At 38.2% G+C, this 144,179-nt stretch overlaps 1 pseudogene; it reads right to left on the reverse strand.

Moving 5' to 3' along the window:
• Window positions 1–1,701: 1,701 nt before the first annotated feature.
• Window positions 1,702–121,180, reverse strand: LOC100559112 (mannose-6-phosphate isomerase-like; annotated as a pseudogene).
• Window positions 121,181–144,179: the final 22,999 nt, after the last annotated feature.

Below are 144,179 nucleotides of genomic sequence, written 5' to 3' on the forward strand. Positions count from 1 at the left end.
GAATATGAATTTAAATATCTGCTTTTGAACACTAAGTTTGTAGTGTAATCTCTGACTTCTACTAAACTATTGCTGCTGGTATATATTTAAATGTGTTGTTGTATACAGTTATGTTTCATTCCATTTTCTTTAACAAATCAAAAAAATTATCATCACTCAAATACTTAAAATTTAGGACTGATTGGTTTTTGGAACATGCAACTACAGAGTAAACAAAGAGGCAAGCATTCATCAAGATGCAGTGATGAGGCCTTGTGATAGTAACTGAAATTGAAAAAGCATGGTTGTTACGTTAAATCCTACAAATATTGGAGAATATGTCAAAATTGTCGCAGCTAGTCAATTGGGTTCCAAACTCTCAACCCCTTCTGCGGAAGTTGCACCCTCGTCCAAGGAGAATAACTCCAAAACAAAACTGTCCTTTGGTAAAGAAAGATTTATATAAACAAAACATACAAAACACAGTCCTTTGCTTTTATCAGCAGCAAACACAAAGATTTCTTATCTTGAAGCTTTAACCTCTGTGGTTTCTGGACTCTCTGTCTTCAAACCTCTCTTCGGTTCCACTTCAGTAGCTCTTCAGCAGCAATATCATCTTTGCCACCATCACAGCATCTTCATATTCACCAACACAACGATGCAACACTTTAACAGCACACACTACTTTACAACACACCATACAACACTGCATACAACACTCCTATAACACACAACACTAACATAAGACTTACTCAAACTCTATTAATAGCCCTCAATCTAAAGCAGGTGTCTTAATTGCTGCTGGTCAAACACAGATGGGACATGATTCCTGCAAACACTTATTCATTTTCACTTAAGAAATGACCCAAATAATATAAAACTCTGACAAAAATGTCATGTGAAACTTCAAGAAAAGCACTGTCCAATACAAAGCCAAGATTTAGAGTTTGTCTACAGGCCCTTCTACACTGCCATATAATCCAGATTATCAAAGCATATTTGCATGTGCACATATGAGATCCAACAACATGAAGAAGGCATTTTAAAAAAAAACTGTCAGATTTCCCTCTTCTTCCAATTCTTAATTCAACCCCTGTTTAAGATGATAAAGTGTAAAATAAAGAGTTTCAGAGAGTTCTAATTGCTTTCCAATTGTTCTTCCCTTGAACCATCTGTGTGTCCATTTGATAGCCCGATCAGCTGTTTCAGGCTTTTTTTAAAAAAAGTGTGTGTGTGCTGGAGCAGTCTACACAAGGGGAGGAAAGGACTGCAGGGATATACAGTAATGCAAAGATGCTCTTATTTCAGGCTGAATTGGATTTTAAGCACACCTTTTTAACACGTGCTTTTTAGCTCTTAACCTGACCCTTATCACATTTTGGCTAAATGTTGTTTAGACTCCACTCCCCCCCTGTTTTGACCTGGTTACTTCCGGGTTTTACAACATGCACAGAAGGGCCTTTGGTGATTACACCAGTTCCTCTGCTGATATCAACACAGGTACCTGTGATAGCCAGTAAATATATATGTTTCAGATTTCAATATTAATGTCAAAAATATGTAGTATGATTTTACATATGATTTGTGCTACATTAGAACAGAAAAGACAATGATCATCCTGGCTTGGCCTATCCAAACAGCCAAAGTACTGCATATTTATCAGGCATTGCACCAAACATCTACTGCCAAAAGAGGTGTGTATGTGTGTGTTTATGTAAGTCACTACGGTTCGGTACTTGGGCTTTCAGGATCATTGGGCTGGAGCAGAGGGAGAAGCCTGTGAGGGGAAAAAGAGAATAAATATAAATAATTCCAACTGTATGGTTGAAAATAACGAGTCAAACCTAGTGCTGGAAAACCTACTCTTTTTCCTAGTGGGTGCTCCTAATTCCCTTCAGGTACAAGTCTGGGTTTCATGAATAAATGCATTGTTGGGAGTGAACACATATTTCTAAAGAAGGCAGTAGACATAGATACAGCCAGTTAGGTTTTCCTCAACTTGTCTCTTTTTGTCTTTTCTGTTCTATTGCTTTCTTGACAATTTTGTTCACCTTGCTTTCTTGTCACCCATATAAGACTTTTGGGGAAAGGGACTTAACCATGTAGAAGTAGCAGAATATCCTATCCTCCTCTTATGGTTGGGAGATGCATAGACCTTGAGGTGTTGCTGAAATGCAACTTTCCACATTCCTCATGACTGGCTATGGAGGCTCGTGCTGCTGGGTATCCCAATCCAATAACATGTGGGGAGCTATATTAATCCTGTCTCTTATCTAGCAGGAATGTAATTCATCTGATATTTTTTCTTCTTTTTTGAAGGCATTATGCAAGTCACTATCCCATTTTATTTTCACAATGTGGAATAGTAGCTAATTATCTGCATTGTGACAAGAAACCTTGAAAAACTCCCGGTGCCACATAACTGAGATGTCTTAGCCTTACAAACCTTCACTTCTGAGTGCATAGTATCACTCCACCTTCATGCTGTTCCTCCTGGTTTTTTTTTTTAAAGATTTCATCATAGAAGTGCCCAGATCTCATTACATAAGACAAGCCCCAGGACTGCAGTACAATCAGTAATTATTTGTCAGCTTTGTCCACCAATTGTCTCTGATGACTTCATTGTGAAAAGGTGACAGATACTTGCAATGGGAATTCCAAGACATCTTGTTATACCGATCTGCTTCTGTGCCAGTTTCCACCTCTGTGCAATAAAGTTCTAGGATAATGTTTGTCAACCATCTTTCACATAAATGCTAGCCATCAAAATAATATCTGGCCTGTGGTGCAATACCAGGGGCAATACAAAACATTTTGATGCCTGAAGCCAAATAACATATCATGCCTCCATCCACCCAATTCACAATACGCACTTATAATCTTAGGTTTTCAAAGATACTGTGGCATAGGTGACAAAAAGTCACACAACCACCTCCCTCTATCCCTGGTAATAAAAACAAAACAATAATACAGAATATTGAGACTAATTCTATAGCATTCCAAAAACGAATTAGAGACAGATGTAGGAATATAAATTGTTCTTTATTTCAAGCTTGTATTCAAGAATAAAAATAATCAATTTTTAAATCCTTCTTGGGCAAGAAAACCACATAGATCTCTGAAGATGCCAGCCTCAGATGCAGGTGAAACATTAGGAGAGAATGCTGCTGGCACATGGCCACACAGCCCGAAAAACTCACAGCAACTCAATCACATTTTTAATGAGTTTTTTTCATTTTTGTATGAGTTTTGTGTGGGGATTTTGAGGTGATTAATTGGAGTTTTTGTTTTGTCCTGCATCTCAAGACTTTTTGGGGTAAATTTTCATGGAAGCTTTTGTGCATGACATTCACGAATGTTTTCAAGCAAGTCTTTATGTTTTGAAAATATAGCTAATTTTTTCATTATGGATAATTTTTAGAATGAATATTCTCTACATCAATGATGGTAGATAGCTCGACAGATAGATAGTGTTAGATTCAATTCTCCTGGCTTTTTTTTATCATGTCAGAAGCAACTTGAGAATATACTGCAAATAACTTCTGGTATGAGAGAATTGGCCGTCTACAGAGATGTTGCCCAGGGGATGATCAGATGTGTTACCATACAGCTGGGAGGCTTCTCTCCTGTCCCCGCAAGCTAGAGCTGACAGGTGGGAGCTCACCCCATCGCATGGATTCAAACTGGCAACCTTCAGATCAGCAACCCAACCTTTAGGTCAGAAGTCCAGCCAGCACAAGGGTTTAGCCAATGTGCCACCACAGCTCCTCCTGGCTCACATGTCCTACCAAAACAGTTGAACAATATGATTTTAGTATTTATCTGTAAATTATCTGCATTGAATCCAGCACGAAATGGCTCTAGATGTGTGGCAACATTTTTTTGTCCTCTGTCTGCATAAGAGTGTTAATTCAGGATTGCTGCTTTATTTTTACTTCTCTAGGGCTGAGCTAACAATTCTCAGAGGGGTTTTTTTGTGGGAGTTAATGGGGTGTAATGGTTTAAGCATTATACAATAGGCTTGTTTGTACCAGTTCTATAAACTGAAGTAGACCAGAAGTCACTCCTGGATGTCCAAATAATATCAAGAGACTTCTAGTCCTTGATGTGTCTGAACACCTCCATGGCCTTTGGTGTTAGTCTGGAGCAGAGTTGCTCAAACTGTGCTCCTCCAGATGTTTTGGACTTTGACTCCTACAATTCTTAACATCTGGTAAACCGACTGGGATTTCCAAATCCAAAACACCTGGAGGAACATAGTCTGAGAAACACTGGTCTGGAGCATTTCTGTTCCAGACTGTTCCCAGATTTTGTGATAGGCATACCTTCTTTAGGCGATCCCTCATTGTCCGAGGATGATTGTCTTCCAGGTGTAGTGTTCTGGCATGGGTACATAGGTGACTGTGGAGCCCTAGTCTTGACCCACATAGTCTTCCACAGCAAAGACATTGGTTTCCAGATGGAAGACGGTCCCAATCAGGGTTGGCTTGATGCGCCTTTCTCTTGGCACGGTTCTCCCTTTCACCCTCCTTTTGTGCCTCTTCAAATTCCACAGCACTGCTGGTCACAGCTGACCTCCAGCTAGAACACTCGAGGGCCAGGGTTTCCCATTTCTCAGTGTCTATGCCACAGTTTGGCTTTAAGCCCATCTTTAAATCTCTTTTCCTGTCCACCAACATTCCGTTTTCTGTTCTTGAGTTAAGCGTGTAATAATTGCTTTGGAAGATGGTGATCAGGAAATCAGACAATGTGGCTACTTCAGAGGAGTTTATGGCATAGGAGCATCACTTCAATGCTGGTCGTCTTTGCTTCTTGCAGCATGCTGATATTTGTCCACCTGTCTTCCCAAGAGATTTGCAAGATTCTTCAGAGGCAACGCTGATAGAATCATTCCAGAAGTTTGTAGGCATACATGGCCAGAAACCACAGAGACCATGGGAAAGTCACATTCTTTCAGCTTCAGAGGATGGTAATGTCAAACCTCTTCTGAAAAAATCTTGCCAAGAAAACCCTGTGATGAGGTTGTCATAGATCTGAAATGTTTTATTTTGGCTCTCAGGGATTGAGCTGTGGCTACTAAGCGATTAACCTCCACATTGTGATTTCCATTTTGCTTCACTACTTTTGTGTTGCAAAATAAGATATAACTCCAAGCAAGGTAGGAGCTTTCTTTCCCCCATTCTTTAATGATCAGGCTAGTCAATAATGTCTTTTTCATTTATTAGTCACAGAGGGAAAAATACTTGTTAACTTTCAAGAACAAAATACTGCAGGTGGTGGCTCTGTTTGTTTAGAATATAAGAGCATATCGATCAATGTGCTTAGTCAAAATTTAGGTAGCTCATTGCAAACAGTTGTTGAGATGTGTGACTAATCCAAAGCCAAAAAAAAATTAAGCTCAGGTCAATAGTATAGATTGCTCTCTTTTTAACATCTTGCTCAAAGAAATACAAATAAATGCATTTATATCCATTTGCAATATAGATTTATGCATACATCTTTAATGTTTCAGTATTTATTGTTACAGCTGTAGAACTGCAAGGCCCTTTCTTAAATTATTTAGTGCTATTAAATATGAAAGACAAATCTGAATATATATTAAACTGTGTACTTCCAATATATTCAAGGGTATTAGGATTTTTCAGTCTACATATACCTAGTGGCAACTCTGTTTATTTATTCTTACACATTCTCATCACATCTAAGGAAGAAATGAGGGAGCGGATAGAAATGATGAAGCACTGGGAGATAAAGCCACATTTCTCCCTAAAGTTACTGTTACTCTTAGGAAGATGGTGCATCTACAATGTAGAATGAATGCAGTTTTACACACTTTGTCTGCTATGGCTCATTGGTATGAATATCTTGGGCTTTTTAGTTGTGCAAAGTTTTAGACTTCTTTGCCAAAGAGTGCTGCTGCTTCAACAAACTATAAATCCCAGGATTCCATAGCATTGAACTATAGCAGTTAAAGTGCTATCAGGCCCGTCGCCAGGATTTTGATTCGGGAGGGGCTGGGATTTTCATTCGGGGGGGGGGGGGGGCTGAGTTAGGGTGAGAGAAGGTCTACCCTAGCAAACCTTTTGTATCATTATCCCAATACCCCCATGCATATGGTATATATTGAGCATGGTGATCAGATCATGATATGAATAAACATAACAGTTTAACAGTTGTCAGGCCTGTTTGTCCACAGGTTCATGTTCAGCAAAGCAGAGCAGCCCAGTATTACAGGTTTCTTACTTCAGCATTAGAAGAGATTATTGCTCACTGTCACAAGGTGATGGACATCTCACCACGTCTCATCCTTTCTTGACCCAGCTTCCATTCTGCAGGCATCACTTCTCTAAAGAGGAATGACAAGCAGAAGTGAAGAGAGTGCTTACAAAGATTAACAAGCACCTATTTCTAAAATATACAAAAAATACATCCTGTTATAGTAAAATCGTTATAAACCTCTCACTATGTTTTTATTCATCCTTTTCAAACCCAAATCTCTTTTTACTTTTTTTCAAAAAAAAAATAGCACTGTATTGCCACAGATATATTTTGAGGGGAATATCAAGGTGGGTTGATCATCGTGTGGTTAAATTGATGCCCAAAGGGATTATAAATGACCTGCCCAAGATCACACAGCAAGTGCCAATACTCCCTCTCAGCAGGTTGATGTCTTCCTTGCTCTTACGGAGGAAGATATTTTTTGTTGTGCATTTTTCCCACAAAAAAAGTAAAGCAAATGTTGAGCTGAGGATAGTTTCAAGCAGATTTCTACAAATGCTGCTCCCTACATAGGGAGTTTGTAGAAGACTAGGAATGTTTTTTCTTTCCTAGTGTACTGAGTTGGCCACTGGGATGAGCTGGACAAAACTATCTTTTAATGTGATATTATTGTTAATAATGATCCAATATTTGAAATAATCTTCCCTTCCAGACCACAACTAGTCTATCCTATAATTTCCATGCAGTATTAAGGTGCATCTCTGCTGTAGAATTAATGCAGTTTAGCACTACTTTAACTGCCATGGCTCAATGCTATGGGATCATGGGATTTGCAGAATACAAAAGACCATGTAAAACTACAACTCACACAATTTTATGGCATTGAGGTATGACAGTTAAAGTGGGGTTAATTAATTCTACAATGTGGATGCATATTATACAGTGTTGTTGTTTTTGCAGCAGTGTTCCTCCTGTGGTGAAAGACATGTTTCTTACAGTGGGTGATTTTATTTTATTTTATTTTCCCTTCTATCTTGTATTTATCATGCTTTATTTTGTGAGTGGCTATTTGAAGATAAGCACAGGCTTAATTTGCAAATTTAATTTCTGAAAAATGTCCAATTTCTGAGAAAACTACATTTTCAGAGGACAGACAATTTAATTGTAGGGAAGACAAATTTCTTTAATGCCAACTTTGTCATTTGGCTTCTGCTCCATAGGTTTACCACTCCTTTTGCCAGGCAATTTGTTAAACTCCAAATTGGAGCATCTTTGAGAAGTGTTGTAAGACTTGCTGGGAGGGGTAAGCCAGGATTAAAAGTGCACAAGGAGTTGAGTTTTAATATTTGCCAGGTATGACTGATTTCATTTTAAAAGTGTGGGTTTTTATTTATGTTTTTAGAGGATTGTTGCTTGCCTTGAGCTTTTGGATTTGTCAAGCTAGCAATGCAGCTAAATAAACAGAGCATTGCTGATGTTAAGAATATTGAATCCACCAAGGAATGTGGGTGGGAGAGCAAAGACCATGGTTCATTTCCCTATGCCGCCTCATTTGCAAGTATTTTGCAAATCTAAAATAGAAGCTGGTTACCTTTCATTTTTCTTTTGTTTTATGATTTCATTCATTCTTCTTATTAAAAATCTTCTGTTCGTTTATTATTCAGTCATAAAGAATACATTTTATTTTATTATTCATGAAATGAAGGAAAATAAAAGAGAAAGGTAAGCACAACTGCACCCCTACACGAGTGAAGAAATAAACTCAAACAGTACAATGGAGAAAGCCCATTTGTTATTTATGGTATTTATTTTGTAATGAATGAAAATGGAACCAAATGAACCCATTCAGTCTAATTTGCCTTTCATTGTGAAAAAAAACCCAGCCCCATTGCATGTTACAGTGATTTTTCTAATCCCATAATATATATGTGTGAAATGGTGGATAATATTTCCTCCCTTTAAAGCAGTTGTTCTTAAAGTGTGTTCTGTGGAGACCTTACAACTCTGCGAAGCATCCTGATGGGCTCTGTGGTTCCCTCCTCCCCCCCTTCAAGCTTTCCCTCCTCTTTCCTCCCCTCCCCTACCTCCTCACCCCCAAAAGCCCTTTCCCCTTGGCCCCCTCACCACAAAAAGTATTTTTTCCTCGCCAATTGATTGTCCCTGAGGTTGCTCCTACTGCTGTTACTATTATTACAAAGGCTGGATAGCCATCTGTTGGGGGTGCTTTGATTACTTTTCCTGCATGGCAGAAGGGGTTGAAGTGGATGGCCCCTGGGGTTGATCCTATTGCTATTACTATTGTTGTTATTATTATTATTATTATTATTATTACAGTAGAGTCTCACTTATCTGACATAAATGGGCCAGCAGAACATTGGATAAGCAAAAATGTTGGATAATAAGGAGGAATTAAGGAAAAGCCTATTAAACATCAAATGAAGTTATGATTTTACTAATTAAGCACCAAAACATCATGTTATACAACAAATTTGACAGAAAAAATAGTTCAATACACAGTAATGTTATGTAGTAATTACTGTATTTACGAATTTAGCACCAAAATATCACAATGTATTGAAAACATAACATTGACTACAAAAACATTGACTAGTAAAAGGCAGACTGTGTTGGATAATCCAGAATGTTGGATAAATGAATGTTGGATAAGTGAGACTCTACTGTATCTTTATTATTACAATGGCTGGGCCACCGTCAGTTGGGGGTGCTTTATTGAGTTTTTCCAGCCTGGCAGAAGGGGGTTGGACTGGGTGGCCCTTGGGGTCTTCCACTGAAATACTATTAAGTTTATGTTGGTTAAAATTGTTCTTCATTTTAAATATTGTATTTTTCTTTCTATCCTTTTTTTTTGCACTACAAATGAGATGTGTTCAGTGTGCATAGCAATTTGTTAATTTTTTTTTTCAATTAGTTGTAACAAACACTCTCCATCCATTTTCCACTGGCCTGGCCTGTCTGTCAAATTTTAAAACACAGTGTGTCAAAAAGTCTCCACATACCTGGTATATATAGTAGGTCAAGGTAAAGGTTTTCCCCTGACATTAAGTCCAGTCATGCCCGACTCTGTGGGGTGGTTCTCATCTCCATTTCTAAGCTGAAGAACCGGCGTTGTTTGTAGACACCTCCAAGGTCATGTAGCCAGCATGACTGTATGGAGTGTCGTTACCTTCCTGCCGGAGAAGTACCTATAGATCTACTCATAACTGCATATTTTCAAACTCCTAGGTTGGCAGAAGCTGGGGCTAACAGCTTCCCAGATTCGAACCACCAACCTTTCGGTCAGCAAGTTCAGCATCTCAGCGGTTTTATCCACTGCACCACCAGGGGCTCCTGACACACATACACACACACACACACACACACACGCATACATTGTACAATATAATATATAAACATTTATTGGGGCTTCACAAGAAACTTTTGATTCAAAAAGGGCTCCATGGCTGGAAAAGTTTGTCAACCCCTGCTCTAAAGAATATGAATATAGGCTAATCAGTCAGTTTGCTTAGGGTATATCTGCACTGTAGAATTAATGCAGGTTAACATCACTTCAACTGCCATGGCTTATTGCTATGGAATCCTTGGAGTTGCATTTTGGTGAGACACCAAACTGGCTAAAAAACCTTGCAAAACTCTGGTCCCCAGATTCCATAGCATTGAGCCATGGCAGTTGAAGTGGTGTCAAGCTGCATTACTTCTACAGTTTAGATGCAAACTTAGGTATATCCTGTTTGAATTACTGCAACACTTTCAATGAAGGCTGCCTTTGGAAAGTATTCTAAAGCTTCCGTTCTAAATACTGTAGCAAAATTGCCTGTTAGCAATGCATATCTCTACTTATTATGAGTCCTTTTGGTGAAAACACAAGACAGGGCCTTATCAGTTGCTGCTTTCAGCTTTAAACTTTCTGCTAAGGAAGGTTAAGTTGGAAACCTCCCTGTTGCCTTTCCAAAAGCCCGTTTTTCATCAAAGCACTGCGGGCTTTTGGAAATAAGCTAGCCATGGAAGGGATTTGAATGCAAGGATTGATTGGTTTTTGTTTTATTTTTATCTGATGTATTTCTATTTTTTAAGTTGCTCTTTTAAAATAATAAGCACCTTAGCACAGAAACTAGCAGATTTTTTGTTCAGAAAATACTATTTCTGCAGAGATATTATTTATGTGAAGAAAAAGTTATTGTCAAGACATAAAATGGGTGTTTCTGCCCCATTCTCCAAAGTAAATTGCTCTCAGTTTTTGTGCCAAATATAAAATCTTTCTTTCAATAGGAATAAAATTGGTAAAATTACTCATTGCTTGCTTTGAGAATGAAATTAGCAGAGAAGTGCATACTTTGTTTTGTGTGATCAGAATTCACAATATTGATTACTTTTCATTGATCTGGATGCAAGATGTGCAATTTCCATGCTTAGAAAGTTTAGAACCTACTTTTTAATTTCTACCCAAGTTTCAAAATCGGCTTATGGAAAAACTGGGAAATTGTAAATCAAGGGACAAAGATAATCAGATCTAATGTACAGTGAATCCTCAATATACAGGACCCATCCATTTCATGGATAGCAAAATAAGTGACTGCTTAACTCCCATTATATGCAATGGCAAATAGTGTCCCTTCTATAAAATGGTGAACAAGCCCTAGATAGTCCAAAAACCTTTGAAATGGTGGGAAGCTACAAGGGGGTAGACATAATGCTTGGTATATGGCAAAATCAAAGTTCATATTTTGGCATTTTTCCAAATAGTCTCAAGTTGTAGTAGGTTAAATCAATGGATCCACAACACATGAATAAGGAGGATCAACTGTATGATTTTTTCCTACCTAAATTCAATGGTTTTCAAAATAAATTGCATGTGATGTCTAAAACTAGATAACAGGGAAATGAATAAGATAGCAGAGCTCCTAAAAGGTCAAGTGAACCTTCTTCATATGTTTGCACAACTTGTTGTATATGCAGGACTGCTCATTTTCCAAATATTTTCATGCTGTGGTTGGTTAAATGCATGGATCCAGAACACCTGGATATGGAGGGTCAACTGTAAAGTTTTTTCCTACTTAAATTCATTGGTTTTCAACATAAACTGCATGTGTGGTCTAAAATTAGATAACAGGGAAATGAATAATGTAGTACAATCCTAAAATGTCAGGTGAACCTTCTTCGTATGTTTGGAGGAGAAGAAAAACTGTTTAGAAAATTAATGACTTGCTTCCTCTCCATTGTATATTTTCTCCATCAACTCAGGCAATCAGAGAAGGTAGAAAAGAGAAGAAAAGAAAAGAAAAAAACCTCACAAGCCATCCTACAAACAACTCAACTGTGGAGAACGTATGAACTAGTGACTGTAGCTGTATCCCCAACAAAGTTATTGCCTCATTTCCTCTCAGCTTCAGCCCCTTAGACCATGTGTTCCTCCAGTTCCTTCTCTCTCTGTCTCGCACCCTCAAAACAACCAAAATAAGCAAAAAAGGGCCCATGTGGTTCTGCAGCCATTGGCATGTTACCACCCCCTGCCATGTAAATATTAGAAAGCAACTATTAGTATTCAAAAATTAATGCACACACCTGATAACCAAATTGAATAGATATTATCCCCTCCAAATATTATTAACCTCCAAATTGCTAAACAAAGAAGAGCTCACAGGCTGGTGGCTGCAAACTCCACGTCAAACCAAGTTAGTGACTAATTTCCCCTCAGGTCCCAACTGGAACCTGTGCTCTCACAGACCTCATACTCCAAAAAAGAGGAGGAGAAAGAAGGAGATGAGTGAAACGGAAAAGTGGGGAAATACAAAAGCCTATAAACTGGGGAATCTAAGAGCTCTCTCACATATTCAGAAAGAAATGAATATTATGAAATTAGTAGATACTATTCAATTTTGTAAATATTAGTTCCTAATATTTATTTGATGTGAAAACACAGCACCACCACACAAAATCCATGAAAACACCTGGAATATATTCTACTTGTAAATCCATTTCTTATCACTGCAGAATACAACCAGATCAGTAAAAACCTGCATGGACTAACACAAAGGGAAAGGATATGGGTGTTTGTGGGAAGAACAGAATATAAAACCATAAGCACTACATTAAATTCCATTCTCAACCAAATAAACATTATATATTGAGGAAATGGGGAAATCTGCTGCTCTGGTTTTCACTGGCAGTGCACTTGAGGCCTGTGCCAGGTTGAGAAATCTGAATGGTCATTTTTCTCAACACAATCTGTAGGGAAGAATTGACTCATTATTAGACTTCTTTCATTTCTCTGCTCTGTGACAGAAGTCACCACCAGTGCAAGACAGGAATTGCCCACTATTCAGTCCTGTGTTTATGTTTTATGTACCCTACATAACATGGAGAATTTACCCTGTTTAGAACATTTTTTTCTTAATGTCCTGAGTAGACTGTGCAGAATCATTAACTACTTGGGAAAAAGTTAAAACCAAGAGAAGATAACACCTCTATTTTAAAATCAGAATGAGGTTGTTGTGTGCCTTTAAGTTGTTCTGAGTTATGGCAGACCCAAAGGTAAACCCATGAAAAGGTTTTCTTGTCAGGATTTGCTCAGATGGAGCTTTGTCCTTGCCATCCTATGAGACTGAGAGTGTGTGTGTGACTTATCCAATGTCACACAATGAATTTCCTTAGCTGAGCTCTAGTCTCCAGATCCATAGCCTAACCACTAAACCACTAACCACTAAACCACTAACATTTTTGAAGATACAATCATGTGCTCACATATTTGGCAGAAAACCCCACTGTATAGTCATTTTGTAGATGTTTGTGCCCTTGGAGCTTGTACTGGATGGAGCAGTGATTTTGATCTATCTAGATTATAATTTAGAGAATGTGCAAGTGAACTTCATTAATTATTTTAATCAGTAGATGCATGGGTGTGCATTTTGCAAATAACACTTCACATCACGGCCTGAAAGCTACTGATAAATCCATTTAGATAAATCCCAATACATGAATTGTTAAAAGATGAGCCCACACTTAAGTAAATTTCACTGATTTGTTGAGTTTGCTCTTACTGAGACTGTCAAGAGAATTCAAGCCTATATTTCCTGAGATATCCTAAGATATTCCAAAAACTTGAACCACAATCTTCACACAAACATGGAGAAGAAGAAAACAATAGTGTACTTCATGTAGACCCTTGAAGTTTACAGAATTCATACTTAGCATTTATTATATAAAATAGTTTTCCAAAAGCAAATGACAGGGTTTCTTTCTGGCATTAACCGCAATATAAAAGTAATGATCTGATGACTCCTACAATAAATCCAAGGTGGTAACCCACTTATTTTCTAAATTGGTGGATGCTTAAAAACATTCTGGCTGTCTGACATTACTGTATGTTCAGCTAATAAATTTAGAGCAAAGCACTTTGTGGTCTTTGTAGCAGACTAATTATAGAGGTGCCCCCTAATGTTGTAATCGTTAAAGGTCTGTCAGAGTTTCCATTACTAATACCCCATGATCAGCCATTTATAACAAATTTGTAACTACTATTTCTGTCCTACAAATTACCAAACAAGTACTGAGATGAATATTTAGCTCATTTTTTCTTACGACATGACATTTTGGTTATGATGTGCATGCCTTACGAAGGGGGAGACAGGAAGCAGGAGCTCATGAAAGGTTGCTTTCTATCTTGTTAAAACACTCACAACCCAATCTACCATTTAAATTGGATTTAAGGAAGTCATTCATTTGACTTCAGTAGAATGAAGTTGGTTTGAATGCAAGTCCTCTAGATTAAATGACTTGTGGATAAGACTGGGTCTGAAATTATATGTCATTCATTAAGCGTTACAGTGCCGTTCATGTCTAAATGGATGGAGTGCAGACAGTGGAAAGTTTCAAGTAATGAAAACCAGCTCAGTGGTACGAGTAATAGAAAGGTGGAAAATTCTATTTCACTTCAATCCAATATCCTTTAAGTTGAGAAAGGTGTAAATTAAATCACAACAAATATCTTGGCGATGGAGTTTAGGAAGTGACTTTATCCACAGTTGTGTCGAATATTTCACATAGATAGCAATTCTATCAATTATTAAAGTCACCAAAGAAATGGCTGGATATGTTATTCTATTGGATTCAATAATTATCCTATGATATTTGAAGAGGAGCATTAAAAAAATCATAGAACTCACAGCTAACTTATTAACTACTACTAAGGTAACTGCAAATTGGATCTACAGGACCTACCAGCTTGACAGTGTGCCATAAAAGGTTTTATAAAATTACATTGAGGATAGATCTAAGGCTGGGATTTTTGTTCTGCATATATAAGGCTTTCCACTAAAATTGGTGGAACATTTATTTGAGTATTTATTTATTTATTTACAGTATTTATATTCCGCCCTTCTCACCCTGAAGGGGACTCAGGGCGGATTACAATGAATTACATATATGGCAAACATTCAATGCCAACAGACAAACAACATTCAGTTTTAGACAGACACAGAGGCATTTTTAACATCTTTCCAGCTTCGCGATTCCGGCTACAGGAGGAGCTGTTGCTTCACCGTCCATTGGTGGCTGTTCTTCCTCATTCTTTTCCTCGTGAGCAGTTTTATGGTGTTGTAGATTAGTTAAATTAGCCTCCTGCATAAAGCGTACCTAAATTTTCCCTACTTGACAGATGCAACTGTCTTTCGGGGCTGCTAGGTCAACAGCAAGCCGGGGCTTTTTTTTTTTATGGTCAGAGGCTTAACCCGACCCGGGCTTCGAACTCATGACCTCTCTGTCAGTAGTGATTTATAGCAGCTGGTTACTAGCCAGCTGCACCACAACCCGGCCCCAATGCCTAGTTTGTCTTGTAAGGTAAAGGTAAAGATTTTTCCTGACATTAAGTCTAGTCATGTTGTCCATAGACAACCTCATGTATTGTCCATAGACACCTCCATGGTCATGTGGCCAGCATGACTGCATGGAGCATCATTTGTCTTGTAGCTTTATGAAATTGGTAGGGAAAAGCTATTACCCACTTTTTCTGGCAGATGCTGCTACAACATTGGGCTGGGTTTTATGGCAACATTAATATTTAATACTTACATAGTGACTGAATATTTAAACCATTTTGTTGTTAATTATGTTTGGCTTTATATAAGAATGTAAGGCTTATATACAATCCTCACACTACAGATGTCAGAATGATGTGACACCTAGGATGCATCTTAACTGTAGAATTAATGCAGTTTGACTTGAATAATAGGAATTGTACTTTTACAAGGGTGCTGGTGCCTCACGAAACTCCAAGTCCCAGGAGTCCATAGAATTGAGCCATGCCAGTTAAAGTGATGTCAAACTACTGTAATGTTACAGTCTAAATCAGGCATGGGCAAACTTTGGCCCTCCAGGTGTTTTGAACTTTAACTCCCACAATTCCTAACAGCTGGTAGGCTGTTGGGAATTGTGGGAGTTGGAGTCAGAAACACCTGGAAAGCCGAAGTTTGCCCATGCTTGGTCTAAATGCATCATAAGTCACTGGCTTTCCAAAGACCTCAGGATGAATTGATGACAGAGGCAAAATCTGAGTTGTAAGCCTTCTTCTTTACAACTTTGACTTTCAGTTATTAAGTCAGGTTTATCCATTTATTTATAAAGTGCCCCCTATAGAATTATTTCTTACATTTTATATCATAACGCTCATACTTTGTTGATATCTATAAGTTCTATCTATAAGTTCATGTAATTTATTTATTTTCTTTAGTTTATTAAGGCATTTTAATTGCCTTTCGACCTACCAAGGTCCCAAAGACAATGTACAATGGGTAAAAAACATTAAATAAAGAACTAAAACTCAATTAAACCACTTCAAAAAGCCCAGGTTTGGAGCTCTCCAAACTCCTCCTTTTTACTATAGAAAGTAAAACATCAAAAATCCTTAAATAACACATCTAGAATTCAGTTGGTTACATGTGGGGTGAGTTTTGAATGCTATGCAGTTTTTTATGTTTGTATATGTTTTATAATAAATGTTTATGTTTTAATGTATAATTTGTAATAAATAATAATAAATAATCATTTGCCACTAACCCTTATTTCCACACTCATGTAGATTTATTGATGGAATCATAAAGTAACCCTACCCTATCCTTTTCAAATGGATGTAACAGCAGAACAATTAATCTATGTCTTGGAAATTATAGAAAACAGGCATTAATTTCTAGAACTCTACAATTATATGGTCATTTATAGGTCTTATCTCTTTTCTTTTTACAATTAGCTGTGCTTTTAATTGGAAATGTTTTCTTTTTATGCCATGTTACTTCTGGTTTCTGGTTTCTGGTTTCCATACAAGCAACCTTTAATTTCAGTTCACTTTAGTACTTTGTGTGCCCCCGGTGGCACAGCGGGTTAAACCGCTGAGCTGCTGAACTTGCTGTCCAAAAGGTCAGCAGTTTGAATTTGGGGAGAAGGGTGAGCTCTCGTGGTTAGCCCCACCTTCTGCCAACCTAGCAGTTCAAAAACATGTAAATGTGAGTAGATCAATAGGTACCGCTTCGTCGGGAAGGTAATGGCACTCCATGCAGTTATGCTAGCCACATGACCTTGGAGGTGCCTATGGACAATGCTGGCTCTTTGATATAGAAATGGAGATGAGCACCAACCCCCAGATTCGGACACAACTAGACTTGATGTCAGGGGAAAACCTTTGCCTTTACCTTAGACTTAATGAGCAGGACTTCGTATTATTACCCACTCCCGAGATCCAGTGAGTTCACTGGAATGTATTCCCAGGTTCATGTATTTTATGAATTGAGCTTCAAAACCTTTGGGTATACATGAGCTAGATATGTTACATATTGATGAGAAGTGGGTGCACAGGGGTTGTGTATTAATATATATTGGTAGACTAATATATGGAAATAAGAACACTGAGAAACTAATAAGAGAATATTTGGACTCTGATATTAACAGGTTGCTGAATGGAGAAGAGAAGAGAAGAGAAGAGAAGAGAAGAGAAGAGAAGAGAAGAGAAGAGAAGAGAAGAGAAAGAAAGAAAGATTTGTTTGAGTCCTGGTCTGTCTATATTGGTCAGTGCTGTCAATCTTGATACAGAGTTAACTTAAGATTTGCAGTATAAAGATAGATGTAAGAGACAGATGGCAGAGTATGAAGCTTTATTAGCTGTATCACATCTTCCTTCAGGCCAAATTCCATACTGCACCTTGCTGAATTTATGGCACTCGTATTTTGGAAGAAGGGGAAGAAACTACTGGGTGAGGCTTCAAAGGAAGCACAGACAGAACAATGAACTGGACATGTTGAGCTGCAAATAAATGGTCCAGTGGGTATTTTTTAAAGAAAAAAAAATAGTCATGATGGGAAAAATTGTCAAGGAAGTGCTTGTGTGAGACAGTGCAGAGAGCTGCCGTGAATCATGTGCCTCATTGCAGAACAGCCTGAAAAGAAAAACAGCATCATTGCTATTGATTTTTGTTCTCTCCCCAGATCAGAAGGACTGTGGCAATGCAATCTGCTGTTTTTAAAGGGGGGAAATGTGTCAGCATAAAAAGGAGGGGAGTACACATGGGAGCATCTGTTCTGAGAAACTATTTGAAAAATAACCATGCAATAAGATGAGAGAAACATCTGTGTAGCACACACAATCCTAGGACTAATGGACTGGGAGAAAGGGTAAAGAAATGTGTGAGAGACAGTGGGTGAGTGGAAGAAAAGGGTCAGGAATGAGCACCCCTCTAAGTGGCAGGCACTTGTCTCATCCCTTTTCTCATTACACTTCCATTTCAGTTTTTAAAAAGATTGGGAATAAGGGGAAGAAAGCCTCTGGGTGACACAGACAAGTGCTAGAGGCACGATGGCACATTGCCCGTCAGATGGCATAACTAACTTTGGAGAAAAGATTTGGGAGGATGGTATTAATTTTGCTCAAACACATGGGCACAGAGAAGCCTTGGTAAGAAATGACTTTCTGCTTCACCCACTAAATAACTTGCTAGCCAGAGTTGTTGTACAATGGTTTTTATCCTGCCATCCTCATGCTAAGAAGTAGGCAAGGAAAGAGGCTCATTGGCTATTAAAGTATGAAAAAGTCTCTGTGTCAGTGATGAAGGAGATGGGAAAGGGCTGCTGAAAATCACCAGGGGGAGGGAGGGGATCTTATTATTCAGCAGTACTATCCCAAGGCGTCAAGTGCTACAGATTATTAAGTATTTCTTTGTAACACTAAGTTCAGTTCATTAAACTTTTATAAACATTAGTGGCTGAAAAGAGCTAGTGCGTTATCCAGTCATTCTCTAGACAAGGAAGATCAAATATAACTTGACTGGCAGATCAAATGGGGTCTGTAGGCAGGATACTAGTTTGGGCAAATACTATTTTCTTACAGACCTTGTGAAGATCATCATGTCTTCATATTCCCCTAATTGCACATACACAAATACAAACTCACAACTGTACATAAAAGCATAGATTCTTTTCCCAACCTCTCTTTTATGCACACATATAGAGACATAACCAAATAATATCCTTTTGTACTGCCTCTACAATTAGCAACTTGGATATTTATGAAGCAGACAGACCAAAGAGCCTTGCAGAAATGAGATATTTCAGATACAGTGGAATCTTGACTTAAAAGCATCCTGACTTGAGTGTTTTGAGTTAAGAGCCATCACTCAGCCCTCGTCTTGCTTTGACATAAGAGCAGCATTTTGAGTTAAGAACTAGCACCTATTGTAGCCCAGCAAACACCACACAGTTCATAATAAGCAATAAGTTTATTAAGAAAAGAGTATATGATAGAGAAGGCAGTTTCAAAAATGAGTAGACTATAATCCTAAAAGTCATTCCAAAATCAGCAGACTAAGCAATCACAAAGGTACAATAAAAAACCAGACTGTAAAAACATTTCCAGAGTTATAGCCATAAGCTTCATATTCTTGAGCATAGCAAATAACCATGACCAACTCTGAATATGAATCCAAAATCCCAAAACAAGAAACCGTAATCCAAGGGTTTCAACACTTAAAGCAAAACTAGATCCAAAGGCTTGAAGACTTGAACATAATTATAACCCTAAGGCTTGAAAACTTGAAGCAAGAATTGTAATCCAATCAAGAAGCATCAGTCTTAAACAGGAAAGCAAGATACATTTTGAAAGACCACAGCTCCTAACTCAGAGCTCACAAGACAGGCGAGTTTACCCACAAAAATCCAACATTGATCTCCCAATGAACATTGTTTCAAAACACTTAAGAATTCTAATTCTTACACATGACATCACTCTTTCTCACTCCTGAGCTCCCTTTGTTTATGTTTCAGCCTCTGAAAACAACTAATTTGTCTCTGCTTTGCACTATCTCTTCGTAACTGTAATTGTTGAGTTATAGGCAGCGCTCCTGTTTCCTTCACATTCCTTTCAGAGTAAATCCATGGCAAATTCTCATGAACATAACAACAGATCTAACTGAAACATTCCCATCATCAAGAGGAACACTTTCATTTCCCCCCACAAAAATAACAGGCTTAGAAGTACAAACCTCAGACTCCACCAAAAAGTTCCCCCCTCATCCTGAGAGACTTCACAGACCTCCTCAGTGCCAGAGAGCACAGGACTTTAGGGCTTCAAGGGAGCAGCCTCTATGCCTCATGCTCTTGTCTGCTTTTCGGAGATTGTTGTCTGCTTTTGTCAGGACCCAGGCTGCAGAGCACCAATAACCATACGCAGAGGCCAGAATCTATCTAATATCTTTATTTAAGGAATATATAAAGTCAATAAAAACAAGTGTAGAATATAGTCCAGAAGTAGACCTTTCAGGAAAGGTCAAATATAGTCCAGGAAAACAATGTCCAATATGTGATATTAAAGTCCAAAGTTATAATCCACTTCACCGAAACACACACTATTTGGCAAGCAATAGTGTGGGGAACTGTCCTTAGTCTTTGAGGCTTAAGGTAAATCCGAAGGAAAGGAAAACAAGGCTGGAATCTGAGAAGCAGGGTCCGTGGTTTAAAACGCAAGGCAAGGCAAGACTTGAGACTTGGCAAGGTCCAACTTGAAACAAGGCAATCGTGGAACTAGATCTGAGTCCATAGAAATCCGTGGAACAAGGCAGGGCTGGGAACTTGATTCAGGAGCTGGGAACTGGAGTACGAAGTCTACACACGATCTCACTCCACGAGCTGACGAATTGACTCCGCAAGGATTCCTTTGTGGCCAAACACCTATATAGGATCTTGTTTTCCCGCCAAAGCACACTTTCTCTGGGGAACAAGAACCGAAACCTATACTGTGTCCAGATGCAGGACTCCTTAAACTTTCCCAAGGGAAACAGACTTAATCATCTAATTGTCTGGCAGCTATCCTGGCGCTTCGGCGAGTCGCCTCCCGAGCGCTTCTATCTTGATTATAATAAAGGCGGCGAGAAAATGGGGGAGATTTCTGCTCAAGGCTTGTTTGGTTGACTTCTTGTGGGCAAACATCCTGCAGCTGCAAGGGCTCCAAATCCGGCAGAAACGGTGGGAAACCCAAGTTTTCCTCTTCATCTGTCACAACAATACTAGGAACGGGACTACATGGCCCATGAGTCATCACAGCTTTGCTTTTGTCCACTTTAAGGAAATTTGGGTTAGTTGATTTTGTATGGTTTTTATTCATGGTATGTTTGGCTTCATGAAGAGAAAGAGGGAGAGAGAGCAAGAGAGAGGGAGGCTGGAATGAGTACAGGATGAAGAAAACATTGCTTCTGCCTCTTCCCTTTTTGCTTTGTGCTTCCTTGCCATAGCTTTGTGCTTCTACCACTTTCAAGTTGATCTTTCTTTTTATAGTTCCTTGTGAATGTGCAGGTTTTGCCTTGCTGTTACATGTGTTACACTGGCCAACACACATTTTATTATCTTAGATGTGCTTCTTTGCCACAACTTTGTGCTTTTACTATTTTAAAGTTAATATTTCTCTTTTTTTGTTCCATGTGAATGTGCATTTATACATTATTTGTTATTTATAAAGAACGTTTTCTTATTTTACAATATGTAACAAAAATGGAGGAGAGTCAAGGGGCTGGAACGGATTAAGAGCATTTCGATGCATTTCAATGGAAAAATTCACTTTGAGATAACAGTGGTTTGAGTTAAGAGCTCAGTCTCAGAATGACTTAAACTCTTAACTCAAGATATCACTATATATTTTAGTGTACAAAACAGATGAAGTGAAAAATTAAGTGATTCGGAAAGGATAAAGGCAAGCTGGAGGAAGATTTGTGGTTATGACACAATTGTACTCACACTGGTATACTTTATGTTGGCTTTATATGTATTTTGTTCACAAGGTTTGCTGAAGGGTCCTTTCAGTAAATTTGGTCTTTATGCACAGTCTGCTGTCTTCACTGTTTATTTTTTTTGGTGTGTAATTTGTCTGAGGTCAACAGGAATTCCATTCTCAGCTGTAAAAGAGCATGGGTTTTGGACAGGCTCTTTGGTTTCACAGTGATTTAAAAACATTTGTATTATAGTCTGTATGTCTGGACAGCTGTGAGCCCCAGGAAAGCTGCTGCTTTGTAACCGTCAAACCGAAATAACACGATGGTAGGTCACTTTGTTTTGATGCCTGTTTAATGAAGTCACACCAAAAGATAAACCACTAGCATGCTCCTGTGGAGCACATTGATTTGGGATTCACATAGATAATACTCCTTTGAATTGCTGACTTTGAGTGGTAAAAACAGTGTGTCTGTTTGGTGGAAAACTGCTGCTATTGACTGATGTTTTAATGATCTCTCATTTTACAAATGAAGATGCAGTGCTACTAATTGGATCTCCAATTTTAAACATTCAGCCAAATTATACCAGACCTATTCATGGCTCCATAATCTTAAATTCTCCCAGAGTACAATAGAAATGCATATGACACATTGCTGTGTGCAGGAAAATGAACATCATTGTAATGCATTGAAAAGTTCAAGGAAATTGTTTTAAGCAGTCACCTTCTTAATTTTATATCTCAAAAGAAGAGGCAGTGGGTGCATCCACACTGCAGTTTTGGCACTTTGATGCCATTTTATTTGTCATGTCATGCTATGGAATTCTGAGGTGGGAAATACGATGAAATACTAAATTTCTCTAGTGCAACTGAGCTAAAAAGCCATGGTGGCACAATGGGTCAAACACTTCTGCTGGCTGAACTGCTGAACTGAAGGTTGGGTTGCTGACCTGAAAGCTGCTGGTTCAAATCTGCAAGATGAGGTGAGCTCCTGTCTGTCAGCTCTAGCTTGCGGGGACATGAGAGAAGCCTCCCAGCTAATACATCCTGATGTCCCCTGGGCAACGTCTCTGTTGATGGCCAATTCTTGCAGTATGTTTTCAAGTCACTTGTGACACAATTTAAAAAGTACAACTGTTCGAACTACAACTTAAATTTTCTCTGAGAGAGAATTCTAAATACTGCAGAAAACTACAAAATCCAGGATTTCATAGGATTGCATCATGTCATTTAACTATTATCGAAGTGCTGCAATTGCTTGATGTTAATACAGCCTATATTTGTTCATTTGCTCTGACTTTCCTTGATTATAGTGGGTTTGGAAAAATGAAACAAAACCATATGATTTAAAATCCATAGAATTGTAAACATTGATAATTGCTACAATTAAAAATTATTGCATTTAAGTCATCATATGATACTAAAGTTCCATTTGTGTGTCTTAGGGCTTCTATGCAAAATCAACAAGCCAGTTAGTTGTGATGTCTGATACCGTGTTTCCCCGAAAATAAGACAGTGTCTTATATTAATTTTTGCTCCCAAAGATGCTCTAGGTCTTATTTTCAGGGGATGTCTTATTTTTCAATGAAGAAGAATTCACATTTATTGTTGTACAAAAAAATGAACATTTATTATATACTGTACAGTAGTTGTCATAACACACCAGCATAACCAGACAAACTGTGAATCCTATCAAGAATTTCTTGTTACTACCATTATTTCTATCTATAATACTCTATGCATGCTCTGGTGTTCTGTTCGTTGGGCATGCTTTGAAACAAAAACTTGCTAGGTCTTACTTTCGGGGGAGGCCTTATATTTAGCAATTCAGCAAAACCACTACTAGGTCTTATTTTCTGGGGATGTCTTATTTTAGGGGAAACAGGGTATATTCCACCATGTCAAACTGTATGCGGGTATATGGGAAAGTAGTAATTCTACTACTTAAACAAACAAAAAAGGCTAGAACACACAAACCAAACAAGCACAAAAAGCAATATTGAGCCTAGTCTTCTAAAAATCCTGACTTTGAAATATTTAATTTTGAAATCTGGAGTATACTGATATGGCCCACTTTGTCAACATTAGCAGACAAGTTTGTGGCAAGTGGTTTGATGCTCTATCTAATTTATATCTGAAACTCATAACATGAATATAGTTGATATCTGTTAAATATTATAAATGAATTAAGTTGGGTTGTATCTGTGCTACACAACAATATTAGTATACCAGTTTGATTGTGGTGGCTCCATTATAAGGAATGTTGGGATTTTTAATTAATTGAAGAACTGTTAGAGACTTTAACTTATCCCCCTTAATTACAATGCAGGTATTAAGAACTTGCCAACACTATAACAATGAAACTGATTTGATCTTCATTCACTGTTCTCAAGGTGCCTTGGAAAGAGTAGTCCAGGGAAGCGGACTAGAATTTATAAAAGCCTAAATATCACACCAACTGTAAATCTCAGGATTCCTTAGGGTCACTCTATGGCATTTTTGAAAGTGAAATTATGTTATGAAACTGATATAGTACACATTGCATAGCTGTCAGTGCTTAGATTTCACTCTGGTATAGTTCTCTTCAGAGATAATATATTTTTAAAAAATCCTTTCAGATTCATCTTAGATTTTAAGATAAAGTGTGCAATTCAGATTCTACTGAAGGCAATTACAAAAATACTTAATTTTAATGGAAATGGGTACATCCATCACCTACATCTGAAGAGTGCTCATTTCAACACTTCCTTTCAGTTAACCTTTCCTTGCTCACAGATAAAACTATGCATCAATGGTAAGCATGCCCAGACAGCTAAATGCTTCCATGTCCTTTAAGATCACATAGTGAACTTTTAATTGCAGATAGTCTCTTTGCATTTATTGATGTGGTGTAGTGTCACTGTCTTCTCTTGTGCTCTATATTGCTTGTGAAATATAGTACTGGCAAAGCAGTAACTGAACAACAACCCATCCTATGTCAAAGCATGCACACACACACTAGGCTTGTGCAATTCAGTTGGAGGGCAATCCGTTTTTGATATCTAAATTTTGTTGGGCACCCAGATCCATTTTCGGGAGCTTCCCAAATAACGGCTAATGGAAATGTCTGTTTTTGGCTGGTCATCCAAAAGATCTGGAAATATTCGGCCAATTGTCGGCAATTGAGAACTTATAAGGCTCCCCTTCCCTTTCCTGGGATCCTTTCCTTTCTTCCTTTCAAGATAGTCTGGGTTTGAGCAATGGGGTTGTGGAAGTACCCTTCCGGGGAACGTTTCCTTTCTTCCTTTCAAGGGAGTCTGGGTTTTAGCAATGGGATTAAAGAAGCACTCTTCCTGGGTCCTTTTCCTTTCTTGCCTTCAAGGGAGTCTGCTGAAACCCAAATGTGAACCAATTTGGGTAAATAAAATATGGTGGCTGAGACCTTGCATCTGAAAAAGCCAAACATGCAGGATTGGCCAAAAGGAATTGACCAATCCAAATCTGTACACAAGCCTAACATACACTGTTTAGCAAATAATAGAAACAAGCCTAGTTTTCTTGTACAGCATATAAAATTAGCTTTACTTACAAATTACTTGTGCTTAATCAAATGCTAGGACCTAGGTACCCTTAAAGGCACCAATTCTAGTCTTATCTTGGAAGCTTAGCGGGGTCAGGCCTGGCTAGTACTTAGAAGAGAGACTACCAGTGCAATTGCAGTAGGCTATGTTTCAAAGGAAAGGGCTGGCAAAACCACCTCTGAGCATTCCATGTGTAAGAAAACTCTGTGACATTCATGCAGTTGCCAAAGGTCTACAGGTAATTTTAAAGCCCAGCACACACTAAATCACTTTGCTGGAAGATAAAGAGACCAAATAGATTCAGGTTAGACTGCTGCAGGGTCTGTAAATGCAAGCAAACAGCAAATCTGGAAATGAACAGTAGGCATGCAGAGATTGCTAAGTCTAACAATATCCAAGGCCAGAATCCTACCAACTGTAATTTTATGACCTCATAAAATCTTAGTGTGCTCTCTATCTGTCTAACATTAAATTGATGTTGTTATGAGCCTTCAAGTCATTTCTGGATTAAAGTGACCTTATCATAGGGGATTGCATGTTGCGGGGGAAGAGTTGTTCAGCGGAACTTTCCACCACCTTCCTCTAACAATGGGGGAGTCTATTTGTGAATCTGAAGTTTTAAAAGTATGAGAATTTTCGGATATGTTATGGTTTAAAAAATAATTTTGATTTTATTGTGTATGGATTGCAAGCAGAAAGCAAAAATCAAGTACAAATAATACAATAACTAATAAAAACTATACCATTATATCATCTTATCAAACCTGTACCCTCCTTCCCCACACCCATGAACCCACCACCTATGACTTCCAACACTACTCAGCTGTTTATCTTATACCTTTTAAAACCTACCCTTATATCTGTTTTAATAAATTCCCCTTGCAGATACATTAACATCTACTTTTGTCTTTCTTTCCTAATATCCAAATGCCGGCTTCCATTTTTTGGTGAACACTTCATTATTTCCTCCCCAAAATCATTGGTTAGCTTAGCTATTTGAATATATTTGAACTGTTTTTCTCTCCAATCCTTTATAAGAAGTTTTCCCTCCTTCCAAGATTTTGCTATTGTTTTGTTGCTGTGAGATTAAGAATATGCTATGATGTTGAAAAATTATTTGTCCTATGCAGGATTAGAAAAAAAATGGGAACAGACAGACATGGGAACAATCATTAATCACTTTAATTCTAAAACTGAATAAAGACCCTACAGATCCAGGATCGTACAGACCCATCTCGTAAATAAATCAAGATGCAAAAATATTAAGTGCCATAATGGCTAAAAGGATGAATAAATTTATATATAAATATATCAAGGAGTATCAATGTGGATTTATAGGAGGAAGGCAAATGCCAAATTTAATGGGTAGGGTATTAAATGTAATTCATAGTATTAAAAAAAGGAATTTGGTGGCTGGAGTATTAGCTTTGGATATTTATAAGGCATTTGATAGTGTCTCCTGGCAGACAATGAAAATGATACTAGACAAATTTGGATTTGGAGAAAAATTTAGAAACTTAATTGATAAATTATATTCAAAAAATTATGCCCAACTTATGGTGAATGATGGTTTAACAGGGAAAATAAATATAACACGAGGCACAAGGCAGGGATGTCCCCTTTCCCCAATTTTATTTGCAATTGTAATGGAACTATTGGCTAATGTAATAAGAGAAGAGAGTAGTATAAAAGGAATAGGACTAAAAGAGAAATATAAAATAAATTTGTTTGCAGACAATACCCTTTTATCAATGGAACAGCCAATAAAACAATGGGAGAAAATAGAGGCTCATGTAACAGAATTTGGATTAATAACAGGCTTACAAATTAATTGGAACAAATCAGAAATGATGATATTTAACTATCAAGAAGAAGAGATAAAAAAATAAAACAGGAGGGGAAAATCAAAATCAAAATTAAAGAAACAGTTAAATATTTAGGGATAAATATAACTAAAGAATTAAAAAATTGGAAATACACAATTTAACTAAATAAAGAAAGGAAATTAATAAGAAACTGATGGAGTATAATAAACTCAAATTATCATGGTTTGGTAGGATATCATTCGTCAAAATGAAGATATTACCCAAATTAAATTTTTTATTTAGAATGCTACCTGTAGAAATTTCAGATCAAGAAATAAAAAATTGGCTAAGTATGTTAAATTTATACTGTAATGGGAATAAAAAAGCTAGAATAAATAAAAGCTCATGGTATAGACCACAGAAAGAAGGAGGTCTCGGACTTCCAAATCTTAAACTGTATTATCACTCCAATCAAATAAGATATATAGTAGACTGCCTAGCTAAACAAAAGAGCTAGAGTGGCTAGAAGAAGACGATAAAAATTTAGAATTGAAACTAGAATATGTTTTTTACAGGAACAATAGAGAAAAGGATAAAAAGAAATGGTATAGTAATTTAAACAACCCCTTTCTAAAAAATATCTTGGAGATTTGGGGAAGATACCAAAAAACCCTAATGCCAGGTATTTCTCCTATCATGCCAGTTTTAATGACAGAAAACTTCCCAGTAAATTTGAAAAAACAACTAGAAGCAGAATTTAATGAAAGAGGTATAATGAAAGTAAAAGATTGGGATTTGAAGATGGTAAATATGGAAAGGATTAAAAATGAATTAAGAGGAAGAGACTTTGAGTGGTACAAGTATTTGGGGAAATGGTCAAATGATTTAAGGAAAAAGTATAATGGGGGTAGGGAATATACAAAAATAGAAAAGATGATAATTCAAAGGGAGACTAAAGAACAGAATGTGGTATTAAAAGGTACAGTAAGCAATATTTATAAACTATTACTAACGGACGAACAGGATCAAGTTCATTTGAAGGAAATATGGGAAGTAGATTTGGGGAAAAAATTAAATAATCAAGAATGGGGAAGGATATGGAATACGAGATTATTAAAAAATATGTCCATAAGAATTAAGGAAAATTATTACAAAATGGTATGGAGGTGGTACCTAACTCCCATCAGATTAAATCAGATAGATAAAAAATACACAAATCAGTGCTGGAGAGGCTGTCAGGAAATAGGGTCATATCTTCATATGTGGTGGTCATGTAAAATTATACAAAAAATTTGGGAAATGATATTTAAAGAAATAAGAGCAATAATAAAAATAGAGATAATGAATACACCTAAATCAGCATTATTACTTATGCATGATAATATCCTCTCACAAGAGGAGAAAGAATTGGTTTCTACTTTGATAACTGCAGCAAAATTGCTAATAGCAAAAAACTGGAAAGAAAAAAAGGAAATCCAATTAGAAGAATGGTACAGGGAAATTTGGAACATAGCAATCAATGATAAACTGACTTGCAGTATTAAAATTGAAAAGGGAATATCGAAACAAACAGATTTTTGGAAAATATGGAGAAAATTTATTGAGTATATTTTTAATGAGGGAAAGGGGTATAAGCCAGCAACAGAGACAATGAAATTTTGGACTTGTGAAACAGTATGAGTTGGTTGGTCCTGGTGAAGGTGGCACAAAATAAGGGGAAAGGAAGAGGGGGAAAAGGTATAACAATAATAACGATAATAATAATAATAAATAAAACATGTATAAGTAGATAAAAAGGTGTAGTAGAGAGATATGTAGTAAAGTTGTAATGGAAAAGTCTAAAACTGATAAGAAATATGCATAAAGATGTTTTGATTCTGATTTTTCTTTATTGTTGGATTGCATACAATGTGATATGTCTGGGATACTGTAAAATGAGGAAAGAATGTATACTTATACATTTTGAATTATAAATTAATAATATTAATATTGAAGATAAAACATGTATAGGTAGATGAAGGGTGTGTAGTGGAGAGATGTATAGTGAAGTTGTAATGGAAAAGTTAAAAGACTGATGGGAAATATGCTTGGGGATGTTCTTGATTTTTTGTTGTTGTTGTCGGATTGTATGCAACGTGATGTGTTTGAGATATTGTAGAATGAGGAAAATGTGAGCTTGTACATTTGGATTGATAAATTAATAAAAACATTTTTTTTAAAAAAGGAACAGACAGTTTGAGTAAAACCATTCTTTTCACACTTCTCAAGACACTGTGAAAATACCATGAATCATGCCATGAGAATGTAAATATTTGCAGAGGGCATACATTGAATAAAATGTGTGAATAAATATGCATCTCAGGGAGAAAAAAACATGTAAAAACAGATATTTATGCAAAACCTAATTGCCAAAATCTAAAAACTTGATTAAAACAGAGATGGGAAAATACTGTATATACTCACGTATAAGCCTAGTTTTTCAGCCCTTTTTTTAAGACTGAAAAAGCCCCCCTCGGCTTATACTCGGGTGAGGGTCCTGGTTGGCTTATATTTGGGTCAGCTTATACTCGAGAATATATGGTACATTTATTATTTTCCTCTATTATTATTGGTATTATTACATTTATTATTTTCTCTATTATTGTTGCTACTATTACATTTATTTTACTCTATTTTTATTATTATTAATACATTTATTATTTCACTCTGATCTTATTATTATTATTATTACATTTATTATTTTACTCTATTTATTATTACATGTATTATTTTCCTGCATTTATTATTATTATTATTACATGTATTATTTTACTCTATTATTATTAAAATGATACATAAGCACATTTACATTGAAGAAGATGAGAATAATGATTTAATCAGAGTTGGACAATCTTATCTTAAATTTGAGCTTTATGTAAATATTCAAAAACATGTAACCTACTGATGCCTCAATTAATGTAATTTTATTGGTATCTATTTTTATTTCTGAAATTTACCACTCTTGGCTTATACTTGAGTCAACGTTTTCCCAGGTTTTTTTGTGATAAAATTAGGTGCCTCGGCTTATATTCGGGTCGGCTTATATTCAAGTATATATGGTAAATGGAAGTGGGATTGAGACAAATGTACTAAAATCAGGATTAAGAAATTTCTATACCCATAACTGCATGAAAACTATGTATGAGTTTAAGGTCTTTTGAATTCTGGATTGGCCATCGTTATTTACAACAGAAATATTAAGATGTGTGGTGCACTGACCATAGAAGTGGCTTTGGTCTAGCTTTTTCCAAAACCATATAATGGGTTGATGTGTTGTTAATGATTTTTGGAACAGAGGGGCCCAAAACAAATAAATAAGTAATGCAAATGAGAAGATTTAACTCATATGAAATTGCTAACTGGGCGAATTTTGAACTAAATTAGACTTTAGTTCTTTTATTTATTTTACAACCTCAGTACTTGGCAAATTTATTGCATGGAACTTTATTTTATATTAAATTTAATTAGCAGGAATGAATCCTAGTCATTGAAATGCACTCCACGTTGATTGAACTAATTAGTGTAGGGCTACTCAATATTTACTTAAGATATGAATCTAGAGGGATTTGATAAAATTAATTAGCAGGAACTAATTATAGTTAGGATATGAGTTAGGGTTTAATAAATATAATTACAGAGTGCAAATGATGGACTCTTAATTAATAGATACCAGTTGCTAAACAGTGAAGTCAGATTATTGTATTTCTATGCAGGACAAAGGATTCTCTGCACCTTTCAGATGTCAGTTATACTGGATACAGTGGCATTTTGTGTGTGTTTGGTAGGAGGCAAGAAGGGAGAGAGAGAGACAGAGAGAGATAAACAAATTGATTTGTTCCCATTCCAATTAAAATATCTCTTCAGTTAGAAAATTCAGTCTTCTGCTACATGTCATTTCTTTTTACAGTTCCAAAATATCCATCATTTGCAACATTTTGCAAAGGAGAGCTTTATCATTCATGTTCACTAAGCTTCGTCTGCAAAATGAATTCAGTTTGATATCTCTTTAGCTGCCATGCGCAATGCCATGTGACCTCACCAGATGGGGTACAAATCGGTGGAACTCGCCAGTACCTCTTCAGTTTTGCGACAGAGCCTGCCAGCTCCCATCCTATGACATATATCTACTTTCGACAGGGCTCCATCACAAAAGGGAAGAGGAACCGGCATTTGCCGCCACCACAGCAACACAGGAGGTTTTCTGTGTTACATTGGGATCAATGGAGGGAAGCTGGGTAAAGGATGCTCCCCCTTCTGCAAAATGGGGCCTGAAGTGAGTCAGATGGTGCAGGGCATGGGGTGATGAGTTCCCCATGCTCCCTACGGGGCACCGCCAGATTTGTCACAATCCTTGGTGATTCAGGTGGCACATAATAATGAGGTCCCTGGAAGTTATAGTTTGGTGAGGCACCAACATTTGTTGACATAAAAGGCTAAAAACATTGTAAAACTACAACGAGCAGAATTGTAGTTACGTCAAGCTGCAATCATTCTACAATATAGTATCATCCTTAGCTTCCATCCACCAGAATCCCAACAAAAAAATGTAGACAGAGGTTCAGAATCCTGTAGTGGACTTTTGTCTGTACAAGTTAGAATTTGGCAGTTTTGCAATGTCAATAACTAGTAGAGGGCTGCTGTAACATTACCAACATGACAAAGTAGCAATTATTCAATGGGACCAATGTACAATGGAGCTAATGCACAATGGGATACACATTACAGCAGTCCCGAGGCAAATCACATTGGCCCTAACACACATTGTGCACCTATGAGTATCAAGCACTCTTTGTTATCCTGTTACACATCTTTTCAGTTCATTGGCAGGGTTTCTTAGCATCTCCACTATGTAGCTAAGTATACGTAAAGTTATGTAACAAAGATGGATTACAGCATATGTATTTTGAAAGAGGCATAAATAGAAAGCACACTGATAAATTCTACTGGACAAACCACATCAAAATATATATGCAATGTTATGATGCACCAGAAAAAATTCTCCTCAAAGCAGAAATTAATCAGTTATGTTTGTGAGAATTGCTTCATAATGATGTGGTGATGGTGATAGTTATGATTGTCATCATCAACATTGATGCTTATGAGTAATAACACTAAGGAGTAGGAATAAGAGGAGGAGAAGCAGAAGCAGAAGAAAAGAAGAAGAAGAAGAAGAAGAAGAAGAAGAAGAAGAAGAAGAAGAAGAAGAAGGAGTTGTTAAGTGGGAAATATCTATTCCTGGCATTGTGATGGTAGGATTTCTTTATTTGTGATGCCAAATCTTTACAGATGGCACAGTATTCCACTGCAGAAAGTACACTAAAGAGGGAGTTAATACATAATAATTATTTGTATTGTTTCTATATGATGGTATTATTTCACTGCTGCTATGTCAGTGTTACACAAAGAAGACATCCCCATGATCATTGCCATCATCAGTATCCATTTATGAAGCACCTAATATTTTCTAAAAACTAGAAAGATTAAAAGATGAGGCAGTGGCACCCTTCAGGACAATGCTGAATGTCCGGTAGGGAAGTACTGTACACTTTTTAGCCACAGGCTGACTGCTGAATTTCAGTGACTATAGTTGTCAGCTTCTCTAACTTCCCTGCAGACCTATTCATGTGCCATTAAGAGGAATTAGACATGGAAAGGCTAACCAATAACATGTTTATTTCATCATGTCATCTTGATGCCAGGGGAAGCTTTGCCTGTTAAATATCCACAGGTTACATTGTCTCCTCCTCCCATTTTAGTTTAAGTCACTCAAGCAGATTTAGACAGTTAAATATTGTCAACCCTATATGGAGCTGATGTAAAACATGACTGAACAGTGTGTTCCCATTGCAAAAAAAGATGGAATAGTGCAACCTCTAAAGTGGGGCTCACTAAAAGTGCACTGGAAATAAGTTCTATAGATATCAGTCAGACTTATTGATGACAAGATGTGTATAGGATTGCAGACTTTTAGTCCAACCCTATAAATTATCTGCAACTAAACAAGCCCTGGTGATATTAACTGGGCTTATTTCTAGATTGTTGATTTATACTCGAGTCTTCAGATTATTTCACTGAGGAAATGCTGTTCAAAGAAATGGAGGCGCATAGCTGATGAATATTAATGACTATCAGAGTAGAAATCAAATGCTGCCAATACACAGAACTGTCCAGAACTTTTCTTTCTTTATGAATATTCATAATATAACTGGCAAACACACTGCTCAGATTCAGTCTAGACTTTGGATGAAATTCCTTAACTTCCTGCTTTTCCTTAAGTTGAATTTTTTTCCAGTAAAATAAATTAAGTCAGAGTGTCCAACTTTTTAGCCACAGTGTCCCATCAAATACTCTTTGTTTTCCCTGCAGCTCAACTCGGTACCTATTTTGAGGAGATAATTGTCTTTTTTGTAACTTGCAGCAAAACAATGTAAGCAAGCCTCTCTGTGCTCTGCAAACACTATGCTAATAAGAACTGTGAAAAAAATACATGATAAATATATTAATGTTCATGGGGGATTAAACAAGGAGGGAAAGAATTGTAGGGCATTTAAAATGTATAGAAAGCTAGAACACATCACTTATTTAATACTTGATCTGTGTGGTTAGTTATTGAGTGAACTGTCACAGAAGTGACTGTAGAAGAATAAGCGCAGAGGTTTTAATAACTGAAGCTCACGAATCTTTCATAGCTGAAACAGTGTGTGAGAAAGGCAGAGAGTGGGAGGTTGTCTGTCCAGGATTAAAGCTGGAGACACCTCACGCTAGCACTTGTAAAAGCTATTCCGTGTTCTGGGAGTTGAGGGGAAATATATGTGCAGTCCTTTCAGTTCAACTTTAAAGGACCCATCCAAGTTACCAAACCTCTATTGGGGATAGAGTTTCGCATTTTGAATAAATTATTTAAATTCAGATTAAATCCTGGAGTGCATTCATGAACTCATTGACCTTGGGATGATCAGCTACCATTGCAGCAGAGTGACAACATTTTTTACAGCTGCTGAATACTTTATTTACGTGTTCTTCATCATCACTTTCTCTCTCTTTTATCAGCTAGGGATGGAACAATGCTTCCTTGTCACAGAATCATAGAGTTGAAACAGAACCCAAGGGCATCTAATCCAATCCTTGCCAACAGGGATGTAACTCATTAAAACGATACAGTTTTTTAAGTCTATCCCCAAATCCCCAGATTGAGAGCTATTCTGTTTACAATTATCATAAACTAATATTTCTGCACTAAATGTGGGCTGCACAAAAATACTGTTTTCTACATTTAAAAAGAAGTTGTGCAGAATAAGTCTCAAACTGCAAAATCTGCATCAATCAAAAATTCTCCTCATTAGTCCATGATTTTTCCTCATTAGTCCATGATTTTTCGAGGTTTCCCAACACCAAAAAGACATTTTTGACAATTTTTAGAATACTTATGAATATTCCTTCTATCTTCATCTTGCAGAGCATAAGCACTCCTGAGAATGCTTATTATCTGTAATCTCTTTTTACAGACCTCCAATATTAGAGAGTCCACCGCCTTGTGAAGCATTCTATGCCAATATTGAATGGCGATTACTGTTTGGAATTTCTGCCTATAATGATACCTCTGAGATTCCCTGGAACATGTCTGGCCAAATTCCACCAGTGAATCAGTACATCAGTACTCTCTTTTTTGAAATGATGTGGAATATGTAAAACTAGTAGTTTTCCAGGGGGTCAGATTATCCCTACCAATGAGGTGTGCTGGTGGGAGCAGCAAGGAAGCTAATGAAGGATTTTTATCACAGCAAGGGGGGAGGGGGAGAGTGGGGAAGACAAAAGTGTCAAGAGAGCAGATATAAAGCAGATGGTGCAGATTTATCCTGTTGACTTGAGCAAGAAGAGTTTGCCAGATACTGCAACCAGGGAGGAAGAAGCCAAACTATAAAGGAGTCAGAAAAGAGCAGAAAGCCTTTTACCCATGACTTCTTTGTAAACATTTGCCTGTAGCCTTGCATATATCTTGTGAAGATTTAGCCTGCTAGTGAGTTTTGCAAGAGAAATATTCAGACCCCAGACAGTGGTTTAGAGAGAGAAGTAGGACAAAAGAATGCCAGGAAAGTGGATAAGGCTAAGCAAGACCTAAGAGCGGCTAATATTATTCCCATTGTCTTCTTTTTGCATTCACTTTGTCTTTGTTGATCTATTTGAGCTCTTTCATTCTCCAACTCCAAAATCGCTGACCCCTTCTACACTGCCATATAAATCCAGATGATCTGCTTTGAACTGGATTATACGGCAGTGTAGACTCATATAATCCAGTTCAAAACAGATAATGTGGGTTATCTGCTTTGATAATCTGGATTATGTGGTAGCATAGAAGCCCCTCCATCCATGATTTATACAATTTTTTCCGTTTTATTCAGCAAATACTTATATGTCCTATACAAAATCAACCTTCTGCTCCATGCAGGAAAACACCTGATGATCCAGAAGCATAAGCATGGGTAAATCTGGTTTGTGTCATTTTCATGGATTTCAGTGGCATTTGTAAAGGTATTATATCTACTCATGTATATGTCGGCCTCATGTAGAATTTAAGGGCGGGTTTTGATGCTGAAATGATGGTGTTTTATATGGCCTGTGGATATGCCAATGGACCTTTTATGAAGAGGGGAAAGAATCTGAGCCACCCCAGGAGGCCAACCACCTTTGGCTGCTGTATTTTCCTGCCGACACCTTCAAAAAGGCCTTTTACCCTTCTCCCTTTCTTGATAAAATTAAGGTAAAATTAAGGTACAATAACTCTTATTAAAAAAAATCCCTTACTTTTAGTAAAATGTGGAAAGGTGAGAGCTTAGTCTGTCTACAGCAAACCTAGAATAAGCACCAAACTTTTCTATTTTCTACCATGGCACTGCTTCTGGCCTTTCTGAATGTCTGAGTAAGAAAATGGCAGAGGTGACAGTGGCTCTTTAGTGTTTCCCTTAAAGGAGCACTGAGAGAGTAAAGGAGTTTGGCAATATCATTATATTAATTGCTAGCTAAACCCAGCCATGTTTCACTGTGGTCCAGTATGATATGAAATGAATGTGAAAATAATAAAAGTATTGTAGCGAACATTGATTCTCAGAGAAAACACATCATTCAATTCAATATCCTACCTTGCGTTGCTGTGTCTATGTGGAATGAATGGTTAGAAATGAAAAAGAGGTTTTTTTTTCCAAAAATCATTTTTATTGTACAGTTAGTGGATTGACTTCATTTTTGTTTGGTTTTTTTCTGCATAAACAGTAAGATTAGATGGTTTTTCAAATCTGGAGCATGTGATGTATAATTGCCCATGAGAGAAGCAATTGTTTTCTAATTTCAAACTGCACACATGCAAAAATTGCCCCTATGCTTTATTGATAGTCATTGAGACCACAAGGCCTATTTGGAAATTGAAGTTGTATGAATTCGAATGCCATGTTGGTTGGGATGAGTGGGATTCCCAGGGCAATCACCCTGTCACACACCAAGGCAGCACGAACATCTTGAAAACCACACTGAAGCCCAGAATATAAGCAATAAGGCTGTTTATTGTAGAATATAAGCAAGCACAAGCAAATATAGTTCAAAGTCAATAGAGTGGATGACCATCAAGTAATGTACTTAACTGTCCTTAATGAAAGTCCAAGAAAGTCTCTCAAAGTTGTAATCCAAACAGGAACTGTGCTTAGTCCCACAAAGTATCAGGAATAGTCCACACAGAGATCACCTTCCAAGCAAGAAACAGCAGGAAGCCACAAGGAACAAGAACAAGACTCAAAGTAACCCAAAGAACTGTAATCCACACAGCATGGAATCAACAAGGTCCAACTGGAAACAAGGTACAACAAAGCAAGAGTTACTTGGAATCCACAAAGCAAAATCTTGGCTGGAAAGTCACGGAAACAAGAGCTCAAAGACAAGGATCTTTCTCACTTGAATGCAAAGTTGACACCTCTGCTGAACACAGAAAGCCAGGAGTATTTGAAGAGATTTCAAGGCTAACATTCCTAGTGAAGACGAGGGAGAGCCATCCGTTTCACGGGAAAATTGCTCATTAGCGTGTTTCTGAACCAAATGCTCGCTTCTTCTCCGAAACTCCCTCCTGCTCCTTTCTTGGATAAAACTCCCCCTTCTGGCAAAATTCTCAGCCTCCTCTGAGGTAACATGACCATCTGGTCTTTGAACTGACCTTGACTCCAGAGAGGAATTTTCCTCTCTGGTTTAAGAATCCTCTGTAGAAACCAATTCAGATAAATGTAGCTAAATTACAGGCCAAGATTCCAAGTCTTGAATGGGCCCAACATCTGGCCCTGGTTCCAACTCAGGCTGAGCTACAACACACCCCCAACTCCTGCGTGTATGTAGAGTTGGCCATATTGGGTCTGTATGCCAGGTTTGGTCCAGATCTGTTGTCGGCTGGGTTTAGTGCACTCTGGATAAGGATGAACTACATTCCCATAATTAAGGTCAAAGCCCACAAACCACAGCAGTATGTTCAGTTGGTCATGAGGGTTCTCTGTGACAAGATTGGTCCTGGCCCATTGTCAGTGGGGGTCAGAGTTTATCTGGATGCAGATGAACTATAACTCCCGTCAATCAAGGTCAATATTCCCCAATCTTCTCTAGTATTTTCTGTTTGTCATGGAGAGTTTTTGTGCCAAGTTTTGTCCAAGTCCATCATTTGTGTGGGTCTCAGTGGTCTGTTGAAGTTGGAGCTGAATTGGGTGAAGGTACTGCAAATCCAATCATTTGTGGTCCATCCTCCTATCAGCACCAAGAAGTGAAGTGGGAATGGGGTGTCTGTGTGCCAAATATGGTTCATGTTCATCGTTTGTGGGGGTCACAGTGGTGTAATTCAAGTGAAGGTGCTGCAAATCCCATCATTAGTGGTCTGTCCTTCCCTAACCGCATCAGGATGTAAAGTGGACATGGGAGGTCTGTGTGCCAGGTTTGGTCCTGATTTGTCATTGGTGTATATTGCAGTGAGAAGTGAAGTGATTGAAAGTATTGCATATCCCATCATCCGTGGTTCTCCCTCCCGCAAACTCATTATTAAAACATGCTCATATTGGTATGCCCTGTTGTGTCAAAATTTCAAGTTGATCGACCAACTACTTTTCAAGTTCTGTGTACACAAACATACACAGGCTGTATTTTTATATATAAAGATTAAGAAAATTGCAAGTTAATCATAGAGAGGAAGTAGACTAGCAACAGGATGCACATGGCATCATACAATAGGGACTTGATTTAAATGGGATGGCCCAGCTTCAATGTTAGTTCACCTGCCTTGTGCAATAAAGTCTTATGTTAGAAACTTTGGAGAATTGTGACAAAATTATAGAGAATCCAAATGAGGTTATATTTCATAGGAAATCACAAACATCTAACTCCTGGATAATTATGTAAAGACTGGGTAACGTATGCAACATAATATTCACACATGACTCCCTAAACGGCACATTGAGTGATGGACTCACTGGAAAAGTGAAAAGAAAAATTCTGTAGTGCAAGCTATGCATTGTCTTGCCTTTGTATTGTTACACTCTCTTCTGTGTTTCTAAAGACTGCCGTGAAAGACATTTGTTGCATTATTTTATTTTTACATCTCTGTGTAAATGTCTCTGCAGTTTGTCTTTTATTTGCTTGCTCTACACAAACACTAAAAAGGAGCAGTCTTGTAGAAATGGCTGGCAGCAGGTACCCCCTTCAGCCTCACATCTCCTTGCTGGTATCATTATCTCTCCATAGTTTATTGCTTTCTAGAATTGCCACTCTTCAGTACTTCATCAGGCTAATCTCACCAGAGAAGATCCTGTTAAAAGATATTGTCACTACAGGGCAAAATTGTCACAATACCACCTCGTTCCTTTTTTTGTCGGTGAAACTTTGATAACGTACATATAAAATTCCCTTCTGTAGAGGGTGTTCACTGAGGTAGAGCCTCCCATGCAAACATCAGATCAGGCACAGATTGTCTGAAGATTTATGTTACTTTAGGAGAGAACAAAATGAAACCATCAGAAAAACATGGGAGGAAATGATTGTAAAGAGACAAAAAGTCTTCTATGTAACCTTGGGCAAACCACTTAATATACTTTTTAGTAAAACCTAAGGCCTGAACTACACACAACATAATTTCCCCTTTATAGGAGTGACAATCACTTCTTTGCAAAGTGACATCATTGATTGAGTGACTGGCCTTGCATTTATCCTTCTCCCACTTTTAATTTTTTCCTCCAACATGACTCTTGCTAGAAGCGGTTTCCTCCCTACTGGGGTTCCAGTCTTGATTTTCTGTCACCAGCATGGATATATAACCTCAGCAGGGGGGAGGAGAAACTAGGACATGAGAACTGCACAAGGAAATAAGTTGACAGGAAAGAGGTTAAGTACCCCCCTTCACACTCACATCTGTCACTCCTTATCTGCTCCAAGCTGTCCCATTTTATCTTGTGGGGAAGAAATAGCTGCTGGGGCTTTAGCACAGAAGCTGACTGGACAACTTGTAGCTCTTCCAGTGTTTCTCATATTCACATCTGCCTGTGAAGATCCATCAGAGATGAATGCCACAACCCTCAGCACACAAAGCTGGGACTGAATTCTTCTGTTAAATATATGGGTCATAGATCTGGGAAATGTACAGAGAATTGCGCTATGAGACTCCTAAATACATTTACTAAAAAGTGCATTTAATGTCATTGTTAAAAACAAAGGCTATTAATTTGCTAATTTCATTGCTGCATGGGGGTGAGACTGCTCATTTTGATTATTTTCCAAATCTGGACAGTTTGTGCAAAAGAATATTGACACATAAAACTTTGTTTTTGTTGAGGCCAATGAGGCCTCTGAGGATGAGCATTTTCTGGTTGAGCCTGGGATTTCTGTGGGGGAAAGTGAAAGTGTTTTCCGAGATAATGGGAATGTTTTGGGTAGATCTGTTGTCGGGAAAACAGGCAATGATTCTCATGAAAATCAGCCAGGAATTGACTCTGAAAAGAATGTGGAGGAGACAGGAGGGTTACAGATAACCCAGCGCTTACAGATCTGACAGGATAGTACAAAACAGAGACAAATCCAGTTTTCCCAGAGACTGGAAAATAAAGGGAATGCAGATGTGAGAAAATGTAATGTCATGGGCAAGAGGGAATATTCTAAAGGAATTGGAGTCAATGTTCAGTAAGGAGATCAACATTGGGTTTTCATTTGTCAAGTTGCCTTTTTTGGGAACTCTGAATTAGGAGTTCTGTTCTTGGATCTGTATCTTGCTTTCCTGTTAAAGTTCCATGTCTCCTGTTTGGATTAAAAATCTTGTTTCAAGTTTCAAACCTTTGAGATATACATTTTTCAAGCAGAATCGGGTATTAAACTCATCTTTTTAAATATGTGCTTTTCAGCTGTTAACCCAATTCCGTCTGCACTTTGGCTAAAGTTGTATAGCCACCTCCACTTTTAACCTGATTACTTCCTAGTTTTAGCCATGTGTAGAAGGGCCCTGAGACAGCAACATGTTTGTAGCTCTCTGTTGTTAGCTATTCCCAAAGAAAGGATTTCATTGAATTAATTTTGCCCTCTATGTGCCTGATTTCTGAATTTCATCAGCCTTGTCTTTTGCTCTGTGAATCCAAGAAATCAAAGTGAATGTAAGAGAAATAAGAACTCCCTGAGATACCCAAAAGAAAATATTTCCAAAATCAAGTCATAGAACCAGTTCACGATTCTTTGATATTTCCTATCTCTTTATAGCCTTGAAGGATGTTGAATAGAACTAAACATGTTACATATTACCCCTTCATATTTTCATTACAAATATGTACCCTTTTGGTGTTCCAATGCTTGATGGTTTTTCTGGGAAGCCTATTTTGTCATATAATTGTAGGCAAGGGGAATATTTGTTGAGTTGCTAGATTTACCTCCATTATACTAATGGATATCAAGAACCCAAGGGAGGCCAAGCTGACATAGGATGTGCTTCGATGGCACTATGAAATATTAAGACAACAACAGTTATATAACTCTCCTCAGAATAATATAGCATGCCTGCAATCTTTCATATGCCTACCTACTTGGAAGTAAGCTTACAATGACTTCTAAGTAGATACTGTTCCTATAAGAGTGTTTATATTTAAAAACATTTCATTTATAATGAATAGGAAAGCAATTTATTATTTGCCTGCAAGTGTCTGCATATAGGCAAAATTAACAACAAGACATGTACCAAGGTAGAACTGCTTCCATCTTATGAATAATCCTAGGGTCCTTGCATTGTGGTACAAATAAAAACTAGTTGAAGAAGGCTGAAGGGTTTTGAATATAAGTCCTGTGGCCAGTAATGGATACTGGGCAATAAGAGTCACACAATTTTCATGAAATTTTCTGGAAATTTTTCATGCATTTTCTCTGTACTCTTTTTATGGAAGCTTAATAGCATTGACTTTGAAAAAGTAGGATTTCTAAAACTGGTACAAGATCACCTCACCAGGACCCAAATAAGCATACATACCCTGAAAACACATTTTCCATTTACTTTCAAGACCTTCACAGGAGTTCCTCTACATCTTTGAAACATGACATGAGAAATAGCCTTCCTATCTATCTCAATGTATCTCCATGTAACAAATGCAGTTATATCCATTTCCCTCATTTATGCGTTAAGGCAAATGAGCTAATGTTTTTTTAAAACAGTTTAAATCCTTCACATGAGTGGCTTTATATATAGCCTGCCAAAATTGGCTGAGACAGCTCATCTGAGAGGCATATCTCCTTATTCCAGCTTAAACATAGTGGCTTCTGTCCAGTCCTCTGTTAGGCACATATTATAATACCATTGAACAGAATGAGAGTTACACAGGCTCAATTGTCACAAATTGTATACAATAATGCAATCTATGTCCCTTAGGAGGCATTCACCTTGAGAGAGAGCTAGTGGTATTCTCCATTCAATGACAAAGCCATTAATCGCCCATGCTAAATATTGTATAGTCAGCCTTATACATTCTAGACCCTTAGGTTCACTCTCAACCTCTTCACATGGGGCTAAAATTGACAGCATGTGCCAATTTAGCCCAGGTCACCCACGGAGCCTGCTGGCTCCTATCAGACGACAGGAGGGTTCCCGTGTTGCCATTGGAATCCATGGGGGGAGGCTGCTTGCTCCACGCTTCCCTCATCTAATCACCCTCAACGGAATATGCTGAATAGCTGTTGTTCAATTCTTTTTCAATAACTTTATCTGGTTAAAAAAAATATCTTACTTTAAATGTTTTCAAATTGTCAACAACAACATAGTACCAAGGGATGTGAGCTTATCTTCTGGGTGGACTAGCAGAAAGCACGTTCATGGACTCTGCCACATGTCAGACAGAACGGGCTGTAGCACAGCTGGTTAGCAGCCAGCTGCAATAAATCACTACTAGCTGAGAGGACATGAGTTCAAAGGCTGGGCTGGATTGAGTGCCCGACCATTAAATAGCCCCAGCTCATTGTTTACCTAAGCAACAGTTGCATCTGTCAAGTAGGAAATTTAGGAACCACTTATGCGGGGAGGCTAATTTAACTAATTTATAACACCATAAACATGTCAAGCAGCATGCATGCCGGAAAATGAGGAAGTACTCCATCAAGGACTCAGTGTCACAGTGGATGATGAAGCAGCAGCTCTCCCTGTGGCTGGAATCGAGCATACCCTCAGGAAGCCAGAAGCTGGAGAATGTTAAATAGCCTCTGTATCTTTGTATGTGTCATATGTCTAATGGCATTGAATGTTTGCCATGCATATGTACATTGTGATCCGCCCGGAGTCCCCTTCAGGGTGAGAAGAGCAGAATATAAATACTGTAAATAAATAAATAAATAAACTGGAGGCAGGAGATGTGGGGCGTGGGGTGCTGGGTTCTCCATGCCTCTTTGACAAAGCAAAACACCTCCAGCGACCATGTGACAAGATCAGCATATACATTCATCCTTAACATGACTGATTTTGGGATGCAGGCACTTCATCCTAAATGTCACGCCCAGGCAGCGGAGCACTAAGAACCAAACACGGAGGCCAAATACAATCTAATATCTTTATTAAGGAAATATTATAGTAGAATAAAAACAAGTAGAAAATGTAGTCCAGCAATAGACCTTTCAGAGAAGGTCAAATATAGTCCAGAAATATATTGTCCAATATTTAATATTAGAGTTCAAAGCTGTAATCCCAAAACCGAAACACACTCTACTTTCAAGCAGTAGAGTGGGGAAACGTCCAAAGTATTTCTAAAGTTCAAAGTAAGTCCAAAGCAAGAACTGGAGACAAGGCTAGATACTTGAGACAAGACCCAAGGCTGGAAACACGACGAGATAGTTCATGAAAACTTGGCAAGGCAAGGCAAGGAAACTGGAGTTGCAGACTTAAAACGCAGTCCACACTAGGCTGGAACCGAAGTTAATCCTGAAGCTGATCTGTTGACTCCGCACGGATTCCTCGGTGCTGGAAACTTTTAAGGAAGTTCAATCTTCCTGCAGAGCAGGTGTCCAGAGCTTCCTTTCCCAAGGGAAAGAGAAGCGAAACACATCTTCCTGCAGCTGCGTTCCTCCCTGCAAATTCCCAAGAGAAATTTAGCTAATGAATGTTCTGCCTGGCTGCTAATCTGGTGCTTTTCCTTGTTTGTTCTTTTTGACCCCGACTCGCAGCATAGGACTCTTTTCTCGCAAAGGGAGGAGAGGCGCTGGGAAAGGCTTGTTCAAGGTCCATTTTAATGGGCTCTTGGCAAGAATGGTCAACAACCGGCATCTGGAATGATTCCGTCTCCTGCTGAGACGGCAAAAACCCCATGTTGTCATCTTCATTATCCATGATGGCGCTAGGGTCAGAACTCTGAGGCCCATGAGACATCACACTAAATCATTCAATGTGTCATAGTCATAGGCTTTAGCTGCTCAAATATAAGTCTGGTGCAAATTAGGGAGTTATTGCACTGGGATGTGTGAACCAGCTTTTATACAACATTGCACAATTTGTCAGTCATACTGAATCATTATCCCATCTTGACATCAGAATAAGACAGAAAATAAGCTGTCTTATTCAAGCCTGGTGTTTTTGTTGTAATTATCATTCCCTCTTGGCTGGACTATTCTTTTATTCAGATTTATATGATTTTACTCATCCATTGATCACATGGGTATTTTGGGCTTTTTCTTACATCATTCACACACTGTGAAATGTTCCTCCTTTGGATCTACAATTGGACCTCACTCTATTTGCCAAAAAAGAGTCATGATGCATCTTTGTAACCTGGCCTTTTAAATTGCTTTTAGTGGCATTAATGCTTTTATAATGTTTCGACGTGATTTAATTTCTGATTCATAGTATAATTTTTCCATTATTAATTGTTGCAAATCATCATAGAGCCACATGGTGACTCCTGTGAAAAGGCAACATAAAATAGCACAAATAAATATTAAGAAAATAATTAATTAACAGCCACAAAATAAAATCCTTATAAGGAAAGAGTAGAAACGCCATCAATATTGAAATTGCCAGCAGTTTCTATGTCAAAAAAGGCACTTCAAACCATTGTTTCAGGATGATAGAAAAAAGAAGAGCTCTAAACGAATTTGGCATCCCATTGCTTATCTGGCATTCTAACTGAAGAGGTGCTTCCATACTTTTTTATATCGTGTCAGAAGCAAGTTGCTTCTGGTGAGAGAGAATTGGTCATCTACAGAGATGTTGCCCAGGGGACATTTGGATGTGTTACCATCCTGTAGGAAGTTTCTCTCATATCCCCACATGGGAAGCTGGGGTTGACAGATGGGATCTCACCCCATCTCACGGATTAGAACCGCCAACCTTCAGATCTTCAGATCAGCAGTTCAGCCGGCACAAGAGTTTAACCCATTGCACCATTGCAGCTCCTTGTTTCCACAATAAATTCCATTGAATTAAGGACATAGCTTTTCCCCTGTTATTTGGCAGTCTTACAACATATCTCTACAACAGTGGTTCCCAAACTTTTTTTTTACCAGGCCTATTAGACCAGGGCCCACTTTGACCAGGGACCACTCTCCAACATTAATACCAAAAGGGTTACGAATCAGTTTTTGGTCAACTTTAGATTTGATTCAGAAAATGGCATTGGATAGACCACATCAGGTCTAATTTCTGATACAGAACATATGCCATCTAGTAGTTGACATCTGCTCGCTCACAGAAAACCATCCTTAATAATCTAGAGCTGATGCAATGGTCATCTCTGTGGAAAGGAGCATAAATAAAATAAAATAAAAACAATAAAGAGGAAGGAAGTTCACAAATCAGATTTTCATTCTTGTGGCCCACTGCTGGGCTGTGGCCCATGGGTTGGGAATGACTGCTCTACAATATGTATTCACTATAGAGTTATATCAGTTTCACAGTGCCTTAACCGCCATAGAATTCTGGGATTTGTAGTTTGGTGGTAGACTTTGGATTCCCTGCTAAATCATTCCAGCAGACTCCTCTTTCCTATTCCCATTTCCAAAAAAATAATAAAAATCCCTGTTGTTTAGAGAGCAAAATCCAGGTGACAACTGAAAATGACTTCTTCATAGGAATGTGTTATCAGGTTACTGTTAATGGGGTCATTACTGTTACTGCATGGTTTCAAGATTTTAAAAACTTTAATAAGACTGTTGCCAACTTTTCAACACATCCATGCTGTTCTTCCTTTAATAGCAGTTTGATAAATAGCCATTAGAAAATGATAGCTGGATTTTTTGCTGTTATAAAATCTTCAAAAGTATACCAAGTTGTTTTATTGTGAATGCTTTTCCTTCCATATATATATTTATCAATATTACTGCCAAATGTAGTCAGGAAACCAGCGTAGGAAGAATCCCTAACCGTAATATAGTTTCATCTCTTTTTAATTCCTTATAGATTTTAAATTGAGCTGATCATTATTTCTACCCCTCACTTGAACTTAGTAGAGCTTATGTTTTCAGTTGGAACTCCGAACAGTTTTAATGATATCTGCTGCAAATGATTTGCTAAACCTTACTGAGTAATTCTCCAAAAAAAAAAAAAAAAAGGTGACCTTAACTTTACTAACAAGAGGAAGTGCCTGATGTGAGGAAAATGGAAACCCTGCCCTTTCTTACAAAACGCCATAATGGTGCCTGCATTCTGCTATAACCCAGCAATGTTTGGCTTTCATTTAAAAATGCAATTACATTTCTATTTTCCCCCAATTATGGGGGAAACTATAAGAAAACAGGCGAGAGTAAAACAATAACAATAGCAAAATGAAAAGCCATTCAGTTTCTTCCTCTATTCACTTCTTCAATGAGCTGTGAATTCCAAGCACTAATTGCAATAATTTTGAGTGGGATTATTAAATCACACACCATTTTCAAGACTCCTCTTTGCATTATGACTTAAGGCAAATTCCAGCATATGCCAGAGAAGCTGGAGCATTAGATAACAATTCTTTTGCATTGCATTGTACCAGATTGTCAAGATGACATTCTACTTTGACTCTTTTCTTGCAAGCTTCTTTAAAGAGTGACTTAGGATGCATCTAGACTATAGAATTAATGCAGTTTGACACCACTTTAAACATGGCTCAATGCTATGGAATCCTGGAAGTTTGGCAAGAACCAGCATTAGCAAGACCTTGCAAAGCCTCAAATTCTATGATTTCATAGCACTGAGCCATGGCAGTTCAAGTGATGCCAAACTGAATTTCCACCTTATCACATTGAGAAATTTCCCAGTTGTAGAACACTTCAGCCTCTTTTCAAGAATAGAGAGGCACTGAACTACTTCTGGCTGTCATGCATAGCCCCCCATAGTTGAAAAGAGACAGAAGTATCCTGAAAGGAGGGAACTCCAGCAATCAGCCTCATCATATCGAGAAGTTTCTCTCTGATAGGACAGTTCCGACTCATTTCAACCATGGAGAGGCACGGAGCTCATCACATTTTCCAGGGTTGAAAAGAGGCAGAAATGTCCTGAAAGGACAAATCTCTGAACACTGGCCAGCAATCATGTTCAGAGCTTCTACCTCTTATCACACTTTACTCACACCTTTACCACTGAAAAACAGGTGGGATGGGAACCATCACAGTTTCCCGTTCTGTTTCATTGTCCAACCATCAGGATCACTGTCTCTTGTATCCTATGGTCTTTGATGCAGAACCATAAGATCCCATGGAAAACAATGGTTTTAAACTGGATCACTGTCTCTTGTATCCTATGGGCTTTGATGTAGATCAATAGGATCCCATGGAAAGAAATGGTTTTAAACTGGTGTCAATCTCCTTTAATGTACTTACTTTTACTTACTTACTTACTTTACTTAGGCGATCCCTCATAGGCCGAGGATGATGGTCCTCCATTTCCGGTGTCTTGGGGTGGGTTCATAGATGGCTGAAGAGACCTATTCTTGATCCACATGTTCTCCCGCTATGAGGACATTGGTTTCCAGGGAGAAATATGCCAAGAGGAACATTTCTACACACATTTCTCCCTTAAGCCCTCCATTCATGCCTCTTCAAAATCCGCAGCACTGCTGTTCACAGTTGACCTCCAGTTAGAGCGCTCAAGGGCCAGGGCTTCCCAGTTCTCAGTGTCTATGCCACAGTTTTTAAGGTTGGCTTTAAGCCCCTCGATGGATTGTCACCTTGCCGTGGTGAGGGGGCTTGTGTGTTCCAAAGAACCTGAGGGCACAACCACTGGAGTCATGCACTCCCAGGAGAGGCCACAGGGGAGGATCCAGACCAAGCACAATCCAAAGACCCAAAGACCTCAACGGCAGAGTAGGCGGAGAATAACATGGTACATGGTACAACAGCTGTAAAGGCGGAAGAAGGCTGCAACAGACTGGGAAGCCACTGTCGTTGTGCTAATCACACCACTGCTGGGACCTCACTCTGTGAAGACTGTGTGTTGACCGGCCGTGCACCGACCTCCACACATTAAAAAAAAATCACGCACAGGCGTCTTCCAAGAAAAAATAAAAAACAAACCAAAACCTTTAATGTAAGAGGCTTTGGGCAGGGCAATGGATCTCTTGGTTTTTGAATATTGTTGTTTCTCTTAATTAAAAACAAAAAAGACTTTGTGGTGAATGTAAGATTAAGGTATTGCCAACTCTTATGTTTCCACGTGTGAATGTGATGAGGAGGCAGAGTGCAAAACAGGACTGCTGACAATGTAAGAGGAGTGATTCTCTACTCTTAAAGAGATGGCCACCTATGCTTTCCCCTCTCAATGTGATGAGGTGGTTAATTTTACAAGTCTGGGCCTCATGACTTAAGCATTCTAATAAAGGATTCACCATGTGATCAGCACTGCCTGTGTGTGAGATAAAAAAGAGGGGATTGGGCGATATCGTAGTTTTGTAAGATACTGTAGTTTTATGACAGCACAAACTATATTTGAGAAGTATCTCTAGTCTGTTTAATCCTCCCATGCCACAGCCAAAGTAAATAACACTTTTGGAAACCTTTTAAGGCATGCATGACACCTCTTCTCTGAATTTCCTCTCATTCTCCCTAAGAGTGCCTGAAGAATTAATGAACTTTAATAACACTTAAGATCCATGGCTCAAGGATATAAAATCATGGGAATTGTGGTTTGGTGGGACACCAGAACTCTTTGGTAGCAAATGCTAAGACCTTGTAAAATTACATCTCCCAGAATTTCACAGAATTGAGCCATAGCAGTTAAAGTGTTGTCAAATTTCATTAATTCAACAATGTAAAGACACCGTTAAACAGACTGAAAATAAAAAATTGAAATCATTTTCAAAACACAATCCTAAATTTGAAATATGCCTGTTTCTTTTAAGCAGCTCCGGTACAATGACAGAAGAAAAGAAGGGAAGAGCAGCTGTCTTTCAGTTTGGATGCTATGGAAGATAGAAGTAACTTACCGTAGTAGCTGTGGCAGGGTGAGCTCTATAGAATATTAAAACCTGCTTTTAAAAATTATGTGTGTGTACACAAACACTCCATATTTCATTGATTCTAAAGCACACTTTTTCTCTTTTTAGGACACTCCATGTTTTTATATCTCCCATCTAAAAGAGGTGATGACAACACATTACATCTTGCAGTAGCCAAAGCTCCATAGGGCTAATAAGATGACAAGATTCATTGCTTATTTAATTCTAAAATATACATGTACCCAATATCATGGAACAGACAAAAAGCTGAATGGAAACACCAAAATACAGAGAAAGGAAAGGATGTGCCATTATTCCTGTTTTATTCACAAAGCATATACACAATCGTAGACGATGATAAAGAAGAAATGAATATAATGCCATGAATGTAGGACTGGTCTAGAGGACAAAGGTGATTTTCTGACTTGCTTTAACATCAGAGGAGTGTTTTAGAGGTTGTTGTTCTTTTTTTCAAAACCAAAAGTAATTTCTGGTCTAAAACCTCAAAGACATGTGGTCAAAGTTACCTTCATGCTTCTTACAGAGTGTGTGATTTTTTTAAAGGAAAAAACAAAACAAAATGAGGCTGTGGGGGTACAAAGACAGTTCTCTATGACATATGATGTCCTTGGTCTTATGAAAGTTCTCCTCCCGATTTTGCGTCTTCATCCTGCAGTGCACCTACACTAGAGAAATAACACAGTTTGAAACCATTCCAACTGCTTTGGAATAATGAGAGCTGGAGATCTACAAGGGCTTTAGCTTTTTCTATCAAAGAGTGCTGGTACCTCACCAAACTATAGTTCCCAGGATTCCATAGCAATGAGTCATAGGATTTAAATTAGTGCATTAATTCTACACTGACTGACATGCATTATAGCTGCAAGCTGCCACACAGCTGCCAACTACTTGTACTCGCTGTGAGTGGGAATTTGCAATGGAACTTGTATTTCACTGTTGTGCTGAGAAGCACATGAGTACTAGTGTCCCTTGTGATGCATATTTAACTTGTAGTTTTTGCTCTTCTGCAATGAGTTTGTCTAAGAGTTTGCAATCAGTGGCCAATTATTGCTTCTCCTTGATGATAAATAAACCTGATAACAGCAAGACTCAGGGTATTCATCCAGATCAAGACAGCAATATGATCCCCATCAGACATCATTGTATAAGTCAACTGTGGCACCCATAATTTATAATCTAGAGGAACCTAATCCAATAAACATTCAAGAACATAATTCTTACTAAAGGAGGAGAACTCATTCATTAATGTTTGAAGACCCATTAAACTTTACAGGTAAACGGATAACAGACTTGACAGAAACTAAGTTGGGAATCCTACATGGGCCTCTGTGATTTTCAAGTAATAGATTCTGAATTAAATAAGCAAGATTTATTGTTGTTAATATATGATATGGACTATCTAATGTTACTACTGATAAGTGTGCTTTATTTCTCATTTCCCAAGTTTTCAGACATTCAGCCATAGAACTTAAACTACTGGCAAAGGTATTCTTTTAAAGAATTATTTAATCTTAGGTCTATATCAAGATATTATCCATAACCGTCTGGAATGCACAAATGCTCACATGAATCAATTCATCATTTGCTCACATGGCAGAGTGCAGTTAAAATCAAAACACTGGATCAATTGAAGCTGTAATATGTATTATATCAAGCAATCTCCATGAAGCAATAAATCAAATTCCAGCTCTGCATACAAGCCTAGACTTACTCTCAAACTCAGCATTCAGCTAATAACAAGATGAGCAAACCTCCCTTCACACTTCTGAAAGTAATTTGTTTTGCAAAGCTGAAACTTCCCAGGGAAGATTCCCCTCTCCAATCATTAGCTTCATTGTTACTCAACTGATATTGTACAAAAGATAAAGATGTACAAATAAGAAAGAAACAGGAAGGTCAATTGACCACACTCTCTAAAAATGACCTGATAAATTGTGTGCATGTGTGTATATTTTAGTTGAGGGCCAGTTGCTTCTAAAGAAGGAGGCAAAGGTTTTTTCCACAAAAAATCATCTTGGTTCTTATTAGGAATTTCAATTTTTTCATTCTTGAAGGAATGAGTGTGTCATTTTAGCAATTTTCAATCTAAAAATGGGGAGGTCTACGTTGCTCTTACTACATTCATGACAAAAGATCTTACAATTCATCAGCCTCTTATTTACTTTTGGTAGGCTTGAAATCTGTGGATACTATTCACAGTTCAGGACTTATGTGCAAAATTCCCATGTGGGAATGATTTAGGTGAAAAAAAAATCTTTCCTCTTTCAGAGGAAACAGCATTTTCTATACAAATAGAAAAGGGAAATTTCTGTGCAGAAATGCTGTTTTCTCTTTGTCATAGCTTCTCAATACTAAGAAATATAAGGGGTTTTTTCATGGCTAGTTTATATTTCAGTCCACTCTTGCACACCTTTAAGGGCCCATCTGCACAGCACCTAAAACACGGAGGATACCAGGTTAAAAGGGAGGGTGGCTACATGAAGCTAGTGGTAAAACTGCGCTAATTTGCTGCAATGGACAAAAAAACCCCACAGGGTAAATCTTAATTCTAGCTAGAATCACTGTATATCCCTGCACTTTTGAAAAACACATTATTTCCTTCGTTCCCCCTATGGAAACTGCTCCAGCACATATCTGCTTTTAAAAAGCCTGAAACAGCTGATCAGCTGATTGGGTTGTGAAATGGACATACAGGTAATCTAAAGGAAGCACAAATGGCTATTTATTTTAAACTTTAAAATATTAAATAGAACTTGAATAAACAGTTGGGGGAAAGGAGAAATCTGACAGAAGTTTTTTTAAAGCTATTTCCTCGGTTATGTGCTAAATCTCATATGCACACATGCAAAGCTGCTTATTTTTATATGAAGATGTTTACATGTGTGCATATACAGTCCAGCATATAATGGAGTGATTAAAAAACCCTTCCACTGGATGTCCCTCAACCACCCTCCATCTTGTTCTGAAGCAGAAGAAGCCTGTGAAAACAGTGGGGGACCCAATCCCAGAACTGACAGATCTGTTTGGGGACCTGCAGTTAGGTCCTGAGATTTTTTAACCCTTAATTGAAACCCACATTTTTGTACTGTCTAGAAGTACCCCCAGACAGACCTTAATCCCAGGAGGAACTGGGTTATTTGAATCCAGTTCCTCCCAGGATTAAGGCCACCCCCCCCCCCAAACCTGGGTTTTTTTCTGGTGAGGTGGCTATATGGTTGGGTAAGTTTTTGCATAAAATGGGGGGCTAGGAGGGGAGGGTTGGAGTGCCATCCTGCTCTTTCAGAGTCTTAGAGTCCGTAGAACCAGGATCACTGTGGGGATTGACTCCTGGGATTGCGAAAACAGTCCCAGCAGTCAATCCCCACAGGGCTCTCATCTGGAAAAATCCAGACCTCACCTTGAAAGATCAGGACCTTAGCTTAAGATCTGGATCTTTCTAGGTGTTTTATTTAATTTGGAGCAAACTGAGAAATCCTAATTTTCCTGGATTAATTCAGTTTTATCTGAGGCATCATTTGAATAAGACAGGTCCCATGTTATGGGCATGTCTGGAAGGACCCTCAGATTATCAAAGCAGATAATCCACATTATCTGCTTTGAACTGGGTTACATGAGTCTATACTGTCATGTAATTCAGTTCAAAGCACATAATCTGGATTTTATATGGCAGTGTAGATCCAGCCAAAGAAAGAAAAACAGTTAGTCTCTGTATCCAAACCTGTTTGCAATTCTGGATGGAGATGGGAGCTTCTATACTGACACTATAATCCAGTTTGGAACTGGTTCAAAAAGAACCAGTTTCACTGCAATGTGATTAGATTGACAGATCTAGAACTGGTTTGAGGCCAGAAAAGAGCTTTCATTTACCACAGAACCTAGACTCAAACCATTTTGTAGGAGGACGAGGTTGCAATTTCTGAAGAGATGCACATCAGTGCACCAGAGAGATAAGGTTAAAAAAAAGAGGGAAAATGACAGGTAGGAGCAATTACCTCTCCCAGGTGGCCAGTTAGCCTCCTGCTGCCCAGATATTCCATTGGAGCATTTTTGGAAGCCCCCATTTGGGATCTGGCATAGGTGCCTGATTACAATGCTCCATGCATTTTGTGGAACTGATTTTGCGCAAAATCTGGGAATACATGGAGATTAGCTGCAACACATTTTTTTCACTAAATTCAGACTTTTGTTGGACTTTTTAAAAGCACTATGTCACCCTTGATGTGCATTACAGCATGTGCTTTTTCTGGCCACCAACTGGCTTTGAACTGTATTGGAGAACACAGTGTTCTCCTTTCCCTTAACTCTGGGGATGCTTCTACACTGACACTGTAATGCAGTTTGGAGGTGGATTGAAATGAACTAGTCTCATTGTGCAGTGCCTATACACCCCCCCCCCCCCAGAAACTGATTTAAGGCTAGGGTGGTGGTCACAGTATCACCTGATTGCAAATCTTAACTGAATCATGGCAGGGCACAGGAAATGAAAACAAAGAGGTGGAAAGTGAGAGTTCCTATAAGAATTATGTAGTTTCCCTCCAGGGAAAATAATTATTTACCTTCTAGTCAGCTGTGTTTCAGTATTTTAAAAAGTACATCAGTGCTTGTAGTTTCTTGACAAATACTCTGCATTTTCCAGTCCTGATTTTGAGCTTTGTGTGGAATATACTTTGACTGGCACGTTATTTGACTTATTCTGGTGATTTTTTTTAAAAAAAAAACCCAGATGATTTCTGGCTTGATGCACATTACGACACACATGAAGGGTGTACATTTTGTGGGCACCCTGCCTCAAGGCAGTTTTGCACTGCATTATGTTGTCTATGTATACACCCAAAGAGTTCATCTATTAATGCAGTCCGATAATAATTTAAATGTCATAGTTCAATGCGATGTAGTCATTGGAATTGTAGTTTGGTGAGGCAGCAGCACTATTTGACAGAGGGCTAAAGAACTTGTAAAACTTCAACTGCATAGCATTGAGCTATGGCAATTAAAGTTGTGCCAAACTGCATTGATTCTATAGTGTAGAGAATGCACATTAACTTCTCGACTCAGCAGCTAGTTCAGAGAATTAAAGGTTAAAACAGATGTAACCTTTCACACATTGAGTCTTTGTTGCCATGTGCTTTGTTTCTACACATACCTGCTTTTCTGTATGATTTTTTTTTTTGAAGTAGAAGTCACTTGGATTTGACCCAAAGAAGTCCAGCGAGTGTATATAAAAAGATGACAATGACAAAGAAAATGTCTGCTCTTTTATTCCTGTGGTTACTGAGGGAAAATATGTGTGAGACAGAGGAACCTTTAAGTTTCATATCACTTGCTCTTGTTCTTGCCAAGCTTTTGTGGACTGCCATTTGAAGGTGCCATTGCTGCCAATTGAAGAGGGCAGCCGAACACCTGTCTGCTTGCCCAAGGACAATTCACCTTATGTGACAACAAGCTTATTTTAAAAGGCATGGGCATTCTCACTTTCCCCTTCTCTCTCTCTCTGCCCTGTCACTTACATGAACACAACTACAGCTCTCTCTCGAGACATGTCAGCCCTTCTGCCCTATAGGGCGAGGAAGAAAACAACCAGCCCCTGCTGAAGAAGGAAAGGACGTATGTACTTCTTATACTCAGCTTTCATGCTTCATGGTTGGAAGGAATCCAGAAGTTTTTTCTGGAACAGAAGAAAGAACCCTCTACAATCTGACTGCATATTTACAAAAGGATTAATTGACTGATTAAACAAATACACATTAAAAATTTAAAACAAATACACATTCCCGATGTATATACAGGTACACAAGCAACCCCTTTTAAATAGTAGTGGAAGAAATATTGAGTTGCATCTCCAATTGCTGTTTTTGTGTCACACAAACCTTTCACACGAAAAGGAAATTTAGGTTATTTTGACCTCAGCCAGAACAACAACTCCACAAGAAGGAGTAACATACAGTCGGCCCTTTGTACCCACAGATTCTGTATCCATGGATTCAGTCAACCACAACTTGTAAATATTAAAAACAAGTCCAAAAAGAAAACTGTGATTTTGCCATTTCATATGGAGAACACATTGCCCACCCATCAATGAACTGAGACCAGACAACTGTGTTGGGATAAATATGGGCAACTTTTATTAAATTGCCTATTTAAACTTCCTAATGAAAGGAATTCTTTTGACTACCTCAAACATTTTGCCTGAGGTTAAAGATAAGATGGAGCCCTCTCCCAACTCCATGTCTGGACAAAACCTGGATCTTATTGCTGCTGCTGAAGAGATAGCATCTTGAGTTCTAGGGAAAATAAAGATGTAAATAAAGATGGTGGTAATAAATTCCATCCTACCTTAGGACTAACTTAGCAGAACAAGAACATATTGTGTGGCACATATGACCTTGTTATTTAAGGAAGGGGAGCATCTTAGGAGTCTAGAAGGAATAGGTGAAAGGTGGTCCTTTACTGCCTGTTCATAGCAACTGCTGCCTCAGGTTATGGGCTCCCTCTGTCTTCCAACAAAATTGTAGTTCACAACAGTATAATCAATTGTCTCCTAAATTTACACGTTTCAGGGTTCCCAGTGGAGAAAGAAGAGCAATGAAACTAGTTAAACCTGTAGTGTTGATGCAGTTCCTGAATATTGGTCCGCATAAATTGCATACTGATATTTGTAAGAACTCATAACAACTATTTGTCAAATGTACTGTGAAGCCATCCATTATGAATTCATATTTCTCATTCCTGCTTTGTTTCAGCCAGTGCACATGGGAAAGGGCCTACAAATGGGAGGTTTGTGTAAGCCAGGCTCCATGACTCCCCAGCATGGGTTTCAATGCAGCCTGCCAATTAATCTCATTTAGGCTTCAGGTCTGTGATATGGGGACCTGTCAGGAAAGGATGAGACTAAAGCCATTATCTCTTTTGAAATAAGCCAGCCAGCAGCCATCATGTGGTCTCACATCCTAGTCAGTGTGGATGAAATGGCTATAAGCCTCCATCTATAAATTCTTTTAGTTGCTCATTTCTGTCAGGCTGGTCTAATCTTCTTACACCTGGCACATTAATTCTTATCTGTTCCCTGCAACATTGTAATTATATGTTATTTCCAGCAATAATTAATTATCTCCCAGGTAGACTTTTTATAGCTTCTAAGTCAAAAGTGGGCTCGACCATACTAAATAATTAATTCAGGCTGTGTTTTATGTCATGACATATACTCAGCCCCCAGATGTAATTGTTATAGAAGTCTTTTGATAAGAAAGTTCTTCGTTCCCAGCGGTTGTACAAGCCAGCAAGCACCAATTATGATGATATTTCTCTCGGACAGGCTAGGTACGCTTGAGTCTGTCTTCCAACTATCTATTTATGGAATTATTTCCTGGAGGTTTCCCCATCTAATTAAATGGAGAGAACATGAAGTTACAGACCTTTATAAATGAAGGACCTTTTGTACTGCTGTTTGGAAATAAAATAAGCTCTGTCCATGGATGAGGTGTCAAGAGAAAGCTGCCGGTTGCTTCATTTATATTCCTCTATTTTTCAATTTGCTTTCTTTTCTTCTGTGTTGACCACTAGAAATGACAGAGAGCTATAGTTTTCCTCTGCTAAATTCACATTTTGTTAGCACTGAGATAAAATGACTGCATCAATCTGACAATCTAGCTATTTGGGATCAGAAAGAGGAATTGCACCAGTTTCCTAAAGAAATTAACATTTTATTTACATTCTGGTAATAACCCCCCCCCCCCCCCTGCGCGCAGCTGGAGGAGGAAAGTGGCTTTGCCCCCTCCCACCGAAAGAGAGAATTCTAGAAGGGGGCGGGGCTTCCAGGAAGCAGCCCGCCTCCTAGATCACTCACTTTCTGAGCGTCGAGGAGGAAGGACCTGAAAGTGGGAGCTCCTGATCCTGTGAGGAATTGAAGGATGTCGAGGGAGGATTAATCTTCTGTTCCAGTTGTTGTTTGAGTTGCATTGAGGTCTGTATGTGGCTGATGAGGAGTAGGAGTAGGGTCGCAGGGGGTTTTCCCAGCATCCTCTGTGCTCCTCCCTTGACGTCAGCCTGAGTTTAAAAAGTTAATTTATCCTCCCTTTATGTGTTCTGCAGTTTAGGTGCGGTGGTGGGTGCGTGCGGGTCCTTCTGTTATTCCAAGCTTTTTCTTTTGGTTTGCAGCTGGTTTAGGCTCAATGGGGGCCTGCTTTCCGGCTTGGCCTTAGGGCATTTGGTTGGGGATTTGCGGAGGGAGTCTCAGGGATGTTCGTTACTGCCTTGCGCCCCCTTTTTTCCCCTTTTGGCTTTTGGCCCTTCTGCCTTCTTTACTTTTCTGGAAGTTGGCACTGGTATTCTAGTTAGGGACTGGTTTGTATGGTTATATGTTCTGTATTGGTTTGGCTTCGTTGCGTTTTTGGTGGAGGCTTTGGCTTGGCTTTGAAGGGATAGGTTTATTGGCTGCCATTTCGCTTGTGGGGTTATTAGCTATTATAACTGTTGCTGGGCAGATTTAGAGGCTATTAGAGCGGCACGATCTCTTTGCTCTTGTTGCTGGGCAGATCTGGAGGGCAGTTAGTGAGGTGCGGTTGCTTTGAATTTCGCGCCCCTTTTTCTGCTCCTTTTTGCCGTTAATTTCAGAGAGGCAGCCATTTTGGTCGCCATGTTGTTTGAGGGCACGTTGGCCATTTTTGTTTCTGGCATCTGTGCCATCATTACAGGTTCGCTGGCCATATTTGTTTAGGCAATACCTTGTTATATGAATAGCCCGCCGGCCATTTTTGTTTTGGGCATGGCAGACATACTTAAGGGGTCAGGTCCATTGGCAAGTTGGCCATTTTATTTTCTGTCTGCCATTTTTGTTGAGTGCACAGTGGCCATTTTGAGAAAGTCACATTCGCCATTTTGTATAGGCCCAGTTATCTGCTTTATATGGGTAGCGGCCATGTTTAATTTGGGACTGCAGCCATGTTAGTAGCCCGGTGGCCATTTTATTTTAGGGCAACAGTCATTTTAAGTTTGGCCTAAGGGCCAATTTTTATGGAATACAGCCATTTGTATTCAGGCTTATTAAATTGTATAGGCAGCAGTGAAGGTTAAGTTTTATTATGTATTATTTATCTAAGCTGGGGGTAATTCCTAACTATGGATTGGCTTATTAATTGAAATGGATTTTGTAATTAACTGATTGATGAATTGATTATATATATATAATTTATAATTATATTTATTATTATATGAAATAACGATGCAGTGCTTCATGGATACTAGTAATGCTTTTAATAAATTAATTTATTCATATATATATATATATATATATATTCATAATTAATTTGTAGTCATGACGGTTGCATGGCCTTGGATGTGTCTATGAACAAAGCCAGCTCTTTGGCTTAGAAATGGAAATGAGCAGCTGCTCTTCAGCCTCCCCCCCCCCCCAATTTTCTTCCCCAATTTTTGTACATTGCTTGGTCTTACTGGTTCCTTTATTTTTACAGTATGCCACCAAAGAAGAATATCGGGGGCTGAAAGGCAAGGGCCCAACCAAGAAAGCTCCTGCCAAATGCCCTCCCCCACAAAATGCTCCTGCGGACAAGGAGTAAGATTCATCCCAGCTGTTGAAGGCGTTGGTTGCAAGTATCGATTTGCTTGAAAGAGAAAAGGCAGCGACTGCTGCTTTGGAAGTTTAACGGTTTGGTGGGGGCAGTAACACCATGTTAGTAAAATCTTTATGTTCCCGTATTTCTGCCTTAGAGGAGGAGAGGCTTACCTGCTAGGATGCCTGCTACAGATGAGCACTTGGCCACTTCGACATCGGTTGCTGCAGAAGCCATTCCATCCACTTCTGCGGCCACAGGGGAGGCGAGGAGTGTTGCCACTGCCTTAGGTAATGGGGACGCACACATTTTCCCTTGGGGAGTGGCTGATTCTCAGGATTTGAATGCGACTCAAGCATCTTCAGAGCCTGTCCCTTCAAACAGTAGCACGCAATTCGCTATTTTGGCTCCTGTTGTCGAAATGCCAAGCCTGGTGGGATCCTCGGTTACTACAACTCCCACTATGGAAAGCTCATTGTGTTTTTGGGGCACGGCTGATTGGACTTTGCCTGCCCCGGATAGCCTTAGTGTGACGGCTTTGGGCTCTCATTTGGCCCAAAAAACAATCAATAAAATTCTCAAAAATCAATATATTGATATTTTTACCCTGTATTTCAGAGAATTGGATAAGAAAGAAAAGGACAAATTGGATGACGAAAGAAAAGAAATTATTAAAAAACGCCAAGTGGAGCAGAATTGGGGCAACTGGTTCTCTTGTTTTTTGATCTATGGAGGGGTTCTAGTGAAGGCATACCCTTCCAGATCCCAATCTCTTTTTCAATATATGAATATTATCAATTCGGCCTATGTGAATTTTACTGGGGGCGCTTGGCTCCTGTATGACAAACGTTTTAGGCTTTGTGCAGCCCAATCTCCAACTCTGTGTTGGGACTTGATAGAGCACCAACTCTGGTTGGAAGTTTTAACCCCAGGACACCCTATTTTGGGCGAGAAGGCCAACAGTGGGCACACGATCTAAAACTATAGGGCTGGGCATTCCTTTCGCCAGCCACAGCATCCGCAGCATCAGCAACCGCAACAATGCTTGCTGTGCTGGGAGTATTCTTCCCAGGGAGTTTGCTCCCGGAAGGGATGCAAATTTCTGCATGTCTGTGCCATTTGTTCAGGGCAGCATGCAGAAAAAAATTGTATCAAAGGAAAACCTGGCAAGGGAAAGGGTAACCACAATTCAAAGTGAGGTTTCAGTCCCAGTGGGTTTTCCAATGGGGCCCAGCCCAATTAATCTAGTTCAGTTGGACTTGTGGTCACGTTATCTGCGTAATGGGTTTTTGATGGTTTAGGATTCCTGCACTGGGTCCCAGAGCACCATTTAGAGCCCCAAATTTAAAATCCATTATTGGTATGAAGGACGTTGTCCTTTCAAAGATTAATAAAGAAGTTGCTGAGGGTAGGGTTCTTTGCCCATTTACTTCACCGCCCACACCACATTTAACGGTCTCACCACTAAGGGAGTATCGCCTCATTCACCATCCTTCCTATTCCAGGGGGAGATCAGTGAATGATGCAATTCTGTAGAATTTTTGTATGGTCCATTATACTTCCTATGATTCGGCCGTGAAGAAGGTTAGGGTTCGTGGGCCGGCAGCTGAGTTGGCAAAGTGTGACATCAAGTCTGCTTTTCGCCTTCTTCAAGTGCACCCGCAGGACTTTGAACTGTTAGGTTTTCAGTTCAATGGGTTGTACTATATGGACAGGGCTCTTCTGATGGGCTGTTTGGTTTCATGTGCTGTTTTTGAATCCTTTAGCACCTTTTTAGAATGGGCTCTTAAATCAAAATTGGGTCTATCGGGGGTTGTTCGTTATTTGGACTATTTTTATTCATAGAAATGTGTGGGTCTGGGGAATGCAAATTTTTGCTGCATTCTTTTCAAGAATTGACTGATCAATTAGGGATCCCTTTGGCCCCGGTAAAAACTGAAGGCCCTGACAATAAATTGAACTTTTTTGGGATTGAGCTTGATACAGTTCAACAATCTTCTCTGGAGAAGGTATCAAATTTAATAGATAGGATTCAATCCTTTGTTACCCATAGTAAGGCCATATTACTTGAGTTTCAGGAAATTATTGGGCATTTAAATTTTGAATGCAGAGTGGTGGCTCCTGGGCACGCCTTTTTGTGCAGACTCTGCAATGCTATTTCCGGTGCCATACTCCCGCATCATCATTTGCGGATTACCCGTGGGGTTAAGGCTGATTTGGACATATGGTTGCAATTTTTAAGTCAATTTAATGGGATTTCTTTTGGAGACAGGACCTATTACTGAAGGATGCACTTCAGATAGCGTCTGATGCTTCTGGAGACATTGGTTTTGGTGTATTTTAATGGGCATTGGTGTACCAAGTTATGGCCTTAAAGTTGGTACATTAGTGGGATAACTTCTGATTTAACATTCTTGGAGTTTTTCCCCATTTTTGGTAGCAGTGACGCTGTGGGAGCGGCAGTTATTGATCCCTGAATCCTTTACAGGTTAAAAAAAAACCAAAAAAACCCCCCAAAAACAAATTTGGCTTCAGATATGGGAATCCCAATTCAAATATTTGTTAGTCCCTGCGAGTTAATGACTTAGTAGCAGCATTGAAGGAGGATCAATTTCATGAAGCACCTTAATTTTAGACCTGTTGCTTCGCTGATAATAGACCACTTTTGGCCTTGGCTTTCAAGGGGTAAGAATTTTTGGGGATTACAGACCATAAATTTGGTATGTGTTTCTTTAGAAGCGGACCCGCTTACACCCTGTTGCGATGAATTTTTCAGTGGATAAATTTAAGCCTTGAGGAAATAGAAGGCTGGAGCCTATCAGGTGTACTTACGTTATGTGCTGTGTTAGTTACACCGATTTGTCTTTGCAGAACCCGTTTTGTTGGCGAAAAGATGTCGCGTCCTGATTCGTGGGCACAGCTATGTACACAGGTGCAGGGGTCCCTACGGCCAACTTCTCGGCCTTGCTTCCATGTGTGGAGGTGAAGAAGTGGCCTTTTGTGCTGACAATGATTTGGGTCTGCCAATGGGCAGGGGCCTGTTTTTTTTTTTTACAAGTTTTTTGAAGGGCATGCACAAGGTGAAGGAGTGCGTTCCCTTGAACACGCTTGTCATGGCCCTGTTTGTAAAAGTTTGAATGACATGCACAAACTTTGAGAGGTGTGGCCTCGAACCAGCTTGGCATGGTCAGCGATTATTCTCAGGCCATGTTGGCCGCATGCCAATGGCAAAAGTTGGGCAAAGTTCAGAAACAGGTCAATCGGGCCCTGTAAAAATTTTAGCTGATGGAATGGGTTATTATATCGCACATGACACCATAAGGTTCAATTATTCGAATCTGTATTGGGCTGATGGGATCCATCTGTCCGAACTGGGCAACCAAATTTTCTTAGCTGACCTACAAAAAGGAATTAGGGAAATTCTTGCGAATTTGGTGGGGGTCAGGAGCTAAATAGACATTTGCTCCTGATCTGTGGCGGAATGCTTTGGGGAATCTCTTGCTTTGGTGTGCACCACAAGGCACCTCAGTTTTGGTGTTGGCCAGAGGCGAGAATCCTCGCTTAGGGTTTGTACAGCCCTGACGAGGGTGAACGATTATGGCCTTGGAGTGGGAGACTTTGACCTCATTTGTTTCAGAGGCAAAACTCTCCACCACATTCCCCTTCAGGTCATCCAGGTTTAGATATGCTGGGGACCTGGTGTTTCGCCCTAAATTCAGTTTAATGGATGGTTGGGCAGGACCACTGATATTGGCTTATGCCTTACCAAATTCTTAGATGGCTATTGAGATTTGGGCCCTAGTTCCAAATCAAAAGTTAAATAGGTAACTATCAATAAAGTTGCCCAGTTTTAAACCCAAATTTACTTGTCTTGTCTTGTTATTTCGGGGGATTGGAGGGCAAACAAAATTGAAAGGAAAACTCGATTTTTCACAATCAGCATGGATGCTGATAGCTATCTAGTACATGGCAGCAAATCAGCCTTTCAATGGGTTTGTAGGGAGATGCCACTAACAGGGCAATAAAAGAATGTCTCTTCAGCAGAATGCATTTGCTAAACTAAAAACAAAGGTGCTTTGGAAGAAATTAAATAAGATCGCATGTATAGAAACCAATGAAGTGAGAAGAGAAAATAATAGAACCTTTAGGTAGATGTGAATAGACAAAACATTACATTGTATTTTTCCCCACCTCTTGAAATGATCTGCCTTCACTGTAGAACATTTACCCTAATCACATTAAAGTCATTATTCTTATTTATACACTTCAAATTATACAAGTGCAGATGCTGAGTGCTGCCCAAGGTTACCTTCATGAATGGGTTAAATTATGCTTTCCTCTCATCACTACTTTCCTTTTCTTGACATCTAGTTTAGCAGCCCCAGTGTCCACTATAGAGAGAAAAGAACAGGTTTGTATTTCATAGTGATTAAGCCTGTGGTGCTGCATTCAGAACAGATCAATTCATTTAGTGAGACTGACTTACATCAGTGGTGGCTGACAATTTGCATTGCTTTTAATGAATCCATTCTAATAAGGGCTAAATTTAATTCATCCCATAATATTCAACACAAACACATATAGTAAAATGTAAATGGTTGGGTAGTAGAGATCACTTTCCAAATGATGAATTCACATTTGGTAAAGGATACGATGACTACTAATCATTTTCCTTAACTGACCAAACCTTTAAAGCTTTCAAAATAACTTGAAAACAAAGTACCCTGGGAACAATTCTGTGGCTCTTCCCTATATTATATTCTTTCTCATGCAGCTAGAAATATGTTTGCCTAAGGAATAGGCTATTCCTCTTTTATTTATTTCTGAAGGTTCTTTAGGAGGATTTTTCTGTGTTTCTGGTCTCCGTGGTCTGGGATTTATTTTGAAGAAATAACTATTTACTTTCAATTTTCATGCTGTGTGTGGGCTGAATACCTTTTCCCCCTCAATATCATCCTGAGTTTTCCAGTGGAGGTACAAGGATAATATGGGTTTGATAAAAGAATGAGAATGCTTCCTTGGCAGACAAAATTATGGTAATCAATGGGGAGGAGCTTATTTATTTATTGCAAGTCAACATGAATGTAACATTATTAAGCTGCAAAATACAGGATTTACCATTCCTCAATCTGCTTACCTTGGTGATTCAGTTAAAGTTAATACAAGCATTCTTCAAGTTATGAACAAGATGGGCTCTTTAGGTTTGTTCTTAATTTGAATTTGTTTATAAGTTAGAAAAGGTACATTTTTAAAGTGTAACTCCAGTCAAAAATATATGTGTTTTAGCTTTGGATAGTACAGGGAAGGGTTATTACCCCTGTGGAGTTTCTTTTTCTGTCTGTGTCCCTGTTCAGAAGATTTCACCTCAGTTTCTGTCCCTGTGAGGATAGGATTTTGAAAAATTTGGCTTATTTTGGAAACAAGGATTGGAGATAAAGCTTCAGTGGAGCCCCTCATTCCCCATGGTATGTTGTGGTTCAGTTTGATTATGATGAAAGGGGATTTTGGGAACAGTAGTTTGTTCCAGGAAATGTGGAGCCACAGTTCGTCCCAGGGAATGTTGTTGACTCAGAAAGTCAGGTGGATTAGGGAGCTGAGGATGGTTTGGGAAAACAGATGGAGGGGAATGTGGAAAGTTCTCAGTTGAGCAAAGATAAGGATGGCCTTCTACAGGAGTCTGAGAATTGTAAACAGATCTCAGATGGTAGTGAGGGGGATGGTTGCATGTTAGACAGGGATTCCAGATTAAAGTTGAGATCAGGCCTCCGTCGCTCTGTGAGAATTGCAGGCAGGAGAAACAAGAGTGCACAGGAATGTGTTTATATCTTGCAAGGAGGGTTAAAAGAGATGTAATTTGGGAAAGATTCCAGTCAGCGCAACCTCGCCTTGGGAGAATCATCTCTTGCCATGCTTTCGGTTCAAGCCTCATCTCATGCCTAGAATCTTTGTTTGGATTACTTTTGAAGCTTGTGTATTCATGTTATCTTGGATCTATTGTGTTATTTTTGGGATTCTAGACTAATAACTACGAAATAATTGATCTGCATTTAAGGATTGCATTTGCAATCGGATTTTACTTTCCTTACTGCTTTTTATTATGTTTTGCTATCTTTCTTCAATAAACTAAACAACCCAAGCCTGCTGTGGTGGAGATAGGTGTTTAGAACTGTGGAGTTGGAGGAAAATTCTGAGAGTGCCTTGGACCCTGAGAAGATCAAACCAGTCTATACTCCAGGAAATAATGCCCGACTGCTCGCTGGAGGGAAGGATATTAGAGGCAAAGATGATTAGTACTTTGGCCACATAATGAGAAGACGGGAAAACTTGGAGAATGCAATGATGCTGGGGAAAATGGAAGGGAAAAAGGAAGAGGGGCCGACCAAGGGCAAGATGGATGGATGGTGTCCTTGAAGTGACTGACTTGACCTTGAAGGAGCTGAGGGTAGCAACAGCCAACAGGGAGCTCTGGCGTTGGCTGGTCCATGAAGTCACGAAGAGTCAGAAGCAACTGAATTAATAATTAATAATTAATAAACTGCCTTATAATCCAGTTCAAAACAGATAATCTGTATTTTATATGACAGTGTAGAAGGGGCCTCCGTGAGCAGAAGCAAGCAGGAAGATAAGATTAGACTTCTTCCACAGTAACCGAAGCGGATCTCTAATTTCCAAGCAAGGGCAAGGCATTTCTTAATTAATGAAGCCACAGTTATAAATGTTACTGATCTTATTCACAATATAAGGTTCCTAACATCACACATCACCAGGAGACATTGACACCTATCATTATAATAATTAATGGTAACCTTCCACAATGTGACTACAAGGGCGCCTGAGGCAGTTTTGTGGTCCTTTAATAGGCAAACCATTGACAATTTTTCTTAAGGCTGGTTCAGTGAACCACTGCATGGAAATAACAATGAAAGGCATTTGTTTGTAAATAGGAAGACTCTTGTTCATGCTGAAATCCCTTGGAAATTGCATTGTGCTTTGAAGTGGATTGAATTTGCCCTAAGCAGCCCCAAACAGAAAGTTAAATCTTTGAACAGAAAAAATAGCTGGTAGCAGAAGTAAGACTTTGCTCCTATTTTTATGTGAGAAGATTAGAAATTAGCTGGAAGATTTTTGAAGATGCAGTTCTGTACCATTTACCTAGCAGAAAGCCTCATTGGGTTTTATGGGGATTATTCTAAATAGATATATATTTGATATTTGTTTATTTATTACAATATTTCTAATATAAATAATTGTGCATGCTGAAAGTCGATTAAGCCCCAAAGTTTTGATAAAAGTCATGCTTCTACTTGCTGCTGCAACAAATCCAGTGTCAAGACTAGTGAAGTCTCCAAAGAAAAAGCATTCCATAATTGCATTGCTTCAGACAAGAAGGTCCTTTATATTACCCCTATTAATGATATACTTTTCCAAGCCTCTATTCTGAGCAGGTGGGTATACAAAGAAGTGTTCCCTCAGTGTTATATTAAGGGTGATTTGAGTTAAGACCTCAGTCACATAACAAATTAAACTCTTAACTCAAGGTATTACTGTATTCACAATTTCCCTGATCTCTGTAGCGTTCTAGATCCAGGAAAGTCATGCTATTACACTATTCTGCCTTGGTCAGACCACACCTGGAGTACTGTGTCCAATTCTGGAATGTGTCCAGAGGAGGGTGACTAAAATGATCAAGGATCTGGAGAACAAGCCCTATGAGGAGCGGCTTAAAGAGCTGGGCATGTTTAGCCTGCAGAAGAGAGGGCTGAAAGGAGACATGTATAAATATGTAGGGAAAGTCATAGGAAGAAGGAAGCAAGCTTGTTTTCTGCTGCTTGGAGCCTAGAGTGCCAGATGCTGACTGGAGCAACTTACAGGGAGCGGTCAACCACCCGTTTAAGGAACTCCATTGGCTGCTGTTCACTTTCCGGTCCCAATTCAAGGTGCAAGTTATCGCCTACAAAGCCCTGAACGGTTCGGGACCTGTCTGAGCCTTCACAAGCTCTTCGATCTTCTGAGGAGGCTCTCCTCTCGTTTCCACCACTATCACTGGCTCGGCTTGTTGGAACGAGGAAGAGGGCCTTCTCTGTGGTGGCTCCTTGGCTCTGGAATTCCCTCCCTAGGGAGATTAGACTGGCCCCAACCCTGTCTGCTTTTATTAAACAGCTGAAAACATGTTTTTTCAAGTGTGCATTTGAACAACCAATAACATGATAGACCCCTCTCATTGACACTTTATTTTCCCTCCTACCTATCCTACCCCAAACTATCTCAGGTAACACTTCAACACTTGCCCAGGCACTTTATTAATGGCCTTGAATCTATGCACTTTTTGACTTGACCACCCCCATTTCATCCATGGATGGTGATGTTTGTTTTTTATTACCTTTCCCCTTACTCAGTCACTATGGTGTTATATTGCATTTTGTGTTTTAATTTGTTTTTATATCTGAATGTTATGGAGACTGTTTTTAGTTATTTATATTGGTTTTAACTTGCCACATTTTGTTTCTGTTTTAGGCTTGGCTCCATGTTAGCTGCCCCGAGTCCCTTCAGGGAGATGGTGGCAGGGTAGAATTTTTATTATTATTATTATTATTATTATTATTATTATTATTATTATTATTATTATTATTATTATTATTATGAGAATAATATGAATAAGAATACTGTCATGCTGAAATGCATATTAGTCAAGATGCATATTTGTCTCTTCATTCTGAAATGGAAAGTGAATACTTGTTTTAATAGAATTGCTAACTGGGTAGAAAAATGGAGAAAGTTATATTTTGAACTCTGGAAAATAATATTGTCTCCCAAACAGGCTTTGGCAATTGAATATATACTATTAGTCTCAATTATCATAGACCCATTCAGTTACTTGTTGAATTGTGAACAAATTTATGGATAAATATCATTGGTATAATGGGTCTAGCAGTATTTAGGCATTTATAGTAGTACTGCAGTGATTTGGTGTCAGATTACGTTCTGGAGACCAGAGTTTGAATTCCCAGTTGGTGGCAGGTACCCACTAGGTGACCTTGGGCAAGTCACATGCTTTGAGAGGAAAGTAAGGGAAAATCCTTTTTTAACAAATCTTGCCATTATAGGATTGCCTTAGGGAGACCACAAATCAGAAACAACAGCATCACATAAATTAGGAGGTAAGGTGGCTACTGTAGGTGAACCTTGACAAACTTTCTGAGTCATTTTATTTTACTCATCTATTGGACAACTGACTGATGGGGTTTCTCGTGCAACACTCTCATAGTTCCCATAGTTATAAATATGCACCTGTGCTGTTCAATTCCTTTTGCTCAATTATTCAGTAGGCAAATCCATCTTCCATGAAACGTAACTGAGATAAGGGTGCTCAGGAACCAGGAATGTAATCTCAGACACATGATAGTTTCCTTAGAATTTGCTGTATCGGGGCATGGTTCTTCCACATGCTAGACCCTATCAGCTTAAGGACTGCGAAGGGAGTCATTGCTTTTGGGTCTGTCCAAACCCAGAGTTTATCATAAAATAGTTTTAGTATAAAGGTTTGTAGAAGTAACCCCTTTGTGTTTTCTTAGAATTGTAGAATCACAGAAGTATAGAAACCTAGAGTCGGAAGGGCTACCTAATCTGATCCATTCTATGCAGGAATATACAAATAGAGCACTCTGGGGAGATAGTAATCCAATCCAGAAGGATGTTTCTCCTCCTCTGAGACAATATATACCACTGTAGAACAAGGTAGCTTCCAGGGATAGTAAAGAAGTTCTTTTTAATGCTTAGGTGGGATCTCTTTTCTTGTCATTTGAATCCATTGGTTCTAATTCCTAAAGCAGCAGAAAAGAAGCTTGCTCCATTTTCTATATGATATCCCCTCAGATATTTAAAGAAAGCTATCATATTACTTGTCAGTCTTTTCTTACCCAAGCTAAATATACCCCAAACCCCTCAGTGTTTCCAGACCCTTGATCATCCAAGGGTGTATCTACATTGTAGAATTAATGTAGCTTGACACCATTTTAACAGCAAAGCAGACTCAATCTATGGAATCCTGGAATTTGTATTTTGGTGATTCACTTTGGTAGAGAAGGTTAAAGACCTTGTAAAATGACAGCCACAATGATTTCATAGTATTGAGCAATGGCAGCTAAGGTTATGACAAACTGTGTTAATTCTATTGTATAGATGAATCTTTAGTTGCCTTTTGCTGGACAAAGTCCAGCCTGTCAATACCATACTTGAACTTTGGTACCCAGAACTGGATACTACATTTGGGGTAAAGTTTGAACAAAGTTCCATTACTGTACAGTTTTTAACCCATCTTTAACACATTTCATTTTCCCTGCTTTAATTAAGTATCTTCCATCTACCCTGTTGAAAAAGATTTTGCTAGTTTGGGCCCAGCTCTCCAACCTGTCAAGGTCACTTTGAATTCTCAACCTGTCCTCAGGGGTGTTCACTAACCCTCTTAATTTGGTGTCCTCTGCAAATGCCTTCTCTTCCATCATCTAAATCAGTGGTCCTCAATCTGTGGGTCCCCAGTTGTTCTGGCCTTCAGCTCCCAGAAATCCTAACAGCTGGTAAACTGGCTGGGATTTCTGGGAATTATAAGCCAAAACACCTGGGGACCCACAGGTTGGGAACCACTGATCTAAATCATCATATAAAGTTATTAAACAATGTCTGGTGCAGGAGAGAACCCTGAGAAACTTCTCTAGTCATTGGCTCTAAGATTTCATGAAAAGGTTCCTTTAGTACTTTGGGATGTACTCCATCTGTTTTGGAAACTTTTGTTCATTTAAATTAGATAAGAATCCCTTCATGTAGTGATACTTGTAAGCCGCCTTGAGTCCCCCCAGGGGTAGAGAAAGACGGGATATAAGTATGGCAAATAAATAAATAAATAAGTTCATTCTCCCTGTTCTGACCTTCAGTCCTTTTCCTATATCATTTGATCTATTTTCAACATAGTACTGGTTTCCTTTTGGGGAAAAGACTGAGGCTAACAAGATATTGAACAGTTCTGCCTTCAGTTATTTTCCCCTTCTCCGGTTTTTATGCATGTCTCTTTTAAACTTCAGTTCATTTGAACAGTTCTGCCCTCAGTTATTTTCCCCTTCTCCAGTTTTTATGCATGTCTCTTTTAAACCTCAGTTCATTTGACAGTTCATCTGATTTCCAGCCAGGTTTCATGAGACACCTCCCAGTTTTCTCTGTTTCTGGAATTGATTGTATCTGCAACTTCAATGCCTCATCTTCAAGAAATCTCCTATGCATCCTGAATTCCCCTTTCTTTGAGCATTTCAGATCATGGTGGTCTCCCAGCATTTCCCTAAGCTTAAAGAAATCAGTTTTCTCAAAGTCCAGAGTGCTTTTTTTTTTTTTACTATATCCAAGGATTTTACTCTGCTGCATAATTCATCTCTGTTGCTTAGAATAAGACTCAAAATAGTTCATTCTAATATTGCCTTTTCTGCCTCCTGAAAGGCAAATGAGAAATTTATTAGACCTTACATTCCTGGCAGAGCATGACCTCCTACAAATACCAGGGTGGATGGAGCTTTCTATTACCATGATATCTTTCCATTCTGAGTGTTTACTCATTTGTCCTAGAAAGGCTTTATTCAAGGGCATATTTGCACTGAGTTTGGCATGGAAAGCAATAGCAGCTAAGAGCGGCACAAGGCGGATCCATTTTAACCAGAGACAAAGCTGCTTAATGTGGCTTTCTTCTGATTTAAACTAACTCAGGAGAAATCTGACTGAAGCAGGAGCCAGGTTCCCCCAGAGTTATGGACAGTTCAGACAGTTCCTAAGGAGAACCAGCTTCATCTGTCTCAATAACCATCCCATACTGCTTAGGTTTTGTGGCCTGGGGACATGGAATGGCTGCCCCTCCTACCTACACCCACATTGCTGGTAGAAGGAAGAACCACAGAGGATAAGGTAGGTGGTGGGTCTGTGTAGCCAACAGTGAACCAAGGAGGGGGTTGCCCAGGGGCACCAAACCATGTCCCACATGGCTGTGCAGCAAGAACTTCCTATCACCATCGAGGTGGTTCAGGGAGTCCCTTTCAAGTCCCCTTTAGTTGTCAGTGTAGAACCACCCCAAATTGTCTGTCTGGCTGCAGGTCCTATAGTGGATCCCAACAATAAATTCATTGTTATTTCACTCTACTTTAATTTTTCCCCAAATGTTCTAAGTCATAGCTTATATATATATATATATATATATACACACACACACACACACACACACACACACACACACACACATACACACACACACACACACATCCTTGACTTGTAATGCTAACCCTCCTGCTCTGGTTTGGTACATTGCTTTGGACTGGGTTACACTCCTTCATTACTACATTCCAATCATTAGTCATCCCACCAGGTTTTAAAGATTACTAATAAATCATGTTTAACTTCCTATGGTAAGAGCTCATATTCATCTTATTCCGCATATTCTGTACATCAGTGAAAAGCCAACGAAGACCACATCATTCTCTGCAGAATATTCCTTGTTGTGCTTGTTATTATTTCCTTGTTTGTTCTTGAGTTCTTATGGCCCCTTTATCAATGAGACTATTGTTTCCAGCACAGGCAGTCCCCGAGTTACAAATATTCAACTTACAAATGACTCATAGTAAAAACATGGATAAGACAACAGGAAGTGAAGTAAAAGAAATCTACCCTAGGAAGGGAAATTAACTCCTGGATGAATTGTCCTGGGAAAAAGTTGTCTCCACTGAAGCTTTCTCACCAATCCTTGTTTCCACAACAAGCCACGTTTTTCAAAATTCAATTATCATAGGGACAGAAAGTAAGGTGAAATCTTCTGAATGGGCACAGACAGCAAAACAAACACCACAGGGGTCTTAAACCTTCTCTATGCTATCCAAAGCTTATATACGTGTGTGTGTGTGTGTGTGTGTGGGGCTGGAGTTATGCTTTAAAAATGTACCTGTTCCAACTTACATGCAAATTCAACTTAAAAAGAAATCTACAGAATCTATCTTGTTCATAACTTGGGGTCTGCCAGTACTTGGTGCCTCCCTATCTTCCCTCTGTTTAATTTATTTTAAAGCCTTCTTGATCAGGCATGTGAAACCTATAGCAAATACATTTGTATCCAATGCTGGGAGGTCTTTCTTCACAAAATGACAGGCCATAGTTCTTCATGGTTCACTGTTTAGGATGTTCCTCTGGCTGCAAAACAACAACTCTATGAATCACACAGAGATGAGAGATTGTATTCTCAAAGGATGGGAGAGAAGGGCTAATATGTATGGTTTGGAGATGTTGGAGATATACTAGAAACTGGAGATTTCTGCACACATATTTGCAAAAATAACAATGTGCTCCAGAAGAAATAGAAGTAGAGACAGGTAATTATGGTTTCCTGCTGTGTTTCTTCAATATGCTCTCTGCTTCTTGCTTCCTCACTTATAGACTTGACTTCCTTGACTTCGCCTTCTTCCAGAAACATCTTCCTTTTCTTGTTTTGGGCATATCAGAAGACCATGTCTTTGTTTCCCTCTCTTCCCCCCCCCCCCCCAAATGTATGTCTGTTATAAACATCTGTATCTTTACTGAACCATTTTCTTTCATTATCCCAGACACCAGCTTCCTCACATACAATACAGATACAATTCTTGCTTCTTTAGTCTTGACTGAAAATACCCCAAATGTTTTTCAGCCTTCATGCGCTTATACAAAGTGTCTGCATATGATTATTCCAAAATGAACATGTGTATGAATCAATAAAACAAAGATGAAAGCTAAATCATTTCACAAAAATATTTCTCCTCAAATTACAGAATCCAGTGCATGATTTTGTCACCAATTCACTGTTTCCTACTGGTTCTAACATATAAAACCCATAATATTTTCAGGAAACTGGACCCACAAAAAGTGTCTCTAGTAAAAATGTGGACATCAAAAAAAAAAAAAGATAAACCTTAGAAAAGAAAAAAAATTAAAAGTACTAGCTTGGTAAAGAAACCATTTCCCCAAACATTATGTGCCAGCTTCAGCCAATTTATTTTTACGGTTGAAGTGTCCTGACATGTCACATTATGGTAGCATGCCTGAATCTTATAGTTTTCAGAAACTAGTGGTTATAATAGCACCAGGGGAAAAAAACCTGTCTAGAATTTCATTGCTTTCCTCTTTGAAGAAATTTTCAAACCTATTTTTCAAGTGTCAGTGCCTATGAAAGAAAAGACAGAGGGAGTTCAATTCAAGACACTAGAGCAGAAAAATGAGAAAAAGCCAGGATAATTTCCCAAACCCTCTAAAAACAAAATTTCCCTTCTCTTTTCACTCTGTGAGAACAAAGCATATCTTAACCACATTCTTTCCACATTAACTCTGTATGTTGCTTCCATTCTTTTGTCACTGCTTGCCGCTGTTTCCACAGCTTTGCCTTCCAAGTAATCCTTTCAGCAGCCCTCTGGTGGCTATTCCTTTTTGATAGGGCACCAGGGAGAAAGTATCGAACATGCATCAATGGTATACTGGCTGACCTGGGCAGTCCAGCAACCTCTCTTTCATATTCATTTATTTATTTATTTACCGTATTTATATTCCGCCCTTCTCACCCCGAAGGGGACTCAGGGTGGATCACAATGTACACATACAAGGCAAACATTCAATGCCATATGAACATAGAGACAATTTAACCTTCTCCAGCTTCCAGCTTTCCTGAGGGTATGCTCGATTCCGGCCACAGGGGGAGCAGCTGCTTTATCATCCACTGTGACACCGACTTCCTCATTCCAAACAGCAGCTGGACAATTTTTATGGTGTCGTAAATTAGTTAAATTAGCCTCCCCATATGTAAGTGGTACCTAAATTTCCTACTTGATAGATGCAACTATCTTTCGGGTTGCTTAGGTCAACAACGAGCAGGGCTATTTTTTATTTTAATGGTTGGATGCTCATTCTGCCACAGGCTGGCTTTGAACCCATGACCTTTTGGTCATAGTGATTTATTGCAGTTGGCTACTAACCAGCCTGTGCCACAGCCCAGCCTTTCTTTTAATACTAGAGGGAATCATGTGAGTGCCCATCTTTTTCTCCTATGTACAGAGTAACTATGGACTTTATTGCACAAAGCTGCTGTTCACAGTTGTTATACTTTCATAAATAGTGGATACATACTAGGATGATCACCATTAGTATTACCATAGAATCATAGAATCATAGAACAGTAGAGTTGGAAGAGACCTCATGGGCCATCCAGTCCAATCCCCTGCAAGAAGCAGGAAATCGCATTCAAAGAACCCCCGACAGATGGCCATCCAGCCTCTGCTTAAAAACCTCCAAAAAAGGAGCCTCCACGACACCTCTCTGTTCATTGATGCAGTTGTGCTGATTCAACAATCTGTGGTCTCACAATCATACTTCTATTTACCCTTGCACCCCGCCTTCCTACAGTTACATTGTTTTATTTTTAAAAAATATAGAGAAAGAGTGCAGTTTCACAGTTTCAACCAAGAAAAACTAAAAAGTGCAGACTTTTTGCTTGTCTGGAGCGACTTAAGAAACTGCAAATCACTTCTGGTGGAGATAATTCTCTGTCTGCAAGGATGATGTCCAGGGGATTCCCGGATGGTTGATTTTTCACCATCCTTGTGGGAGGCTTCTCTCATGTCCCCGCATGGAGAGCTGGAGCTGACAGAGGGAAGTCACCCGCTCTCTCTGGATTTGTACCGTGGATCTGTTAGTCAGCAGTCCTACTGGCACAAGGGTTTAATCCACTGCATCACCGGGGGCTCCAAAGTGCAGATATAATGATAGGCAACTACTGAATAGTGAGAGGGAAAGTGAGAGAAGAGGTGAATCCCAGCCCCAGAAATCACATAATTGCCAGCATAGAATGGACCTATCACACCAAGGGAGATGAGAAAAACATTGTGGGATTGTGAGCTATTGATGAGGTTTTCCTGTCAATAGGAAGGGATGGGTTAATCATTGAGAAAAGACAGACTGGCATTGGGAACCCTCATGGTGTCATATGATAGTTTCAATGACAGTTTGCCCCCCCCCCCCCATGCCGATTTGCCTGCCTCATGCCATAAAGTCCAATTTGGCTGCTATCCTTCTACTGAAGTTTCCCTTTTGTCCCCCACATCCTGTTATATTAAATATCCAAACCCTTGTTGTTTTCAGAAGAAATTGAGAGGCCCCTTCAGAGATGGAAGATGATATAGCAAAGATCATGAAAAGGAAAAAGCGAAGAAATGACAAGCACTCTGAATATGCTTTTATCTTCTGACCTGTATGGCTACCAAACCTCCATCCTCTTTGGGATGCATCTAAATTGCCTCTTATTTGAATATTAGCCATGGTTCTCAGAGTATTGATTTCTCTTATAGGCTAAATAGGTTAATATTTTTATTGCAACAATCCATAATGTTGCTAGCAATGCAATAAATCACCAAGTTAAAACTGGACTATTTAGTTATAATATATAAATAAACAAATACATAAATAGTTCACCCCATACCCAAAACAACAAATTCCACAAACACAGCAGCACAACTCTAACTCATATTAGAAAAGCAGCACAACACTATTCAATTTCTTATTCAGTTGCTCCCACTACACCCTTCTAAAACACAATGTGTTCAGCATGTTCTCCCAGGGAAAGAATTCCAGAATATTAGGCCACCATTAAGAAGGTCCTAATCTGTATCTAAGTCCATTCTATTAAATACTTAAAGCTTAGGAAATTTTTAGGGGACTGTAAAATCTATTCCAGCACCAACCAAGACTTTCTCCTGATATGAGAATTTTGTCTTCTTATGCCATTCTTTAAAATACACTTACAACTTCAATTATTGAAATCGAGTGTTCAGAACTTATAGGATGCTGTCCAAAATCGATCCATTGACAAATTGGAGGGTGATTCAGCACACTTTGGTCCCTAAAATGTTTCAGTGACTACTGGACATGTTCAGTAGCCATGGAATGTTCACTGTCAAATAAAACAAAAACAGTAGAGTCTCACTTATCCAAGCTAAACGGGCCGGCAGAACTTTGGATAAGCGAATATCTTGGATAATAAGGAGGGATTTAGGAAAAGCCTACTAAACATCAAATTAGGTTATGATTTTACAAATTAAGCACCAAAACATCACGTTATACAACAAATTTGACAGAAAAAGTAGTTCAATACGCAGTAATGTTATGTTGTAATTACTGTATTTATGAATTTAGCACCAAAATATCACGATATATTGAAAACATTGACTACAAAAATGCATTGGATAATCCAGAACCTTGGATAAACGAGTCTTGGATAAGTGAGACTCTACTGTATAAATAAAACAGGGAGAAAGGGACAGAATAAGAATTAAGAAGAAACAAACTGGACAAAGAGAATGAATATAATCTCCCTAAACAGAAATGCTCCTCTTAAAAGGCAGGATTACACTGTATCATTTGGTTTCAAGTCCCAGTTGCATGCTTCTGAAGTGTGAATTACCAAACCATGGATAACTATCTTGAATGGCTTAGAAACCTTGTGGTGTCTATTTGACTCAGAGCTTGTCCTACTGCATTTTCTTTTCCCCATTTCATAAAGAAGGAATAGGAAAAACAAATATACCAGAGCCCATTAAAACACCACCTATCATGCAGGTGCCATCTTGCCTCTCCCCTGATCCTATCTGTCCACATGGATAACTAGAGTTAGGTGCTTTTTCAACCTAGCTAAGTGACCACTGACATGTTGACATGTTAAGTAATCATATATAATTTTTTGTTAAGTAAGCTCTACTGAAATCAATTTAACTGAACAGACTATTAAACTAATAAATCATATTTCTCTGGTTGTCTCCAAAAATTGAACAACTCTACACCCCCCCCCCCAAAAAAAAACCAAGATGGAAGGTTGTTTCTCCTCACAACCAATAAAGGCTGTGCAACTCTTTCTGGAATATCTGTATTCTCAACTAGGACGTTCCATCTGTACAATTACCTGATAGAAGAAAGCTTGTGACCCAGGGAGAGGATTGTTAATTATCCCTGCTAAAGATTTCAGGAGGTCTAGCATAACACCTTTGTCACACATTTGCTAACTATATAAACACTGGAAAGATATTCCTGTGAGTTTTTAATTCAAATTCCAGTGGTTTGGGGGTTGGGGATATATTAGTAATGACTCCATATATTTCTATCTATTTATGGCCTAATGCAACCTGAATCTCAGCTTTCTTCAATAATGCTTACTAGGCTAAGAGTTTAATATTCTGGAACTTCCATCCAAACTCAAAAGCTATATGTTAAATTATGCAGCTGAATCCCATCAGTCAACTTCTCCTTTCCTGTCAGCAGAGAAAATACTTTTTTTATTGTTTGAATAAGCTTGTCTCATATGCCAGGGCAGCAAAGAAAAGAGTAACAGCAGAGGGTGATATTTATTGCTCTGACTTGCATTTGTGGGGTGTTCAGGCTGTGTGGATGTATTTGCATGAAGCCCTGCATTTATGCTAATTTACTTCCTAAGTGAATTACTTTCTGTATCAATAGAACTCAAGATTAGTTCTGTTGATGAAGTGGGGAAAACTAATATTAATAATATTCCCTTTCTGGGAGAAAAGTGAGATATCAATCCTTTAAAAAAATTAAAATAAAACCTCTAACCCCATCCACCACCACCCAAATTAGGAATCCATTGTGTATTTCAATAAGTCAAATTTGTCTTTTACTTGACAAGGTTTGGGGGAGGTGAGACCTTTGGTTTCTTTATTGTACAAAATTAATGCTGTACCAACAGTGAATAAGGAAAAAAATGACTTTTATGTAGTTAGGATCTTGGGTTTTTAAAAAAATTGGCTTAAATTGGGATGAAGTCATTGCAGAAGAAATGTTTACCACATCTCAAAGCAAACAAATCATTATTTCAAAAACACTAAGTGGAAATAACACAGTAGAAATCTGTACATAATGAGTATGAATGCTAGCTATATCTTTTTATGATGGGATGGCACTATTATCAGCACAATTTTTTCAAGATGAGGTCTGTACCACTAATGTAATGGTAAACTGGAACTATAATGGCGTAATACTCTTTATACGTAAAACCACTGTGGTTACACATTTAAAGAGAGGAACTGAATCAGCAACCCACTTTGGATGGCTACTTTTTTATTTATTTAGATAGCTGGCTGTTTTTATTGAGCATGTTGGTTTTTAGATGCACACATCCCATGGTTATTAAATGATGGATCTCTTTGGAGTTTAAACCAGTGACACTTTATGCCATTAATAAATATTCATTTTCCTACTATCCCTCCAGTGGTATTTCATCATCAATCATGGCTGAAATCACAGCTGTGGAAGCTGTTTATACTTTACTGTTCTTTCCTACATGATTTGGCAGGTACTTATGAAATTACTGGAGTGTGGAGTTATCAGCCGAGGAAGGAGAAAACAGAGTATTTCCTTTGTCTTATTTGGTGTTTTGAAAATCCCCTCGCCCGTGCCATTTCCGTGAATGTCCCTTTTTTTTGTTTTTTCTTCCAAGGTACACATAAATCACTCCACTGGTTTCAACTGTCCTGTGAAAATAAAAATGATCCCAAACTGTTTGAGAATCACTCAGGGACCGTTCAGGGTTCGATATGTCAGGGAGAAGCAAAGACAGACGCTCAGGAAGGCGAAGATTACAATCAATGAGGAAAAATCTATAGCATGTAGAAGTTATCCTGCTGCCAGCATCTTGAGGAAGAGGCCTCTCCTTCCCCGGCCTCATTACCTGGAGGAGATTATTAGAAGCCAAGCAACCAGACTCCAGTGGCTGTCAGCCTTTTGTAGCTCTCTCTCTCTCTCCCCCCCCCCCCCATGTTCCTACTGTAGAGCAACATTCTCCTTGTCTTTTCTTGCTCCAGTTTTTATTTCCGTTATCATTATTACACTTTTTGCTTTGACAGGATAAGCTGTCTACGCTACTACTCGACTGATGTAACATTTCAGATTTGTTTGTGTTGTTTTGTTTTGTTTTTACCCACTGTGCTATACCTTAATAAATTTCATATTGCAGCCCAGTGAAAGGTTTAACCAAGACAGAACTCTTGAACGAACTACTTCCTTTTGCTTATATCCTTTTTACTTGTACTTGTGTTTTGTTTTCATCTCTGGTGAGTCATGCAGTTGCCATGCCTCTCTGCTAAGCAGATTGCCATTGTCAATGATTTTACCCTGAAAATCAGTTATCTGGACAATGTATACTTCTGTTTCTTCAGAAGAAATAAAATGCATCATATAGATATATTTATAGGGCTAGATTCCATGTGTCATTAGGTTTTAACACCAAAGCAAAGTTTTCACTGTGTTGTTGAAAGTTTTCACTCATTATATCATATCAGAACTATAAGCTTATTTTACTAATTTATTAAGAACCCCTAATAGCACAGTGGATTAAACCCTTGTGCCGGCAGAACTAATGACTTAAAGGTTGGGTTGCTGATCTGAAGGTTGCTGGTTCAAATCCAATCTGGGGAGAGCATGGATGAGCTCCCTCTGTCAGCTCCAGCTCCATGCAGGGACATGAGAGAAGCCTCCCACAATGATGGTAAAAACATCAAAAACATCCGGGCATCCCCTGGGCAAAGTCCTTGCAGACGGCCAATTCTCTCACACCAGAAGTGACTTGCAGTTTCTCAAGTCGCTCCTGACACACACACACAAAAAACAAATTTATTTAGAATTAACCAAATCTATATACACTCAGCCCTCTACATTTGCAAGTTTAAGTTTTGTGGATTTAATTTTTTGTGAATTTGGTTAATATGTTCTCTCTTTATGGTCACCTTCTGGCAGAAGTTGATCACAAAGTCACTCTTGAGTCATTTTAGCATTTTTCTTTACACTGCAAATAAGGTAATTGAAGACTGCTTAGTTTCTGTTAAGAAAATGTGGAATTTAAGAACCTTTTCTGCACAAAATTCACACATGAATTTTTCCACTGAAAATATCATTTTCTGTACATACACTATTTTGTATGCAGATAATATTTTTTGTGCACAAAATTCTGTTTTGTGTGCATAAAATGTGGTTTTCTGGACAAAACAACCTTGTGTTTTCCACTTGAAACAATTCTCGCTAGTTCAGAATTCTCCCAATCATAGTTTCTTATACCCCCTACCCAATAAAAAATCCCACATTTCAGATATATATATATATATATATATATATATATATATATATATATATCACTATTAGCCAACATATTCATATTTTGTATGTAAAACTAGAGGTACCTAGCTGGGCCATTTCTGGAAACAGAATATTTAGATGGTATTAGATGCAGTTGGATTCCCCAATATAAGTGTTAAGATTTGCAGTTATGTTTTTCAATACTTTATAGTAAACCTGCTGTCATGTAATCATAAATGAATATAATCTTTGGCAAGGTTGTTAGAAAGAGATTTAAAGGCCTTGGTATATAATATATCCCATTTCTGCCACACAACCCCAGTTTTCACCTTGTGTAAGTGATTTAGTGCTTTGTAATTTGCAGTGAAACCCCAATATAATCTGTTACAATATCACAAAATAAGTTAACCTTTAGTGGCTATCTTGGAGAAAACAGAATCTATGCAGCATTTCCCAAATACTAGAGTTTGCTACACTTCTCCATCAAGTCTGGACTGGTTTAGTTTACTTGCTTGTGATAATTTAACCCCCACATATGTTGTCAGAATTTAATTAGCTCCTATGAGTTACAGTCTAATTGTAAATTATGCCTAGTGTACAACTATGGAAAATGGAGTCAATTATTTTTGATAGTGTTGGTTTCATTTGTTCATTATAAACCCATTCTGTCCTGTTTCTTCATCAGTTTATAATAAATTGTTACTATTCTTCAAAAAAAAGTTTAGCAATTCACATTATTTTTAACATTTTCACATGAAATACTGCCAAATCAAGGAGAGATATAATCAAGATCAGGCCTGGCAAAGGAAGAATTATGTCTTGTTTCACCATGACAAAGGAAGGATTGAGCCTTATTTCACCATGAGTCTAATCAAAACTGAGACATGAACAACATGCACACCCATAGCAGAAGGCAACTTTCTCATACTGCTAACTAATTGCAGTATCTTTTGCCACATTATAATGCAGTAGTTCTGTGTATTTTTATGTACCCCTTTAAAAATGTCAGATCTGTGGCCTAAATTAATCTCAGGGATAATATATAGACTATAGACAAAAAACATAGAATAGAGGCATAAATCCAATGGTCAGTCTTGTCAAGAGTAGGTTCACTCTAGATCAGCTAGAGTTCCATATAATGAGGCATCCAAATGCAGGCTGATGCAGTTTAACTCGGAATAAACCTGGAAATCCATGTTTATTTCAGGTTAAAATAATACTCAGAAAGAGGCAGACCTTCCAGGAAGGTCCACACTTTTCCAGATATAACTCCTGTGAGGACTACATCTAGGAATCACAATGCATGATCGCAGGGACAGTCCCCACAGCCAGGCAAGCCAGAAGGAGAAATGACCGTGCTTGTCATGTTTATGCCAACTCCCAGCAAACAAATAACATAATATTCAAAGTCCCATCAATAACATATTACACAGAGCTAAAGTCTATTGGAGTGATATACATTTCAAGTTCCAAGTCCAAATTACTGTGGTCATGCCAAAAACATTCAAGAGTCTATGCAGCAACAAGAATTCCAATTCCAAAGTCAAGGAAGCTGTCAAGGCAAAGATAGCAGACTTCAGGGCTGAAGAAGTCAAAATACAGTCCAGAATCAACAAAGTTAATTCAAAGAGTCCAGAGCAGGGGTCCCCAAACTAAGGCCCGGGGGCCGGATGCGGCCCTCCAAGGTCATTTACCTGGCCCCCGTCCTCATTTATAATATAATATAATATTTTTTATCAGTTTTAATAATATAATATATTGTATATACATATGATATTGATAATAATATTATCATTTTATACAATATTAATAATAATAATATTAATAATAATATTAATAATAATAATACCATATAATAATATTAATTATATGTTATATATTACATATAATATTACAGTATAGTGGTATAGTTCAATATAGTAATATATAATGCTAATATTGTGCTATGCTAATAATATAATATATTGTATGTACATACAGTCGCTCTGAGTTCCCTTCAGGGTGAGAAGGGTGGGATATAAATGTAGTAAATAAATGTAGTAAATGAATAAATAAGTAATTTTGGACTTAGGCTCGCCCAAGTCTGAAATGACTTGAAGACACACAACAACAACAACAATCCTAATTAACCTATCTCATTGGCCAGAAGCAGGCCCACACTTCCTATTGAAATCCTGATAGGTTTATGTTGGTTAAAATTATTTTCATTTTTAAAATATTGCATTGGTCTTTCATTGTTATTGTTGTTGTTTTGCACTACAAATAAGATATGTGCAGTGTGCATAGGATGATAATTTGGCCCCTCAACAGTCTGAAGGATGGTGGACCGGCCCTCTGCTTTAACAGTTTGAGGACCCCTGGTCCAGAGTTTGCACAAACATGTGTCTTTGTCTTTAATATCTCAAAATGCAAATAAAATAAAATAAAATGTGAAAAAACTCTTGCAATCTTACCCAATGGGCAGGGATAGGTGGGCGGTTTGAAGTTATTCATGTTTGCATGTGAGATGAAAACAGGTGAAGATTTACATCTCTATTCAGGAAATTAGAGTATTATTAAATAGACATTAAATTGCTACTGCAATGTTTGGGATTTGGGAGTGGCTGTGTTGTTTTCAATGCATTTCAGTATTTTTATGTGTAATGGTTTAATGACACAAAGGGTTTAATTTTATTTTAAATTTGGTACTCATATTTTAATGCATTTACATTGTTTTAATTTGCATTGTGTCAAATTTATTATTAGCCAGCTTGAGTTCCTATATTGGGAGAAAGGCAGGATAAAGAAAAAGTAATTAAGTAAAATAAAAATACTCCTTTCATTTAACTACAATCAGAATTCTAAGCACTACATTTCTACATAATCACAGTAATATTCATAGAAACTTAGTGAATCCCATCCCTTCACAACTCCCACTTACCAGTCAGAAGTTTGTTCCCTTACTGATTGGGAGGCAGCTCACTATCATTGCCATTCCCTCACATAAGTAATCTCTGGATGCATCTACACTGGCAAATAATCCAGCATAGAGACCAGCTTAGCCTGGGTGGTCCAAAAGTGTTTTAATGCAGAATATATCTATTATTCCAGATCTGGATCTTCCAGGAAGATCCAGATCTTCGCAGATATGGGGCCTGTGGGAATTGCCTCCTGGGATCGCCATCCATGATCCCAGGAGCTATCCCCATGGCCATCTCATGTTCCCCAGACTCAAGCAGCCGAAGGAGGTGAAGTGTCAGTGCCACCCCCCCCCCCATTTCATACACAAAACTAACAAAACAGCATCCTTACCAAGGTATAAGGCCTCCCTTAGCTTAGAAGAGGAGAGAATTCCATGACACCATTTTTGAATACTAGCTAAGGGAAGCCTCGTGCCCTGGTAAACACAATCAAAGCACCTCCAGCAAGTGACCATCCAGCTTCTGTTTACAAAACCTCCAGAGAAGGAAACTCCACCACACTCTAAGGAAGCATATTCCACTGCTGAACAGTTCTTACCAGGAAGTTCTTCCTAATGTTTAAGTGGAATTGTTTTTTTCTGCAATTTGAATCCATTGTTCCAAGTCCTAGTCTCCAGACCAGTGGAAAACAAACTTGCCCCCTCTTCAATGTGACACCCTTTCAAATATTTGAACATAGATATCGTGTCCCCTCTCAACCTTCTTTTCTGACCTATGTTTGTATTCAGATGGATTGCAACTTGTTTAAACCAGCCAGGAACCATTCCAGACCAAAATAATCTTACATTATTTTAGTTATTTTCAAGTGAAGAGTTTTACACAGTACAAAAAAGAAAAGAAAAAAAAACATTTAAAAAACAATTAAAGCTTCAAAAGAGAAAGAATCATACAGGAAGAAGACACTACATAAACCACACACACACACAAAAAACCATAAAGGGGGAAATACAGTTGACTTCCAACTCTTATAATGATGATCATACAGAACTAAATAAAATCACTTCCTTGGTAATAAGTACAGTTAGTAAATTTCTGCTGCTAATGTAATTGAACTTCCACTGTGAAATAATGATGTCAAACACAAAAATTAGGTAAACTAAGGGTGATTTATTAACCTAATTTAGTTATTTACTCCTGGATGCTTGGTAATGTGTGTGTGTGGGTGAGGGGACTAGCTGTGGGTCTAAGTCTAAGTGAAGAGACAAGTATCAATCCACAAGCACCTCAATCCACCTTTGGCTGAGATATCTAACCATGAGGTAAATAGACTCCTTTGGTTGCTTATCTTAGCCAGTTGTTTACTAGAAGGCCATCAAAAGAGCACTCTTTCTCAACAAGGGGAGAATTATTGCCTTCTTTTTCTGCCTAGGAATTTCCAAGAGACATCTTGATGGGACACTTTTTGAAACAAAATACTGGACCAAATGGTCACTGTTTCAATGTAGTATGACCAAATGGACCCATGTTCTGATATAACATCAATGTACAAAATAGAGGATGTATAATTTTAAATTATTTAAAAAACAAAAGCTAGAAATATTCCATGAGAAAACAAAAATAAATACTCATGCTGGAAAAACAAATATGGAGGCTGCGTGAGGGTATACTTGTGGCATATTATTGGGAAAGCTCTCTATCTCAGTCACCAGACTTCCAAATGGGGAAAGAAGAGAGTGATAAATTGAAGTATTAAAGCTGTAGGTGAAATCTAGACTTTGAACAGATGGCATTCAGTTTAGCTTCCACAGTGGATGTGTGAGAGTGAAATAAAATCAATTCTTTTATGGAAGGAAATCATAAATAGTGCTAAGTTTCACTTTCCTGCATGATCTTTCAAGCCGCACAGTAGGTAATTTGTCTCTTTTGAGAGGTATGGGAAGTGAAAAGTTAATTCTTCAAAAAGAAAAGCTGGGAGGGAGCAGCCAAGCAGTGCAATTGACTAGGCTATGGGAGAAGGCTATTTGTCTAGCATATCAAATGAATCCTTTTAAGTTAGAGAATTGAGATCAAGCGGTTAGCACCAAAATATAGTAAATGAAGATTAAGGTCTAGAAAAGGGGCATAGAAATGAGTTCTCAGGCTTGACATTGCATAGATATTGTGAAGATGACTATTAATCTCATCATGTTTCCAATAAATTGAAATTTCATATACAAGCATAGGCTTCCAGCACATTATGCTGTTGTATATAAACACTGGATAATTATTCTGCCAGTTTAGATACAATATATAGGTTAAGCAATGTACAAACAAGGCAAATATACCAGAAATTGTAAAAATAGGAAATTTGATGAGTTGGAAACATATTAATAGAAAAAGCGAGAAGCTGATGTGTTTTGGATTATACTAGCAATTTCAGTTAACAGGAATATTCCTTGTAAGTTTTTCTCCAACCTCTTGGTTCCTTTAAGCCAGCCTAAATTTTCATTAGAATGAAGTGAATAAATTTTTCAGTCATCTGCAGTAGCCCAATTTAGCAGGAACAGCTATTCCCAGCATAAGTCATGTTATTCCTGCCTATCATGTAATAATGAGTAATCTGTCAAAAGAAGAAAACCAAATGTAAATTCCACTGATGGACTATTAGCCAGGGAAAGCAGTCTGGAAAGATTAAACCTAGCTTTTTGCTGCTGGTCCTGAACAGTTGATCTATCCCTTTTTATTGGCAATGCTGCTGGAATTAAAAAAAAATTGGCATGCAACTGTATTACAGATTAAGTTCCCTTTGCCCTTAGAACTGAGATGTAAAACAAGCTCATGGATTGTTTTTGTATTGGAATGGTTGATGTTCATCAGCTTCAATAAGGCATGCAAAAAATGTATATATTGTTCATGTGCATTTATGCAATGGGCAAGAAGAAAACATATTTCTATATCTTTATATGTTAAAATGCATAGATATGTACAATATAGAGAATAATTCATATAATTTTGGAGCATGTTACTTGAAATTAATTCCTTTCCAGATAAGTAAGGCATAACTAAGTGATATTACAAGTATAACTTAACGAGGAATAATTTCATTCCTTCTATTGTATAACTATTATATTTGCAGTTAACCTTCCACATTTGCTGGGGTTAGGGGCACAGAACGACACAAAAATGTAAAACCTGTGAATTAAAAGGAGCTATTTTTTAACCCAAGAAAACATTTTTTCCAAGTATCTCTACTAGGTTCTACAGCACAAGTCCATGTCAACCTCCATCAGAATTTGACCTGAAGGACCTAGAGAACATTTCAATCGAAGCTGTAAATAATCAAATCTGCAATGAGCAAGCAGAAGGCACACATTTCTATAACTTTATATGTTAACATTTTGCATAGGTATGTACAGCATTGGAAGTAATTACTATAATTTTGGAGTGAGTTACTTGCAATTAATTCCTTTCCAAATAAGTAAAGCACAATAAAGTGATACTACAAACATATCATCATGAGGGATAATTTTCTTCCTTCTATACTGTAACTATTATATTTTGAGCCAGCCCTCCACATTCACTGGGGTTAGGGGCATAGAACAACCACAACATTGTGTGTGTGTGTGTGTGTGGGGGGGGGGAATAAAAAATTGCAATAACTTCAGCAAATTCTACTTGCTTAATTAAATGATTTTCAATGCACAAAATTGTTATATGATTATTTATTTATTTACAGCATTTATATTCCGCCCTTCTCACCCCGAAGGGGACTCAGGGCGGATCACATTACACATATAGGCAAACATTCAATGCCTTTTAACATAGAACAAAGACAAACAAACATAGGCTCCAAGCGAGGCTCGAACTCATGACCTCCTGGTCAGAGTGATTCATTGCAGTTAATTGCAGCTGGCTTGCTCTCCCGCCTGCGCCACAGCCCGGGCCCATGATTAGTTTAGAAATAAACTAGCTTTCACCCTAGTTTACACTGGCATAGAAAGTAGCCTTTGTGCTGCTCATAGACTATATCAAATTGCACGAGATAAATACTAGATTCAAATAAAAATTAAAATGTAATCATCCATTTATATGAAGGAGAAATTTCAATTTTTTTAATAAAAAAACTTTTTATTTTCTTTTAGTTACCTGCCAAAATTTCAATTCAAACCACAGGCAGGTTCTTTTTTGTGTGCTGACAAAGTTTAAAGACACCACCCACCCTATAATTGTTTTCTGTTGCATGCTGCATTTTAATTGTGTTTGCAAAATTGAGCTTTAAATCAAAAAGTGATTGATTTTTTTTAAAAAAAAAATGTATCAAAACAAGCATGTTTTGTCCACCAGCATAAATAAGAGTATGAATGGTAATATATCACAGAGACAAAACAAAAGGTTTGTACGGCCAGAGGATCAGTTAATGTGCCTAATAAAGTAAGTAATTTAAATTGGATGGAGAAAACAAAAGTCAACATTTTATAAAGTTACTTTTGTCTTCTGTTCATCTCATTTAGCTGGCCAATCCACCATGCTAGCCCCACCCCGCAAATCGTGGTCCCCCAGGCTAGAGCTCTGTCAGACCCTCTTGTGAGGGCCATGATCTGACCACCAAACAATATTCATATAGATGTTTATTATATTACAGTGAGATCTCTGTATCCATTGGAAATGTCCACATTGAAACATCCCCCATTACTACTCACAAAAGGCATACAGCATCATAAGATATACAACCACCACAGGTATTCAAGGCCATAATGGTCCTGACAGTAATCATTTTGTGGCATGTACTAACGACAGTAGCCACCAGTGGCACACTGTATATAGCACAGATTTACAGTGCATGGAGTGCCAGAAGTAGATTGCCAATCCCAGCTGTGGAAAAGGATTATTTATTATTGTTTATTTACTGCATTTCTACCCCGCTCTATCTCAACCCTGAAATACTCAGAGCAGCTTCCAAATTGACAATATTCAATGCCGCATTAAACATAAAGATCTACAAATACAGAATACAATATACATTAAAATCATTAAAAATTTCATAGAAACAATGGCATAAAAATACATTGCATTTATTTTTAGGTTAGGCCATGAAGAAACTAACAGTGCTATATTTCCAAAGCCAAGGGGATCAGCAAGAGTAAAAAAGCAATCTTTGCTGGGAAGGAGGAGGAAACACACTACGATCTTCATGATGGCAAAGTCTGGAACGGGTGTGTTGTAGAGGTAGACGTAAGGGTCCAGGAGGCGTTGTATAGGGACCAACAAGTTGCAGCTGCTGGAAGCCAGAGTGTAGTTCAGCCTTTCACACAAGGTGAAGATGTCAATAAACTTGAGGGTCAGGCCAGCTCAGACAGTGTTGTCAGAAAGCGCCATGCACTCAATACAGTCTCTATAGAGGTAGGCATGAGGCTCATTGACTCCCAGAAACATGCATTCTGCAGCTTTACCAGGTTCAGGAAGTAGATGGCGAAGCAGTCAATATCTCCAGGATACTGGGAATGGAGTCGGAGGAGCAGCTCCCCACAAATGGCAGATATGTTTTCCCTGCAGCCGCTTCTTGGAAGATGCGCTCCACCAACATATTGAGCTGGTCCACAAAGACCTTTTTCCTATTCTTCATCATCCTGGTGAAGCAAATGTGCAAGGCAGCCACGACGCCCCAGGGGTCATTCCTCTCATTGCACTCCGGCTGTTCTGCCACCACATTCCCAATTAATAACTGGAATTCAGGAACATTCTGGAGGAAGCCCACGATTTCCTCTCCCGGCCGGAAGCCAACCATGCCCTCAAAGGGGGTGAGGGCAATTGCCATCTCTGACTTGTGGTCTGGATAATGCTCCAGAGACTGAGCATGGAGCCTTTACAAAGTAGAAGCATCTGGGGTCATGACTACCTCAAATAAGAAAAACCAGAATTATAATATCCGAAAAATAGCTCCCAAGACTTGTACTTAGTTACACCTAAGCTCAAGTAAATGTCTAACTAGTCCTATGCCAAGAGTGCAAAGAAAAGATGAGGAGGGGATCCAATACCAAGCACAGCTGAACCAACCATAAGAATCAATCACCATGTACCCTTATAATGGCAGCCAATTCTGGACTTGCTGAGGATTACTTTATGGTCTGAATTTTATATCTATTAAAAATTCAGAGGCACCCAGTGCTTATGCCACACAATTATAACCTGATTTTGAGTTTGATAACAAGCACATTCTACAGATCACAACATTTCAAAGCAATCAAAGTAGTTGTTTTCCCTTTAGCCAAATCATATTTTATCTCTCTGCTTAGTTTTATTTATATGAAATTTAGCCTGGAACCCCAAAGACAGCTTCTCTCTGACTTTATCTTCCTTTGCAAACAATTCTGAATGGTGCCAAAATGTGATTATTGGATGAAGTCTGCTGTTGTGTAGTTACCCAGTGGCCTAAATGGTATATGACATGTTTTGCCCCATACATATTTACATAACTTACTATTATTGAGGGTTTTATATGCAGTTGTTAAGTAGAGGGGAGACAGCAAAGAAATCTTACTGTGTATCTCTCCATCTAAACTTTCTATCTTTCTTTCACTGACATAGAAATGTATGTAAGGGACATAATGTAAATTGCTGCCTGTATGGCAAGCCATTGTTATATATGACTTGAAAACAGGCCTATAATGTTCTAAAGCTCACTATACCAATTACTCAAGAGAGTGACCTTGGCCAAGACATACACTCAGAAAGCTCAATTTCATCAACGATAAAATTTATTTGGCCATTTTACTTGTCTCAAAAGGATTATTTAATGTCTGTTCAAAGCTTTCAACTTTCAAAACAAATTCAAAATCCTGAGTTTCATTGCAGATACATACCAATAAAGGTGTTAAGTAGGGAAGGGTTGTTTTTACAATTAGCCATTAACTTATACAAGTGGACCATAAAACTGAAATATCATCTCTCTCCATTGCCAGCACCTTATCAAAGAGACATAGAGCTGGCCGTAAATAATCCCCTGGGTTCTGTACAAGATGACAAGACCTATGTTGTCTTGCATTTACCTCTCCCCTAGACTTTGTTTCTCCCTGATTTGTTCTTATTGTTTCTAATGCCAAATTTTCTGTTACTCAAGAAATTGCCTAACAGAGCTAAGATAGAGTTACTTAAGTTATTGCAAATTTGTACTTTAACATTCCAATTTCTTGTATTTTGCAGACTTTTTTTTTCCAAATAGCACTATTCTGTTTTTTCAGCAAGTGATTTTAGAGGTATGATGCAATCCTGTGCATTTGTACTCCAAAATGAACCCCACTCTCTTCAATGAAGCTTACCCTCTAGTAAATGCATTTATGATTCCACCTTTAGAGGCAAGCAATATGAATTTCTGCAAACATATGGGGAAGTAAGCTCCACAAAAGTGACTCATGCCCCACTAAAGTTGCATTGCAACCTTGTATTCTGAAGCCCTCCAGATTTCCCATATTGATGTCCATAATATTGCATAATCTATTGCAAGGTAGAAGAAATCATGACATAACAACCTATATATGGAAATGTTAGTTAGTTATTTTGTGCATTACTTCTAAGTAGGATTCATTGGTCTCATGGTTTGGTCTATCTTCTCTAGGTCACAATGTAAGGGAAGAAATCTCTCAGTGACAATACTGGCCTGGAAACAGTGGGTCACTAGGTTAGGTAAAGGTTTTCCCCTGACATTAAGCCTAGTTGTCCGACTCTGGGGGTTGGAGCTCATCTCCATTTCTAAGCCGAAGAGCCAGCATTGTCCATAGACACCTCCAAGGTCATGTGGCTGGCATGACTGCAGGGAGCGCCGTTACCTTCCCGCTGGAGCGGTACCTATTGATCTACTCACTTTTGAATGTTTTCGAACTGCTAGGTTGGCAGAAGCTGGAGCTGACAGCGGGAGTTTACTCCGCTCCCTGGATTCGAACCACTGACCTTTCCGTCAGCAAGTTCAGCAGCTCAGCCGTTTAACCAACTGCACCGCCAGGGGCTCCTTAGTGAGTCACTATTGTGGGTCACTATACGGGTGCAAAGAGTGTGAACTGTATTATATGACTTTATCAGAGGGGGTGACACCTGGAGTGGGGAAAGAAGTGGGCAAGGAAGAAGGGGAAAGAGCCAAATAATGGTGAAGGACCTTCTTTACTCTCTTGGCTCAGTAAAGGCTGGTGTGGGAGAACTCTGTCCTTTTCCTTTCAGCTGGATTTCTTTTATAGCAATTCAGCTTGCTCCTGCTCAGATGTGCCCCACCCAACCACTCCCTCTTTCCCACACATTTTACATAGTGTTTCCCCACTTCACATTTTCTCCTCTAACATCTCACTCTTCCATTAAGCAAGATATATATATATTTTTTAAAAAAAACCTTTCCAGCAACAGCCACGTGTCTCCCTCACTGTATGGTTTTTGTGATATGCTTTTATCTGTGAAAATAAATATTTGAATAATTTGCAATTTTGAAAGCTCACAGACACATTTCCTGCTGCTGAATGGCCTAGCCATACATCCTGAAATTTTGGATTTTCCCCTGTTCTCTTGTTGGCTCACCTGCTGCTCCTACTATGACCCTTGGGCAGCACCAGAAGCAAAGAAATAGACAGGGTACATGCGTGCATATGTGTGCATGCACATGCCATGTTCTTTCTGGTATTTGAATTTCCTTCTTCTCGCTCTATTCAAAGACTTCCTCTGTTGGAAGACTTGTCCAGCATCCTTGGCACTGAGCAAACAGTTAACACTTGGACAGCAAATGGAAGAGACATGCCACAGAGTTTGGGAAGTTGCTGAGAAAAAGAATGAATACAGTGAGCCCTTGATATCCTGATCATCAAGCCTGCTCAGGTCTTTTAAACTCATAATCATGGCTTGTTCAATTGAATCAATCTATTTGGAATGTTGTTTCCATCGTTACATACTCTCTTCCACCTTACCAAGCATTACTATCTTTTCCAGCAACTCACTTTATCCATAGTGCTATGTCCAAAATATGATAGCCTCAGTTTAGTCATATTTGCTTCTAGTGAGAGTTCAGGTTTGATTTCTTATGAACCATATTTATAGTCCATGGTAACTGTGGAGCATAGTACAGGAAAGCAAAGAAAAATGCATTTAAGTCCACGGGCCTAGACTCAACCCTTGTTCAATCACGTTCCTCAATGAAAAGAGAACTTTACTTGCAAGACATTCTTATTTAAAATTCACCTCTAACTGCAAATCTAATTGGCTTAAAATATTGATATTCAAAATGTAAGCAGAAATTAAAACATGATATTTATTGCCTTCAGAAAATATGTCGTCTTTGCACAGCAGAAGATCTTGAGCAAAGGGTGAGATCCAGACCTTTTCTGTCTCATTGAGTAGAGCTGCCTGAGATTTTTGACACTTTCCATATTACTTTTGACTTCCATTCATGACAGATGCCTGCCCTAGGCTGAACTCTGATGCAGGGGCCTTTTTTTCTTTTTCTCCTTCCCCCCATCTTATTTTATTTCACTCATCTCTGGACATTTGCCCACTGGGGCATGTAGCTGTCAAATCCCTAAATAGCAGAACAATTGTTATGCTTCTCTTTAGTTTTGTTAGAAAGATGCAAAGAAAACATAATAACATTTCTTTAAAATGCTAGCTGTCCTTCAGGGTGTTTAAACATGTATGTTAGTATGTATGTTTTGCAGCTTACACAGGGACTGACAAGGTGAACCAGCCACATAGAAAGTAAAATAATATATAAAGTCAGGGAGTTAGATGAGGGTGGGGGAACAGTAATTTTTGTCAAACTGCTTTACACCTCATCTTTTAGCACAGCTAGTTATAAACACTAGGCTTGAGCGATCCATGAAAAAATTGATTCTAAACTCGTTTCAAAAGTAGGGGGCGCCAGCGTTTCGTTTCTGATGTCATTTCCAAATTTTGCCCCCCCAAAAATTCAAAATTAACGAAAATTCGTTATTTTCTAAATTAATTCGTTCATGGCGGACGCGCATGCGCAGTGGCCAAAAAAAACAGCACAAGGGGAGATTTTACAGGACTCTCCCACCCTCATTTTTTGAGTGATCTTCTTCAAACTTGGTACAGTGGTAGAACACATTTAACACTGATAGCTCACCAAAATTTGGAACGTTTCCCTTATCCTCTGATGTTTGGCGAATTTTCATAGCTTTTATAATAAACCATTTTTTAATAATTGCAGAAATCTGTTCCTGGTTTGAAAGTCTTATTTCCTGTTTCATTGGGTTGTCTTTACTGTGAAAGTCATTGTTCTACTTCAGAAACTTTGTTTTTGTGGCTGAAACTTTGTTAAATTGGTGGACCAAACCATAATATGTTCCATCCATGTCGCTTGCACAAAGTTCAGGCAGTGTCATAGATTTTGCCATGTTTCTATGACAGAACCAATTAGGAAATGACATTTATCACCCAGGAACAGAAATCATAGTACACCATCAAATCCTTCCTGACAGATGGCCATCAGCCTCTGAATAAGGAAATTAGTTCCTGGTTTGAAAGTGCTATTTCCTGTTCCATTGGCTTTTCTGGGCTGAGAGTGTGTGACTTGCCCAAGTGGGTGGCAGAGTGGGGAATCATGCCACAATTGGAGTCCAAAATTCAAACCTCTTCCTCCCTCCTTCTCTCTAAACTTCTCATACCTTCCAAGAATTCACATACTGTATGAAAGTTTGGTCAAGATGGTCAGAGGAGGGCAACTAAAATGATCTAGGGTCTGGAGAACAAGCCCTATAAGGAGTGGCTTGAAGAACTGGGCATGTTTAGCCTGCAGAAAAGAAGGCTGAGAGGAGACATGATGTATAATATGTGAGGGGAAGTCATAGAGAGGAGGGAGCAAGCTTGTTTTCTGCTGCCCTGCAGACTAGGACACTGAACAATGGCTTTAAACTACAGGAAAGGAGATTTCACCTGAACATTAGGAAGAACTTCCTCACTGTGAGCTGTTCAGCTGTGGAACTCTCTCCCCGGGCTGTGGTGGAGGTTTCTTCTTTGGAGGCTTTTAAGCAGAGGCTGGATGGCCATCTGTTGGGAGGGATTGGATGGTGTCTTCCTGCCTGGCAGAAGGGGTTGGGCTGGATGGCCCACGAGGTCTCTTCCAACTCTACTGTTCAATGACACTATGATTCTAAGTGAGGACAAAAGGGGGTGGGGAATGTTAAGAGGAGAGAGGGCCTGGAACACCTGGGAATTGTAGTTTGCAAGTGGGCATAGTACTATTGGAGAAACGTTTGCTTCAGCCCAATGCTTTTATAAATGGTCAATATTCAGAGGCTTCCTTCTCCTGCATTTTGAAAGCTATTATGATGAAATTTGCCAGAATGGAAGCAAAAATTAAGTAGTCTTAGCCTATCAAGTTTCATAATGTTTGACCCATCCACTGATTTTTGGGGATTTCTGAAGCAACATTTTTTTAAAATGTTAGCAGATTGATAGCCACGCCTCCCTGTCCTTCTTCCTTCTACTTTGATTGGCTTGCTAAGGCTTCTGGGAAATGGAGTTTTTTCTCTCGTTATGGCGAATTGCTTCATTAATGGTCAATATTCAGAGGCTTCGTTCTCCTGCATTATGAAAGCTATTATGATGAAATTTGCCAGAATGGAAGCAAAAATTAAGTACTCTTTGCCTATCAAGTTTCATAATGTTTGACCCATCCACTGATTTTTGGGGATTTTTGAAGCAACATTTTTTTTAAAATGCTAGCAGATCGATGTCCATGCCTCTCCCTCCCTCCCTCTTCCGCTCTGATTGACTGAGAGGCATGCCAACATGGCTTCTCCTCTCAGAGGGGCTACAGCTTCATCCGAAGACATCAGAAACAAACAAAAAAAGGTACTTTTATTATTCAAATTCGTAATATTTGTAAGGGCAGTGAGCAGATGGTTCAATATTAATTCAAAATTGCTTACGAAACGAATTTTTAACGAATTTAACGAAATAACGAAAAATTTGCTCTAGCCTAATAAACACTGTGATAACTAACACTAGAAATTATGTATATGCATGTTCCATTTTGCAATAGCTTCTCAATCTACAGAGCCATAACCCAGGCAAGCATCCATTCCAGACAATATATTATGGGGATATTTTTTTTTTAACTCCTGCTTGGGGATTGTTATTACAGAGGTCTGGTGTTCTCAGGCAGAATTAAAGAGGTCATAGCTCTTTTTGCTAGAAGACATCCCTAGTGTCCTGACTAAACTCTGCTTTGAATAATTACTATTTTGCCCTATATAAATTCCAGTTAAGGCTTTAATTATACATAACATAAAATGTTAAAAATGGATCAGCTATGTGGACTTTCAGAAAACTAAAAGTGCAAGTACATCCACATTTATTTATAAATCTAGGAATCCCTCCCCCATGTTCATTTTTGGACTTAAAACAGTAGTTCTCAAACTGGGGTCCCCAGATATTTTTGGCCTACAACTCCCAGAAATCCCAGCCAGTTTACTAGCTGTTAGGATTTCTGGGTGTTGAAAGTCAAAAACATCTTGGGACCCTGAGTTGAGAACCACTGACTTAAAGCAAAACAAAAAGAAAACAGATAGGGAATTGCTAAGTATCACTCCTATACATCCATATATTTTTGCAGTTCATTTAAAAAAAAAGAAAGAAAATGTGGGATACACATCCCTGAGGAGATAGAAAACTGCTCATGTTTTGACATGGTGGAAAAAAAAATCTTCTCTGTTTTGGTTCATGTCTCTCTTAATATTTGAAGCTCCTTGAAGGGTGGAACTGTGTCTTGTGTACAGTTCCATATTCTTTTCAGTGCAGAGTCTCTTTTATCAGACAACGTGCCTATACATGACTCATGGAGAGACAAGGAAGATGGAAGGGAGACAAAGAGATCCTTAACCTCTTCTTGTAATGCCAGTCACTTTCTCACGTTTGCTCTCCTTCTAACTGTTGCCTGCTCTCAGCCGTATTTTAATCTCCAAGAAAGATAAAACATATAGAATCTGCATTTTTCCTGTATTTTTTATCTTTCATGGACAATAGAATCCAAAAGGTAGGTGATTTCAAATAGAAACCCAAAGTGAAAGGAAGGAAATGATGTACATTTCTTTTCTGCACTTCTTTCCCCGTCCTTATAGGTCCTACCAATTCTGCTCTGTTGTCGAGCCATGATAACCACCCCCCAGAGGATTTCTAGTTCACCAAGGACTCAGAAATAAATATATTATTTTTTCCTTTTTAAAAAAGACCCTTTCCAGAATTGTGCAATTTCAAAGCATCAGAAGATCAAGGCCAAACCAGCAGCAGTTGTAAACCCCTAAACTCTATCATATCCAACTATTTAATACGGTGCATCTATTTTTCATGACTTTCTGTATAATTTGTATCTTTCTGTATACTGTAGCTATCTTTTGCATATAAAATGTATAAACTGTTTATAAACTGTATCAAGACATAGGCCAGAGAGAGACAATTCTGCATTACCCAGCAAAGATTTCCCAAGCCAGGTAATGACTGACCCATTGCTTATGTATAGGCAGACATAGGTGACTTCCCATATCAGCCCAGATAAACCCAAAACTGTTTGTCTAGCTATATGGTTAACTTAAAGAGGAGAGGCTGCTGCTTGCAGAAACAGAAGCTCAGAGTATGTGCATTTGTTCAACCTTTTTTTTATTAACAGCCAAGCCCTTGATTACCCAAGATGAGCAAATTTGTCCCTTAAGTCTTGCATCTTTGTTTTCTAAGATCCATACCTTTGTTTGGCATGCAACTGGAAATTTGAGCTAATCAAAAGTCCATCAACATATCTTGACCATTTGTTTTTCCTAGACTGTGCCCTACCAGGGGTGTCTCTGCAGGTGATTGGTTCTTCACACTAACCAATCCTCAACTGCTGTTCTCCCTTCCAGCAAATCCCAGCACGGATTCCAGCCAGCCTCTATTCTGGCCAATCAGGGAAGGGAGCAGGAAGTCTGAATAGCATTCAGAACAGTATAAAATGTTTGCATTTCTCTTTATGTTTATGCTTGTACATTTTGAAACAAATTGCTGTGCTTGCATATTTTTTGGCTAAGTCGTAATAAACCTCTGTGGCTTCTCTTCAACTTGGTGAGTTGTCTTCTCTGTTCTGGCCTAACCAGTTTAGCATATGCTAGCCAGGCACCATGTTTCTAGATAAATCACTACATCCTGGTTATAATTTTCTCTTTCTAGAATTATCTTCCCATCTTAAAGAGGTTTGCTTGACTTCAATAGTCTTCCTGTTTTTAAGATTGCGAATTTTTTAAAAAATCTATAATTTTTAAATGTTTTTCATTATTACGTTTAATATTTATTGCTTTTGTAGTTGTGTGCCTCCAAGTCATTCCTGATATATGGCAACCCTGAAGAGAACCTATCATGAGTTTGTTTGGTTTTTTTTTTTTTTGGGGGGGGGGGCAAATTTTGTTCAGGACGTTTTTTGACCTTTCCTTCCCCTGAGGCTGAAAGAATGTGACTCTCCTGAAATTAACTAATAGGTTTCCATGGCTGAGCAGGGATTCAGAGTAGTAGCCCAATGCTCAAGCCAGTACATCAGACTGGCTATATATATGTGTGTGTGTGTGTGTGTGTGTGTGTGTGTGTGTTCTGTTTTGCATCTATATTTCATCTCATCTGCAGAAAGCATCCTTGAAGATTTCTTGAAGGATAGGAATAATAAATTTTTAAAATAAAATAAATAATGGGAAGATTGATTGGTCATCTCCATCTCTCTGCACTTTACAGAGAAAACAAAAAATGCTTTTTGCTTTATGTCTTCTCAACTCATTTTGGCCAAAATATCTTTCAATTGAAAGGGGGGAGGTCATGTTTTAATCTTTTTTACTTTGTTTCAAACATGTTTCATACTTTTAGCATGTGTTTTAAATAGAATACTTTAGTTAATTGGTAGCTTTAACATTTGTGTTAATAATTGATAAGAATGAATAATTAATAGAATATTAATAGTGGGTAAGATCTTGTTCTGTATTTATGATGTTGTAAACCAGACCCTTAGGGCATCAGATCTTGGGAGCTATGTAGGGTCCGTCCTGCTTATTACTTGGCTGAAAACTAGTGAGGAATACTAGGTGCTGAAGGCTATGTTTCAGAGGAGGGAGATGGCAAAACCAACTGTGAATATCACTTGCCAAGAAAATCCTATGAAATTCCTGGAGCTGTGGTAAGTTGACAGTCAGCTTGAAGGCACAGACACAAATCAGATTTACAGTTTATGCAGCCTTGCCAACAGAAGGATTTTGTAATGATCTGGAGAGTGAGGCAGTGTGTGATGATACCTCTATCCTACTCCCAGGAGCAAGGGCCTTTCGACAGGGAGCAGCAAGGATTGCTGCAGTCTGTCACAAAGGGTCTCACTACTGAGAAAGTACTGGAGGTATCATCACACACTACTCGACTCTCCAGAGCTTTAGAAATCCTTCTCTTGTTGGGACTGCACTGCTAAAAATGTGAATAGTATTAGGAGATATAGGACCTTATCATATTGGAATATACTCTGTTTATTATCAGTATGAATCCCATGTATTTTAGGACTGGGTGCATATTGTATTAAGACAAAATGCATACTGATCCAATCATAACTAATTCTTATGATTCAAAAATACTGTGCTTTGACTTGTCACACCACAGAAGGTTAGTTCTTCTCAATCCATTTGAATGCCTCCCTACATCACTTTTTGCCGATATTGCACAGGGACTTATCCTGGAAGTCTTGAACTACCATTTTCATGTGTTCTAGCTGACAGGATGCATATTGATTTTATAATCAAATGAAAAAAAAAACATTGTCTCAGAACCAAATTAAATTGAAAAACACGACTAGAGTCCCATGTGCAATTACTCTGTTAATGTTACTGTATACAGATTTGAACAGATTACTGATGGAATGGGATAAACGTCATGTGATAGGACCCATTTGGAATTGCATTCAAAGAGTCTCATAAATGGAGTATAGCCCAATGTGATAAGGTCCATAGCTATGATGATGGAGCTCTGCCATCATAGCTATGTCTCCTGATATAGGATCTTGCCCATTAATAAACAGCAATAACAGTAATAAACATTAAATTATTGTCACATTTCAAAATTATATAATCTAAATTAGAAAACATTAAACTGGATTAAATTCACAATATTAAATATTAACAACTAGCTGTGCCCGGCTACGCATTACTGTGGCGTAGTCCTAAGTGGGGTTTTTTTCATGGCATTCAAGGTGGCCTAGAAAGGATTCCCCTAGGTATGAAGCAGCCAGGCTTTGTAGCTGCAAGGGTATTCAATGGTATTCAAGTTGGGTAACAATGGAATCCCCTAGGTATGAAGCAGCCAGGCTTTGAAGCTGCAAGGCTATTCAATGGTATTCAAGTTAGCCAACAATGGAATCCCCTAGGTATGAAGTAGCTAGGCTTTGAAACTGCAAGGCTATTCAATGGTATTAAAGTTGCCCATAAAATTTCACATTATCTGGTTTGAACTGGATAATATGGCAGTGTGTAATAATAATTACTAAAACAGTAATAAGTATGTTAGTCGGGCAAGAGTGGCCATTCCCCAGATGGAGGAGGAGGAGAAATATTGTGGTGGGAGGAAGATCTGTGAGAGGGGGCGACAGAAGAGGAGGATCAGGAAGGACTGGTACAGAGGAAGATCGCCTTGTGAGAGGAGGAAGAGGAAGAATGAATGCGGTGGTGAGGAGAAGATCTCCCACCTAGATTTCCCTAGTTAGAAAGGAACCAGGAAAGTGTGGTTTATATACCTGTAGAGTAATGTCCAGTGTGGGAGAAAGAACTGCAATTAGTCACTTTGATTAGCATGTAATGGCCTTGTAGATTCAAACCCTGGCCAATTCCTGCCTGGGGGAATCCTTTGTTGGGAGATGTTAGCTGGCCCTGATTGTTTCCTGTCTTGTAGCTTCAATCTGTGGCTGATTCCTGCTTGGCGAATCCTTTGTTGGGAGGTGTTAGCAGCCCCTGATTGTTTCCTGTCTGAAATTCCCCTGTTTTCAGAGTGTTGTTCTTTATTTTCTGACCTGGTGTTAGAATTTTTTAATGCTTGGAGCCAGGTTTTGTTGTTTTTGTGAGAGCCAGTGGGAGTTTTTTTGGAGTGGTGCCAGAGTGGCAAGGGTGGAGAAGAGCACTCAGTGGCCTGGCCTAACTGCGGAAAAGTCCCCCGATGCAAGCACTTAGCGGCCAGGTCCAACAGTCAGCAGGCAGCAGCAGTGGCAACCCCCCCATGATCCTCCTCCTCCGCCTCCTCCTCCTCCACTTGCCCAACCTGGCTGAGTATGCCTCCATCAACCGGGCCATGTCACAGATGCCACGGGCATGGAGAAGGAAGAGCGCTGGAGGTGGGTGGGGTAAGCAGGAGATTTCTTGTGCACGTAAAGAGTGTTTTTTATTTGGGGGAATTTTTCTGGCCTTGTCTCTGTTGTGTGTGTGTGTGTGTGTGTGTGTTTTATGGTCACTCCTTGGAAAGTGATGAGTATTGCGGCCAAAATTGGTGTGCTTTGCCCAAGCGGTTTTGTTGTTAACTCGGTCCTAATAATGCACATTTTTATGTATAGATGAATAATTTTCATATCAATAATTATGTATATGAAATTCTAGTAGTCTGTCTGGATCTCAAGCTGGGGGAATGGATATAAATTAATAAAAATAGAGAGCCGAAATGTGAAAATATTTCCATAATTAATGAGCACTTAATGTGCAATCTTAAATTATAGTAGTATAATAGTTCTCATTATATGGAAGTGGAATGTTTCTGCATATATGGTTAGGATTGTTTTTGGTCGTGTTGATCTAACATTATGTGCATGGAGAAGAGACATTAATGTCACCAAGAGATTTCCTGTACTCTTGGGTTCCCTTTTCACCCTTGTTCTCATCTTTACGTAACTCAAGTTATCAGATCTATTTTAATGCAATTTCTGCATGAGTATCTGTCTTATTTATTTAGGGTAATAAATTGCGATTCATCTCTTAAAGTTACAATTGCACAGTTTCATTTTCTGCTTGACAGCACCATCAATACATCACAATGATATGTATAATTCACAGTGATTAGCCCATTAATGTTATTAATCAGACAAATAGAATTTTCTGAATTCATCTGCATATCTTTGATTTTTGTCCATTAATATTGTTCTCTCACACATATACTTACCATGACTGCTTTTTAAGGGACCAGGAACAAAGTCCATGTTGCAGTTGTTGTCATTCTTTAACATTGGTGTGATTACTTTCATACCACATGTAGCGTGCCTTCAACTTGATATAATTAGCAACATTACACAATTGACTGAAAATCTTAAACATTTTAACATTTTACTACTACCATTACATCTTCTACAATCCTCCCATGTGCTTGAAATCTTACCAAAAGGCTTTATATAGTACATTCATTCATAGACTTATCACCTGTGGCTGAGTATGATTGTATTCCATGGGTAGAGTCTTGGCAGTGGGTCCGTAAGTGATTGTAGAGACCTATTCCAGGTCCACATGCTCTTTTACACAGGGAAGGGGGATACATTTCCAGATGGAAGGTGGTCCCAACAAGGGTGGGTTTGCTTGAGGCAGCTTCCTTTTTGCATATTTCTCTCTTCCGCCCACTATTTGTGCCTCTTCAAAATCCACAATACTTTTTAAAATAGCGGATATCCAGGGACAGGGCTTTCTAGTTCACAGTGTTTATTCCACATTGTTAAGGTTAACTTTAAGCCTGTGTTTAAATCCCTTTTGCTATCCACCGACAATCCATTTTTCAGTCTTGAGCTGAGGATAAAGTAACTGCTTTGGGAGACAGTGATTGGACATTTGGACAACATGACCAGCCCAGCAAAATTTATTGCAGGGAATCATCACTTCAATGCTAATGGTCTTTGGTTCTTTCAGAATGCTGACCTTTGTCTGCTTATCTTCCCTACCTTCTGGGAAACTCAAAGGAACCTCTGCTGCAGTTGCTCAATTTTTTAACATTTTTCAAACACAGGATGCTGTGGTTTCCATACTTCACTGGATCTAGCCCTGTCTGCCACTAGACAGAGAAGCAATTGTCTCAGGCAGCAGATGCTGGAAGTGAACAATTGTAGCAAGATATTGATGGAGTATCTCTTATACAAAACACTTGGGACTGGAAGCATTTTAGATTTGGGATTTTTCAGATTTTAGAATACCTGTTGTATATACATATGTAATGAGATATCTTGGAGATGGAATCCAAGTCTAAACATGAAATTTATTTTCATATATACCTTTTATACATGGCTTGTTGGTAATTTTATACTCAATATTTTTAACAACTTTACACATGAAACAAAGTGTATGTGCATTGAGCTATCAGAAAGCAAAAAGTGTCATTATCTCAGCCACCCATGTGGACAATTTTTAATTTTGGAGTATTTCAGATTTTGGAATTTTGGATATGGGATGCTCAACCTGTAATGGAAGATATATGAGCTGCATGTATTCCTTTGAAAAAAGCCACCTGCCCTCAGGAAATTCCATCAATAATATCAAAATAAAAAATAAGATTTAGCTGCTAATTCAATTGCCTTCCATACACAAAATGAGGAGAGTCATCCTGTGTTGGCTCTTTATCCCATCTCTTTCGCATGAATTATTATATACCCATGACAGTGGAAAGGCTAACACTTGTTAACACAATAATAATAATAATAATAATAATAATAATAATAATAATGATTTATTTATACCCCGCCACCATCTCCCCAACGGGGACTTGGGCGGCTTACATGGGGTCATGCCCAGAACAATACAAGATAAACAAAATATCAAAGAACAACACATCATAACACATTAAACAATACAATAGATAATAATATACATTACAACGCAAAATCAGGTAAGCATAAAAACAAGGGCGGGCCACATGAACACTAAGTTAAAACTTGGGGTGAGAAAGGAATAAGAATAAAAACCATAATAAAAAAACAGGGTCATAAGATAGTGGTACACTCTAGAGGATAGATATTGGAGGGGAGCAACAGAAAAGAAGTATATAGTAGTTACTCTCCAAAAGCACAATGGAAGAGCCATGTTTTCAAGTCTTTCTTGAAGGCTAGTAATGTGGGGGCTTGCCTAATCTCAATGGGCAGTGAGTTCCACAGTCGGGGGGCCACAGCAGAGAAGGCCCTCTCCCTTGTTCCCACAAGGCGGGCCTGAGATATAGGCAGTGGTGACAGGAGAGCCTCCCCTGATGATCGAAGAGATCGGGCAGGTTTATGATAGGAGATACGGTCACGAAGGTAGGTGGGTCCCAAACTATTTAGGGCTTTATAGATGATGGTCTGCACCTTGAATTGGGACCGGAAAATGAACGGCACAAGCCTAAGGGCCCACATGCACTGTGAATGGAAGGTTGTTGTTTTCATGATACACAGTTACTACCTATGAGTATTCTGAGCTTTTTGTTTTAAAATGACTTTGTTCCACTTCAGGCACAGTTAGGCCCCCTCCACATAGCTGAACAAAATCCCACATTTTCTTCTTTGAATGGGAATATATGGCAGTGTAACCAAGATCAAAGCAGATATTGTGGGATTATCTGCCTTGATATTCTGTGTTGAAGGGCTCTTAGACAAAGTTGCAGACCCTGCTGTAAACTCTGTAGTATTTCATAGCTTCAGGGCAATCTGGGCAGCAGGATTCAGTCTGATTTGACCTGATCTGGTGTCCATATGGGATACTGGTACCATCGCCCTTTCCCTGTACTGATCAGAACAAGGAAAGGGGTTAACGGGTTGCTGTGAGTTTTCTGGGCGGTATGGCTATGTTCCGGAAGCATTCTTTTCTGATGTTTCACCCACATTTATGGCAGGCATTCTCAAAGATTGTAAATTGATTAATTGTGACCATATCTCCACCACCACTGTTCCTAGCTGGTAGGTATGTCCAAAAAATCGTTTTGAATCTTATATCGGAATTATATCGGATTGTTCTCGCTTTTGAGATGCATTCCGAGACGTTGTCTCACAGCACAACCGGCAATGTAATTTGAACCATCATTGGCCCATTCTCTAATTGTCTCTTAACGTTTCGTTAATTGTTTCCCAATTTTTTAAAAATATATATATTTTTAATTTTTTTTTAAAAAAAATTGTTTCTGCAACCTATCTTGAATGGGAGCTTAGCGCAGCCTAGATGGCTGCCACTCCTCAACATGGCTGCCACTCCCCGGCCAATCAGAAACTTCCACGATGGACGCAAAGGTGGGGGCTAGGGTGCTCTGTGTCCACATGGAAGATTGGCATAAAAGCCCGTTGCGCAGCCCAGACGAGCCATTCTGGGATGGGTTTTGCGCAGAGAGGGTGGTGGTCTGCAAACGGAGAGCAAGCAAGCCTGTCTTGAGGGAGAAAGGAAGAAGGGGTCTGGTCTGGCTGTTCCCACAGAGGGGTTTGGAGAAAGGGTTAGGCATTTGTTGCTGGTTCCTTCTCTTGTGAGTGACTGAGTGTGTTAATTTTGGGTAGCGCTCAGCTATAGAGCTGTGAATTCCAGGGTTTTTCCCATATTAAAAAAAATTATCTAGCTTTCAATTTCATTAAGAATAGTTCTTGCTGGATCACAGCATAGCTTTGTTGCAGAATCAGTAGTCTATTTCATTAAGAAGGCATTGCCTTTGAGGCTTGTGGCATCACATAGCCAAACACCATTGTTCTTGCTTACAAATATAGCAAGGGAATTTATAGTTTTCAAGGTATCTTTGCACTCCTGGCCAGGGCATAGCTTGGTGTGGTCACAGCTCCATTTCTAATTGAAGGCAAGGCATTGCCTTTGAGACTTGTGGCATCACATAGCCAAACAACATTGATTTCCAGTGTCCTTCTTGCTTAAAAATATAACAAGGGAATTTCTAGTTTTCAAAGTATCTGTGCACTCCTTGCCAGGGCATTGGCCAGCTTGCTCACAGGTACATTACCAAAGGAAGGCAAGGCATTGCCTTTGAAGCTTGTGGGATCACATAGCAAGACACACCATTGATTTCCAGTATCCTTCTTGCTTAAAAATATAACAAGGGAATTTCTAGTTTTCAAAGTTTCTTTGCATACCTTGCCAGAGCATTGGCCAGGTTGGTCACTGGTATATTAACAAAGGAAGGCATTGAGTTTGGGGCTTGTGGGAGGACATAGCAAGACATAGCATTGAATTCCAGTTTCCTTTTTCCTAAAAAAAAAATTACAAAGGGAATCTCTAGTTTCCAAAGTTCCTTTGCACACAGTGCCTGAGCATTGCCTGTCTTGGTCACAGGTACATTTCCTAACAAAGGCATTGGGTTTGGGGCTTCTGGGAGCGCATAGCAAGACATAGCATTGATTTCCAGTGTCCTTTTTCCTTAAAAATATTACAAAGGGAAAACCGGACACAGAAACTTTCACATTAAAAAAACACAATTGAATAGGAAATAAAACTTTCAAACCAGGAACGGGTTTCTTCAATTATTAAAAAATAGTTTATTATAAAAGCTATGAAAATTTGCCAAAAATTGGAGGATACAGGAAACGTTCTGCAATTTGGTGAGCTGGGAGGGTTGAATGTGTTCTCCCACTGTACCAAATTTGATCAGGATAGCTCAATAAATGAGGACAGGAGAGCCCTGTAAAAGTCCCCCCCAGGTGCTATTTTTTTTGGCGATTGTGCATGCGCGTCTGCCATTTTAGAAACATTATGAATTTTTGGAAATATCCGAAATTTTTGAGGGAAAAAATCGGAAATAGTTTCTATATCGAAGTGCCGGCGCCCCCTACTTTAGAAACGAGAATTGAAACATTTTTTTTCATCAATCGGACATGCCTACTAGCTGGCCACAAAGCTCTGGGGTAGATCCTAACTATTGGTAAAGGCATCTACGTGACCAGGAATAAAGGAGATTATCCAATTTTAGAGTGGTGTGTCCATGTTATCAGGAAGAGAGCAGAAGGTTCACCCCATTCTGATATCAGGAGGGGGACTAACAATAGTCTGGGGCCGCTTACAGAGCTCTATGACCAGCTAGGAATTGTGGTGGCAGCAATATGGACGAGGTATGGTGACCACTGCCCTAGAGGACTGACTGTGCTTTCTGCCATGTGAACAACAACCCTAGGGCTATTCCAAAGCACATTTATACAGAAATGATCCTCCCAGTATAGATGAGCTCAAAATAACTGAAAGCCAAAGAAGCATAGAATAATAAAATAAAAAGATTTATACCCAGTAATATACACAAATGTTTATAAATGTGGGAGAAGTTGGGTTTTTTTAAAAGAGCAATAGAGTTGTTATTCACCTGTGCCAGTTGTGTGCTTCATAACACTTTGGAAGGTTGTGTCTCACTTGTACCAGTTGCTCTCATTTTTTGGTTGTATTTAGGTGTCATAATCTCTGCTTGTGAAATGAAGGCAGTCATTACATACACCCACTCCTCTGCTACAGTAGTATGTTTCAGAGAAAGGTCATGCAGTAGATACTGAACCCCAAATTTTCTGGGACAGAGATGCAAAGCTATTGGAATTAAGACAGTTGAATGGTGTGGAAGGGAGAATTTTTTAAAAGCCCAGCATTCTGAAACTTTCATAGCAGAGTGATCAAAGTGACTATGCATATTCATTATTATTTATATAGCATGCATCCTTTACACATTTCACAATAGAACACATTTCATAATAGTTAACACAGCTCATGATTTCAAAAAGAAAAGACAGAATCTAAAACAGTGAACGGAGAGTGAAAAGCAACACTTCTGACATTACTGTCAGGATGTTTCCCAGCCTGGTGGAACAGCTACTGGATGAGAGTCATGGGAAGGCAAAGTCAGGAGGATATGGCTGTTCAGAAAGGCAAACATTAGTCCTGCTCCCCTTCTCTCCTTGTGAAACAAAGTAGAATAGCTAACTACTGAATGAGATACAGAGAGAGAGAGCTCAGCTAATAAACTTGAAAGAGCAAGGGAAATTATAATGCCCACCAGTTCAGAATGACCTTGGGTAACTAGTATTCAAGACAGGAAAAGCTGACCCTGTAGAAATTATAGCATCAAATGATAACTTCCTTGTCTTTCTGCAAACTTGCCCATAGAATTAAATTTTCCTCTTACATTATATGCTCCCAGAGTACATACGTAAGTGTTAAAGTAAGATGGAATCTGTTTCAGTGCTACTGACAATGGTAAATGAAAAGTAATGCATAATTCAACTCTTGTGAGAGAGCAAACAGTCAGAGACATTTACATTTCAGCAGTTCAGATCCATTAGCCTGTCCCAGCGTATAGGATTTTTGTTCAGAAAGGAAATGTTCTAGTCTGCTTTTTAGGCCAAGTAGCCAGAGGTTTATTCAAGAGGAAAGCCTAGCAGGAGCCAATGCAATGACTAGCTGCTGAATTATTATTCTTCATTCTTCACACTCCTAGTTACACAGAGAGAAATATTCAGCAGTGCCTCCTGCTGCAACCTTAAGGAAGTTCTACAGGGATTTGAGGAGGAAAAGAGAGAGGTCCCACTAATTAGTTTTCCAGGAAATTTTGTCATATATGACTTTGGCAGAAGTGGCCACTCTGTGAAATTTTTAAATGCAAGTCCTAAGCACTGAATGAAAGCTAGAAAATATTAAAAATGAATTATCCTATTAAACCAGAGATTTATCTTTTGGGTATCTTGGACAAAGAAATTTTTCAGGACATTAACAAAGATAAAATAGTTATCTTTTTATCAATGGCGGCGAGAATGGTCTATGCAAAGATGTGGAAGGTGCAGAAGATCCCGGACAGGGAGGACTGGTTAAATAAAGCCTGGGAGATAAAAGACATGGACCAATGAACATCCTTACTGAAAAATAACACTGGCAAGGGGGTAAAAAAGACCAATTGGTCAGCATTTGAAGAATATATAAATACAAAGTACAACCCTTGAGTGAAGATATAAAATATGAACAGGAATAAGGGTTGAACGGAAGCTCATTAACCTTTTTATGTGTATTTTTAGGGGTTTTTTCTTTGTCTCCTCTCTCTTTTTTCTTTCTTTTTCTCTTTGTTTTTCCAAACTTTCCTATAAACAATGTTCCCACTCCTTCGCTGTATAAGTATTATGAAAATCTTCAATAAAAATTATTTTTAAAAAAGAAGATCTTGTCTAGTTCCTTCATAGCTCCTCTTCAAAGTCTAGTTGTCTTCGGATTTATTGACTACAGTCTCTATTCTAATTGACTGAATCAAGGTCAAGATCATTAATTGTTTTAATGTGTTCATCAATTGGAAAACATTCTGTTTCTCCATATTCTCTCCCAGTGGCAGCCCCTTGTCCTTAATACAGATCATGGATCAGAGCAACTAATTTTCTTTCAGTTAGCATGTCTTTCAGTTTCTCTGAAAGACATGCTAATGTCTTTCAGAGAAATTCAAAGTTTTCCATGAGCAATACAATTAAATGTTTTGCTATTGTCTACAATGTTTGGTTGATGTTCTTCTAAAATCTTTAATGTTTTCCATTATGCAACATATATTTGTAATATATGTCTCAGGCTTGCCAGAGACATTAAAAACAATAAAAAGGGCTTCTTTGCTTATGTCGGTAGGAAAAGGAAGAACAAGGAGGCGATAGGGCCTCTGCAAGGAGAAGATGGGGAAATTCTGACAGGTGATAGGGAAAAGGCAGAACTATTTAATTTCTTTTTTGCCTCAGTCTTCTCACAAAAAGAAAGCCAGCCTCAACCTCAGCAACATGGAGTGGATGAAGGATTGGGGGAAATCCAACCCCAAATAGGGAAAGAAGTCATCCAGAAATATCCGGCCGCCCTAAATGAATTTAAGTCTCCAGAGCTAGATCAACTACACCCAAGAGTATTGAAGGAACTAGCGGAAGTTATTTCAGAACTACTAGCAATCATTTTTGAGAGTTCTTGGAGAAAGGGAGAAGTCCTAGCAGATTGGAGGAGGGCAAATGTGGTCCCTATCTTCAAGAAGGGGAAAAAGGATGACCCAAACAATTACCGTCCGGTCAGCCTCACGTCGATACCAGGCAAGATTCTGGAAAAGATCATTAAGGAAGTGGTCTGCGAACACTTAGAAACAAATGCGGTCATTGCTAATAGTCAACACGGATTTACCAAAAACAAATCATGCCAGATTAATCTGATCTCTTTTTTCGATAGAGTTACAAGCTGAGTAGATGTGGGGAATGCTGTGGATGTAGCCAATCTGGATTTCAGTAAGGCCTTTGACAAGGTCCCCCAAGACCTTCTGGCAAACAAGCTAGTCAAATGTGGGCTAGGCAAAACTATGATTAGGTGGATCTGCAATTGGTTAAGCGAATGAACCCAAAGGGTGCTCACCAATGTGTCGTCTTCATCTTGGAAAGAAGTCACAAGTGGAGTGCCATAGGGCTCCGTCCTAGGCCTGGTTCTGTTTAACATCTTTATTAACGACTTAGATGAAGGGTTAGAAGGCACGATCATCAAGTTTGCAGATGACACCAAACTGGGAGGGATAGCTAACACTCCAGAAGACAGGAGCAGAATTCAAAATGATCTTGACAGACTAGAGAGATGGGCCGAAACTAACTAAATGAAGTTCAACAGGGATAAATGCAAGATACTTCACTTCGGCAGAAAAAATGGAATGCAAAGATACAGAATGGGGGACACCTGGCTTGACAGCAGTACGTGTGGAAAAGATCTTGGAGTCTTTGTGAACAACAAGTTAAACATGAGCCAACAATGTGATGCAGCAGCTAAAAAAGCCAATGGGATTTTGGCCTGCATCAATAGGGGTATAGTGTCTAGATCCAGGGAAGTCATGCTCCCCCTCTATTCTGCCTTGGTCAGACCACACCTGGAATACTGCGTCCAATTCTGGGCACCGCAACTGAAGGGAGATGTTGACAAGCTGGAAAGCGTCCAGAGGAGGGTGACTAAAATGATCAAAGGTCTGGAGAACAAGCCCTTTTAGGAGCAGCTTAAAGAACTGGGCATGTTTAGCCTGCAGAAGAGAAGGCTAAGAGGAGACATGATAGCCATGTACAAATATGTGAGGGAAAGTCATAGGGAGGAGGGAGCAAACTTGTTTTCTGCTGCCCTGCAGACTAGGACACGGAACAATGGCTTCAAACTACAGGAAAGGAGATTCCACCTGAACATCAGGAAGAACTTCCTCACTGTGAGGGCTGTTCGGCAGTGGAACTCTCTCCCCCGGGCTGTGGTGGAGGCTCCTTCTTTTGAGACTTTTAAGCAGGGGCTGGATGGCCATCTGTCGGGGATGCTTTGAATGTGATTTCCTGCTTCTTGGCAGGGGACTGGACTGGGTGGCCCATAAGGTCTCTTCCAACTTTACTATTCTATGATTCTATGATCTCTAGTGCCTTTTCCTTTCCTGACCCCAATTTGGAGAATGGAGATTTTCTAATTTGCTTTCAATAATGTAGTCAATTTGATTTTTATATTGTCATCAAGTGAAGTCCATGCCTATAGTCACCTTTTTGGTTGCTGGAAGAATGTGTTTACAATATACATACTGTTTGTCATACAAAATTCAGTCAGTCCTGCTTCATTTCTTGATCCCAGATATATTTTCCTATGATCTCTGCTCTGTTTCTTACTTTTGCTGGCTACAGAGAGAATACAACTTTCTTGTTGCAGCAGCTTCACTGGTTAATGACCCAAAATGCTGGTTGTGACCTTAGGGCCAGGCTATTTGAAGAAATGTATTCTCCTTTACAAACCCGTCTTTGTTTTGCAATCTGCTGGAAGGTCCTTCTCTCTGCCCCACCACCTTCACGGGTGCATCAGAGGGAAACATGGGAGAGGGCCTTCTCAGTGACTGCCTCCAGGCGCAGGAATTGCCTTTTCAGGGAAGTTAGATGGGCATCCTCCCTTTCTTTACACAGGCAAGTAAATACTTTTCTATTCTTACATAAACTGCCAATTGTTATTGCCAATTGTTGTGTTTCTTTAACAAAGTGTGTTTTAACTTGATTTTAATTCTCCGTTTAATTTTAACTTTTTATATTGTTGATTTTTAACAATATTGTTTTAACTAATGTGGGCTGCTTTGAGTTTGTGAACAATGCAGTAGCGAAATAATAATAGCAAAAACAACAATAACAACCACTGACACCAGATAAGCACATTCGATCCTTGGAAAAAGTTATATGCAAGTGCCTTCTAGCAGAAAGGGCCTTTTCAAATTCCCAGGGCAGCAAACATTTTAAATGTAACGAAATGACAGGATGATTTTTGTCATTTTTACAAATATTATCAAAAATATATATTTAAGTAGTTGTGAACATAAAATGTATTTTTGGGGGGATTAAGGGGCTGCACAACAAAATTAATAGAAATAACAAAATCAAAATACAATTATATATACTGTAATAATTCACGTTAGTTCAGGAAGTATAAACTAGGTCAGATCATCTTAAAATATGAACAAAATAAATGGCATCCTCTGTCCCTAGTTTCAACTGCTAAAATTTGATCTGGGTGCATATGCATAAGTTATTTTTTCCTATGTAAAAATAGCTTTAGCTGTGACTTTGTCTCTACTTTTTGTCATAAAAGAGGTGAAAAAACTCTTTTCAAGAGCTCTGCATTCTAAACAATGAGAAGAGTTTCTTGTGGCACTAAAAGCCAACTGCTGCTTATGACAAAGTATATGGGAGAGATTTTCTTCAGTGCAGAAGAATGCCAGCCTAACATGGACAGGAAGGCTGTAAAGGTTTTGTCTAAGCTAGCACAAAACATTATATGAAATGGGGAGGCATTGCTGTCAGCAGCAGGAACATGGCTATAAATTACAAGGAACCTTGTATTGTGATACTAAAGTTTGACTTTGTGCATTTCAAAAATAATATTGATGTTCTGATGCCTCACTTCTGTACAAGACCTGTGGGGCTGACAAATTTCAGTGTGAATATTTCAAAAGCTGTGCTTATTAGCGTCATTCAGGGACGGAAAAAAATCCGGAGGATATAAGAAAACTCAGCTTCTGTGGAAAGGTGGGAGTGGGAGAAGCCTTCGAAGCAGACTTTGTTCTTCTTCCCAGTTTTCTAAAAAATGTTATACTATCATCTATACTTTCTTACTCATTTTCTGTCACCTTGAATCCCAAGACTGGTAACGGGAGAACTTTTAACAATTATCATCCTTTCAGCAAGTCCAGAAAGCAAAGACAAGTAGGGAGATGGTCTCAGTAGCTGCCCCTCACTTAGAACTTCTTTCCATTTTTATAATTTTCCAAATCCTTTGAATCCATTTATCAGAAAAAACCCTCTGATAAATGGATTCTAAGATTTGGAATTTTAATAAGAAAACAAGATGAATATTCATTTGTTACATGTTTTGTCTATTTTAAAGCAATTTCTTTCTTTTTTACTGACTTTCTATAGAAGAGATAATAGGAAACAATAGTTGCAAGTAAATGAATTAATATTTCAGATATTATGTTTTTCTCTACCTTAACTCAAGAAAAGGATTTATGTAATGAAGATATCAGAAGAATATTAATACCTTAAAAAAACAGTTATGAAGGAATTAGATAAGGTCTTCATATGTAATGAAATATCAGCAGATACTAAAGTTAAAAATATTGCTGTCATACTATTTCCACTTCCAAGATGGATAATGAAGAAAACTAAGAGGCAAAAAAACCTGAACTCATTTGAAATCCAGTGTTAGGGAAATTTACCATAGACTGTAAAAGATGTGTGTGCAATATGGATCTCAGATCACTTTTTCTAAAATAAAATGAGACAATTGTTCCTTGTAATATTCTTAAGACAGCAAAACTTACTAGAAAATGCAGTAGTCCTTGCTAAAATGGAAGATGGCAAAAAAAAAAAAAAAAGAAGACCTCTTTACAGGTTGATTGACTCAGTCAAGGAGGCCATGGCCTTGAGTCTCAAACATCTGAGCTAACATTGTGTTTTGAAGATCTCTCATTTAAGACTGGCATGACTGTATTAGCTTGGAAAATTAGTTTTGTTGATGTTGACCATAAAGGTTCCTTTTTGTTAACATAAAAACTGAAATTGATTAGTTCAATTGCGTTAATTAATTTCTTATTTGATTTGTTAGGTTTTCAAAGACAACAAGGGAATAACACAGAATAGCCTTTGGGTTGTCAGTGTTAATCCATACTGTTCTCAATTATTATTAAAGTTGTTATCCCAAGTCTGCCATGTTAAAGACCTGTTGAATTACCAATGGCTGTGAAAGAGGGGATTTGTCTTACACAAGAAGTAACAGCATGTGTTTTAATTTGTTACCAATCTGCATCGCCCTCTTTCCCCCTCAACATTTTCTCCCAATAACATATGCTACTCAGTCTCACCATTCAAACACTATGCCTTGATTGTCCAGATTGAAAAGATGAATGATGTTGTTTTCATTCCCTTGAGTCAAAGTTGATCCAATTCTTCTGGTTAAGAATTCTTCACCCTTGATTGAGCGACTGAGCTCTGTAGCCACTTATAGCTGAAACAATGAAATGTAACAATAAGTGGCTACAAAGATCAGTTGTTCAATCTGATATACTTTGCATAAGCAAAATAGTTTATTGTACTATCAGAAATGCACAGGATTTCCCCATTCACTTAAAACCTGTAGCCTTCAAAGATCAATTTTATACTGTTCTTGAGATCCAAAAAATGGTATTTATAGTCTGAAGTACCTTTACAGGTTCCTTACAACTGAAAATGTACATGACATTTCAGGTTAAGCACAGTTTTGTTTCCCTAACCCTGAATGTACACTTAAATAAATGTGGCAGCATTGTTATTAGTGGGAAATATTTCTTACATTGTTTAGAAAGAGTATCTCATCAGTTCTTTACAATCTGTCAACAATATTCTCCATGATTCAGTTATCAATGCCCATTTTGTTGTCTTCACATCAGTAAGCAAAGGGATCCCAATTATAAATAAAACATTTATATGAATTCCAGACTATGTGTATCAAAAACCTGTTTCCTGCATTCAAATCGGGAATGGCTGTCATCTTTACATGAATATTCTGTCTAACACTGTACCATCCATTAATTCTGCAATTGTCAGGGTAGCAGGTACTTAGCTTTCATTTAAATAATCCATTTATTAGATGACAATGGTGATGAAGATTCTATGTGTTTTTCCTTACCAATTTGTTGAAGAAGACTGGAAAGTGGCATGTTACAGGAATTATATCAGCTAGAAATTCACCAATGCTGAAAACCCATTGGAAGCCATTATTTCTTTAGATGCTGAGAGGCCTTTGATAAAATTTACTGGTAATTTATTTAAGACTATTGTCTAATTTTGGATTTCTTGAAATATTTTTGAAATATAAAAATGTTATATTCAAAACTGGGAGCCAGATTACAATGAATGGGTTCTTCTCGGCCTTTTTTTAAAACATTGAAACAGGACACAAGTTTAGGATGACCACTGTCTGCAGTTGGTGCTTAGAACCCCTTAATATGTGCTATCAAACAAAATCCCAGGATTAATGGATTTTCATGTTTGTTTGATAATATTCTTTTCACATATGATAATTAGTTTTTCATTTTCAAGTCCCAGCAGTCAATCCCTGTTTTGATGCGAATGATTAATAATTTTAGTAAAATATTCAAGTATTCAGTTAACTGATCCAAGTCAGAAATACTGCCAGTGGGAAAAGATGGACTCTAGTGTATTTAAAACATGGCATATTGCCCAAATTCTATTATTTATTTGGGTATAATTATTTCTAGGGATTTATCTCAGATGATTAATCTTAATATAATAAAAGATATTTCACTGAGTCTGCAGGGTAAGGAAAACATTTTTTAAATGAGTATTATACCTAAAACTGTTGATATTATACCTAGAATTGTTAATGTTATACATGGAATTTAGTTATACGTTGCAAGTATTTTCAAAAACTAAACACATTGTTTAGGAACTTTGGGAAGAACTTATCTCCTCCTAGAATTTCAGTGAAAAGGACACAAATTCCAAAGGATGAAACATTTAGCCTTACATATCCTCAAACATATCTTGTATTAATTTTTGGACTTATGCATTTAATATAAGCAATCCACAATGGTCTGCATTTCTGGCACTTCTTTTTGGATGGATAGTACTTCAATCTTTTTTGAAAAGAATGGCACTGGTTTGACATCAATTTCAGTAGTTAGAACTATATGGCAAATACCTGTGTCTCATCAACTTGATGCCAAATTGATTTTAAAAGATAAGCTAGATTTGAAAATTATTGAAGAACTATTTTTATGGAAACTGTGAGCTGATGTGAGGATTGTTACCTTAAATCAGATACTCATGTTGAAGAGTTTTTGCCTTTTTCAATTCTATAAGATCAGTTCAAATTACTTCTATCAGCTAAGTAACAATATCTACAACTGAAACATTTGTTATAACCCATATTTGGCCCTGCAGCTTCAGGTACATCTGAGGATCCTGAATAATTGAAACCTACCAGGTATTCAAGGCAACAATATATGAATATGCATTTCTATTATTAATAAATAAATATGACATACAAAGTAGGCTTCTGTGTGGATTTCTTTTCCTCCATTTCCTCTGTTTCATTTGGTACCTTTGGTACTTTGGGAGCTTGTAATGCTAAGGATACAAAAACTGTTTGATATGAAAGCAAGTGGGAGCCGATATCGGCTCTTCCTCCCCTATTTGGCATCACAGTTGAATCTTTTTGATTTTCCTTTGTTTTCCTGATTCTTTTTATTTAGTAGGACTAACTGGGAGTTGGGGACCTGAGGGACGGTGGGTGGGATACTCACACATGCGTTTGGGGGCTTTCACCCTTTTAGCTTCTTTTTCTCCTTCCCTTTTTCTTCTTCAGGAAATGCTTCTAAAATATTATTATTAATAACAGCAATCCCAGCAAACAAAGAGAGAAGCCTACCTCTCCTCTAGAGTAGAAAGTAGAAACAGCTTTAAGAAAGCAAATCCCCAAGGTATTGGAGGTAGTCCAGGGAGGACAGCTTAACTGAGATCCAGGTCATCACTCATCCTTTCCTGGTCTACCTTAAAATGCTTTGGAAAGCTGATGGTGCTTGGAAAAAAGCATGCACACCTGCCTCTCCTCTAGAGTAGAACAGCTTTAAGAAGCAGTAAATCAGTCTCCTCCTCTATAAACAGAAGAAAAAAGATCCAGAAACTTAAGAATGGTAACTGATGTTTTTTCATCCAGGTCTTAATGAACAATATGGAAGGGGAGCCTGTGGGAAGTCCCCACCATAATGGGCTGGATAGGGTGATTTCTTAACCCTGTTGCTGACAGTAGCTCCTTTGAAGGAAAGAAAAGAAAAGCCCTTGGGGGAAAGGGGAGCCTCATAAATTCCCCATTGCTGCCAATAGGCTGAAAATATCCAATTTTTATGTTGAATAAAAATGCCTATTTGGCAGTATGCCCATTTTTGGGAGGCGCGGGAAAACAGATATAGGGGGCTTCCAGTACCCAACAAGCAGAAACAGATAGCGATTCACCCAAAATGCACAAGGCTAATACAAAGAATGAAACAGAGGATAGAAATACTCGGTTTTGACTAATCAAGGGTTGTGGTATTAACAACTATAACTTCTATGGCTATAGATTTTGAACCACATTTCATATAGCAGAAATTATTATTTGGGGTATATTTTTAAACACAATGTATTTTCAAGGAAGGTCTTTCTAAATCAACAAACTATTGGATACGTAATATTGCTAATGCTTCTAATCACATGAGTAAATTGAGTATTATAAACTTTCTTGATATTCAGAGACATGAATATTCTTAGGAATGTATACCTGTTTCATGGAAATTAGCAAATGGTCAATGGATTTTTCACATTCTTTTGACTGTTAAAAGATTTGAGACTTTATTATTGGAAAGATATTTTTCTACCTTCTGTGATCCAATGGATTTAAGATCTAACTATTAGGCTTGTCCGATCGATGGAAAAAATGTTTCAATTCTCGTTTCTAAAGTAGGGGGTGCCGGCGTTTCGATATAGAAAGTATTTCTGAATTTTACACCCAAAAATGTCAGATATTTCCGAAAATTCGTAATGATTCTTAATGTTTCTAAAATGGCGGACGCGCATGCGCAATCGCCAAAAAAAAAAGGAAACCGGGGGGACTTTTACAGGGCTCTCCCGCCCTCATTTCTTGAGCTATCCTCATCAAATTTGGTACAGTGGGAGATCACATTCAACACTCTTTGCTCAACAAATTGCAGAAAGTTTCCTGTCTCCTATGATTTTTGGTGACTTTTTATAATACACTATTTTTCAATATTTGAAGAAACCTGTTCCTGGTTTGAAAGTCTTATTTCCTGTTCAATTGGGTTCTTATTACTGTGAAAGTCCCTCTTCTACTTGTGTAGACTTTGGATTAGAAACGCAGCACACGCCAAGCAATGCCTTGACAGGAGTGCCACTGTCCTTTGAAAACTATAAATTGCCTTTGAACTTTTTGATCTATGGTGCCACTGGCTGACCTTGTGATTGCCAAAATGAAACTCTGGCCAAGGACTTTGGATTAGAAACGCAGCACATGCCAAGCAATGTCTTGACAGGATTGGCAATGTCGTTTGGAAACTATAAATTGCCTTGGACCTTATTGATTGATGGCACCCCTGGCTGACCTTGTGATGGCAAAAATAAAACTCTGACGGAGGACTTTGGATTAGAAACGCAGCACACACCAAGCAATGCCTTGACAGGATTGGCAATGTCCTTTGGAAACTATAAATTTCCTTGGACCCTCTATTGAATCAAATCAATGTCTGACCTTGTGATTGCAAAAATAAAACTCAGCCCAAGGCTTGGGATTAGAAACGGGGTGTGAGGAAAGCAATGCCTTGGCTGGAGTGCCTGCGTCCTTTGGAAACTATAAATTGCTGTGGACCCCCTATTGAATCAAATCAATGTCTGACTTTGTGATTGCAGAAATAAAACTCAGCCCAAGGCTTGGGAATAGAAACGGAGCATGAGGGAAGCAATGCCTTGACAGGAGTGCCACTGTCCTTTGAAAACTATAAATTGCCTTTGAACTTTTTGATCTATGGTGCCACTGGCTGACCTTGTGATTGCCAAAATGAAACTCTGGCCAAGGACTTTGGATTAGAAATGCAGCACACGCCAAGCAATGCCTTGACAGGATTTGCAATGTCCTTTGGAAACTATTTCTTCCAATGTACCCTTTTAGGTTTGAAAACAATGTGTGTCTTTGTAATTGATGCAATAACACTCAGCACGGGGGCTTGGGATTACAAACGGAGCGTGAGGGAAGCAATGCCCTCGCAGGAACGCACACGTCCTTTGGAAACTCTAACTTTCAATGTCCCCCCCCCCCCCCCGCCTTTCAGGATTGCTATAAAGGGCTGATCTAGAGATTGCAAAAATCAAATAAAAGGCAGAGGGTCTTTGGAGTAGAAAGGGAGAGGACCCCAAGCAGTGCCCTTGCAGGAAAGCACACGTCCTTTGGAAACTCTAACTTCCAATGTCCCCCCCTTTTAGGATTGCTAAGAAGGGCTGATCTATTGATTGCTAAATTCAAAAAAAAAAGGCAGAGGTCTTTAGAAATGGAGCGTCAGGAAAGCAATGCCTTGGCGCCCACGTCCTTTTAAAAATAAAAATTGCCTAAAGCCACAGAAAGGACTCTGCCAGATCCCACAAGCCCCAAGCCAATCCCCCCCCCAAAAAACACACAATATCCAGTCAGCAACAACAGCCAGCCCTTAACAGACCCAACCCCCAGAACACTTAGCCCTCTCTCCCCTCAATGCAGGCGGCTTGATTCCCAGCGCAGCACGAACCACCCTCTCTGCTCGGTAACCCAGCCCCGAATGGCTTACCTGGGTTGGGGAGGGGTTTTTTTATAGAGATCTTACACATGGACGCGGAGGACACTAGCCCCCACCTTTTCCAGCCATCGTGGAAGTCTCTGATTGGCCAGGGAGCGGCGGCCATTTTAGGCTGTGCTAGGCTCCCATTCAAGTTAGGTTGCAGAAACAAAAAAATTTAAAAAATATATTTTTATAAACAAATATAAAAAAAAATTTTGGAGCAAAAAAATTAACAAAACATTAAGACACAATTAGAGAATGGGCCAATGATGGTTCGAATTACATTGCCAGTTGCGCCCAGGGACAACGTTTCAATACTCAGTTCAAAAAGCGAGAACATTCCGAAACAATTCCGAAATAAGAATCATAACGAATTTTTGGACAACCCTACTAACTATGATTGCAACACTTGAAAGAAGGATGAACAAATAAAACAGACATTTCGTCAGCATTTATAGAAACTTACGACTAACTTGGTTATATTTCCTCCTTTTTATTTTCCTGTTTCTGTTTTACTGGAACATTATTGCATGTTACTCTTTTGAATGCAAGCGATGCTGAATTCCATACAAATGAATGGGATTTACTTTTGAGTAAACATAGTTAGAATCACATACTTAGCCTGTAGTCATTTTTATACATTTATCTGGAAACAGGTCCCACTGCTCGTGAAAACCTGCAAATCCCAGGATTCCACAGGATGCAACCATGACAGTTAACTGAAATATAGTGTTGTAATTGCATTGTGTAAAAAAAAAAAAAAACCCTAGCTAGAGTTATAGATTTCACTTGCTTTTTTGTATGGCAATATTTTTCTTTTTCAGAATATGATATTGCATATTAATATTCCTAGTTTGCATGTCTCCAAAACTAAGTACTCAAGTTACTTAATAAATGAGAAAGGAATTACTTTAGCTGACTGAAAGCCTGACTTATTAAAAACACCATGTTCACAGTAGTAAAGTTTTGCAATACTATCACCACAGAGCTTTCCACTGGGTCTCCACCATCTGCAGATTAAGGTTGCTAAAAAAAGATACAATGTGATATACGGTGGCATGCTACCCTGCTGCTGAACAAGCAAAGTCACTAGTATGTGTGTGATTAGAATGATGACCCAATTAAAACTTTGCTAGAGGAAAAAGAAAAAGGGAAGGCCATATATATATATATATATATATATATATATATATATATATATATATTGCATACACTTTTCCACCCAGTTTTGCTGGAAAGGAAGCATAGGATAAAACATCAGTGCTCACACACAGATACAGCAAATGCAAAATCAATAGTTGTAGAGAAAAGATAATGAAATCCAGAGGGACAAAGTACTCCTATACCTTACGAATGAAGGTAATTCTTTTCCCCTGAAGCACATTAATATTTATGCAACTGAAGAAGAGTAAATTGCCAGCTTAGTTACAAGCTCAGCTTTATCAACTGTAGTAGATTCAGCAGAAGAAACTAAAAAAACCTTTAACATGTCTATTGCAGACTGCCCACATAGCACTGATAGGGGGAAGACCACATTCTTCAGAAAGCAAAATAATAGATAATGTGAATGAGTTGGATGCAGAATTCCTTCCAAAGAACTGTCACGAGTTCTGTATTCTTCATGCAGCAGTGGGGGGTAGTGTGATCAGGATTTGGAGTGGCTATGTCATTTTTGATGTATTTTAATATTTTTATGTTTAATGGATTCATCACACAAAGGGTTTAATTGTTTTTTAAAAATGTCTATACTCATATTTTAATGCATTTGCATTGTTTTCATTTGCATTGTGTCATATTTATTGTTAGCTGCCTTGAGTCCCTTTATCATGAAAAATACAGAATAAAAAATAAAAAATAAAAAAGGAAATAATTATCTGCATTTTCCCAAAATCTGCTCCTGTGAGTTGTGGGAGCAACTGGATTTGTCATGCTGAGCCACTGATGAACACTATCTCTCTTTCTTTTTAGAATGATCTTCCAGTGATTCTCAGTGCCTTCTATGGATGGAAGAGACAATGATGTAAGAGGAGAAATTAGTTTCAATATGTCTCCATCCCCCTCCATCTCCTCCCAATCCTAGATGTCCTTTACACTATGTAACTTCATGTATATCTTGTTTCACAGCAAGGGTACTATGACATTTCTTTACTAAATTGTGAAGATACATAATGAGATCCTGGCAAGAGTGTGCAATGCACATGTATTGCACATTGTTGCATAAAGCACATTGGTACACAACATATATCACTGCATGATGTGCATCAGTGTGTGTTGTGCACTAGTGTGCATTATGCATTGATGCACATTGTGCATTGATGTGCATCACACACTTTGTTGATTCTACTATGTGGGCCTTTATCAGGAACAATTTACTGGGTACAGACTTTGCACAATTGCACAGCTCTAATTCAAAGTCCACTTGCAAAGACGTGAGACCCCAACATGATTTTTATTAGGACTTTGTTTATTTTTTTCCCATGTCTTTGACTCAAAAATGAGACCGGAGGCAACTCATCACAAAATGAATAAATCAAAAAATCACATAATACAGATTAATTACAAATCAAAAAACTTTAGAAGCAATCAAGCTAAGTATTTAGGAACAATTCCTAAATCATTAACAGATATTTCTAAACCCATCTCCCATCCCCTCCCATGAAAATATTGCTTGTCACATCTCAAGCATATTATCTTATTAGGACATCTTCTGAACACCTTTTATGATCAGAAGCAAAAAGAAGTGATAATAACTGCATCAACCACTTTAAACCTGCCTGAATAGTGTTGCAGTTATTATTGAATGATGGCGGTGATGATAATGATGATTTGAATGAATGGACAGTACATGGCTATTGTGTAAAACATTCAAGGAGCACTGCAGTTCCTCTAATAGAAATGAGATAACTGGTTCAGGAATGCATGCCACACACTCACCTGGTTTTCCCCATTGAGCATTCACATTTAGTACATGAAGGAAAGGAAAAACAAGTCATAGGGAGGAGGGAATAAGCTTGTTTTCTGCTGCCCTGGACACTAGACGTGGAACAATGGCTTCAAACTTCAGGAAAAGAGATTCCACATGAACTTCCTCATTGTGAGAGCTCTTCAGCAGTGGAACTCTCTGCTCCTGAGTGTGGTGGAAGCTCCTTCTTAGGAGGCTTTTAAACAGAGGCTGGGTGGCCATCTGTCAAGGATGCTTTGAATATGATGTTCCTGTTTCTTGGCAGGGGGTTGGGCTGGATGGCCCATGAGGTCTCTTCCAACTCTATGATTCTATGATTCTAAGGAAAGGAAAACCTTTCAGAAAATAATCCAGATCCCATCCACTATATATTACATGATGTAGTTACATAAATTGCATTATGAAAGTACAAAAAATGTGGCCTAGCATACCAAAATACCAATTGATCTATCCTGGAATGGAAATTCGGATCATTGTGTATGTATAGAGAATTGTGCTTAGCAATGACACTTTGTATAATGATTCTTACTACCATTCACCAATGGAAGATGCATCAGGAATATTGACTTCAGTGATGACAACTGCCTTTCAGTTTGCTTGTACAAAATGATGAGAGAATGCAAAAATGTCATTGTTGCCATTGTCAACTGTTATCTTGACAAGTGAAAAAATGACAAGGGCTTATTTGCCTCTCTTCCAAATTGACCTAATATTCAGTATTGCATTCATCTTGTTACTGGCCTATCTGTGGAGTGCTGCACTGGTGGCCTGATAATACCCCAGTGAAAGAATCCAGGACAGTTATGATGAGGCTTTTAAAACTGGATAGTTTTTCTTAGCAGGCAATCCCTGTTGCTTTAAACTGTGACTTTCAAAGCACATCTGTTTTGCTCAAAGTTTGTTTTCAGGACTTTTCATGACATTTTCACAATGATGCTTTAGATGATTCCCTTTAGACTACAGTGTGCCAATTGTTCTTGAAAAAGCAGAGAGTGTCCTAGAAGTTTGTTTTCAAGCTTATCACAAATGTCTCAGATGTTTATTATATCTTTTTTTTTTAGCAAACTGTTGTTACCACAAGATAACAAAAAAGTAAAATGTGTAAATAGTAAGTTTATGGAATCCAAGATTCTTAGTTCAAACTTGTAAGCATTCTTCATAAGGAAGAAGAAACAACTTGCTTTTGTTTCTCTTTTTTAAAAAATCAAGTACCCTGGATGACAAGCATTTTGATTTCTCACTGGACTAGATAAATTTTGTATGCACCTAAAATCTCTTTTGCTGTTTTGTACATTAGGGCGTTGCCTGATTCTTGACTGCTTCTTCTTTTATTTTAGAAGTTTAAAATTGCGAGAGTTGCAAGAAGGCAGTAACTTTGTTTTTAAAAACCAAACCCATGCTGCCAGTTGTCTATTCCAAACCTAATACAGTAGACCACCCTCTTAACCAGAACTCAAGCAATCAGAACTTTCAAGCAACTGACAAAAATGAAAAAAAACTTTACATTTTTGAAAAGCTCTTATTTTATAATAAAGTAAAACTGCATTACATTAAGTTTGTCTTTATTTGTTTTTATTTGCTTTTAATTACTGTATTTCAATATTAATATCAAATCAATACGGAATTTATGGTACAACCAGAAATTACATTTATCAAACATTTACTAATCTCCATGGATGCTAATTAACTGAGAGTCTACTGTACATAGAAACGATAAGAAAACATTCAAATGCAGCCTACAGAGCAGGATAGAAGGCAGACTTCCTGGTACTTCCTGGTTTTCCATCTTTCAGTGGTTTGAGACCAACAAGAACAAAAGCTCTTCACAGTTTTAAATTAGCTTGAAGTGTTAAGAGAAGTAAAGTGGGAAAAGATTTATGAACAAACTCTTGTCTTTGAATAGAAAACAAAATTTTGGACCAAGTTTAATCAGAGGAATCTTCTTCTAGACATCTTTGTCTACTATTCTGTTCTGCAAATGTGCCTTAAATGAGGAATTAAATCTTGTATCTCAACAATACACACAGGGAAGGAGGATTAAACTGTATTTTGGGATTTTTCTTGGTAAAGGTAATGGTTTTTCCCTGATACTAAGTCTAGTCATGTCCAACTCTGGGGGTTGGTACTCATCTCCATTTCTAAGCTAAAGAGCCAGCGTTGTCTGTAGACACCTCCAAGGTCATGTGGCCGGCATGACTGCATGGAGCGCCATTACCTTTCCACCGGAACAGTACTTATTGATCTACTCACCTTTGCATGTTTTCGAACTGCTAGGTTAGCAGAAGCTGGGGCAAACAGCAAGAGCTCACCCCGCTTCCCAGATTCGAACCACTGACCTTTCAGTCAGCAAGTTCAGAAGCTCAGTGGTTTAACCCGCTATGCCACCAGGGCCATGTAAATGATGCCTGCTATGATGAGTGTTTGTACTTCATAACATGACATTGCCCAAGACCTCTAGAAGGGTATGGGAAGATGTTAGATTTCTAGCAGTGATTCCAACTGAGCCAGGCCTTGCAGGATTGCCAAATGTTTCATATCAGCTAACACAATTTTCAAGCACCACCACCACCCTCAGATACCTCTGTTCAAATGTTAGTTGCACCTCTTACAGACAAATCTCCATCCAAAACTATGGTTAAAATGCTGGCGGTGTCTAACAAATTCATACATACTAGTACACATTTTGTCCATAGTGTATACAATTTGAGGTTGTGTAAACTGAGTTGTGCATAAATTGTCAGCCTCATCACACCAGTGCATGGATCCACTTTAAATCCAGTTCCTACCTTCTGCAGAATTCTGGGGTTTGTAGTTTAGTGAGGCCCAGGACCTGTCTTGCTGAGCATTTGAAAGACCCCTCCTTAAACTACAAGCCTCAGAATGCTGCAGGAGGCAGCAACCAGATGTGTATTGCACATGAATGTGATATTCACATCTACTGTGAGGTATCCATGCTATTAACCAAATGAGGTATTTTAAGATGTTCAGTCCTGAATGGGCAATTAAACCCCCAAAATGATTTGAATCAATAGTTTCTTGTACCTTTTGATCCTGTTCGTAGGTGTGTCTTTTTGTCTGCTATGATGAGAACTAACATTAAAACATTTATTTGTACTTTTCTGAGTTCTAGCTAAATGCAAAGAATACTCTATAAGTCTAAGGTTTTCCCACCAGTGCAATACAAACTGTGTGTGCTATTAAGATGTTTCTGCATGACAGGGAGTTTTGTGGGAGCTTTGTCTTCAGAGACTTGAGCCAGAATTTGATGAGCACTGGATGAAATCTACACTGGAGAGAGCAGTCATGCTTAGCGCTTAAATGTAACACAATAGTATATGAACCACCTTTCATTGTCAATAAGCCATGGAAAGAGTAAGATAGTGTTACACCTCCAAATTACAGTAGGCAGGATAGGTTATACAATCATCATCATAGATGATTGCCCTGAATGGTAAACACATTTTTCTTCCTTACATCTGTCAGGTCTCTGATAACAAATATTTATGTGCTCTCACCATACCATTGCTTTCGTGGGCTGATTTCAGCTGGAAACAACTAACAGTAGGACTATTGGACTGGAAGCAGAAGGGGCTTTTGTGTATATTGCTGTTCTATAGCAATTTGTACACACTGCAGTCCTTTTCCTCTGAATGATACATACATAACTTTGTTTAAAATCTCTGATCTACACATTCATGTGACCATGGCTTTAAATGAGATCACTTACAAGTGTCTTGAGTGAGCAATGGTACCTTAGATTGTCTAGCTAGGTTTAAATACCTGTTTTTGATGTACCTATGTTTTATTCTATTGTGACTCAAGGACACTGTGATGTGCTATATTAAGAATACTGCCTGTAGGAAAGACAAAATACCAGGTATACATAAAAAGCAACCACGGTAGTAGACTCATAATGATGACACACCTTTCCAATTAAAATTAGTAAAATTTCACACTAATCAGCCTTTGCAAACAACCAAAGATGTGTTAAGTATGATACACATGACATGTTGTAACACACAACCCTGTAATGTTTAGGGAAATAAAAAAAACATTTAAACCTCCACACATCTTCTCCTATGTTTATTTTGATACCTGGAAACAAAATTCCAAACAGAGACCTGTGATCTTCTTGTTCTTTAGGCACTCACTGCTTACAGGAAACTAACAGGGTCAATTGATTACAAACTGCAAAATTGAATACCAACTGAATAAAATAAGGTGCAGGTAGACCCTCCTGGCACCCAGAGAATTAAAACTGGCTTCCCTTTCATGGAGGGGTCAATTGGCTCTCCTATCGCTATACAGTGTGGCCAATGCTGTAACCTGGGAAAGTCATGTAATGTTTAAAAGACAGGCAAAGAATGATCAAAATTGGGCATAGACAAGCCATAACAGACAACACTAAATAAAGCAAGTAAATATAAAACAAGTTGGGAACAGTCAAGTCTAACTAGGCAAAATTGAGACAGAAGATACTTTATATAGAAGACAAAGGAAACAGAACCTTGGACAGCTCCAAATGAAACTGCTGGCTGAATCTCCCTTCTATTGTAGTCATGACTATAGGGGGATGATGTTTCACAAGAGTAAGAATTGATTGAACCTTATGTTAAATCGACAAGACCTGTAGTGTGCATATCTTTCTCTCTTCCCACTGTTTGAGGACTTGAATGAGCACTCATCTTTTTTTCTTTGGCTTTTAAAAGTTTGTATATTATAGTATATTATATTTTTATATACAATAATGTTCTTGTAAACCATTAGCAGGGAAATAAAATTACAAGAAGAACAATAACTACATTACTGATCAGTTTCTATAAAAGCTTACAAAATAGTCAGATACAAGTCCATTTGTAAATGTCATCTACTTTCCCAAAAAGGAATGAGAATGATTATTTTTTGCATACCACAGAAGGGCCAAGAAAGGAAGATGGGAATCAAGCCAGGTGGAGGAGAAACCCCAGTATATAGTTTGTGTTTCTTCAGTTGAGTCTGCATCTTTGTAACAGTCAGTATATTAGTATAGTGTATAGTAGGTTTTGTGTCTTGCACAGATAAAAATGCAGAGAAATCTGAAGTGACATCCTTCAACTTTAAGAACTGAAAACAATGTGACTCATGTGAAGGGTATTCTGAATGTTTCCCCACCCACAGTACAAACCTGCCCTGGCTCCATGTGATCTCTTTCCCCAAGCTCAAATGCCATTTCAAAGGACACCATTGTGAGGTGGTTGAAAATGTCCAGACAGCTGCAAAAAGGGCTTTGAACAACATCTCAAGTGAGGGTTTCCTCCACTACTATGAAAAGTGGCAGCAATGCTGGAATCACTGTATTTGTTTACAAGGAACCTATTATGAAGGGGATAAACAGTAATTGCATATATGTTCAATAAAAATTAAATATTATCATTACTTTTGGGGAGGACCACATATGCAACTTTCTTTCAAATGTTGTAAGCATTGATAGATCTTCTGTCCAATAGATCATAGGTGGAGGAAACTTATCTTTCCAGGAATGAAGCTTCAATGCCTTTATGATCAAAATGGCAGCAAAAATCCATTTCCATTGGCCATTTGTTCACTTCCAAGAAAAAGGTAAATACAAAAAAACTGCACATCCCTGATTTTCTCATGTAACTACCTCCTCTGCAAATATATGGGACACCTCCAAAACAAAGGTGTTAAGGAAACATTACTAGTATTACATCTCCAACAATTTGCTGATGTAAAAGTCACTTTCCTGAATACATGTCATGGTGGCCAAAATACCCTAAACAGCAATATTTGCTGCATAAGACATAGAGATCTAAGCCATAATGACACATGTTAAACCAATGGCCATTAATTACTCAGAACTGGATAGTCCAATTCTCTGTTTCATTCTTGTTATAAACCTTGTGTATCATTTTTTTATTTATATATAACAGAAATTTATGAGTCAATTTATGAGTCAAAAGTGTGAGCGTTAGCAAGTGTGAACTACTTGCTAATAATCATCAAGCATTCTTTTTGGAAGTATATCAAAAACAAAAGTGTGAAGGAAGGGGATTTCTCATACTTTAATGTGATTGTCATTTTATTGGCATCATAGTACAAGACAGACTGAGTAGATACACTTAGCACTTTTCCTGTGCCACCAGTTGGTAATGTTTTGTGTGGGAGAACTTGAATTATATTTCATAGGATGGTATGGAGATAATCATCTACTAACTGAGCCCTTTAGTCATACTTATCAAGAATTAGTAAGCATTTACTCACACATGCCCATATGGCCAAAGTCTGAATGCTGTTTAAAGAATGCTATACCAAGTTCTTGCATTCTAGTGTCTCCAAATGCCAACAGAATTTCAAGTGTTGCAATGTCATTCATTTTCTTCCATGAGGAGCCTGATAGTTTGAATAAAGTAAAGGAAAAGCTAAGGCTGTCGCAGTAGATGTCATCAATACAAGAACTATAAACAAACTACACGATGCAAGGCAAGGCAAAGGAAACTCGCTGGAAGCAATGGTTGATTGTTGTGCTGAACAGGCCATTTCTGTCCTCATCATTCATTTCATATGTGGCCATTTACAAATTTATTCCACCTTGTTTCTGCATTAATCTCTGATTTAAATAATAATAATAATAATAATAATAATAATAATAATAATAATAATAATAATATAACAATTTCAACATTTACATTTTATTTCCTCCCAAACTGCATATTTTATATGTCTGTGTCTTCAAAAGCACACATTTCTTTTAAACACTGTATCCTAACACAACACACATTTAGAAACACTTTGTGCAGTTTGATATATTGCTTTGAGCTGAAAATTGAATTGTGAAAAGTTTGAAGTGAGACTAGATTCCAAACCACACTTTGGTTCAGAAGAGGTGAATCAAGCTAGTGCACATTGAAATGCAGAATAAATGAAATCCTAGCAGACTGAATTTCAGATTCCACTCAACTTCTTTACATAGCATTAAATACTATCCACACCACATTTCACACAAAAAAAAAACCCCTCAATTTCAGAGTTGACAAGACAGTCATGGATGCATAGATAAATCTACTCTTATATATTGGACAAAATAAATCACAAAACTCATCATGGATGGTGTTTCATGCCAGTACAGTGTTCCCTCACTTATCGCTGGGGTTAGGTTCCAGGACCACCCGAAATAAGTGAAAATCTGTGAATTAGGGACACCATATTTATTTTAATATTTATACATTATTTTAGTAGTTAAACACTATTTTAAGTCTTTATCAACCAATCGTGTGTTGATAAATCACCTCCTTCTCCTCCCGTTGCCACTTGGGCTCCTTTTCTCTCCCTTCAGCTTCTCCTTCCTCCCTTCCTTAGGCTGTAAATTGTAATTTTTTATGATTTATAATATTATTTTAGAGTTTATTGAAAAACCGTGAATCCGCAAAAAGCGAACTGCAAAATAGTGAGGGAACACTGTAGTTGAGAATTCAGTTTACATGTCATTGAGAAGAACAGAAATTACACACCCACCCAAAAAAAGATGGACAATATATCATCATGCTATCTGCTATGGCATTTTTAAAAGGATATTATAAAAACAACAACTCTATTCCTCTCATTTTACTGCTTTCCTATCTAGATGACCATGTCACAGTAGAGAGAAATGGTAAGAAACCATTTTCTTCACTGGCTCTTGTAAGACTTTCCTTTAAGAAGGCCAATCTTTAGAATTTTCTCCCCGAGGAAATCAAAATTAGAGTCAAGGGCCTGTCAAATGAGTTCTGAGTTTCATTGTGGGATCCTTTGCATTCTACATCATAATTTCTCAATCTATGTCCACCTTTACTCTTGATTTGCACTGTAGCTTAGCTCCAAACAAAATTGTGCCTTGATCTGACAGATTTTATTCTGGTTCCAGTTGTGACTCATCAGCAATAATGATAAGCAAACATCTCCCAGTTTGGCCCTAAAACAAATACATCTATCCTCTCACCTCAGCTCATTTAAAAAACCTTCTGTGCTGCTGAGCTATTTTCATTTTTGTTGTTTTTCCTGTGGTTAATGGAAATCCCACAGAATACAGTTCAGATCTCATATTCCAAATTTCTGTTTGAGTAATAGTATGGAGAGGGACTTCTATTTCTGTTTGACTAGAAATATGGAGAAGGACCTGCCTCCATCTTCTTCAGTTGAGTTCCAGGAATGCTGCTAGGTCTGTAATCCACCAAATTGTGAAATACCCGGAAATGTAGTTTCCAGGGGTAGTAAGAAGCAAAATTTAAAGGTATTTACTTATTTTTTTATTTACAGCATTTATATTCCGCCCTTCTCACGCCGAAGGGGACTCAGGGCGGATCACATTGCACACATAAAGGCGAACATTCAGTGCCATAACATAGAACAGAGACAGAGACAAGACGCAGGCACGGGCTGGCCTCGAACTCATGACCTATTGGTCAGAGTGATTTGTTGCAGCTGGCTTGCTTTCCAGCCTGCGCCACAGCCTGGCCAGGTAGAGCTGTTTGTATCAGTATGCAAGGGAATTGGTAGTGAGAAGCAAAGATGGTACTTTCAAGATGTCTATATTTGGCTAATAGCTGTTTCGGGAGACAAATATAGTACTCAGATCCATCTCAAGTCAGAATTTACCAGTTTACCAACTTGGGGTTTACCAGCAGCCTCCCTGACAAGTGTCCAAAACTGAAATACCTGGATACCCCTTTTACATCAGTATCTCTTGACATTGCACACACTTTAAAGGGTTTTAAAAGCTGGAAAAAAATTGCCTCATAGTTTTTGTTGTCATCTGCTCTAAAGATCAGACATATAACAATCACCTTGAATTATCTCTTATTCACATAAATGTATGTGGGTGCGGGTGTGAATACACATTCATTCATGTACTAATATTGAGGACCCTGAGGAATCTTTGAAGCCTACACTGAAAATTCCATTGAAACCCAAGTAGCTCACGTGCATAATGTTAGAAATGAAAGTCTTTAGAAACAATTTATTAAATAGTTAATTGTAGCTTCCCAATTAAAGTAGTGTGAAACAGAAACCCTGGAGTAATTTAAATATCAAAAGAGGAAGGAGAACATTAATAGCATTGGCCACAAGAATTTGACTATATACGACATCCTGCAGTGTTTATCTATTTCAGAGCTCTTTGTCCTTTCCCCATAGAGAAAGAGCTTTCTGTGTATGATGGGATTCATGCTATTGAGTAGAGTAGGTAATTGATGAAGCACTTCAAGAATGGAGCCCTATTATCACTCAGCACACATTGTAAGGAGCCACTTATGAAATCTCTCTCTGTTATTTGGGTATTTAGATCAGTAGATCCATTGATTTTTCTCACCCTGTAAAATATCTTTAATAAATCATTCTGAAGTCAATAATGTTTCCCTGGTTGCCAAAAATTATTATCAAGGAAGCCCATGAAACCTAATGCATATGCTATAAAAATATATTAAGGAAGCATTTTATAGCAGAGAGACAGCTATTATTTTTCCCCCAAGTGGAAATGCTATGAGTTCAGTACTGCTTCGGTGATATTCTATAATTAAATTCTGCCAAATTGGAGAGTATGGCTACTAAGTCTTCTTCCAGATAACTTTGTTAAAGTATACTCTTAGGGACAATTTACTCTGTGTGCAGCAGATGTGTGTATACAGATGTGTATTGGCATTTGCTGTTGTGGTTGCCGTAAATTGTGATGGCCTGAGGCATACCATTATCATGTACCAGACAGTCACAGACACTGCAATGTTGTAGTGTATATCTATTACATCTTTTCATGTCACTACATTTCCTACCCAATTTTCATCGGTCACCCCATAAACAACCCTATTGCATTCACAAAGAACATTACTCACTCACTTAGTTACTTACTTAGGCGATCCCTCGAGTATGATTGTCTTCCAGGTGTGGTGTCCTGGCAGTGGATGACTGTGGAGGTGACTGTGGAGCCCTGATCTTGACCTGCATGTTCTTCACAGTGAGGACATAGGTTTCCAGGTGGAAGGTGGTCCCATCAGGGTTGGCTTGACGTGCCCTGCCTTCCTCTTGGCAGAGTTCTCCCTTTCGCCCTCCATTCTCACCTCTTCAAATTCCACTGCACTTCTGGTCACAACTGACCTCCAGCTAGAGTGCTCAAGGGCCAGGACCTAGCTTCATGGATCTTATTGCACTTATGGATCTTGTTTTCGTTTGAAGCTTTTGGACTATTTTATGTATTGGAACTTTGCTCTTTTACTATTTTCTACTGCGTTGCCTACATATATTCTTCAATAAACTGCTTGGTGATTTCACTGAGCTGGTGTGCTGTTTAAGGTCAGAGGGGTGCTGGCCCTGGTGTACAACGGGCATTCATTGTCTGAGTTGTCCAACAGTGTCTGTACGTTCCATGTTCCAAAGTTGATTTTTCTTTTTTGGCCACAGGGTGGTGGCCCCTTTCTATACAGCAGTCCAGTCAGGGATAAGAGGGGCAGATTATGTTTAGGGCACCTTTTCTAGCCCCTTTCCCATATGATGTGAGTAGAGTGGATCCTAAAAAGAGGTGCTCAGTCATTTATACAGCTGCCGGACTACTCAGTGCCACAGACCTTGAGGTAGAATGACTGAATCCATATTCACTGCCCACATGCCAGTCTATAACTAGGGGCTTCCATATTTCACAATCTTGCCCCCATCACCACTCGCTGATTGCCCTGGGACTTTTTGGTTTGGTTTTATTTTTCTTGGAACATGCCTGTCTTCCAAGAAAAAACTCAAAAGGAACATATTGGTTAGCTGTTAGTTTATAAGCTGTTTATAACATACAGTTTTTAAGCATTGAATAACAATAATTAAATATATAACATAAAACAACACATACAATGAAAAAATAACCTTTAAGTTAGAATTGATAAAAATGTGTGGCCACATCAAGAAGGCTTGCAAAAATAAGCAAATTTTCAACATGACCCTAAGTAAAATGCAAGTGAATGTCTGAGGGAAGAATATTGCACATGCTGGGTGCCACCTCACTAAATTGTCTGCTATGGATGATTGCAGATTGCAATCGTATGAGTGATGTGTGCTACATGAAGAGTGGCATCAAGAATAGCATTCAGATCACTACATTTCTTTTCATTTTGTGCTAGTCCCTCTTGAAAGTGCAACCATTGTAAAGGAGATCCAAGTACTAGAAGTCTGCAGTTTCTGTCTGAGGTCCATCAAGGTCAGGGAGTCACTCCAATCTACAAACCATGAGAAGATGAGAGGGTTGCCATTGCTATTGCTACTCCTACCAGAAAGATGGGAAATTCTGTATATTCTGAAGTTCCATTCAGCCAATGTACTTTTTGACTGTACATTTCAATGAAGATAATGGGAGCTTCCCATGTTCCATGGCATTGTGTTTTAGCACTACATCAGAACCACTACAGAAAGTAATTCTTAAATGCTACGACATCTGTCCAGATCTAGGTATCATTGGGAAAGACCCTTCTCACAGTCCACTATTCCTTTTTAGAGGCTGTTCCAAACTATGGGGTACTCTTCCCAGGGAAGCCTTTTTTATTGAGAAGCCAGACTTTGCCATTACGGTCCACACTCTTGTTACATCCAGAATAGACTACTGCAACGGGCTCTATGTGGGGTTACCTCTGAAGACTGTTTGGAAGCTGCAAGTGGTCCAACAACCAGCAGCCAGATTTCTCACTGGAGTGGCATACAGGAAGCCTACAACTCCCCTGCTACATTAGCTCCACTGGCTGCCAATCTGCTAACAAGCATAATTCAAAGTGCTGGCTTTAGCTTATAAAGCTTTAAATGGTTCTGGCCCAGCTTATCTGTCCAAATATATCTCCCTCTATGAACCATCTCGGAGGTTAAGATCTTGTGGGGAGACCCTGCTCTCAGTCCCCCCTCCTTTGCAGGCATGGTTGGTGGGAACGAGGGATATGGCCTTCTCAGTGGTAGCCCCTCCCTCCCCAGCTCCCTCCCTCCCTCCTGACCTTCAGAAAGAAACTTAAAAACATGGCTTTGGGACCAAGCCTTTGGACAGTAATGCAGTGCAAAAAGTGAAGCTAGAATATGTGCAATCACGTCTGGAACGGCTCCTTGACTATGATTTCAAATTGTATGGTTTTAAAATTTGTTTATCTTAATTGTGGAAGATGTCTTAGTGTGGCTATCTAGATTATTGAGCCCTCGCTGAATCTGCTTGAGTCGAGTTTTGAGGACATGGTGAAGTATTTTAAAAAGGTGACAATGGTAGTGATGATGATAGTTGCAAGAGAAAACATAAGGTTCTATACAATTGTAATATCTTCTCAAGGAAGCTATGTGGATATTCTTTTAAGACCAATAATTGCTATTTCTTCTGTTAAATGCTAGCCTCCCCCTCCTTTTCAAAATCTATTTCAGTGCCACTAACCTTAAAACTACATATGGAACTGCTCTTCTACTGGGTTTGCCAATACTAACTAGACAGCATTCTTTCAGTACCCTTCATTGCAAATAGAATATTCATACAATGCTAATTTCTTCTTCATAGTGTCTCAGTGGCTTTCTCCAGTGTACTGCAATCACATATCTATTAACTGTTGGCAGCATGGAGTATGTAAGATGCAATATTTGGTCTATTTTACAGCCAGCTAGTAGTAATGAGATTGCAAACACTTTAAAGCAGTAAATTCTATGTGTGTAGGTGTAATTTTTGAATATATTTTTCTTTATTGAAAACAGCCAGGTTTGAAAAAATGATGAAAATAACATCTGCATAGCTGAATATTGCACTGGCATATTCTTCCAAACAAATAACCATATTAGATGTCAGAGGAGTAGCAGCCTAGGAATACATTACAAATACACAAAAGTTATTATGAAAGTATTTCTGTCCTCGTGAGATTTGTGCCAGCATTCCAGCACATTTACGAGCACATTGGCCCAGTTACTTTTTAGTGTATTTTGAGACACAGTAGCTTGGGACTAGCTTGGCAGTCCTACAACATTTCAAAATAAAAACAAAAAGAGACCAACCAATACATATAGAAAGGGGAATGTGGACAGCATCAACCAGAGTGAAATTGAAAGTACGAATGGTAAGAATTTTGTTAGATGCAATAGCTTCAGCAAAAAGTCATCTTTTCACACCTCTTGAGACTCATTGCAAGAGGAAATGTGTGTTGCCTCAAGCATTCACACTTTTCCAGGACTTATAGCTCATTTTCAAAAAAATAATTTTGCATGAAAATGTAGCTGTCTTAGTAAAATCCAAACCACTAATGGGGAAAATAGACAAATATATATTAGCAATGGGGGGAAATGCATAACTCAGATCAATTGTGTACACAAATGGGTGCTGTAAAATGTTTTAAAATGCATATGAATTTCAGTACAGGAGAGCAACACTAAGTCCCCTAACTTAACAGAAAACAAGAACAGGAAGAAAATGCAGACAGAATTCAAAAAGAATTCATGACACAATATGAAGGCAATGAAATGCCAAAATATGATTAGTTTCAGGAAGAGAGTGAAAGGGGGGGGGGGTACTTAGCAGAGGAAGGCTCCCAAAAAAGATAGCATAACTTAGAGAAATTGTAAATGTGCTCATATATGAGCATGTACTGCTAATTTTCTCTCAACAGCTATGAAATTGCTAGAACTTTGTACTATTTAGTCTTCATAAATGTATAAGAGAGTGTGAAAACCAAATGTTTGTATTTGTGAATTAGCCCAGAACAAGACAATAGTTGTAATTTTGCTCTTAGTTTCTGAAGTTCATTTCAAGAGATTCATTATCCCATAGAGACAGGCATTCCATTTACCTCCAGATGTTTGGACTGCAACTGCTGTAAAACTCAATGTACATATCCCATGATCAGGGATTATGTGAATTGTATGCCAAAATATCTGTAGAGTAACAAGTTGCCTAACTGTGCATTAGGGTTATGAGTATGGCTGCTTGACAATTTGTCCCCTGGTGAACCAATCTGTGCCTCCAAGAAAAATGTACGGAACAGAAGATAGCTACCTTCTGTATTTCCCGCTTCTCCAAATGTTGTGCCATTATTCTTAATGCACAAGGTATACCAAATGAGTCTCAAAGGTGTATAACTTTGAGAGAATATATATTTACAACCACATATTCACAGATAAAATGTATTTAGAAATGTGTCCTTTGAGATAAATTTGCTTCAAATATATATTTACATATGTTGTTTGAGGGCAGAATAATTTATATAACTGCATGAACAGAACAGCTGTATGAATGTACACTTATGGAAGCAGAATTAGATCCAGACATTGCTAGTCCTAGGAGAACATCTACAAGGCTGTGCCTTCTTCTTCAAGTTGAGTAGTTAATTGGATTGGTTAGTCTGATTCCAGTGAATCCTGAAGAATCCCTCATGTCAATACTGAAAGCATCTTAAGAGTTTAAAGGTCCTTCAGTTCCCAAATTGAAGCCATTTGACAATGCAGAATTGGAGGGAAATAGGAAAAGGAATAGTCTTGATTACACAGTTGAATATGTGAGTGCCTGTTTATGTTCAGAACCACTCAGGATATTCCTGTTCACTAGCCACTATCCCACACTGTTCCCACAATATGGGATAGCATCAACTTACCATCATGGTGATGAGCAACTTCACAGAGACACAGGCATTTTGGGATTCTGACATCTCAGCTGTGCAAAGCCACACTTCCAGATGCATAAATCTGTCCCCTGCTTTGGAAATTTCCCTATTTTATTATTCTATGGGAAAGTTGTAATATTTTACAGTGAAAGGAGTGTGACAGATGCCACCACAGAAATGCTTGGACTTATCACACAAGGTAAGTCCTCAAGCTGTGACAAAAACAGGAGCTACTGATGGGTTTTGTATTGGGCATTGCACAATGTTATGCAATAGGGGCCGTCACCATAGTCCTGCTACTGTGCCAGTTCACCACCTCTGTACTAAGAAGTCCTTATTCCAAAATATATTTTATTTAGGCATGTAGATAAGGATCAACCCCCTATTTGTGTCTCATGCAGCCATATATTCTCCTGTGAAAGAGGTAGGACATTTTGGCTGTAGTTATACAGTCATATTCTGTTCAAGATTCAGGAAAAAATGTTTTGTATATGATACTATCTATCTAATATATGGAGGTATATCTGCCTTATGCATGAGTGCACATACATTCTCTGTACAGATGTGCATGTACTTGCTTGTTCCTTTAGTTTCAAAACGTGTCAATTCACTAATGAGGCAGCATTATACAACTGCTGCATAACTCTATGACTGTAAAGTTGTGTTGCAGCTATTGAAATAGGATTTCAATCAATGTTTAAAAATGTTTAATACTTCTATGTGCAAAATACTGTCAACACATTGAAACACTCCATTGAAAATTTTTCAACTGCTGTGACATTTAAGTTGTGGCATTTCATAACTTAAAATTTCAGTTGACAAATTTTAAATAGGTGTTTCAATGTGTTAATACTATTTTGGTCATAGTAATTTTGAAAAATTTAAAACATTGATTAGGGACTTCCGGTTTGGTGGCCATAAGGCAAGCAGCGATACCTAGGGCTCTAGGTTCGTGACCCAAGGATCCGATCTTGGAGGGTACCTAACACGCCACCCACCCCCCGATTGCAGACCGAAGCGATGGGGAGCCCAAGCCCATGGCACAACCAGCCAAAGGCATCTAGCAGTGCATTTCCCCCAAGGAGGCACGACCAAGACGCGTGGGAGTGGTGTGCAAAGGGCAAGCAGAACGGACCTGGGAGAAAGGGAGAAGATCCCGACAGTAAGCTGGCCATTAAGCTTCAAACACAAACATCAAGAAACCAAGAAGCAAACAAAACAGGGCATCAACCAACTTTGGAAATACACTCCAGTATCAAGAGAAAGGTACAGAACTGAATAAAGGGACAGACATAGAAGGTAAGAGTACCAATTGACAAACGGCTAAGAAAGGGAACTTAAGATTTAAGACAAATAACAACTGAATTATTGGCAGAGTTACTAGACACAACAGCAGAGACAATTGACCAAGAATTGGACAGATTTTATAGAATAACTACACGTTACTCCAAAAGACATAAAATGACATGTGATGATATTATAAGTTTCAACAGGAAAAAATAAATAAGAGATGACATATTGAAAGAAAGTACCAAAAAATCAATTTTCTACAAGGATAAAAGGATTAGTTTAATGAAGGAGATTTCACCAAAAAAAAAGTCTGAACAGAAGGAGAAAATATTATTTCCTTACAGAAGAATTAATAAGGGAAAAAATCAGGTTCAGATGGGACAAAATTGAAGGAATAATGGTAACCATGAATGAAATGAAGTACTGGCTCAATTCCGAAGAAAAAGCCAAGGCCTTCTTTCTAGAACATATTAAAGGGAAAACAGGAACTTACACAGAAAGTAACAGGCAGTGGAAAGGAAAGCAAGAAGAAAAACAAGACAGTGACTTGGATGACATAATGATCGGAACGGAAAAGGAAAAAAGAGAACAAGTTGAAAAGATTGATGCAATTTTTCCGAGAAAACTACCAATTGTTTGGTATTAATTATAAAATTATAATTAATTATAAAATTATATATATATATATATATATATATATATATATATATATATATAATTTTATAATTAATTATAATTTTATATATATATATATATATATATATATATATATATATATATATATATATATATATTATATATAATTAATTATAAAATTATAATTAATACCATAGAATATTATGAAGTACACAACGAGAAAGAATTAGCACTTTTATTTATTGATGCGGAAAAAGACTTTGATAAAATAAATTGGGATTACTTGTTTCTCTTACTACAAGAATTAGATATGGGACTAAATTTCAGAAATGCAATAAAGACTATTTACACAAAGCAGGAAGCAAAATTAATCATAAATGGGCAAGAAAGTGAAAAAACAATAAATATAAGAAGAGGCACACATCAAGGTTGCCCACTATCACCCTTATTATTCATTATAATGGAAACGCTAGTAAAAGAAATTAAAGAGGATAAAAAATTAGAAAGATTAAAAATCAGAAGCCATAATTTCAAAATCAGGGCATATGCAGACGGTGTGGTCTGTATTATAGAAAAGCCATTAAACAAAATGAATATGTGGATAGAAAAAAAATGAAAATTTTGGGAAGCTTGCAGGTTTCAAATTGAATAGGGATAAAACAAAGATAATAACTAAAAATATGGATGAAAGGAAAAAAGAGATGTTACAAAAGGAATCTGGAATAAAGGTCATCAAAGATATTAGATATCTGGGAATTACAATTATAGCAAATAACACAAAATTGTGAAAAAATAATTATGAATCTACATGGAACAAAATTAAGAAAGATCTTGAAAGATGGAAATACTTAAATATTTCGCTGATGGGACAAATCGCCACAATAAAAATGATGGTCCTTCCAAAACTTTTATTCTTATTTCAGTTTCATAACGATAACTTATTCAAAATATGGAATAAAGATATAAGATTCATATGGAAAAATAAAAAAGCCAGGATCAAAACCAAATTGTTAATTGATGACACAAAACGAGGAGTTCTAGGGTTACCAGATCTCAAGTCTTATTATGAGGCATGCTGTATATCCTGGTTAAAAGTATGGACCACATTAAAGCAAAACAGACTATTAGCTCTTGAAGACTATGATCACAGGTCTGGCTGGCATGATTACATTTGGTATAATAAAAGAAAAAAATAGCAATCACTATATAAGAGCATCACTAATTAAGGTGTGGTAGAAGTACAAGGACAGAGTATATACTAAATGGATATCACCAATTGAAGCAAAGCGTAAAAGGGAATCAAACTTGGAGAACTGGCTGACATACCAACAAATATTTAAAAATGAAAATAACGAATTAATAATCAAAACACATGATGAAATAAAACAGGCACATAAAAGGATATTCTGGTACCAATATCACCAATTAAAATTATGTTACAATGAGGATATCAAAAGAGGATTCAATCAAAGTCAGGGAATTTGGGAGCTGATAATGCAAAAATAAAAGAAAATCTTAAAAACACTCTACTAACAGCTTTTACTTTGGACAACAGAAGAAGAAGAAAATCAAAGAATGCATGTTGAAGTGGGCTAAAAATGTGAGACATAGTTTAAATTTGGCTGATTGGGAAGAGATATGGAAAAAAAGATAAAATACACAGCTGCAATATATATTCAGGAAAATTGGTACAAAATGCACTTCAGATGGTACCAAACTCCAGGAAAATTGGCATTTTTTTTTTAAAAAATAGTTCCAATCTATGTTGGAAGTGTGGGGAAAAAATAGGAACCTTTTTCCATCAATAGTGGTCCTGTGGAAAAGTTAGAAAATACTGGACGACAATACACCAGTTCACACAGGAGATCCTAAACACAAAATTTAAAATAGAACCAGAAATGTACCTTACATTAAACAAAAAGCAAGATAGGATCTTCTTTTATATAAGAATAACATTGGCAAGAGTTTGGAAGAAAAAAAACCAACTACTGAAGACTAGATATTGAAAATATTTGATATAATACAAATGGACAATTTAACTCAAAATATAAGAGATGGGAATAACAAAGCGGACTGGACAAGTTTCATAGATTTTATGAAAAAAAAAAGGAATGGACTTTAAGATAGATCTGTCTTAAAAATGTCTTTTACTTCTTGATATCTCTAGCTTTTAAGAAAAGAGAACTGGATTAATAAGATTCGATAAATGAACAAAAGAAGAAAACCCAAAGTGTAGATGGGAAGTCAACCCTCCTTTTTTTCTCTTTTTTTACACTATATATATATATATACACACACACACACACACACACACACACAGACACACCTTTTTTTCTCCTCCTCCCCTTCTCCCCCTTCTCTTATTCACACTTTTTACTATTTTCAGTCTTTCTTTCTATCGATATTCTATTTTGAATGTTCCCCCACTTTCGATGTACCTATAATTCACAAAACAAATAAAATTATATTTTAAAAAAGAAACATTTCAAACACTGAATGATTGAAATCTTACTTCAGGAGAAGAATATAATTTAGTTACATGGAATTTTTCATGAACATTTCACAATGCACCTTTTCACAATTTTAGGGGGTGACAAAAAAAACTTATTCATTATGCAAAACAGTAACTTGTACAAAACACTTTTTTGCCAAAAAAAACAACAACAACAACAACAAACATTGCCTTTTGTCCATCCTGGGGGATTGAGAGGCAATAGAGAAAAAAAGAATGCCAAAAATATTATTCCAAAATGAACAAAATAATTGAAGAATGTGCAAAAAGTCTTATATCCTCCTGGCAGAAAGAAAACATTTTAATTTTATTATACTTGTGTAATATAATAAGGAAAGATTATAATTTAGTAACGTGACCTTATGTAATAGAAAGAGAGAGATGCAAAAATCTGTGGCCAATTCTATATTACTGTAAGCTTGGCCTTCAATAAAAAATACATGAAAATTGTAGTGACTATCACATGGATACAGAAATGAAGTGTAAGGTTAGCATCTTAAGTCTTTGTTTAAAAGGAAATATTTGAAATTAGCTCATAGTAGCATGGGCTACCATTAGGGGATCTAATGTTCATCAATATCAATGAGTGACTGTCAATATTTCCGATCACCAGCATTTAGCATCATTTGTAAGTCTCACATCAAATCTGATGCAAGATTCACAATTAAATCTTTACAATTAATTTCAAATCTATGGAATAAGGTACATTAGTAGCACTTCATTAATTATATTGAACTTGGAGCCTAGAATTAATTTTATCTATATGTATAATCTGTCAGATAATTTATCTTTGTGGTGTCTAAGTCAATTACATTTTAGGTCAAAAAGGATTTTATGGATCTTAACCCTAATGTAAGAATCAATTGGTTGCTATCAACTAAGCAAATACTTTACTATCTTCAGATTTGTCCCAATCCAGGTCTCTAGTTTTATCTGATTTTCTTAAGTGTAATCACTGAATCATTTGCTTAAACAAAAGCAACAAATGATAGGGAATTAGTAAATACTTCATATTTTGTCCAATGTTATACAAATGAATATATAACTTTATGTATGCATCGTGTATTTCACTTTATTGTTTTTTCTGAAAAGGTTTAGACAACGTACTTGGTTCTTCCCTCCTCCTCCCCATTTCTCTCTTTCTCTCTCACACACACACATATACACACCGTTTCAATCACACAAATCTGTCAGGGAAATTATATTGAGGATAATCCATTCCAACTGCCACTGCCCTGGCCTTAGAAGGAGAGCAGATGATGCAGCATCATGCCTCAGCCCAGAAACAGATGAAAAGCATTCCTCAATCCCAAATGCCAATGCCCTGGTCTTCATTGGTGAGAGGAAAAGGTACTATCTGCTGGAATTTCCTATCAATCTCTGTTTTGCATAATGTCTTAATCAGATTGTAATCCTGAAGACAGGGAACCGTTCTATTGGATTTTTTCTTAATTGTAAAGTACCATATACAGTGCTGCTACCATATAAATAAAATTATTATTATTATTATTATTATTATTATTATTATTATTATTATGCATTCAAAATTTGCTTTTTTGAAGCTCTCTTTCTGCCTAGGATAGTTGGATTCATTCTTTAGAAAAAAAACTCTCACTTGCCCTTGTCTAAATATCACAACTAGAGTAATCTTACCTTTGGGACTGCTCCAACATGTTTGTCTAAAACTCCCTCCCTGGCAAGATTAGATCAGACCCCTCCCTCCTGTCCTTCAGAAAGATGTCTGTGGGACTAAGCCTTTTGGGCAGTGTAATAATGGCAGCAATAGGATGGCTGACTTGTGATGGTTTTAAATAATGGTTTTAATGTGCAGATAACTGATTTTTTTTTTTTGCAAAATTTAGAATCTGACTAAAGAGAATGGGAAAAATACACAGACCAATTAGATATGATCTCACAAATATTCCTAGTGAATATGCAGTGGAGGTGAAGAATAGATTCCAGGGACTAGATTTAATAAATATAGTCCCAGAAGAACTATGGACAGAAGTCCACAACATTGTTCAGGAGGCAGCAACAAAGTACGTCCCAAAGAAAAAGAAAACCAAGATGTTTACTTCTTGGGAGGAGAGCAATGGTCAACCTTGATAAAATAGTGAAGAGCAGAGACATCACACTGGCAACGAAGGTCCGCATAGTCAAAGCAATGGTATTCCCCATAGTAACCTATGGATGCGAGAGCTGGACCATAAGGAAGGCTGAGCGAAGGAAGATAGACGCTTTTGAACTTTGGTGTTTGAGGAAAATCCTGAGAGTGCCTTGGACCGCAAGAAGATCCAACCAGTCCATCATGTAGGAAATAATACCCGGCTGCTCACTGGAGGAAAGGATATTAGAGGCAAAGTTGAAGTATTTTGGCCACATCATGAGAACACAGGAAAGCTTGGAAAAGATCATGATGCTGGGGAAAATGGAAGGAAAAAGGAAGAGAGGCCGACCAAGGGCGAGATGGATGGATGGTATCCTTGAAGTGACTGGCTTGACCTTGAAGGAACTGGGGGCAGCGACGGCCGACAGGGAGCTCTGGCGTGGACTGGTCCAGGAGGTCACAAAGAGTCGGAGACAACTAAACGACTGAGCAGCAACTGATTTTTGTGTTTATATATATTTATGGTTTATTTTATGTCCCGGCATTAAATGTTTGCTGTATATATCTTGTGCTCCACCCTGAGTCCCCTTCGAGATGAGAAGGGCAGAATGTAAATGTTTTAAATAAAATAAATAAATCCTGAAGGCTGCAGGCTTGGCTCAAAGATGGCAAAGAATATACTTTGTAGCCATCTCACAGCCTCACTCTAACTAATGGTAGGACCAACCCTCCTCACCTTCAGTGGCCCAACACAGATCCCTTTAAATGGACTTTCTCATACATAGCATGCCTACCAGGAAAATGCACCACAGGAAAAAAAACAGCTGGAGGTAGGGAAAGCACTGAAGCATGAAATAAGTATTTCCTAGTGGCAATCATTCAACCCATGGATGAAAGGTTTAGCATGAAGACAGTTGCTCATGACATTGCTCTCATGGGAAAGCCAGGATTTCCATACCTTATGTGTGCTTGGTTGCGAAGAATTCAGAATATACCTGTTAGAATTTCAGTTGTTTCCTTTTTGTCCTCAGTAATATAAAATTGTGACAATTTGATAAAGAAACTAATCATATAATCTCAATGGCAAATCTTCTATAGCAGTTTCATTTTGAATAACAGATTAGGCATTCAGCAGAAGTAATGATAAAAGAAAATTCATTTTTAAATAGGGTGGGTCTTTCTATGCTCACTTATTTAATGCCTGGGGAATTATTCAGAGACCCCCAAGAGTTTTCTAAATTTGGAGAAAACCCAACTTCACTATATCTCTTATATGCTGCTTACCTTCTCTCCTCTCTACTTTCCAAGTTATCAATAATTAAAAAAAACCATGGGAAATTATTCTATACCAAGTCAGACTGTTGATCCATCTAGATCGTTATCATCTACCCTGATTCTGGTTTTCAAACAGGAGTTTGTTCCAGGCCATCCATATACAAAGTACATTCTCCCCATCCTCTACAGATCATACCCTAACAGCACACCAAAGAGCTTACAGAACTTAAAATTATCCCTGAGCATTTCATTCTTCAACATTAACTCTGAGGAAACCATTGTTTTTATTCATTCTACATGAGCCACCAGATAAGAAGATTTTTAAAAATACTGTAATTTCCCATAAATGTGCAGACTCAGCTTTCTTCAACTTCAATAGGTGCTGTACTTTTTCCTACACACACACAGGACTGTAGGGTTACGAAAGGGGATGGAGGCAATGACTAGAACTGAAGAAGTTTTGCCTTCAGCTCATAGACACTCAGAAATTTCTGAACAGAGTAATTTGTTTCCAACCCATTTTCATTTGGAAATTATTTTAATATATGAATCAGAG

Source organism: Anolis carolinensis, chromosome 1, assembly GCF_035594765.1.
Source record: "Anolis carolinensis isolate JA03-04 chromosome 1, rAnoCar3.1.pri, whole genome shotgun sequence".
NCBI classification, from domain to species: domain Eukaryota; kingdom Metazoa; phylum Chordata; class Lepidosauria; order Squamata; family Dactyloidae; genus Anolis; species Anolis carolinensis.